Source organism: Notamacropus eugenii, chromosome 4, assembly GCF_028372415.1.
Source record: "Notamacropus eugenii isolate mMacEug1 chromosome 4, mMacEug1.pri_v2, whole genome shotgun sequence".
Classification (NCBI taxonomy): Eukaryota; Metazoa; Chordata; class Mammalia; order Diprotodontia; family Macropodidae; genus Notamacropus; species Notamacropus eugenii.
The window spans coordinates 355,253,922-355,398,100 of NC_092875.1; the positions used below are offsets into that span (position 1 = coordinate 355,253,922).

At 35.9% G+C, this 144,179-nt stretch overlaps 2 long non-coding RNA genes across 3 annotated transcripts; one reads left to right on the forward strand and one right to left on the reverse strand.

The window, feature by feature from the left end:
• Positions 1–33,876: 33,876 nt before the first annotated feature.
• LOC140498508 (uncharacterized) lies at positions 33,877–97,549 on the forward strand. The gene is made up of 3 exons (XR_011965117.1): positions 33,877–34,081; positions 88,744–88,898; positions 97,479–97,549. It is a non-coding gene; the product is annotated as an uncharacterized lncRNA (long non-coding RNA).
• Positions 74,496–116,852, reverse strand: LOC140498507 (uncharacterized). Of its 2 annotated transcripts, none has more exons than XR_011965115.1 (4): positions 116,742–116,851; positions 115,537–115,635; positions 109,960–110,016; positions 74,496–74,720 (listed from the first exon to the last, which is right to left on the reverse strand). It is a non-coding gene; the product is annotated as an uncharacterized lncRNA (long non-coding RNA). The 2 variants fall into 2 exon arrangements; XR_011965116.1 differs by lacking the exon at positions 74,496–74,720 and adding an exon at positions 88,884–89,417 and having other exon boundaries at positions 116,742–116,852.
• Between the last annotated feature and the right edge of the window lie 27,327 nt (positions 116,853–144,179).

Below are 144,179 nucleotides of genomic sequence, written 5' to 3' on the forward strand. Positions count from 1 at the left end.
AGCTGTTATGAAGGTTTAAAAACATTTGACATTTTATATCTTCTAATGTTTTACCTTGTTTCTATGAACAATATAGTTACAGGTTTCTATTCAAGAACATGTATTGATAAACTGCTCTAAAGAAGGACTTTTACTTTATTGTGAACATTAACAAAATTCTATCACTAAAAGTCACCTGGTATATGTAGATTTGTCTTGAGTTTTTTGAGCCACCCTTAAAAGTTCAGAGTATAAAGGTGATTTTACTCCCTTGTTATTCCTGTTTTTATTATCCCCTACAGACTTCTTTATTTATTTAATCTACTTCTCTGTAGTTTTAAAAGGCTTAATATGTATATTTTGTTTTAATGAGAGCTTAATATGCTTCAGTGATATCTTATTGCATTCAAAAGCATGAGAGATGGAGTAGGAAAAAAACTCTTTAATGTGGTTATCTGTTCCCTTTGATTTCAGGTGTTTTTTTTACAGAAATAGTTTTTATTTGGCACTAATATAAAAATGACTTTCACCTCTTGGACCTCATATTGGCATTTGCATCTTTTTAATTTTTTTTATTTGCATCTTTCTTAAATTATAAGCACAGTGTATTACAGTATTTAAATTTCTGTTATGAATATCTGACATCATAATTCTCATGCATTATTTTATATTAGTTATTTTCTATTGTTATATCCCTATATTGCATTGTAGAGACCAGGAACTACATCTTATTTAAGTTTTGTGTCAAAACTCTCCCTCTTTCCTCTAGTGCCTAGTATAAAGTATTCAGTGAACTGTAAGCCCTTAATAAAAACATGCTCATTTGACTACTGAATAGAGGATTTGAAATAGCTATCGTCATATGATCAACATAGAACTTTAAACTGAGAGGGGGCAGCAAGAAGGTGGAGGGGGAGTGAAAGATAGAGGGAGATGGGAGAGAGAGAAAAGTAAGGAGAGGGCAAGAGGGGGAGAGGAGGAAGGGGAATGGGTAGAGAAAGAGGGAGAAGGGGACAGGGGGAATGGGAGAGAGAAGGGCAGGGAGGGAAAGAGGGGGAGCGGGAAAAAGGAGAAGAAGAGGGAAATAACAGGTTGGAGGAAGGTATGAAGAAAAGTAAATATTTTTTAAAAATACAACAACAAACCTTAATTGCTGGACACTCAGAAAAGACAAAAAATGAAATAATTACTGTTCTTAGAAATCTTACATTCTCTTGGTGGTACAAAAGCATTTATACATATAAACAAATAAAGAATAATATGAAAATAGAAAGAACATTTAAAAAAGGATTTGCCAAGTCCATTTGTCAAGGATATTGTAGAGAAGGGTTTGTTGTGTAGTTATTTTAAGTTCTGAAATTTCTTCCATGTGTGAGATTCTCATTGTGAAAAAAAAATTGTTTTTCATCTGAAGTCCTATTAGTTATTCTCATGCAACTAAACCTTCTGATATTTTTTTTGGATAATTCTTTAGATTGGTGTGTATGTATGTAATTACATATGCATATAGGTTTCTATAATTAAAAGAACTTAATTGAATATTTAACTTGGGCACTTGCGCTACTCTCCCACTATATGACCCTCCTTAGACATAGGCAGAAATTGCAAAGTGGTATTGTTATAGTTTGGTTTGCCACCATTAAAACATAAAAACACATACAAAGCAGAAATGGGGGGCTCAAAAAAAATGACTATGTATCAGATTAATTAAAAAAAGCAGGGGCTGCAATCATCCTATTAGAAAAGAAGTGCTCCTCTTCCCTACTCAGAAGTGGTTCTTTCATTACAGTCTTTCTGTTGGAAAATACCCATTAACCTAAACACTTTTAGAATTTCTAGTGTAGAACACTGACCTTAGTCTGGTCTTAGTGTAAATGACTAACTTTTTCTTCTTGGCCTAAATGGGAAAATTTAGCTATCAGGTGACATTTTTTTTGGTGTGAAATTTTAGACCTAAATGTCAAGTCAATTATCAAAAATATTGCCTTGTTTATAGAAAAGTTGTCATGTGTTGACTTTTTATAGATTTTTTTTTAAAAGGAGTCAATTTCTCACCCAACACTGATGGTAAATTACAGAACAGTTGAGAGAAACTTGGCTAACTGGCTTAAGTTAAGACAAGGGGGCTTTATCTGTGCTCTTAGACAATGGAAGAACAGGGATGTGAATTCAGCACAGGTATCTAAACAAAAGAGATATTTCCTTTCCTGAGGCAGTCCTTCAAGTGGGAGGAAATATCTAGTTCTAGACAATCCCACTGGTTCTCCTACTCTCTGATGCTATGGAGAACTCTTTGTGGCCAGCATTCTTACATGTTGTGGGCAAATAGAACTTATATCTACAAAAGTAAGTGTCACATCTTTTCTTACCAGCTGTTTGCCTTTCAAATATTTGACCCCAGTATGTACTTTTGTATGTTTTGTGTTAGAGTGAGATCATTGGCTATCCTTGAAGGGACAAGGTGGCAACTGGCTATTCTCATCTTACATAGGACTAAATAGAGAAGGAGCAAAATCAGGATGCTGGGGTATGCTCTTGGATTCTGAGTTGCCTCCTTTGCACAGTACACATGTCTTTTTGAATATTTGAAACTGTAGTCTATTTTCACTTGATGAAGAACAGGGCATTTTATAAATTTATAGAGGCAAAGGAAAGAAACTTAATTTAGCAAAGATTAAACTCAGTATTGAAATGCACAAACAACTTTCCCTTCTATTTCTATTACAGAATGAATGATTTAGCAATTTTGTTTCCCCTAAAATATATCTTTGCTTTGAATTATGTGTCCAGTTGAACATATTTTAAAATATACTTATAAAAATGAAAAGAATTCTAAGAATGAAGAAATATATAGAATAATTAGTGGAGTTAAAGTTCAGTATTTTGGCCTATTTGAGGAGCAGAATAGTCTAAATTAAATCAAAGGTCTAAATAAGATAATATATATGTATATGCACACACACACACACACACACACACATATATATGTACACACACATATATAGTTTTACTGCTTTCAAAGCTATACAATAATCCACGGAGTGCTTAGCCCACAGTAGGTATTCAATAAAAGCTTGTTCATTGAGAATAATGAATTAGAATAAAGCATTTTTTTTTAAAGCCAAAGAAAACAAAGTTTATTAAGGATTTGCCTAATTGGGTTGCCTCTTAAGGAGCCTAAGCTTTTGTAACGCTTGTATTCACAAACGGGCCAGACACAATCCCAGCTAGACAGAGTCTGAACTGGATTGCATCTGAGCGCCTTCATGGAGGCAAGACGGAACTTAAATACCGAAAAGAGTATAGGAGGGATGGGGGGGGGGGTGTCTGGTAGTCCAGGAGGAGGGGTTTAGGAAGGGTCTTGAGAAGTCCAAGGAGGGTCAAAGACTGGAAACACCTTGAGGCTATCAGGAGATAGACAATGGAGGGTTCGGGTGGGAAGCAGGTAGGGCAATCAAGGGATAAGAGACAATGATCACAGATCTGTGTATGAAAGGTCAGATTCTGTGAGGAGAAACAGAGCACAATTTGAGTATGAAAAGCCAGGTTAAGTGAGGAAATTCCAGGGGAGCTCAAGGAAGTTCCTAGAGTCTGAACCTCATCATTCCCCCTCAAACAGATTGAACCCAAATTCTTTTGGGGTAAGGGATGAAGGTCTCAGTTTCTGAAACTTCTTCCTGCTGGCAAGGGGCGTAGAGCTGTCCCTGCCTCGATGGGTCCTGTTCAAGGAGTCAGACTTCAGAATCTGGGTCGTGCCGGGTCCAGTGGGCTGGAGACCTAGGATTCAGACAGATGTTGGTATATAGCCTGGGCTGTCAACTGGAAGTTGATGGCTTGCACTCAGGAAAAGACAAACCTGGCAAGGAGGTTAGGCAAACACACCCCAAACAGGTACAAAAGGAGTATAAAGAAAAGACAACTTCCCTGGCATAAAAGATAATTTCTCTGGAGAGAATTAAAGATGACTGTGGCAAGGCCAAAACAGAAGAGCATGTTTGATAGGGGAGTTTTTTGCTGTCAGATATCCCCTTTCTTTCCAGATTGCTCCATAGGTATGTAGAACAAGGAAAGCATATTTTGAGTAAATAAAAACATCAACTGGCCTGGGATCAGGTTCTAAGGAGTGGGTTAAAACTTCCAGAGCCTGTCCTCTCCTTTCATCAATGTATAGAATGAAAGGTTTTCCCAGATTGGGTAGGTCTAGGGATGGGGTGGTGATCAAATTAGTTTTCAGAGTCTCAAAAACTTTAGCCTAGTCCAAGTCAATGCCCTGAGTAGGGTCATAAAGGGATTTAGCAATAAAACCAAAATTAGGAATCCAGAGTCTACAAAATGCAGTCATTTCCAAAAACACTTGATCTTGTTTCTTAGTAGCTGGAACAGGGATAGACAGGATTGTCCTTTTTCTCTCAGAGGTTAAGGAGAGAGGGGTGGGCTTGAGATCATGGTCCAGATACCTTATGGACTGGCATGCTATCTGCACTTTGTTCCAAGAGACTCTATAGCCTTGAATGCCTAAGAAATTAAGGGCTTCTGTGGCAGCAGCCAAAGAACCTGCCTGTGTGGGGCTGCAAATAAGAATATCATGCACATACTGAATTAAGCTACTGCCTGCTAGTTTCGGGTGCCTTAAATCCCTTCCCAAAGCCTGGACAAATAAATGAGAGTTATCTTGAAAGCTTTGGGGCAAAACTGTCCGTGTTAGCTTATATGGACTTGATTCCCCCTGAAAAGTACATTCAAAAGCAAAAACATATTCTCCATTAAGCTTTTTTGTGGGAAGGGTTGGAGTGTTGCATGGAGATGAACAAGGGACCAAGATTCTATACTTAAGGAATTTTTCAATTAAAGGTTGTAGTCCTTCCCAGGTGTCAGGCTTAATCAGATACTGGCTGAGATGGGGGAGCACTTTAGCGTCTGCAAGACTAACAATGGCTGGGGTGGCAGAAGTAGCTCTCTCTGGAATTCCAGGGTCCCAGATACTTGGCGTGACTGTCTCCCACACTCTCAAGCAAACCTTCCAGTTTGAGCAGAAGAACTTGAGATTAGTAGGTATCTGGATCAGGGAACCAAAAATGATGAGGTTGAGGGGTGATAGTGAACCCCAAAATACCGACGGTCCGGGTTGTGCTCGAATGAATTCTACTCAAGCCTTCTTAAAGCCAAAAAAAACAAAGTTTATTAAGGATTTGCCTAATTGGGTTGCCTCTTAAGGAGCCTAAGCTTTTGTAACGCTTGTATTCACAAACGGGCCAGACACAATCCCAGCTAGACAGAGTCTGAGCTGGATTGCATCTGAGCCAATAAAGCATTTTCTTAAACATTCTTTACAAGCCTTGATTTATAACTATCATACCAAATGCTTATATTTAAATATATGCTACTAAATGTTTTATATAACATTTATTTAAATAGAGAGCCAGACAGATAAATCATTTGTTAAGAGATCTAATACTTACTATGTGCCAGGTACTATGCTAAGTTCTGGGAATACAAATTCTATCTAGCTAATCTCTTCCCTGAAAAGACTTACATTCTGATGTGGGGAGAGGACACATAAGAAGGAGCTATGATGGAATGGTAATCGCCAAGCTCTTCTCAAAGCTTGGGAGTCAGTCTAGACCCTAGCAAGATGAGATAAAAGCTGACCTATCAGGACAGAAGAACCCAGGGGCAAATTCCTGGTTACAAAAAGGGAGGAGATGAAGTTGATAGTCAATGCTGAACAATGGTTCTCAGTCTTTTTGGTGTCATGGACCACTTTGGTAATACAGACTCCTTAGAATAAAATTTTTAAAGGCATGAAATACATAAGAATAAAAAAACCCTATTATGTTGAAATACACCTACATAGCACCTATTCACTCATGTATATATACACATACACATATCTATATCGAAGATCTCAGGTTAAGAACTATTGAACTTATCTGAGTAAAACATAACTACAGCTTTCTTTATTCCATGAATTTGCTTAGCAATATCTTTTTAGACAGATACAAAAAAAACCACCGCATAATTTCAATAAAGTTCTTGTCCAACTGATCATAAATTCTATATTGCAAAAATCTACATTAATGAGGCTTTTCTATGTATCTGAGTATACTCCAATCACATTCATATAATGGCGTTGGCAGGGCATTCATTTTTTTTAGTATTCACAGGAAGATAGTGACTCCATTGAGACTAACCTGAGTGCAATATTCTTTGAAAATCATGGATCCTATTCATTCTACAAGACACCAATGGCCTTCAGGGGAATTTGCACTCCGATTAGTGTAAGCTTTGGAAAAGAAATCTTAATGGCTTCAGAGAAACAACAAAATGAATGTGCTGCCATCTGGCCTGGTTTTATTAACCTATTTGTTCCAGCCTTGCTTTTTGGCTTTCAAGATGAGGTAGATAAAGATGAACTAACTCCCTGTCCACACACTGCTGTGGTGTGACTTCATGGAGAGCATACTGACTGCTTCAGGCTAAATCATTTGGGCCAATGGATGCTCTTAGGACAGGGATTGTGAGCCAAGGGATCTAACAGCAGAGAACATTCCCTGGCTGATAGGGTTGAAACTTATATGATCTAGCTATAGAAGTACTTATGTAAAATATGGAGAAAAGTCTTTGAAGTTCTTGTGTGTGTCTCTATCCATATGCCAATCTAGGGGGATCTCATTAACACCAGCTACAGAAGTCTATGAAAATCATGCCAAAGACTATCACGGTTTTGAGGATTCGAATAATTGTATTGGTGCCTTCCTGTTATATATAGTCTCAGCATTGCTTAAACAGGGGAAGTGGAGAGAGTACTCCTTGTTCCCCTGCTGCAATTAGTCAAAAACAGTTGCTTAACTTCACTTGTATCCTCATTTCCTATTAGGCTATTCCCCAGTGCTGTGGCCAATACAAGAATATTATCAGCATTCCCTTGGGCTGCCCCCAGAAGAATGGCTAACTACAGGAAAAAGAAATATTTGAAAGCCTCTTTGTAATTCTAAGTGGAATGAGCAGCCAGAGACTTTTCTGACTCTCATTTTTCCCTAGTTGTCTTCATTGTCCTGCAACACACACACACACATACACACACACACACACACACACACACACACAGAAACACAAACACATACATACCAGTAATTCTTTTGAGTTCAGATGGCAGAAATCCCCCTGTGAAAATATCTTTTACACTTTAGCAAAATTAATATATTAGACTAGTTAGCTCTTTATCAGAGAAGAGGGTTTTAAGGGAGCAGGGATTGAAGCTATATTAATATTTTTGGGGAGAGAGAGATGAGGTGGAAGGGAAAGCAAAGGTCTTATCTCAAGGAAAGGGCAGGCCTGAAGGAAGCATCTGAGGTGTTACTAGGCATTTGCAGTGAGATGAAGAGGTGAACAGAGATGGGAGGAAAGAAGGTAATGTGATATAATAGGAATAGGAGAACGGGAAACCCATTCTTTCATGATTTACTCTTCCTGGTGATATCAGGAAGCGAAGATTCCCCTTCACTAGTTATCTTCATGGTTGCTGTTGGGGAGGATTCTCGATGAGGATGATATGAGTATTTTGCTTTCTGCTTTATGATCCTATTAGGATGAATTTATCAGCCTAAATTTGGCTTTTGGTGCTAATCTTTCACTTGCTGGTTTAGGTGTTTTTCTTCCTAACTTTTTGTGTATCTCCTAACAGTTTCATATAATGTTTGTATTATGTCTGCGAACCTTTAGCTAATGCATGTCAACAGTCAAGGACCTCTGACTTCCTCTGGGGGGGGGGGGAGGACTTTTTTTGCATACATTGATCTCAACCTGTCTCTAACATTTTCTGAGAGAACTGCCTGAAACTCCAAGATTAAGTGTCTTTTCTACCTTCCCATAGCTAGTACGTGCCAGAGATGGGATCAGACTTCCCTGGTTTTACAGATTCCATGTCCAGCAATTTATCCATTACCTGAGGCTGCCTCTAATATATCTGATTCTGATAACATATCTATTGGATTTATCTCGTTGACTTGATTATAATTTGGACACATTCCAGTTACTTGTGAATAGATTTAACCAAAATAAAGTCATATCTGTAGAACTTGTGATGCAAGATAGCTGTTTTTCCTGTTCTTTCTTTTTTCTAGAAAAAAAATCAATCTTTACTTTGATGCATATATTCCTTAAATGCTCCAGTCTCTATGATCTTTCCTAAAAAGCATGTCTAACATTATTTCATTTAATCACTTTTGAGAAGCTGTTATTTTTATAATGGCAAAAGGATTAAGGTATCTGGGTTCCAGTCCTACTTCCTGTAGTTACTTGTGTGAAGTCACCCTTATGGTTCCTCAGTTTTTTATCTTGTAAAATTAGAGGGTTAGGGGATATCTGAAGGTTACTTTCTGTGTGAACATGCCATGATTCTCCAGGTCTTCAGAGTGTTCATTCTTAATGATTCAGCACTTGCTTATCTTCAACACAAATGAATACTTACTAACCATATAATGAATTATGCTGGAAATAACTGAATTATTTTCCCACTTATTTCAGTAGCTCCATCTTACTTTTGATTCATCTTCCATTTATAGAAATCTAACAATTGAGCACCAAAGGGAAAATATCAAAAGAGCAAAAATATTCTGAAAGCAATATTTGTAGTAATATTAGTAGTAATCTAGGTAACATATGTGATCTTGTGAGTTTTATAGATTCTTTTGGTTATTAATTATTATTTTAGATAAGATTTCATGTCATACTAGTGAAGGAAATGGTAATATGAACAATCTCTGGCACCTAAGTATTTTGTGGAATTGACTGGCTATTGCTCCATAAGCAAAATAATTTGAAATTTTTTTCACTTCTTCAGTCACCACAGTCAAAATATACAAATTGGTTTTCTTAAAGTATGTTGGTGAGCAGAACTAGCCGTAGGCAAACTGTGCAATGTTTATCTTTTGGGTCCTCTGTTCTCTGTTCCTGGTATCTTACATACTATGCTTGTCTACTACCCAACTCTTTTCATTTCAAAAACAAATGTTTACCTTGCAGTCAACTAATTCTCACTAAAGTATTAAAGTATTTTTCATTTTAACAAAACTCAAGTACCTAAAGATTCATCAAGCCCTTAGTGACAGGATTACTAAACTGGTAATTAGGGAGATGTTATAGACAAAACATAACTGAAATTTAGGAAAGTATTTTGTAAAGTTTCTCAGAATCTTCTGATGATAAAGATGGAGAGATCTAGGCTGGATCTGAGTTCTGCAAACTATAGTCTTTGAGTTAGATGGTTTTTCAGGTTCTAGATCCTACCCACATTCCTACAGACTCTAGCTGCTCAGGATTAGCAAGTGTTTGTGTGTGTGTGTGTGTGTGTGTGTGTGTGTGTGTGTGTGTGTGTGTGTGTGTGAGAGAGAGAGAGAGACAGAGACAGAGAGAGACAGAGAGACAGAGAGAGAGAGACAGAGAGACAGAGAGACAGAGAAACGGAGACAGAGACGCATACATAGAAACCAGTAAGTTTTGAACTGTGTGAAAATTAAATGGAATATTATATTATGGATATTATATTAAGAATTCTCTAATCCATTCTTCCCAAAGTTACAAAAATAATCTTTCTAGGAGTCTTTCTGACTTGGAAGAGATAATAATCATGAATTCTAATCCTTTGAGTGAGATGAATTACTGTCAGCCTTTACCCTCTGATCTGTCAATGGGTCGTAATTTCTTCTAGGCGTTACCATTTGCTTTACCTATACACTTTCTTGATGCCTAGACATATACTGTTGAATGTTTAGGAATTCCAGGCCTTTCTTTGAAGCCTGCAACTGAAATTTCTTTTAAATATTGTTTCTCTCAGTATGAAGGCCTTAAGAGTCCAGACCAACTCATTCTTTCTATTTGTATCCACCACACTTGATATAAATGCTTGACACATAGCAAGCACTTAATAAATTATTTTCATTCATTCATTCATTTATTCTCTCTGGTTACATCACTTGTTTGCTCAAAAACCTTTGGTCTTATTATTCAAAAAATCATAGCCCTAATTGTTAGTTTGCAAAAAACCAAATTGTTTTACTGTCTAGTAATCCATGCAGTGGCTTCTCAAGAATTCCTGGAATGTAGAGTGTCAGTATCCCTTCCAGATCAAGCTCCTCATGAAAACTATGGCAAGAAGAGGCACTTCAGTAGGCACTGGCATACCAAGGCTTCTCCTGGGAACCTCTTATTCAGTAGGCATGGCCTTGGTCTCGGTGGTGAAATGTTTGGCCTGATCATGGTGGGGACAAAAGTAAACACAGGTTCTTGAATCTGTTATAAATTATCAAAAATAATTATGATTAGTTCCACTGGGTATAATAATTGAAGAAAAAAGTGGGGTGTCATTGGGCATTAGCCATAGTTACTTTGTATGCAGAGTTTGTGGTCACCATCTTTTAAGTCCTGAAGGCTGCTTTCTGTACTAAGAAATACAGAATGCAGGCGCTGGAAAGGACATTCAGAGGTTATCTTTTGTTTTTTGCAACATTCCTGCTTAGGAAGGAAAACATTGCCACCACTACCCTCCCCCCAACCCCCACTTTGAGACATTACATTTCACTTAGGATTAGCTCTATTTTTTTCTTCTTTATATAGCATCATCATTTTTTTCTGCAACTTCTATTCATTGCTTCTATAGTTGGCCTCTGTGATCTCTATGATCAAGCAGAATAAGTCAAATCCTCCCCCTGAAGGGAAATAGGAGTGAAAAAGAAATCACACTCCATCAGGAGCTATGAATTTCCTCTAGGGAAAACAGAAATTCCTCAGATTGGCATTTAAGGGCTTTCGCAGCCTGGCTCTGGCCTACATTTCCAGACCTATTTCACATTACTCCATCATGTCCTTTGGTATAGCCAAACTAGTTTACTTATTACTCCTAAAACTCCACATTCCATTTCCTCTGTCAGTAAGCCAATAAGCACTTATTAAACACTTCATAGTGTCAGGCATCATTCAGAGTTCTGAGGATACACATACAAGCAAAAAAGGGAAGATGGTCTTTTCTCTCAAGGAGCTCACATTCTAACAAGGGAAGGGAACACATAAGAGACAAATGAAAAGTATATGTGCGTGTGTTTGTAGGAGGGATGAGGATTCAGGGAAGATACCCATGTGAGGTATGGTGACAAAGTATGGAGACTTAGAAGCAGAGCTGGGAGAAGAATTGAAAAATGAATGTCTGAGGACTTTTATTAAAATAGAAGTTCTAGGAGCAACTTGCCAATGAGAGAAGTGAGTTTGGGGAGTGGACTTATGCCCCAGGGTGAGAAGGCTGCTTGGCTAAATGAATTCCAGCATGAGAAGACAGCTGACGCATGGGAGCAAAGTTGGAGAAGTCAGAAGCAGAGGCCAGGAGAGGAATGAAGCCTTTGCATAGGTTGGGTACTAGGGCTAGGATGCATTTTTTTCCTTACCACCAATATAGTGCTTCCTAAATTTATATTTAGCTCATCTTTGGTGCTTAACTTTAGCTGAAACATTCCTAGTTTCCCTAATTTTTACACCTTTTCCTACCTTGACCTAGATCATATTTATTTGTGTCTGTATGTTACATCTCCCCAGTAGAATGTTAACTTCCTAAGGGTAGGGAACAGCATTTTTTCATTATATCTTTGTACCTTAAGTGATACTAGAATGTTTTGCTGTTTTCTTCTCCCACTTATTTTACAGGTCAGGAAATTTAGGCAGATAGGATAAGTGACTTGACCAGGGTCACACAGCTATTAAATGTCTGGGGGCAGTTTGAACTCAGGAAGATGAGTCTTCCTGACTCCAGGCCCAGCTCTCTATCCACTGTGCCACATAGCTGCCCACCTAGCACACAGTAAGCCCTTAATCAAATCTTATCCACTGATTGATTGAATCTCCTTGCCAGTTGCCTGGATTTCTATCATCTGCAAATCTGATAAATGTGCCATTTCTGACTTCATCCAAATTATCCAATATCCAAACAACACAGTGCCACATACACAGAATCATGGAAGGCATTTATTAGCGATATCTAAGACTATTAATGATAACCATATCTGGATGCATGAAACAAACAAAAAAAAGGGCCAGCCTAGAAAAAATGCCCCCCAAATCCTTTTGTTTTGTACAGTCCCTTTCTTTTTCTACAATGATGAAAGTGGCAGTGGAAAATGGGTCATAGTTTGCTAAGAATTACCTAGGTTTTAGGTCCCATTTGCTATTCTGAGCAAGCACTTACTTGATGTGGGTTCCTAAGTGAAGTGGAATTTGTTTTAGGAAAGGCTGCCCAACTCTTTTAGAAACAGGAAAATAAAATTTTCTTAGGTGACTTTAATTGCCAATTAAACCATTCTATCTCTCCTTAACCAATAAGCAAAAGCTGATTCATGAGTGGAAATACTGACCTAATTAGCTCTACGCACCTTCTGTCTTCTTTTTTTTTTTTTTTTATTTATAGATAGCTCATCCTGCTTCTTTGGTCATTTGACTGTCTCACCTACATTCAATAAAACCAGTGTTCTGGGACTTCAGCTTTAAGAGACTTTCTAATGCAATTTGGAACTTCCTTAAAGGTGTTCAGGTATGGGGATTTCAGAAAGTAACTAATTCTTCCCAAGATGCCTCACATTTTTAACGTTGCTACATTAAGAACTAGTCCCAGGACTTAACTACTGATAAGCATTTGGTAGAAGCAAGAAAGTGTTTTCTACAGGCTAGATGGAGTGAATGAATGGATGGATAGATAGAGCATTTATTTAGTGATTACTCTGTTCCAGGCACTGTGTTAAACATGGGGGATTTGTTGTGATTGTCCTTCATTCTTGAAGAAGACCATGACATCAGGGAGATAATGACATGACTTGTAGTTGACTTTGATTTGAGTGAGAGAGGGCTGTGCAAGGGCACCAAGCCTCACTTCTCCTCCAGAGCCATCTGGGTTCAGTGGCCAGATACTCATCAGGACCACTGGAGATGGTCCAAGATGCAATGGGAGATGCTGGCCATTTTAGGCTAAGATGTTTTCCTTTTTTTAATACAGAATTTAATTATTTTTCAGTTTCCAACATTCACTTCCATAAGACTTTGAATTCAAAATTTTCTCCCCACCTCCACCCCAGGACAGCAAACACCCCATCCACTCCTTCCTCATCTTTCCTCCCTTCTATTACTCCCTCCTTTTTCCATCCCCTCCCCTCTATTTTCCTGTAGGGAAAAATAGATTTCTATACCCCATTGCCTGTACATCTTATTTCCCAGATGCTTGCAAAAACAATTTTTAATATTCGTTATTAAAGCTTTGAGTTCCATATTTTCTCCCTCTCTCCCTTCCCAGCCACCCTCACTGAGAAAGTAATTAATTCAATATAGGTCATACATGCAAAACACTTCCATAATTGTTATGTTGCAAAAGACTAACCACATATTCCTCTGTCCTATCCTGCCCTCCATTTATTCCATTATCTCTCTTGACCTGCCCTCCCACAATAGAAATTGCTTCTAATTATCCCTTTCCCCAATTTGCTGTCCCTTCCATTATCTTCCCTCCCTTATCCCCTTCCACCCTGCCTTTTTGCAGGGTAAAGTAGATTTCCATATCCAATTGAGCGTGTGTTATTCCCTCCTTAAGCCAAATCCCTTGAAAGCAAGGCTAACTTATTTCCTTTCATTTCCCCCTTCTCCCCCTCCATTGTAAAAGCTCTTTCTTGCCTCTTTTATGTGAGATGATTTGCTACATTCTGCCTCTCCCTTTCTCTTACTCCTAGTACATTCCATTCAACATTAAGTTTTATTTTTTAGATATACTCCCTTGATATTCAGCTCAACTTATGTCTTCCAAGCATATATGTATGTATATACACACACAAACATACACCCATGTACATATACATACCTACACATATCACACACACACACACACACACACACACATATATATAGATATACATATATATGTATATGTATATTTCCTCTAACTATCCTAATACTGAAGAAGGTCTCGAGCTACAAATATCATCTTTTTATGTGGGAATGTAAACAGTTCACCTTTAATAAATCCCTCATGACTTCTCTTTCCTGTTTACCTTTTCATGTTTCTCCTGACTCTTGTACTTGAAAGTCAAATTTTCTATTCAGCACTGATCTTTTCAACAAGAATACTTGGAAGTCCTCTATCTCATTGAAATTCCATTTTTCCCTGTAAAGTATTATACTCAACTATACTGAGTAGGTGATTCTTGGTTTTGATCCTATCTCCTTTGACCTCTGAAATATCATATTCCAAGCCCTTTGATATCTTAGTGTAGAAGCTACAAAACCCTGTGTTATCCTTATTGTATTTCTTTTTTTAAAAAAAATTATTTATTTTTTTAGTTTTCAACATTCATTTCCATAAGATTTTGAGTTCCAAAATTTCTCTCCACCTCTCTTCTCTGCCCACCTCAAGACAGTGTGCACTCTGATTACTCCTTCCCCACAATCTGCCCTCCCTTCTACCACACCCTTCTCTTCTCATATTCCCATCCCCTCTATTTTCTTGGAGGGCAATATAAATTTCTATACCCTATTGCCTGTATATCTTATTTCCCAGCTGGATGTAAAAACCATTTTTAGCATTCATTTTTAAAACTTTGAGTTCTAAGTTTTCTCCCTTCCTCTTTCCCCACCCATCTCCACTGAGAGGGCAAACAATTCGATATATGTTATATATGTGTAGTTATGCAAAAGACTTCCATAAAAGTAATGTTGTAAAAGACTATATTTCTCTCCATCCTATCCCCCCCCATTTATTCTATTCTCTTTTGACCCTATCCCTCCTCAAAGTATTTACTTCTAATTACATCCTCCTCCCATTTGCCCTCCCTTCTATCATCCCCGCACGCCCTACTTATCCCCTTCTCCCCTACTTTCCTTTAGTGTAAGATAGATTTTTATAACAAATTGAATATGCATATTATTCCCTCCTTGAGCCAAATGTGATGAGAGCAAAGTTCACTTTTTCTCTCTCACTTCACCTCTCTTCCCTTCCACTGAGAAAGCTTTTTCTTGCTTCTTTTACATGAGAGATAATTTGTCCCATTATATTTTTCCCTTTCTCTTCCCAATATGTTCCTCTCTCACCCCTTAATTTTATTTTTTTTAGATATCATCCCTTCCTATTCAACTCACCCTGTGCCCTCTGTCTACATGTAATATAATCCCTCCTACTTCTCTAACACTGAGAAAAGTCTCAAGAGTTATAAATATTATCTTTCCATGTAGGAATGTAAACAGTTCAAATTTAGTAAGTCCCTTATGATTTCTCTCTCCTGTTAATCTTTTCATGCTTCTCTTGATTCTTGTGTTTGAAAATCAAATTTTCTTTTCAGCTCTGGTCTTTTCATCAAGAATTCTTGAAAGTCCTCTATATCATTGCATGACCATTTTCCTCCCTGAAGTATTATACTCAGTTTGGCTGGATAGGTGATTCTTGGTTGTAATCCTACTTCCTTTAACTTCTGAAATATCATATTCTAAGCCCTTTGATCCCTTAATGTAGAAGTTGCTAAATCTTGTGTTATCCTGATTGTATTTCTACAATACTTGAATTGTTTCTTTCTGACTGCTTGCAATATTTGCTCCTTGACCTGGGAACTCTGGAATTTGGCTACAATATTCCTAGGAGTTTATCTTTTTGGATCTCTGGTGGTCAGTGAATTTTCTCAATATTTATTTTACCCTCTAGTTCTAGAATATCAGGGCAGTTTTTCTTGATAATTTCGTGAAAGATGATGTCAAGGCTATTTTTTTTGATCGTGGCTTTTGGATAGTCCCATTATTTTTAAATTGTCTCTCCTGGATCTATTTTCCAGGTCAGTTGTTTTTCCAATGAGACATTTCACATTGTTTGCTATTTTTTCATTCTTTCAGCTTTGTTTTATAATTTCTGGATTTTTCATAAAGTCATTAGCTTCCATCAGCTCCATTCTAATCTTTAAGGAATGATTTTCTTTGGTGAGCTTTGGGACCTCCTTTTCCATCTGTCCAATTCTCCTTTTTAGGGCATTGTTCTTTTCATTGGCTTTTTGGGATCTCTTTTGTCATTTGAGTTAGTCTATTTTTTACAGTGTTATTTTCTTTAGCATTTTTTGGGTCTCCTTTAGCAAGCAGTTGACTCATTTTTCATAATTTTCTTGCATAATTTTCTGATTTCTCTTCCCAATTTTTGCTGTATTTCTCTTACTTGATTTTCAAAATCCTTTTTGAGCTCTTCCAAAGCCTGAGACTAATTCATATATTTCTTGGAGGCTTTGTATGGAGGAGCTTTGATTGTGTTTTCTTCTGATTACATGTTTTGGTCTTCCTTTTCAACAAAGTAAGATTCTGTAATCTGATTCTTTTTTCAGTTTTTGCTCATTTCCTCAGCAATTTACTTGACTTTTGAGCTCTGTCAAGGTAGATCTCTGCTTCTAGTGGATGTGGTGAGTATACCGTCAGGCTCTTGATTCCCCCACAATCTGTGAACCTAGAGCTCCAGAAGCAGTTACTATCTCTGCCTCTGCTGCTGCTGTGGCTGCTGTGGGTTCCTCTACCCTTCCCCCTCTGCCACCCTGGTGTTGGGGCTAGACCACTCCACTCTTCCCCCAGTGATCCCACAGGCTTTTTCCACTGACCTTCCAATTTGTCCTTGGGGTTTTGGAGTCATGAAGTTGAAAATTGTCACAGGTGCAAGAGATTCAGTTTCCCCAAGGTCTGCTCAGGTTCTGTCTGTGCCTGGTGGCCCATGCTGGATTGAGCCCTGCCCCTTGCATGGTGTGATAGATACTTCCCAGCAACTTTCCAGGCTGTCTTGGGCTGGAGATTTGCCTCACTCTGTCATTCTGTGTGTTCTCGTGCTCCAGAATTTGTTTAAAGCCATTTTTTATAGGTATTTGGATGGGCTTGGGGACAGTGCTCTAGAAAATGCTTGCTGTTACTCAGCCATCTTGGCTCCACCCCTATTGTTTTTCCACAATACTTGAATAGTTTCTTTCTGGCTACTTGTAGTATTTCCTCCTTGACCTGGGAACTCTGGAATTTGGCTACAATATTCCTAGGAGTTATCCTTCTCTTTCAGGAGGTGATCAGTTAATTCTTTCCATTTCTATTTTACCCTCTGGTTCTAGAATATCAGGGTAATTGTCCTTGATACTTTCTTGGAAGATGATGTCTAGGCTCTTTTTTTGATTGTGTTTTTCAGATCATCAATAATTTTTAAATTATTGAGGCCTATATTATCAAAGAAGGGAAGTGTATGTGAGCAGGAAATTAAAGAAGGTAAATCTAGAGGAGGATAGAGTGACACAGATCATTCCAGATCAAGGCTAAAGAAACATAAAATGATTAGCCTAATGAAGAGGAAATAGGGGATATGATAGTTGCCATCAGGCATTTCATGCTTTTTCATGATAGTGAAGACTTGGGCCCTCATGATATGACTAGAGACTTAGGTAGAAGTTGCAGAGAGACAGATTTCCACTTCATGTAACAACAAAAAATACATAAAAATTATCACTGTTCCACAGAAGAATGAACTGTTTTGGAAGGTAGAATAACTAGAGGTCTTTTGTGTGAAGGCTACATAGTTAATTGCTAATTATTTGTGTTGTTTTGATTGCTGCTCAAGTAGGAGTTAGACTAGATGGTCTTTGAAGTTCTTTCCAATTTTGTGATTTTGTGATTCTGTGATATTGATAACAACCTGTGTTCAATATTTGGCATCCCTTTATAGGTGGTGATCAGTAATAACTCTTTTGTAAGACAGTTGCAGTCAACCATAGTTCATATATTTGCATTTAATATGGATAGAGATTGTTATTAGAAGTGACAAGCAATCGCAGTGATCTTTCAAATGTTTGGAAATATTTTTCCAAAAATATTTTTATCTATTTGTCTGTTTGTAGCTGAAGGTACTAAAATTTCAAGTGTACATCTGCATATTTGTCTTTAGCTATGAAAAGTCATTGCACTTCACTATTCTGCCTTTTCATATCATAACCTAGAATAATTTCAGCTGGTTTACTAAACTATGGATTTGGGTTGGAGTTTGATTTGCTTATTGAGTTTCTAAGTCAGAAATGTTAGGCTGACTTTATTTTTTGGCTTACTAGAGTTTTGTTTCTTTTGAGGCAATAGAGCTTACTAGAGTTTTGTTTCTTTGGAGGCAATGTTTCTTTGGTTGAACTCATGATCAATTAATAACTTGACACAGCTTGTCTCATGCCAATGGTCATTTTCTGTAGCTAGCAAAATATGGAGAGTTTTGTTTTCCTTTCAGGCAATTTGTGTGATCTGATATTGAACAGGTGTTGAATTTCTAGGTAAAAAAATGGCTTCCATGCTCAAGAATTCCTGAAGAAAAATTAGCCCAGAGGAAACATGATTTCCTGAACCAGTTCATACTATTTTCATGATACCATACAGAGAAAAAAATTAATGCTTAGCCAGACTTCCTTTTTGGGCCACCCTTTCTCTGTGTCTGACTCAACTAACATTTTGGAAGAAGATATAGTTCAATTCCAAATTTAGGTCAGAAAATTTGTAAACAGAAAAGCAAGTGATTCGATCATGATTTTTCACTAAAAGCAGAATTCAGCAGGGGCACCTTTGTTTTGGTATTTAGTATAGCACTGGTATCACATTTTTGAATTTGGTTATGTAAATATGATATTTCTATAAGGAAAGTATGCAGGCACCACCCCTTTTGTCATTCTCCCTCTATTAGATTGTAACTTCCTTGAGGTCAGAAACCATTTTGCTTTCATACAGGGTGTCCTAAAAGTCTTAGAGGCTATTAAAACCAAAAATTACATTAAGATTTTTGAGAAACCTTATGTTTGCATCCCCCATGCTCAATACATAACATCTAATAAATATTTCTCCATTCATTTACTCATTCAATGATTCCTACCTTGGGCAAAACACAGATAACATTTATCTGTTAAGGAATTCATTGCTTAGCTGTGCTCTGCTTGTGGTATATATCTTTCATTTCTGGATTTAGGGACATTTATTTCACCTTTGGAGATAGAGAAGCATATATAGAGAGAGGAAAGTACAACATATGGTGCACATGCAGAACCAATTTAGCATTATATTGGCTGACTAGTGTGCTGGAAAAAACTAATTAAACTTAAACTTCTTAATGTTGGCAATCAAATTTAATTAATCAAATGCATGTAAGCATTAGTTTATATTATCTATCAGACAATGCAAATGTTAACCCATTAGGAACATATTACTAACCTGATTTCCTAGGGCTTCCTGGTAAATGTGTATCATATTAGTACTCAGTGATAGTATTTCCTCTCTTCCTGGCTAAAGGCCTGTGTTTCCCTCTAACATGGTTTTCTCTGTCAATCAGTCAGCACTGCCCTCAAATGAATACAGGACATTCTTGCGTTTCAAGTGTGGGGAGTGCAGGTGAAAACCTTATTTACATTCCAAGATCAGGCTGAAGACTTTATGTTTCTGGTGGGTTTTTTATATTGCTATAAGCATTATCCAAATTCTGATAGCTGATTAGCTTAGCTAACCTTAGCCCATGACAAAAGGAAACTTATCAATCAAATATAAAATCATTTATAAGTGCTTGTCAATTGTTCACTAGATCTGGGGAATATACAGAGCATTAACAATTTTTTTACCAAATTTGGGAGATATACATATGTCATTACCAAACTATTCTACTCAAGCCCTTTTCTTATTCCAGAAAAACAACTTTTATGAAAACTACATATGTCATAAAATGAAAGCTTAAAACACAGTGGAGTCAATTCTGTCAAGGCCACAAACATTCTCACTGTATATTGGGTAGAGGGTGTTTGCTGGTAAGAAAATTAATACTAAAACAGAAGGAGGGTTTGTACTCCATACTGATTTAGATTTTCATCTACTTAATCCCTTATTCTGCTAATGTCATAGCAACTTGATCTTTTCCATTCTCAATTCAAAGAGTATTTGCTGACTACTTTTTATCGTACTATGTACTCAGTAGCAGAGTACGGATTTTAGGATATAACAAGATCCCTGTTCTCAAAGCATTCATATTTTTGTTGCAATTTTAAATTTATTTTTGACATTTTTATTGTCATCATTATGACATTTTTCTTATTATCAAGTTCATATATTAAAGATAATGGGAAGGATGTATAAGTTTATAAAATGGACGTGTTTAGACCACAAACTTCAAGAGCTCTTCCTAAATTATCTATATAGCTCTGAAGTATTGTGAAGATTTTATTTGAGTGATCATCAAAAAACTATCCAAGCTGAAACAAAGTTAATGTGCTACAAAGTTAAACTATGTCTAATTTAAATGATGAATCTGAAAGAGGTTGCCTTCCCAGAACCTTAGTCTACCTTTAGGTTGGATTGATCTTGATGCAAAACTTACATTGAAAACCTTAAAAGAAACCTGGGGGGAATATACTTCTGAGCCTTCTGACAGCAGACAACAAATTATTGCATTGTGCCACTTCTAAATATTTTCTTTCTAAAAAACCCACCAGAGGCATAAAGCCTTCAGCCTGATCTTGGATTGTAAATAAGGTTTGCACCTGCATTCCCCTCACTTGAAACCCAAGTATGTCCTGTATTCATGTGAGGGCAGTGCTGACTGATTGACAGAGAAATAAATACACCTTCTAAATACTCCTCTACTCTCTCTATATTGGAAGATACTGCAAGCTATAATAACAAGAGGAAATAATTCTGAGTTTGGTTTCAAGGCTAATGGCAAGAAAGTAGGTAAAAATGTCCTTTCAGAGTCACCATCATCATATCACAGGTACAAGGCTCTAGGACCCATTCATTTACAATTCAGTGAATCTGTCAATTTGACACTTGCTAGAAAGAGATCTTTGATTGTTAGATACGAAATCTTTTGGCCCAGGCATATACACTGTTTTAGGTTTGGGTCCCCTGAACCTTACAATCAATGAGAAATATAGGGTCAAGAATGGGTCTGCTATTCCCTACAAGGGTAGGAATCTGTGACCTTGAGGCCACATGTAGGGACTGCTAGGTCCTCAAGTGTGGCCCTTTAACTGAATCCAGACTTCACAAATCCATTCAATAGAGGGATGGGTTCCGTAAAACTTGAATGCAGCCAAAAGGACATATGCAGCCTCAAGGCCGCAGGTTCCCCACCCCTGCCTAGGAGGAGAAAACTAAAATTTTAGAAAGAGAAAGATCTGGCTGCTCACATGATGGGACAACATTCTTCTTGGTCTACATGAGAGATCATGGCCAACAATGTCATAAATTGATCAAACCTTTTCAAGAGAAAAAGGGGCAAGGAAGGTGAAAGAGAAACTGCTCTAGTTATGATTGTGAAAGTCAACTCACACCCTAGTATGAAGTCATTTCCCAGTCTCTAAGAGATATTTCAACCACAAAAGAGGGAGAAAAGTTGGATATACATTAGTTAACATAACAAATTCAAATCTAGTCTTGAATGTAAAAGTCCTTAGTTTTTGCAATACAGAAAAGATACTTTTTAGTATTTCTGTGTAGTGTTGGCATACATAAAAGAGAAAAGCCCTAAAGATGTTAAATTTGTTATTTACATATGTACTAGGCACTACTAGAGAAAGGGAAAGGATAACTAGAACTATTCAATTAGTTCTCACTATGTACTCAGAAACACATGCACACACAGCACAGAAACTTATAGGCTATACTCAACACTTTGGATTTTGGCTAAAGAATATATCCAACAAGAAATAGAAAGTTCAATCAAATGACAGAAAAATGCTCAACAACTGTGAAAACTTTTGGCACACTTTGGATTTTTATGACAGCTATTAAGAGATGATGTTTTCTGTTTTTGTAGAACTCTTGGGCGATCTAATTCCTTTTTGCCATTTAGCCCAAAATTTATGAATGAAGATTTTAATTAGCTTCATCTTTTGACATGGTTAAAAGTTCTCCAGTATCTGAAGCATCATAATCCTTTTCATTGATGTTTTTAAGCTTGGTGGCTTTGCTGTCCAACACTTGTCTTTGGAAAAATTGAGTTAACTTCCTAAATTTGTTAAACTGTCAGCACCAAGCTGGCTTGATATTCCAGAAAGCACTTTTTGCATGGTAAGTAATTGAAAAAAGGTGTTTACAGAGAGGGAAGCTTGGTTCTTGAAGTTGTTGAAATGAATAACTTTCATATCATCTTTAATCATTTCTACCTCTTCAATACCAGCAACATTATTCAAAGTTCATTCTTTATTTTTTATAGAGAACTCTAAAGTTTTTTTTTAGTTCTCCACTGTAAATTCTCTGTTCACCAACTACTTTCTCTGAGTTTTCTCCTTGCTTCCTCTCTGTTCCTGAGACTATACCGTAGTTAATTTTTCATGATTCATGCTATTGGGATACCTAGCATTGGGAAAAATGCTTCACAGGCAAGGCTTATTTTAACATCTGAAACAATCAAATAATAGTATTCAATGAAATATAATTAAGTAACAAGTCTGTTACATTGCATAAAAGCCATATGATCCCTATTTTCATGCCTTCTGATTCCACTGACTCAAAAAACACCTAATGCTTTGACAACTTTCTTGGGACCAACACAAGTAATGGAAACAGACTAATTTCCACAAAACAACAACAACAAAACATGTCCTATTCACAAATTAATGACATAAATAGTTCACTTACTAGAATGTATTTCATAAATTGTTTATGCCTTCCATGTAAAAGAATGAATTACAAGAGAAAATAAGGATATATCAGTGAGGCTAGCACAAATGAGTGCATTAAAATAGTGATGAATAAATGGAAAAATTCTGTAAAAATGTGAAAATGGGAGAGGTTTCACTGTAGTCTTAGAGAGCCTAAAGAATAGACATAATCATGTTATTTTCTCATGATGAAGGTCCATATTATAGCAAAGATGAGTGTCATTAAGTATTAGACTTTTGAAATGTAGCATTAACAAATGCTAAAGGAACCTATGTGTCTAAAGAAACAAAGAAACAAATATATGGCAGATATGGTCTTGATGTTGAGGCGGTATGAAGTCACAGTGCCATAAGATGTCCTTTTACAACTAGATATGATAAAGAGGAAGAAAAAATTGCAAAGGTGAAGAACTGATGACAGTTCCTGTTGTCTCAGGCTACTGTATAGAAGTACAAATCTCAAAAATATTTTTGGAAGAGAAAAATGTATCTTATATAAGATTGTGATTATTAAAATATTTTTAATTAAGGAGAATAAGCTTGATATTACTATAATTTTCATGGATATTTCTCCTTAATTGTCATTAAAAATTTTACTAGATTATTTAAAAAAATTATTTTTAGTTCCAAAATCTCTCCCTCCAACCTCTTCCCAATCCATTGAAAAGGCAAGAGATATAATACCCATTATGTAAAACATATTTCAGCATTAGCCATGCTTTGAAAAAAATTTAAAAAAATAAAGAGAAAAACGTGATTCAGTCTGAATCCTGAGTCTGTCTGTTTTCTATCTGAAAGTAGTATATAGCTTTTTATATAATGAGTCCTTTGTTATTGTGGTGAATCATTGTACTGATCAGAGTTACTATATCTTTTACAGTTGATTGTCATTCCAATATTGTTATTAGTGTGTTCATTATTCTCTTGGTTCTGCTCATCTCAGTTTTAATAGCTTAAAAGTTTTCTCAGATGTTTCTGAAACCATCCTCTTCCTCATTTATTACAGCATATTTTGTTTTATTATATCACATTAATATACAATAACTTATCCAGTCATTCCCCAATTGATGGGCATCTCTTCCATTAGCCATTCTTTGCCACCACTAAAAGATCTGCTACAAACATCCTTGTACACATGGGTCCTTTTTCTTTTCTTTTAATCTCTTTGCACAATGAGGGTATTGGATATAGATCTTATAGTGATATTAATGGGTCAAAAGTTGTGCACAGTTTTATAGTCCTTTAGGTATAGATCCAAATTATTCTCCTGAGTTGTTGGACTAATTCACAACTTGATTATCTGTGCATTAGTGGACCCAGTTTCCCACATGTCCTCCAGTATTCATGATTTTTCTTTTCTGTTGGTCAGTTTGATGGGTGAGGGGTGATACCTCATGGTTGTTTTACCTGTTTATAGTTGATTTAGAGCATTTATATGACTATTGATAACCTTGATTTCTTCCTCTGGAAACTGCCTGTTCATAACCTATCAATTGGAGAATTTATCTTATTATCATAAATTTGGCTAAATTCTTTATAATATTCAAAAAAAATCAGACCTTTTATCACAGAAACTTGCTGAAATCTTCCTCTCTCCCTCCAGTTTCCTGCTTTTCTTCTAATTGTGGCTTCACTGGTTTTGTTTATGTGATAACCTTTTTTTAACATTATGTAAACAAAATTTTCCATTTTACCTTCTATTAACCTCTCTATATCTTGTTTGGTCATGAATTCTTCCTGTATCCAAAGAGCTGATGAATAATTTCTTCCATGGTCCTTTAATTTGCTTATGATATCACAATTTATACCAAAATCATGTACCCATTTTGAGCATATACTGGTATACATTGCTAGATGTTGGTCAATGCCTAGTTTCTACCAGACTATTTTCCAGTTTTCCTAGTGTTTTTTGTAAAATCGTGAGCTCTTGCCACACTAACTAGAATCTTTAGATATGTAGAATATTAGGCCACAGTGCCCTTTACTTCTGTATGTTGTAAACGTAATCTATTCCACTGATCAAGCAATCTATTTCTTATTTATTCCAAATTGTTTCATTGATTACCACTGTGTAATTTAGTTTGAGATGCAATACTGCCATCACCTTTTATTCACATTTTTTTATTAGTTCTCCTGACATTCATGTTTCTCCAGTTGAATTTCTGTATTAGTTTTTCTGCCCCTATAAAGTAATTCTTTGGTAGTTTACTATAACGCTGAACAAATAAATTAATTTATGTAGTATCATCATTTTTTTATATTGCCTTTTCCTACCCATGAATAATTAACATTTCTTCAGTTGTTTAGATCTGTCATTATTTGTGTGGAAAAATGTTTTGTAATTATGTTTATACTGTTTCTGTGTGTTTCAGGTCGGGTAAGCACCCGGATATTTTTATACTTTCTGCAGCTCTTTTAAATGGAAAATCTTATTCTATCTTTTTTCTTATGGGTTGTGTTGGTAATATAGAGAAATGCTAATTATTAGTATGGATTTATTTCATGTTCTGCAACTTTGCAAATGTTAAACTAGGCTTTCAGTTGATTCTCTCATGTTCTATAACTATACCATCTATAAATAAGTATACCATAAGTATAAGTATACATCTGCAAGGACTGACAGTTTAATTTTCTTGTGGCCGATCCTTATTCCTTCTAACTCCTTTTCCCTGTCTTATTGTTGTAGATAGATTCCTAATATAATATTGAATAAAAATGATAATGGATATCATTGATTTACCCCTGATCTTATTAGAAAGGCTTCACATTCATAATCATTACAGGTAATGCTTGCTTTTGATTTTAGATGCTACTTATCATTTTAAGAAAAGTTCCATTTATTCCTATGGTTTCTAGTGTTTTAAATGGGAATGGATGTTGTATTTTGTCACAAAGCTTTCTCTGCTTCTATTGACATAAGCACGTAATATTTGTTGTTTTTGTTATTGATGTGATTGCTTACTTTTCCTAATGTTGAACCAACCCTGCACCCCTGGTATAAACCCAACATTGTCATAGTACGTGATCTTTGTGGCTTATTGCTGTAATTTCTTTGCTAGCATTTTATTTTAAATTTCTGCATCAATATTCATTAGGGAAATGTGAACTTGTAGTTTTCTCTATTTTTGTTTTCCCTGACTTAGATATTAAAACCATATCTGTGTCACAGAAGGAATTTGATAGGACTCCTATCTATTTTTTCAAATAGTTTGCGTAGCATTGGAATTAATTGTTCTCTAAATGTTTGGAAGAATTGTAAATCTTTCTAGTTCTGTGTTGTTGTTATATTGGGAGGGGAGCTCGTTTGTGGATTGTTTAATTTCTTTTTTTAGGTTAGGGCTAATAAAGTATTCTATTTCTTTTTCTGTTAAGCTAGGCAATTAATGTTTCTGTAAATATTTATTTTTTTAAGAGGAACACAAACTCTATAGTTCCTCTGAAATTCTTTTTTTTTTATTTTTTATTTTGGACAAAAGTCCTGAAATAGATTTTTTTGGACTCGGGATCCCAGGTAGTAATTTGACAAAAATTAAAATGAATTTTATAACCTCAGGTTAGATAGCAGTATGGAAACAGAGACTTCCAATCAGTACTAGACACAGAAGATTAAAATAATAAACTTAATCTTAGATTAGAATATTTAATGTAGAATGAAAAAGGAATGTACCTTTGTTATCTCTTCCTCCCTAAGTTTGTTGGTTCATGGCTTCAGCAAAATACTAAAAGAGCTACGAGTTTGTTCTTGTTATTGAGAGTCTTTATAGATATCACACCTTAGCAGAAAAAAAGAGAAGCCAGTTAATGGCCACAAAGAGCTAAAGCTCAAGGTCTAGCAGAGACCAGCTCTGTGATCATGCAGTCAGCAGGTAGATCTAGTAGAAACAAAACTTAATGCTTTTTGCCTGGGAAAATGGATTTTTGACATGTAACCCATTAGACCTCTTCCTTGGCCCCATGTTTCCTATAAATATATTTCTTGATCACACATATCTCTCTGTGGCTTTCTAATCCAGTGGTATGATAGCTTGTGGGAATGTGAGTTCTATATGATTATGGTACATCTTTTCATATTACCTACTATTCTTTTACTCACCTTATTTTTATTTTTTTCCTGTCTTTTAAATTTGAGCTCTGCACCCAGGGTGCACTGTCTCAGGTTACTTGTACCAGCAGCTGTAGGCCCTGGCTATTTACCTGATATCATGATGGTGTTGCCCTGAGGTCCACAGGGAAACTTTGTGTCTAGTGCTGTGCTGAGGGGGTAAGATGGGAGATGACTGGCACTGCTAGAGGCCATAGGGGTCTGGCAGTTTACCTGGTGCTAGGGTGGGGTCCTAGTGGTAGTGTCTGGTGAGTGGTGAGGCCTTGTGTGGTGTTTCTACATTTCTTTAAGCAATGCTGAAGCACATGGAGGTCTGCCCATTCAAGGATGCCTTTTTGCCTAGTGCTATGCTGAAGCATGTCTGGGCTACTTTCTTATAATACAGAGGATGCCCATTTGTCCTGGGCTGTGCTGAAAAACATGGAGGTCTGGGCTCTGGAGGATGTCTATTTGACCAGGGCTATGCTGAAGCATGTGGTAGTTCTTGGAGCTATAGTCGGTTGGTTCCCCTGGTTAGGCTAAGGCACGAGGGAGTCCTGGCATTGGCATTTGCCTGCTTCACCACACTGGGGCTCAGGTTCTCCTGCTGGTTTGCTGGGATGCTTCCTGTCCTAGAATGAACTCCCCCTTTACTGGAGTGAGACAGACTTTTCTTGCAGATCTTCTAAGTTTCTTGAATTAAAAAATTATTTTACCTCATCTTTTTACTGGTTTGGCCGATCCAGGATTTGTTTTAGGGTGCTATTTTATGGTTGCTTAGAGGCAAATATAAGAGTTAGGGTAATTAATGGCTTACTCCACTATCTTGGCTCCCGGAAGTTCCTTTGGTAATTAATCATCAAATTACTAATACTAGCATATTATTAATAAAAGATGGTCAATTAGTGATCTCTCTTAGGCCAAAGGGCCCCTACTATTCTTTTAGACAAATTAGAAAATTATTATACTCCGTCTGGATGGTTGGTGGGGGCTCATGAGTTATGATTTTGAGCAGCTGCTGAGCAAAAGATTGCATCAAATCTAGCCCCACAAAAGGGAGTGTCCCAGGTGCCAAATCTATAGAAACATGTGTGATGATGTTTGTGAGTGAATTAGTAAGAAATTCAAAAAAAGTATTGGTCTTCTAAAATGGATACAGACAAGAAGTTGGGAAAAGCCACATGAAAAGCAAATACTGTGAAACATCGGGAGGCAAATAGCTTTATGTATTCTGAAAGCATTGTATAACACAAACACAACATTACAGCGAGTCATGTGTTATATCAGCTCTTGTGCACATATGAGATTATAGCGAAGTTTATAGCTTCATAAGCTCTCTTTAAGCAAATTGCAGTGTTTAGAGACAAAACAACTGAAGACTAGGGAAGACAATTTTCCAGTACCCACTGTTATCTGAATGAAAGTCAACAATAGTTTCCCAAATAGTATGGTACAGATCATAGGTGTCTAAGCAAAAAACAAACTTGGAGAGGGAGGAAGAAAAGTCAACCTAGAGATGGAATTCACTGACCCTATAAAGTAACATCTACTAAAATTGAGTGAATACTAAGAAAGGCTTAACTTCTTCCAATGGCTCAACAATACAGTCTTATTTCAGCTAAAAGGATTGGGTTAAATATAAGACTGCTTGGCACATAGTGTTATTCCTTGACAGTTTACTATTAAGTGTGGATATTAAGGTTATATCCTTAAGTATTTAGGAGTATGGGGATCCCATGGGGGAAAATTATCTAAATATTGTCTTTAGATTTGTGAGATCTATAATGTGGTGGAACATATCAAAAAAGAAATTTCATATACACCTCAAAAACAGTAGGTTTTATAATCAAGTATATGTTATTATTCAATTGTGTCCAACTCTTTATGACCTCATTTGGGGTTTTATTGGTGAAGACACTGGTGTGGTTTGCCATTTCCTTCTCCAACTCATTTTGCAGATGAAGAAACTGAGGACACATAAGGTTAAATGACTTGCCCAGAGTAACAAAGTCAGGGTATGAGGATGGATTTAAACTCAGATCTTCCTGACTCCAGACCTAACACTCTATCCACTGAGATGCCAAACTACTCATACCAAATATGTACCAATTTCCAAATGGAACTGCCCATGCCCATTTGAATAGCTAGAATCTACCAAAGATTAAGGATAGTTTTGTCTGTGTAAATCTACCTATTTAATAAACTATTTTCTTTTGTAGTTTTATAATAAACATAACTGTTTTTAATAGTGATCATTGTTAGCATCTTCTTTCTAGACTACGAACCTATATACAAATGGGTTTTTTCTGTAGTTTTCTGTAGTTTTTAATATAGTTATAAAATTGCAAGCAAATATCAGAATAAATCTGAGATGCATTACTTCTGGCCAAATGTAAAGCATAAGATATATTTGTATGTATATACACACATATGTATATATATATTAATATATACATGTACACATGAAAATACATAGATATCCATGTCAATATAGGAATCTTTGTCATTTGTATTAGACATTAATAGGTTTGGGCTAGAAGTTTGTAGAGGTCTAGTCAGAGACTTCCTAGTTATTATTTATTTTTTTAAAATATCCAAACTTTACTCATTTGCTTTTAAAGTACTAGGTAAACTCAGTGGTTATTGTTAATGGTGGTGGCGGCAGCTGGTTGGTTGTTTTCTCATGTCATTCTTTCATTTTGCTGGGGTTCAGATATACAAGATATGGTCTGAGGACAAGTTGCTTCCTTGTCTTTTCTTTTTTATATATTAATGCTTTCTTGAATGTTGTACAGGAGAATGAAATGAGTGCTTTTGGCAATTGAATAATTGTTCTGGGATATAAGCTCATTTTGTGAAGTGTGGCTGACAGAATCTTTGGGACAGTTCCAGTAGCAAACAGGGATGATAAATTTTCTTTACCCACCTTCTTTATCTGCATGGTTTTGATTTCTACTTTTAATTCTACATATTTGGGAAGTTTTTTTTGTACTGGGTAGTTTGAAGACAATATTTGCAAAACATCTGTTATAAAAATTTTCTTAAATTTTTTTGTTGATTAATTTTATTTCCAAGTTGTAGTAGGCAAGAATTCTGCATATAATTATATTCTAGTCCTAATACCATTTATTTGCTTAATTCTCAGTGATAACTAGGTATTTCTGTTTCTAATATGAAACTTTGATGCCTGCTTATAAAAAAATGTTACTTATTTGGTATATAATTCTATGCCCCTGATCATGCCTTTGCAGGTATCTGGTACATAAAAGTTCTCTGCAATCTGAAATGATATCTTCCTCAGTTTCTTCCACTTCTTTACCTAATCTATATCAATTTGCTGGGGATGGAAGCTCAATTCCATGTGGACAGTCTCGGGCGGGTAAAGGTGGGAACTTCTAAATCTTAGAGTTCTCATGAGGCCCCCCATAAAACACCAGGGAATCGAGGAGTGAGACCGAGCAATCTCGTGTATTTCCGCCTCTTCCCATGAGAAACGTGATGGGAGGAGCATCCCCCTCGAGACTGTCCCGGATCTGGGCACACCTATTGTTATCTAACAGGCATGGTATTCAGGTGCAAACTACGTGGCCGGAGAGCTTAATTAGGGTCAGGAAAGCCTGAAGGCTCTCTTAGCTCGGAGGGGCCCTGACAGACAGAAGGCCTCTCCTCCCTTTTCCTCTCTTCGCTCTCCCCTCCCCCTCTCTCCCCACTTACACTTCTGCTTCCAATCTCTTATCGTAAGATCTTTGCCTCCTTGGGAGATTTTCTCTCTCCCTCCTAAGGAAGAGTTTCCCCTGCACATGTAACCGAGACCCTGATTAAAGCCTAACCCTTGTTCGACTCTGGAAAGTCTCTTCTCTCATACGTTTATCCGGTTTGGCCAGCCGAAGACCTGCGACAGAGGTAAGGTAAGACTCGGGTAGCCCTCAGGCCTCTAGGCCTGGCATCAATTAATGCTTGGACTCTGTATTTGTAAACCCATTTTTGGTTGAGTTCATGTGAATGTCACACAGAGAGCAATTTTTGATTCCCTTTTAATATCTTACTTATAGCCCGGGGCCTGTCTAGCTTACAAAGCAAACCACTCTTGTTATATTTGACAAATCCAGCGATGGAGATACAGTAGAAATCTTTATTATTGCTTTGTGAAGTGAAGATATTGTTCCCAAAAATTTCAGTAAAATTTTTATCTGCTTATCAATACTCTGAGCATATCTATCAATCTTCTTCCTTCTTTATGTGAGAATGTGTCATTACCTTGATAGCTCTCTTGGGATGATTATTCTTATGTTAGGTTAATATTTTATGGGTTATTGTTTAGATGTTTTCAAATCTGTTGTCAATCATTTTACTGTGTCAAGTATATGTTAAGATTGGAACTGTGTAGGTGTTAATTGCTCTAAATATCTTCTCCTTTAGCTTTGACTTCAGGCTGACAGTGTTTTAACATACACAGCCACAGCTTTCTCCTGAATAATGTTAATAAGAAGAATAGCGAATATTTATATACTGCCTTAAATTTATCATAATGCTTTATATTTATTTCCTCATCTGATCCTCAACCCAACCCTGGGAGGTATGTGCCATTATTCTCCCCATTCTAGATATGAGGATACTTAGATTGGGAAATATTAAGGAACTTTCCCAGTCACATGTCTAGTAAATCCCTGAGGCAGGATTTGATTTATGATTTTATCTGTAACTACTGGTTTCTAATATTGTAGTTAGCTCCTCTGACAGATTTGTCCTATTATCATTGAAGTTTAAGTTTTATGTCTTACATTTTATCCCTTTCATAATGCTACACTTCATTCAACCATATGACTGTATATGTGCATGTGCATGTGTGTGTGTGATATCAGTTGCTGATTAAGGGTATCAAGAATATCTGACCCATTTTTGGTTTCCTGATTTTATTCCTTATATCTCTTTCAGTTGCTTTGATTTGGGCAATACCAAGTATTCTGCTCAATGTTCTGATTATATACTGATGTAATTTCCTAATGTCTTTACAAAAGTCTTCAATAATTTTTATGCCATTTTTGTGATCATGATTTTTTAAAACTTTCCTGAGGTATACTCTTAAATGACTCCCATTTTCTTCCTATGTAATTTACATTGGCAAAATCGCAGTGTATACTCTTGAAATGCTTTTCTATTCTCTATCACATATTGTGGTTGACGGTTTTCATCAGTAATGTTTGTTGCAAAAAAATACTTTTTTATATGACTCTCTTGTTATAGTTGGACTGCTAGTTGAATTTGTGCTATCAAATTCAAAGAAAAATGTTTAAAATTCCATTTCAAATATACCCATTTCTTCTTCAAAATCTATTAAGACAAACACATTAATTTTTTTCCACCCAATTTCATTACTAGGAAGCATTTCCAGAGTTTGTTTTAAGTATATATTTTAATGCCTTTGTTTAAGTTTACATTTTAATGCCTTTGGGTTAACTAGTTTTTTTTTCTTTTTGAGTAAAAGAAACTCTTTATTTTCTACTTTGATTTTCTCTATTCTGGGTTTAGAAATGAAGTTATTTGTAATGATTGCCCCACATTGATCTGCAATATGTTGTTGGGTGACTTGGAACTGGTCGTATAACTGAAAAAAAAACAAAAACAGCAAGAAACCCTTTCTGACAACTAAGATCTGTTTGCTGTTTTCTTATGTTAGATTATTTGTAGTTAATGGAAACATTCATATTTCAGTCCATTTCATGAATATTTCTGATTTCTCTGCTTTAGTGATCCATGTCATATACATAAGAAGCATTTCTAACAGGTGTGATATTAGCAGGGGATTGTAACACTCAAATGAGATAAAGGATACCAAGCACTTTCTAAATCTTAAAGCACTATATGCATGCCACTTTTGCTACTATTCACTTACAGTCACAAGGTCTCTAGCCTGGTGATGACTTCATTCCCTGAGCCTTCTACTATATTCCTGCTGAGCTTAAGTAATATTTATAGAGTAATACAAAGGTGTGCTAGTAAACAGTTAACAACTTGACTCTCAGGGACAAAATATGCACACATACTTTCAAGTTTAATCTGCGTTATTAATATTTTTCCAATTAATTTTTTCCAGATAATTTTCTTAATTATTTTTGATAATTAACAAAATGATGAATTAAGCCCAAATTTGTAGCAGTTCTTACAAACCAGATAGAATTAGCTTCAGCACACCACTGGGTATTAGTATTTCTGACTTTTTAATAATTTTCCCTTCATGTATTATCAGAACATGAAACTGATCATCATAGTGACTTTTAGCACAATGAGCCTGCAACACCCTGCCTTGCTATATCTTGAATTCATAAGAATATTTATATCATGCTGGAACCATAACTACCTGATCATTAGTTTCACTAGAACCAAATTGACCATTTTCATGAATCATGACTCAACTTCACAGGTACAGTAGCCAACTCAAAGCATTCAAGAGTCCCTACTGTACATTACGCTGGCTGTCATTCCTTTACTTGGACTTTGTGGCTCTTCAACCCTCATGAAATTGATTAGATGTTGTGTTTTGAGATATTGTTGTTATCATCATCATCATTATTGGTATCATTTGCACTGTTCTTTTGGCATTCCATAGATGCTATTTGTGACTTTGTCTCATGGTCTTTGTTATTATTTTTTTTAAAAATGTCTCATAAATAGTGCCCTATGTCAAGTTGATCTGATGGCTGTTGCTGCTTCTCAGAATCTTAAAGCTGTATGACATCATCTGATTTCATTCTTGGTAATGGAACCATAGATCAGGAGCTAGAAGGGACTTCCAAGGTGATGTAGTCCAAGTATTTTATCACTGAGGAAACAGAAGTCTAGGGATGTTAGGTAACTTGCTCAGGATCACACAAGGTACTGAGAGGTTGGATTTCAATCCAGCTTCTCTATCTCTAGGAATATCATGATGTTCCACTGCCTCTAATAGTAAACATTGTGCTTAGAGGTGTTTTTTAAGCATTTAAAAATAAGGACATTCTGTTTTGACCAATATGTCAAACACAACTTCTTGAGTATCTCAATATCCATATGCTGTATACGTCCTGAGCAGTAAAGTAGTTCAGTGCTTTCGTACTTTAATACATTTTGTCTTGCCTTTGTGTACAGACCCTAAATTCAGCCTCAGACCACTCAGATATGGCAACAAATGTTTCCCAGGGATCAGTATAAATGAAGATAAAATCTATGTTGTCTCTCAAGGCTCCATCACATGACAATCATTTCTGCTGCCTTTTGGACTATTAGGAGAAATTGCCTGGACCCTAATCCTTCGCAATATTCCTAATTGATAGATCAATGACTGTCAAGGTTCAAGGTGAGTAAAACTATTAGTAAGTTGGTAAAAATGTTATTTCTAAAGAATTTTGTATATGGTGGCTCATGCTAGAAGAGGATGTAAAGCTTTGGTCCTAAGACTGGAAGACTCAGACTGTAGCAACACAACAAACTATTTATGAATGGCTCTAATATTTGAAGGTATTGGTTTGACACTATTGAATATACCATTCAACTTTTAATTATTTTTAATTAAGACAATGTCTCCCACTGTACCTGGGACCATCTCCACTCATTCTGATCTATATCTTGTTACTGGATCCAGTTGTTTCTGGAGGACAGAGTGAAGCTGTTGACTTTACACAGTCCTGCCTCAATTAAATCTAATTCATTTGTAAGTCATGACATCACCTTCTTAATGTCATGGTCCTCTTTGAGTCTGAAGGACAACAGCAACAGAAATTTTAAATAAAAATGTATATTCTCTCCTTTTCATTTCTCTTCCTAACTCCATTAGGGAGTAAAGAAAAAAAAGACTTTATAATTAATAAACATAGTCAAGTAAAACGAATTTCCTCAGATCCAAAAAATTATCTCAGTTCCTACCCTGAGGCTATCACTTTCTCTGTCAGGAGATGGGTAGCAAGTTTAATCGTGAGTGTTCTGAAATTCACTGAGTCAATTAACATTCATTAAGTACCTACTTGTAGGGCCAACACAATATTCACAGCACCTACAGCAGCCATGAATATATTGGTGCAATTCTGAATCATGAAGTACCACGTACTCTCCATATGGAAGACAGAACAAAAACATTTATTCAGACACCAGACAGCCAAATTCATTAAAATCTATACACAATAACTCTGCAGAAAACAGCACCATCCTCAAGCCTTCCCCCGGCTGGGCTTCCCACAAACCAGCTCCATTAAACAAAATCACAAATCAGCTCTTTCATGCATGCTAGCCAGCTGCCTGCTTGCTGCATCCTTCTTAGCTTTGATGGCTCTGACATTCTTCCTCTCAATTCTGCTCTAGCTCCACCTCTTCCTGTTCCACCCTTCCTGCTCCACTCCTTCAGCAAACTGCTCCCACCACAGGCTTCCTGTGACTCAAACTCATATTACTTAGGCTTCCATGTGACTTAAGCAGAACTTTGCAATTTAATGGGCAAGACCATACACAGAAGCTAAACCTCAGGAGAAAGGTAGGAAAGTAATAGGGGAGGATGATACTTGGCATGAAGGTATGATGGAAAAGTCCAAAGAAATTCACAAACTGGCAGGAAATCAGGAGAATGTTGTGCTGAAACCCTTCCTCACACAAAAGTCATGGAGTTGACTGTTATGCCTCAAGTCATAGGGTCCAGTCAGAGGAACAAAAGATACTGATGGAATATGAGTACCAGGAAGATTCATACCAGCAGATAGTGAGATTTCCTACTGATAAATTTCCTATGGAAGGCATAAATGTGAAGTCCAAAGAAGTCCAAAAGCAGTGTGTCTTATGGGAAATGAGAAGACTTTGATGAACCCCCTTCTTAAGGAAAGGCCCTGGATTGATGGATCAGAAATTAAGTCTTTTAAAACTGTCTTTGTAATGGTGTAAATTATTCTCCTGATTCTAGTTGCCTCATTTCATATCAGTTTATATATGTCTTCCCAGGTTTCTCTAAACCACCACCTTTTTACCATTAAAAAATAGCATAATAGTATTCTATTGCTTTCATATACCAACATTTATTCAGCCATTCCTTAAATGATGGAAACTTGATAAGTTTTCATTTTTTTTTGCAGACACAAAAAAATAAACATTTTTTTTTTGTAATATGGGTATACCATTGCAGTTTAACAATGGAAATCTACTGTTAGCATGATTATATTGCCTTATACAACTCATAATAAGCAATTCTACATGAAAGGATATTATGCCCTGAGATCAATTATTTTTGGCAGCAAAATGTATAATTTAAGTATATCCTTGATGGAAATATGAGAAGGGAAAAGACTGGTAGGTGACTGCCAATGATTTTCTACTGTAGACTACATCTTTGTAATAATGCAATTGAATGAATGGTTCAATTTATACAAGATCTAGACACAATTAGTGTGTGGTGATTGCAAAAAAAAAAAATTGCCTTGGTAGAACAAACAATCAACTTACCATGGAATCTTTCATGTATACTTTAAGATCATGCATAATCTATAACCCAGGGCTTTCCTTTTATGTATTGTGACTTGGACAGACCTAGTAAAATTTTTCTTTTATATAGACTGATTCATTATTTAAGAATTCTCCAAACCTTTTTACTTTGGTGCATTTACCAGGATGTGGGAAGCTTTGTTCTACAGAATTTCTTTGTAATTCCAGTTATTGTAAGATTTGTCCGTGCTGCTTATAAAAATGAGTAATCTGCAATATTGATGAAAGCACCCCAAAATCCAGATGTGATATCGGTGCAAGACTCAGTTCTCATATACAAAGAGAATTGGTTACAATCCCTTTTATGTTAGGACATTGATGATGCTCCCATGGTCTTACACTTGACAGTCATAAAAAATTAAATTCTTTATATATTTTAAGATAATTTGTAACATATGTTCTGCCTTTAATTTGTAATGTTCGCCTTCTCACGATGAGTTCATCTCTTGAGAAATGGATATCAATAACTTAGGTGATGTAGAATCTGAAAATTGAATTTTTAAAAAACGTAAAAATTAACTGAGTTCTGTTTTTCTTTTGGGAATTTATTTATGTCCTGGCTCCCTATTCATCTCCTGAACCATAACATTTCAGAATGGTCGTTACTTAGTTGGGAAGGATATCTTTTGGTGAGTTCTAACTCTCATTGATGAAGTCACAAAATTTTGAAGTATTAACACAATTTCTCCATATATTGATACTACACTACTGGAATCTAGGTCACAGCAAGAAATTTAGCTCAGAGCAGTTTCTGCAGAGTTGTAAAAAAGAGAAATCAGCATAAAGATTTTTAATGAAAGTAAGAGCCCTTTTTCATTATAGAATTAGATCACAGTGAAGTCATCATTAATCGATTTTCTTTCCCTCCATGTCTGGCAATAATTAATTTACTTCTTATCTTTTGCTTTGCCCCATAGGATTTCTCACCTCTTCTTGGACCTATCCTTCTCATGTATACTCACCCTATTTTTGAATCACAAAGTAAGAGCTCTGAACCTCCTGAGTGCTATCAGTTCTAAGATTCCCTTGATACATGTGTATAATTTACATTGTGGATGCTCTGAGCACAAAAAATTTGGAGTTGACAAAATGGCTGAAAATATCCTGGAGATTTGAGATCACAGAGGTCCCAGGATATGGTTGTCTATTTATGCAATGTTAAATTAATTGATAGATGGAAATCTCTGAGATAGAAACATAAGCACATATAAAAAGAAACCAAACCAAATAAGGATTTGGTTTAGATTCTGACAATAGCATAATTGAGTCACCAGCTAGTTTAAAAAACTTCAGTGAAATGAATAGAAATAAGATAACATGGAATTATGTAAATATTGAGATAATTGTATCAGCTGAATTGTGTGAGCACTCACTATTTTGGAACTCAGGTTACTATTACTTAAATTCCAATAATTTCAAATATCTTCCAATAAAATACATCTCTATACTTGTGCAGCATCTAGATTCTCATAGAGCATAGCCAAAATATGTCACAGCTAAAGTATGATTGATTATTAGGGGATGTGATGAGAAGGAAAATTATATTAAAAAGAATTGCTAATCATTTTTTCTACTGACATTTTTAGTAATCAATTTTAAGTTCTAACATAAATCTGGACACTTATCCAGATTCTTTCTCTCTCCGTCTCCTTCTCCTTCTCTCTCCACACATACAAACAAAGGTATACTGATATAATGAAAAAAAGATAAACAACAAGAAAAAAAGAAAAGATTGGAATTTATGGAATAAAATTCTATGTGGTAACATAATTCAGGGGATGAACTGGTTTGAAAAATAAAAATCTGAAGGAAAAAAATCATTCCAGTGAGAAGGAAAAATGGAAAAGATGATTAAAAAGACAGATGTAGGCACACATAGAACTTTTAAACCAAATTAGATTTAATTAAAACAATTAGAGAAGATTGAAGCAAGGGCAAATAAGGAAACACATAGACAAAATATATCATAGTACATTAAAGATAAGATTAGAAATGCTAAAAACAAAGTTTTTCTATATCGAAAAGAAGTAGTCTTAGTAGCAAATGAGATTATAATAGATCACAAAAAAGTCATAACACTCCAATTCTTATTTTGATGCTGATTTCTTTTTCAAGCAGAATAATCTTTGGAATGTAAAGGACCAGGCAAAAATGATTGATAGGGAACTGAAAACTAAATTTTATAAACATGAAGTAATAAGCTCTTAAGTGCATTCTTAGTTTCTTAAATACTTTGGAAAATGTGATTGTTAAGCTACTGTAAGTGATATTTGCAAGGCCATAGAGCAGGGAAGAGGGAAGAAAGAGAGAGAGAGAGGGAGAGGGAGGGAGGGAAGGAGGGAGGAAGGGAAAGAGAGAGAGAGAGAGAGAGAGAGACAGACAGACAGACAGACAGACAGACAGACAGAGACAGAGACAGACAGAGAGACAGAGAAACAGAGAGAGAGATTGTGTTAATAAAATATTGGCCAATGAATCCAATTTTAACTCCTGGCAATATTCTAGAGGATATTGCTGTAGGGATGATTTGTGAATATGTAGAAGAAAGAGGAAATGATCATAAAGATTCAACAGTTTATCAACAATAACTCATGACATATTAACCTTATTAACTTTTAAAAAGATAGTTGCTAGACCATTATACCAGGCGATTAATGAAGATAGATTTCATCTCTACAGATTTAGTGAAGTACAGTATTGATGAACTCTTCTTTGTCTTTCTTCCTGAGAGAGAGATAGGGGCTAATTCATGATGAAGTTAGATAAATTTGTGAAATGGTTGAATTACTAAATTCAAAGAGTTATATGATTAATTTTTCTTTTCTTTTTTTATTAATTTATTTGTTTTCAGTTTTCTACAATCTCTTCCATAAGTCTTAGATTTTTCTCCCCTTCCTCCTCCCTCCCTTCCCAAATAGCATGCAATCTTATATGGGTTCTACACATACATTCTCATTTAACACATTTTCACATTAGTCATGTTGCATAGAAGAATTAAAATGAATGGGAGAAACCATGAGACAAACCCCAACAAAACAAAACATAACACAAGAGAAAATGATTTCCTTCATTCTGCTTTCCAATTCCATAGTTCTTTCTTAGGATGTGGATGATGTTTTACCTCAAGAGTTCTTTGGGAATGTTTTGGGTCCTTGCATTGTCATGAAGGGCTAAGTTTACCAGAAAAATTTCTCTCACACTGTAGTTGTTGCTGTGTACAATGATCTCTTTGTTCTGCTTCTTTCACTCAGCATCAGTTCATATAAGTCCTTCCAGGCCTCTCTGAAATCTTCATCATTTATTATAGGACAATAGTATTCCATTACATTCATATACTACAACTTGTTCAACCATTCCCCAATTGATGGGCATCCCCTTGATTTCCACTTCTTGTCCACGACAAAGAGAGTTGCTGTAAATATTTTTGTACATGTGCGACCCTTTCCCATTTTTATGATCTCATTGGGATACAGTCATAGAAGTCACATTGGTGGGTCAAAGGGAATGCACATTTTTGTAGCCCTTTGGGCATAGTTCCAAATTGCTCTCCAGAATGGTTGGATCACCTTGCAGGTTCACCAACAATGAACTAGTGTTCCTAATCTCCCATATCTTCTCCAGCATTTATCATCTTCCTGTTTTGTCATCTTAACCAATTTGGTAAGTGTGATATGGTACCTCAGAGTTGTTTTGATTTGCTTCTTTCTAATCAATAGTGATTTAGAGAATTTTTTCATATGACTATAGATAACTTTAATTTCTTCCTCTGAAAATTCCCTGTTCATATGCTTTGACCATTTATCAGTTGGGGAATGACTTATATTCTTGTACATTTGACTCAACTCTCTCTATATTTTCCCTCCTAATATTGGTCGCACTGGATTTGTTTGTTCAAAACCTTTTCAATTTACTGTAATCAAAATTATACATTTTGCATATCATAATGTTCTCTATCTCTTGTTTGGTCATAAATTTCTCCATTCTCCATAAATCTGACAAATACACTATTCCTTGCTCCCCTAATTTGTTTATAATATCAATCTTTATACCTAGATCATGTATTCATTTGGACTTTATTCTTATGTAGAATGTCACTCATTGGTCTATGTTCAGTTTCTGCCACACTGTTATCCAGTTTTCCCAGCATTTTTTGTCAAACAGTCAGGTCTTATCCCAGAAGCTGGGGTCCTTGGATTAATCAAACAGTAGAATGCTATATTCATTGACTACTGTATCTTGAGTACCTAACATATTCCACTGGTCTACCCCTTTGTTTCTTAACCAGTACCAAGTGGTTTTGATGATTACTGCCTTATAATACAATTTCAGATCTAGTAGGGCTAGGCCACTTCCCCTAGCATTTCTTTTCATTAGTTTCCTTGATATTCTGGATCTTTTGTTCTTTCAGATGAATTTTGATATTTTTTCTAGCTCTAGAAAATAATTATCTGGTAGTTTGATAGGTATGTCACTGAATAAGTAAATTAATTTAGGTAGAATTGTTATTTTTATTATATTGGCTCCTCCTACCCATGAGTAACTGATGTTTTTCCACTTACTTAGATCTGACTTTATTTGTGCAAAAAGTGTTTTGTAATTGTGTTCAAAGAGTTCCTGAGTTTGTTTTGGTTGGTAGACTCCCAGATATTTTGTAGTGTCTACTGTAGCTTTAAATGGGATTTCTCTTTCTATCTCTTGCTGTTGGGATTTAAATAATAATAATAATACCTGTAAAAAATGACTCTAAACAAATTCTAGAGCCACAGAAGCCACAAAATGACTGAGTGAAAGAGATTTATAGCCCAAAACAGACAAGGCATATCACACTGGGCATGGAGCGAAGCACAGCCCAGTGTGGACTGCATGGTGCAGCAGGGATAGGACCCAGAACAGGTTTCAAGGAGCAACAAACAGCAACAGTTCCCAGATTTCTCAAACCCCAAATACCAAAGAGAGCTTAAAAGGTCAGTGAGAAAGCTCCTTCACCCAGGAGAAGAGAATATGGTCTGGAACACTAGCAGCAGCCACTGCAGTGGCAGCATCCATTGTTGTACTCCTCTGCCTAAAGCCCCTGGGGGAATTGAACTGCTGATCTGAATCTCATCCCTGAGCACTGCCCTGGGGTAGGAGGAGTGCTGGTGTGGTGGCACTGGAGGCACCCATGGAGAGACAATTCTATTCCCAAATTCTGGGCAGAAAAATTTTTGGTTGTTCCAAGAGCAGGGCACAGGCCAAGAGGGGAGTAAATTCCTCTCGCTTGATTCTGCCACCTTGGAGGAACTGAGAAATTACAAGTCCCCAGAATATAACCTGCTCTTGACAAAGAACTCAAAAGTCAAATAACTGGCTGGGAAAATGCCCAGAAAAGGAGAAAATATAAGACTATAGAAGATTATTTTCCTGGTGAACAGGTATTTTCTTCCATCCTTTCAGGTTGAGGAAGAACAATGCATACTGACAGAAGAAATCAAGGCTTCTGCATCCAAAACCTCCAAAACAAATATTCAATGGTCTCAGGTCATGGAGGAGCTCAGAAAAGATTTTGAAAATCAAGTAATAGAAGTGGAGGAAAAAATTGGGTAGAAAAATGAGAGCAGGGCAAGAAAATTTGAAAAGTGAGTCAACAGCTTGCAAAAGGATATGCAAAAAAATACTGAAGACAGTAACATCTTTAAAAATAAGCTAACTCAACTGGCAAAAGAGGTCCAAAAAGCCAAATGAGGAGATACATGCCTTAAAAAGCAGAATTAGCCAAATGAAAAAGGAGGTTCAAAAGCTCACTGAAAAAAACAGTTCTTTAAAAACTAGAATGGAGCAGATGGAAGCTAATGACTTTATAAGAAAGAAAGAAATCGCAAAACAAAACCAAAAGAATGAAAAAATAGCAGACAATGTGACACTTCCTACTGGAAAAACAACTGACCTGGAAAACAGATCCAGGAGAGACAATTTAAAAAATATGGAACTACCTGAAAGTCATGATCAGAAAAAGAGGCTAGACATCATCTTTCATGAAATTATCAGGGATAGCTACCCTGATATTCTAAGACCAGAGGAAAAATAAATATTGAAAGAATCCACTGAACACCTCCTGACAGAGATCTGAAAAGAGAAACTCCTAGGAATATTGTAGCCAAATTCCAGAGTTACTGGATCAAGGAGAAAATATTGTAAGCCCCTAGAAAGAAACAATTTGAGTATTGTGGAAATACAATCAGGATAACACAAGATCTAGCAGCTTCTATATGAAGGGATTGAAGGGCTTGGAATATGACTTTCTAGAAGTCAAAGAAAGTAGGATTAAAACCAAAAATCTCCTACGCAGTAAAACTGAGTATAATACTTCAGGGGGAAAATGGTCGTTCAATGAAAGAGAGGACTTTCAAGCATTCTTGATGGAAAGACCAAAACTGAATAGAAAATTTGACTTTCAAAAACAAAAATCAAGAGAAGCATGAAAAAAGTAAACAGGAAGGAGAAATTATAAGGAACTTTCTAAAGTTGAACTGTTTACATTCCTACATGGAAAGATAATATTTGTAACTCTTGAGACTTTTCTCAGTGTTAGGGTAGTTGGAGGGACAATTTACATAAAGACAGAGCATATAAGATGAGTTGAATAGGAAGAGATGATACCTAAAAAATTAAATCAAGTTGAACTGCTTACATTCCTACATGGAAAGATCATATTTCTAACTCTTGATGCTTTTCTCAGTATTTGGGTAGTTGGAGGGATTATACACACATACACACACACACAGAACATAGGGTGAGTTGAATAAGAAGGAATGATATCTCAAAAAATAAAATCCAAGAGTGACAGAGCAATATATTGGGAGGAGAAAGGGAGAAATGGAATGGGGAAAATTATCTCTCATAAAAGAGGCAAGATAAAGCTTTTTCAATGGAGGAGAAAAGGGAAGAGGTGAGAGGGAAAAAGTGAAGCTTAGTCTCTTCACATTTGACTTAAGGAGGGAATAACATACTCAATTTTCTATGAAAATCTATCTTACACTACAGGAAAGTAGGGGAGAAGGGGACAAGTAGGGTGGGGAGACGATAGAAGGGGGGCCAAATGGGAGGAGGGAGTAATTAGAAGTAAACACTTTTGGGAAGGAAGAATATGAAAAGAGAGAATAGAATAAATGAGTGGCAGGATAGGATAGAGGAAATACAGTTAGTCTTACACAACATGACTATTAAGGAAGTCTTTTGCAAAACAAGATATACATACATACACACACACTCACACACACACACACATACATACATACATACATATATATTTATATATAGCCTATATTGAATTGCTTGCCTTCTCAGTGGGGATGGATGGGGAGGGAGGAAGGGAAAGAAGTTGGAACTCAAAGTTTTAGGAATAAATGTTGAGAATTGTTTTTTCATGTAACTGAGAAATAAGAAATATACGTAATGGGGTATAGAAATCTATCTTGCCCTACAAGAAAAGAGAGAAAATGGGGATAAGGGAAGGAAGGGGTGTGATAGAAGGGAGGGCAGATTGGGGGAATGAGTAATCAGAATGCATGGCATTTTGGGGGAGGGGGAGGGGAGAAATGGGGAGAAAATTTGAAACTTAAAATTTTGTGGAAATGAATGTTAAGGACTGAAAATAAATAAATAAACATTAACAAAATTTGGTCTATCTTTCCATGTCCTTTTATTACCTATAATTTTTATTGTATTATGTTCTAAGAAGGATACATTAACTATCCTGCCTTACTGCACTGGATTGTGAGAGTTTTATGCCCTGTTTTATGCCATGGTCAATTTTTGTTCATGTGCCATTTGCCTCTGAGAGAAAAAGTTATATTCCTTTCTATCCCCATGCAATTTTCTCCACAGGTGTATCATATCTCCCTTATATAGAGTTCTATTAATCTTCTTTACTCCTTTCTTGCTTATTTTGAGTTTAGATCTATCAAGTTTAGTGAGGGAGATATTGAAGTCCCACACTAGTATAGCTTTGTTGTTCATTTCTTCCTGTAACTCCCTTAACTACTTCTCCTCTAAGAATCTGGATACTATACCACTTGGAGCATATATGTTTAGTAATGTTATTGCTTCATTGTCTATGGTGAGTTTTAGCAGGATATAGTTTCCTTCCTTATCTCTTTTGATTAGATCTATTTCTGTTTTTCTTTGTCAGAATAGGATTTCTATTCATGCTTTTTTTTTTTTACAGAAACTGAAGCATAATCTATTCTTCTCCAACTTTTACCTTAACACTATGTGTATCCTCCTGTTTAAAATGTGTTTCTTGCAAACAACATATTGTTAGATTATGGTTTCTAATCTATTCTGCTATCTGCCTCCATTTTATGGAAGAGTTCATCCCATTCATATTCACAGTTATGCTTACTATCTGGTCTTTCACTCCATCCAATTTCCCCTCATTTATGCTCTTAATTCTCCCTTCTCCTTTCCCCTCCACAATATAGTTTTAATTTTTGGCCACCACCTCCCTCAGTCTTCCCTCCCTCCTATCAGCCCTTCTCCCTTTGTTTCCCCTTTTCCCTTACTATTTCTTCTCTCTCTTTTAGCCTACCCTCCTTTTCTTTCCTGTTTCCCCTCCTACTCCTTGTAAGGGAAGTTTCTATACTTAACAGAGTTTGTTATTCCCTCCTTAAACCAAATCAGATAGGAGTAAATCTGAAACAGTGCCCATCTCCCTCCCTTCTTTCCCCTTACTGTAATATGTTTTTGTGCCTCTTCCTGTCATGTAATTTACTTTTTTCTGCCTTTTCCTTTTCACATCTCCTATTACAATCCCTTCATAGTCTTATATCATGCTTTTATCATCACATTGCTTATTTTATACTCACTCCCTCTATTTATGTATATCCCTTTTAAGTATCATAATAAGTATACAGTTATCAAGTTTAACAAGTATCATCTTCCCTTATAGGGATGTAAACAGTTTGCCGATATTGAATAACATGTTTTGTCCCCCTTCACCTTTTTTTGTGCCTCTCTTGAGACTTGTATTTGAAGATCAAAGTTTCTACTGAGCCTGGCCTTTTCTTCAGGAAGGTCTGGAAATCCCTGTCAAATGGACATTGAAAGTCCATCTCCTTGCCTGAAATATTGTGCTCAGTTTTTTCTGAGCAGTTGATCTTGGTTGTAGTCCAAGCATCTTTGCCTTACAAAATGTCATAATACAATCCCTCCTACCTTTTAATGTAGAAACTGCAAGGTCCTTTGTGATCCTGACTCTAGGTCCTCTACATTTTAATTGTTTCTTTCTGGCTTCTTTCAGAATTTTCTCCTCAGCTTGATAGTTCTGTAATTTGGCAACAATATTCCTTGGTGTTTTCAGTTTGGGATCTCTTTCAAGAAGTGATTGGTGGATTCTTTTGTCACTAGTTTGCCCTCTGGATGTAGGACCTTAGAACAATTTTCCTTGATGATTTCTTGAAAGACATTGTCCAGGCTTTTTTTCTCAGCATAGCTTTCTACTAGACAGGTAATTCTTAGACTTTCTCTCCTCGATGTCTTTTCCAGGTCAGTTGTTTTTCAATGAGATACTTTTCATTTTCTTCTATTTTTTCATTCTTTAGATCTAATTTGACTGATTCTTGATGTCTCATAGAGTCATTAGCTTCTACTTGCCCAGTTCTAATTTTTAATTGACTGTTTTCTTCAGTTGACTTTTGCATCTCCTTTTTCATTTTTCCAATTTTTCTAGTTATGTTTTGTATTTCTTTATCCATCTGTCCAATTTTCTTTTCAAATTCTTCCGTGAATTCTTTTTTCATATTTTTAAAATCATTAGCCAATTTTTCTTCTACTTCTGTAATGTAGTTTTAAAAATCCTTCTTGAGTTCTTCCAAGAATACTTTTTGGGCTTCACATCAGTTCATATTCCCATCTCAGGTTTCAGATGGAAGCACAGTCTCAATGCTGACCTCTTTGATATTTGTATTTTGCTCCTTGTCCCCCTAGTAAGATTCTATGTTCTTTTCTCTTCTTGTTTGCTTCCTGCTTATGATAATTGCATTTCCCTGGCTTTTAGAGTGGATCTCTGCTTCTGGAGCACAGGGGGCTCTGCCTCACAGTTCTTGTGCTTAGAACTTGAGGCTCTTTGTTTTGTGGACTCTAGTTCTTTCAGGTTAAAGCTAAAATGCTGCAGCTTACCTGGTGCTGAGCTGGCTGGTGTTCCCAAGCAGACGCCAGGTGAAGTATTTCTAAGTTTCCCCAGAGTTATCCTGGAGTTTATTGCACAAGGTGTCAGCGAGGGCTGGTCTGGCCTCAAGAAGTCTCCTCCCCTGAGCTAGAGCACAGGCAGGTCCAGGGGTTGATGAACTAATGTGTTAGTGTTTTCCCAATTCCCCTGGTTGGGATAAGGCCTGCTTGGTGTTCTGATGTTGGCACTTCTGGGCTCCACCCCTCTGGCACTCAGGATCTCCTCCTGGTTCACTGAGGTGGGGCTGTCTGGGACAGGTCTGGTCCTGCACTGGTCTCCTTCAGGCACAGTTAGAGGGCCTCTCCTTTGTAATTTTCTGATCTCACTGTTCCATAAATTTTCCTGGAGAAATCTTCTCTGAGTTTTTCAAGGTCAACAGGGGAAAGGGAAGGCACTTACAGATCATTCCACCATCTTGCCTCCCAGAAGTTCAAGTAGGTGACTTACAGACATTTAATCTGCAGGTTGATAATCTTAGGAGCGACTACTGCTGGTACCTGGGGTTCTGCACTTCTCTCTCACTCATTTCCACTGTACTCCCATCCTGGGCTGATATGTTTGAGAATCCACACTGCTGCTTCTGCTTCAGACCACCTGGTGCTTCCTGTTTACCTTTGCTATGGTGGCATCTGTGCCAGCACAGCCTGGAACTCTGCTCTCCTCCAACCCTGTGCAGCACATCCTTCTCCTCAACCTTCCAGGCTGTCTTTGGCTGAAAATCTGCCACACTCTGTCTCCTGGTGGATTCTGCCACTCTAAAATTTGTTCAGATTCTCTTTTTAGAGGTATCTGAAGGAGTTTGTCTTAGAGCTTAAGTGAGTACTTGCTCTCACTCTGCCATCTTGGCTCCACCCCATATTGTTAATTATTCAATATAATTTTGGAAATAGATTTTAGGTTGTGATAAAAGACACCTTTCAATGGTCTTGAGTTTAACACTTTCATTAATGATTTGAATGAAGGACAGATGATAAGATTATCAAATATTTAGATGACAAAGGAAGGAAATTTATCCGTTGACTGCCTTGACAAGAGTCAAATGTAGAAAGCAGTCTTCGAGCTCAGTGAAAAGAGAAATACCTTGGGTTTTCTTCCAGAGTCACAGGAGAAAAGAGAATAGTCTCAGGTAGAGCTCAAAGGGTAAGCATCAGGAACCCTAAGAACAAAGCATAGTGGCAAGAGAAAAATCCCCATTAGAACCCACAAGTTAAGCAGCTCATAGCACTGTGACAAAAGTGGAAGAAGAAGTAACAGCTCCTAAGACTTAATAATTAGAGGAAAAGCTCCCAGGAATAGTCCATTTAAGGAGTGATCTCAAGCAGTGAGAGAGAAATGTATTGGGAAGAGAAAGGGAGAAATGGAATGGGGCAAATTATCTCTCATAAAAGAGGCAAGCAAAAGACTTATTAGTGGAGGGATAAAGAGGGGAGGTGAGAGAAAAACATGAAGTTTACTCTCATCACATTTGACTAAAGGAAGGAATAAAATGCACACTCATTTTGGCATGAAAACCTATCTCACAATACAAGAAAGTGGGGGATAAGCGGATAAGCAGGGTGGGGGGGATGATGGAAGGGAGGGCATGGGGAGGAGGGAGCAATTTGAGGTCGACACTCATGGGGAGGGACAGGATCAAAAGAGAGAATAGAAGTAATGGGAGACAGGATAGGATGGAGGGAAATATAGTTAGTCTTATGCAACACTACTAATATGGAAATCATTTGCAAAACTACACAGATTTGGCCTATATTGAATTGCTTACCTTCCAAAGAGAGGGGGTGGGGAGGGAGGGAGGAAAAGAAGTTGGAACTCAAAGTTTTAGGAACAACTGTCGAGTACTGTTCTTGCCACTAGGAAATAAGAAATACAGGTAAAGGGGTATAGAAAGTTATTTGGCCCTATAGGACAAAAGAGAAGATGGAGACAAGGGCAGAGAGGGATGATAGAAGAGAGAGAAGATTGGTGATAGGGGCAATTAGAATGCTCGGTGTTTTGGGGTGGGGGGAGGGGACAAAAGGGGAGAAAATGTGGAACCCAAAATTTTGTGAAAATGAAAGTTAAAAGTTAAATAAATAAATAAATTTTAAAAAGGAGTGATCTAAGAGTCCTTGTAGCAGCAGAAAAGAGCCTCAAAAAAAGGACTGTAGGTCTGACCACAGAAGAAAAATGGCCCTGAGAAGCATCCAGAGACTTGTACCAGAAGCAAAGCAGAAAATAGATCAATTCTGGTTTAAATTAGGACCTTGAGTACCTTACATAGGACCATGCTATCTGGCAATGTGTAGGTAGAATTGGGCCCTGAGGCTGTCCTCCATGTCTTGACACTGAGGCTGTCATGAAAAGGATATCAAAGAAATCACCTGGGAGTTGGAGCCAAGGGAACTGTGTAAAGGCAAGAACTCACCTAAGCTCTTTCTAAAACCCTTCCAAATGCCTTTAAAAATTAATGATAAATTATTTCTTGAGGAGTAGAACCCAAAAAGACAGAGTCAAACAAATATCCAGCCCAAGACTACTTGGAAATTCAACAGGAAATGTGTGCTGTTCCATGGTAAGAGAGACACACAATCCAGTGCAGGTTGTTCCAGTGTAGAGTGGGTCCCAGCAAAGCTGAAATAGTCCTTAGGCCACTGAATCACTGACAGCAGTGGCAGTTTGCATATCTCTCAGCCCACAGACTCCAAAGACAACTTACAAGGTGAGTAGGAAAAGTTTGCTGCATCTGGATGAGAGTAGAGCACAGTCCAACATAGGCTGTGATAGCACAGCCCTCACCACAGTAAACCAGGAACAGGCTTTGGTAGTGACTGAATCAGCAATGGCAGTGGCAGCAGCTGCTTTGAGAGCTCTCAGCCCACAGATGGTAAGGGGGTTGAACAATTGGTCAGAAAGAGATTACAGGGTCTTTTTGCTAGCATAGAGGCAGAACTCTGTTGTTTTGCCCATACTTGGATCCAAGTCATAGTTCTGGGTTGCAGTCTTAGGGTGAAGAGGAGCACTGGCACAGCAGAGTTTACACTCACAATGGAGGGGGTCCTCCAGTCCCAGAAACTCACAGCTCCAGGGCAAAAAAGAGTATTAATGGTCTCTCACAGAGCAGAGCACAGGCCTGGAGAGGAGTAAACACCTCTCCTTAGATCATACCAGTTGGAAGAACTGAAAACTTACAGGTCCCTAGAACTATCTCTGAAAACAGATGCACAAAACCCATGGAGCTTGGGATAGTTCACCTTCCAACCTGGGAGCAGAGACCTATCTTAACAAAGAGTTACGATGTAAAATGTTAGACTGGAAAAATGATTAAGCAATGAGAAAAAAAAACTCTCTGACTATTGAGGGTTACTATAGGGGGCAAAGAATATCAAAACATGCACTCAAGAAAAGACAACAAAGTAAAAACTCTTAAAATCAAAGCTTCCAAGAAAAACATGAATTGGTCTCAGGCCATGGAGGAAATCAAAAAGGATTTTGACAATCAAATAAGAGAAGTAGAGAAAAAATTGGGAAAAGAAATGAGAGTAATACAATAAAATCATGAATAATAAGTCAAAAGCATGGTAAAGGAGATGCAAAAAAAAAATACTGAAGAAAATAACTTAAACTATACCAAATGGTAAAGAAAGTACTAAAAGACAATGAGTAAAAGAATGCCTTAAAGGGCAGTACTGACCAAATGGAAAAGGAGGTCCAAAAGTTCACTGAAGAAAATTCCTTAAAAATTGGAATGGAGCAAATGAAAAGTAATGACATTATGAAAAATAAAGAAACAATGAAAGAAAACCAAAAGAATGAAAAAAGAGAAAGCAATGTGAAGTATTTCACTGGAAAAACCACTGACCTGGAAAATATATACAGGAGAGATAATTTTAAAATTATTGGACTACTTGAAAGTCATGATTAAAAAACGGTATGTAGACATAATCTTTTAAGAAAGTAACAAGAAATCTGAAATTCTAGAACTGGAGGGTAAAATAGAAATGGAAAGAATCCACTGATCACCTCCTGAAAGTGATCTCAAAATGAAGCCTCACAGGAATATTATAGCCAAATTCCAGAGTTCCTAGATCAAGGAGAATATATTGCTACCCATCAGAAAGAAACATTTCAAGTATCATGGTGCCACAGTCAGAATAACACAAGATTTAACCACTTCTATATTAAAAGACTGGAAGGCTTGAAATCTGATATTCCAGAGGGCAAAGGAGGTAGGATTACATCCAACAATCAGCTACCCAGAAAAACTGTGTATAATCCATGAAGAGAAAAAAAATGGATAGTCAGTGAAATAGAGGATTTCAAGAATTCTTGACAAAAAGTCCAGAACTGAGTAGGAAATTTGACTTTCAAATAGAAGACTCAAGAGAGGTATAAAAGGTTGTTGTTGTTGTGTTGTTGTTGATGTGTTTGTCTTTTGTTCTTGAAGAGGATCATGACATCAAGATGATGACGTGACTTGCAGTTGACTTTGGTTTGAGTGAGGGAGGGCTGTGCAAGGTCACCCACTGCACTTTTTTCTCCTGTGCCATCTGGACCCAGTGGCCTGATATTCATCAGGATGGCTGGAGATGGCCCAGGATGCAATGTGAGACCCTGGTCCTTTCAGGCTAAGGTCTTAGAGCATTCTCACTTTGAGTGAGATATACTCATTCAATGAATAGGTTTCTTTAAGTCGTTGCTCAAGAGATGGTCCCTTTAATAAAAAAAAAAAATCAAACTGGGAGGAGAAGACCCTTGGGGTTCCTGGGTAAAAGAGAAACAATTACTATTTAGTATTTAAATTCACTCTGTGCTGGGTGGGTGGGGACTTGCTGTCCAGTCTATGAGCTCCGGAGTGAATTGGGTTTGAGGCTTGATCTTTGAGCAAGAATGTAGCCAGTAAACTCAGAGGAAAACAGGCAGCTTTTGGGGGTGGAACACAGGAGGAGGGGGAGGAGGAGATTTTGTGTTTGTCCTTCATTCTTGAAGAGGACCATGACATTATGATGATGACATGACTTGCAGTTGACTTTGATTTTGAAAAAATGCTAAACAGGGAAGAGAAGTCATAAAGGACATATTAAAGTTGAAGTGTTTACATTCCTACATGGGAGGATGATATTTATAACTCATAGGACCTTTCTTATTGTTATAGTAGTTAGAAGGAATAGATAGATAGATAGATAGATAGATAGATAGATAGATAGATAGATAGATAGATAGATAGATAGATGACACAGGTGTGAGTTGAATATGAAGGAATAATATCTAAAAATAAAATTAAGGGGTAAGAAAGAAATGTACCAGTAGAAAGATAAAGGGAAAATTATATCACATAAAAGAGGCAAGAAAAAAGCTTTTACAGTGGAGGGGACAAAGAGGGAGGTGAGGGGGAGTGAGTGTACCTTACTCTCATCAGAATTGGCTCAAAGAGAGATAACATACACACATAATTGGGTATGGAAATCTATCTTATCCTCCAGGAAAGTAGGAGGGGAGAGGGTTTAAGAGAAGGGGGATGATAGAAGAAAGGGCAGATTGGGTGAGGGGTTAATAAAAAGCAAACTCTTTTGAAGAGGGACAGAGTGAAAGACAAGAGAGAATAGAATAAAAAAGAGAGTAGGATGAAGGGAAATACAGTTAATACTGGTAATTGTGAAAAAATAAATTGAAGCCATTTTCCCTGCTAAAGTCCTCGTTTCTCAAACATAGAGAACTGAGTCAAATTTATAAAAATGAGAGCCATTTCCCAATTGATAAATGATCAAATTTTTCTTGAGATTTTTCTTTGTTGTCTGTTTTCTTTCACAATATGACTATTGTGGAAGTGTTTTGCATGACTGCACATGTATAATCTATATTGAATTCCTTGCCCTCTCAATAGGGAGTGGAGTAGGGAAGGAGGAAGGGAGAAACTTTGTTACTCAAGGTTTTAAAAATGAATGTTAAACATCATTTTTTCATGTAACTGAGGAAAATAAAAACTAAACATAAAAAAGAATAAATAGAAGAAAAAAGAAAACACCCAAGAGATGCCCAAAGTATAAATTCCCCCACCAAATAAAAAGAACAACACAAAAAAGTCTAAATACAGTCTCAGAGAAAAATGTCTCAACAGCAAGGGTTATAGGGATATCTGGAAGAAATGTGGTGAGTGTCTGGCAGGTAAAAGGTAAAAATACTAATGAAACAAATGTTCAAGCTTTGAGCACATAAATTTTTTAAGTAATACATGGCAAATGCCCAACAAATCAGGACCAGTTGCCTTCCTCAACATTGGCACTGGACCCTGAATACCAAAAGAGATGAATGTTTATGCATTAAAAGCAATTAATAAAGTAAATCAATTAATTAATATTAAACAATTAACCAAGATACAGAATAAGGTAATCTGATTTCTAATTAGGGGAAAGATTAGGAACTTTTTATGTTTGGAGTGGGAGAGAGAACAGGTACAATTCCTTGAAATTATAAAAGGAGGTGTCCCACTTTGCCCTCTACCCTGAAACATCTGTAAACAATCAAAATAACATGGAAATGATAGCTGATTATGTAGTACTGGGCCAATTTAAAAGCATTATGTATGGGTTTCTTGAGATGTGTAACTGCGAGAGAACTTCTTGTACCAATCTTCATATATGACTGGGTTTCTTGTCATCATAACCTAGGTAGTTAGTTAAGGATCTCTATATAGCAGGAAGAGGTGTTCCAGATTCCCCTCCACTCAGCGCTGGATAGATTCAAACAATACAATAAGGTTTTCTCTCAATTCCCATAATTAACCAATTGTAATCCTAATCTCTGTTTCCTCGAATAAGAGGTACGAAATGCAATATCTAGGTAGGAAAGGATATAAGGAGATTGATATCTTAGAATTGATGGGAGGAAATATTACCTAAGAATGCATGCCCTAAAAATTAAAGTGAGCCAAACAGAAAATAACAACTCAATGAAAAGACAAATAATATTAAAACAATGATGAGATTGAAAAAGTGAGAAATACATAAAATATAATAAAACTTATCACACCTTGAAAATAGTTCGAGATAATCTAAGAATATTTAGACAATCTGAAAATCATGAACCCCCTTCAAAAAATCTTGGGTATTATAATTCAAGAAACCATAAATGAAAACTGCTTAAACTCATATATTCAAAGGGCAAAGTGAAAAGGAAAGAATCTACTTAGTTGGTTGTTGTCCTTTGTTCTCAAAGAAAACCAAAATAACATCTCTGGGTTGGGGTCAAGGAAAAGTGGGTCCAACCGTGGCTGATCAGAACAACATGAGCTTGGAAGGCTTTACCACAAGTTAGGCAGAAAGGGTCCACATGAACATTTGGAGTGGAGATTCTCTAAATTTGTGCATCTCGTGTTTCTTTGAGTTATTGCAATTCTACTTTGCTCACAGAGCACAGCACCTTCTTTGATGCTAGAATATTGGGCAGTCCTTTGTCAGTGTCTCCCTTGTCTCACAATAGATTCCAAAGTTCTTGAGAGAGACCTTGAGAATGTCCTTGTATCATTTCTTCTGACCTCCATGAGAGTGTTTGCCTTACATGAGTTCTCCATAAAACAGTCTTTTAGGCAAATGTACATTTAGCATTTGAACAACATAACCAGCTCATTAGAGCTGTGTTCTCTGTGCTTGGCAGTTTAGATCAAAAAAGTACCTTATTTTACTGGTGATCTTCAGAATCTTCCAAAGATAATTCAAATGGAAGGAATTAATATTCTGGCATGACATTGGTAGATTGTCTAGATTTCACAGCCCTACAACAATGAGATCAGCACAACACCCTGTAAACCTTTGGTTTGGCAGGTAGCCTAATACTTCTCTCACACACTTTCCTTTGGAAACTCCTAAACTCTGAGATAGCTCTGGCAATGTGTACGTCAGCCTCATCATCTATGTGTATATTCCCGGAAAGTATATTGCCAAGGTAAGTGAACGTATCCACAGTATTTAAAATTTCTCCATTTGCTGTGACTGATGGTTCCACATATAGATGGTATGGTGCTGGCTGGTGGAGAGTCTATATTTTCTTGGTGTTAATTGTTAGGCCAAAATTAGCACAAGCAGCAATTGCATCTCAGTTTTAGAAGGTGCATTGAGTATATAATCATTTGTGAACAAAAAGTCCCATGCCAACTTTCTTTCTGGTTCATTTTTGATTTGTAACCTCTTCAAATTAAATGGTTTACACTATATGTGGTAGCTGGCTTTAACGTTGAAGACTTCTGATGATGCTGTTTAAAGCTTCCTGAAAGAAACCCCATGATGAAAATGCCCAGGTACATCACAGCCAATGTCCAGAGATTCCAGGTAAACAAAATATTACAAGCAGCCAAAAAGAAAGAGTTCAAGTTCCATAGTCAGGATTTCTGATATTTAAAGAACAGAGCTTGGAAGATTATATCCTTATTAGGTAAAGGATAAAGGCTTATAAAAAAAATAAAAGGGGAAAATGACCCCTTAATGGAATACAGGATTTTCAAAGATTCTTGCTTAAAAATCCATAACTGAATACACATAATATATAGCATTTAGCATAATGCCTCATTGCTTAGCATAATGCTTGACATGTAGCAGATGCTTTAATAATTGTTTGTTGATTTGACTTGATATTTTGAAATTGAAATTCAGGAGGCAAGGGAAGCATAGAAAGACATATGCATTTGTTCAATTGGCAGGAACTATGTGAAGATCATGCTAGTAGGAGGGCTAAGAAATATATCTTCTCAGAAAACTAATATGGCTAAAAGATCATAGAGGAAGGCTCATGTAGGAAATGATCTTGCAGAAGGTTTTGTTCTGTTTTGATGGTCTCATTAGAAGAGAGAAATGAGAAAGACATATACTGGGAAAGAACAGAGGAAGAATAAGGAAATTGTTATCTCATACTAGACATGCATAAGATGAAAGATACTTAAACACAGAAGATAGACATTGTGTGAACTTCACTTTCATGAGAAGTCAATAGTGGAATAATGGACAAAATTATGCCTCCCCCCAGATATAAATATGACTTTATAGAAATAAATTAAATTGGGGACAGCTAGGTGGCACAGTGGATAGAGCACTGTTCCTGGAGTCAAGAGGACCTGAGTTCAAATCCAGCCTGAGACATTTACTAACTGTGTCATCCTGGGCAAGTCACTTGATCCTGATTGCCTCCTCTGCAAAAGAAAGAGATATATTAAAAATAGGAGAAGGAGAAGGTGACAAAAGGGTTTAAGGGGGAAAATGAGATAAGTAGAGGAATAGTAAAAAACTACAAGATCACAGAGGACATGAAGAACAGCTTCAAAGGGAATAAAGAAAGAACACACGTTTGGAGTCAGAAATGGGAAAGGGGACTTGGAGAGGGTGACAGAGTGGAAGCAGGCTGTTTCATTTGTAAAGCATCTGATATATAAATTCCCTCTTTTCACTCCTCATTTGTAAAGAGTGTGGTGGGAGCAAGAGCAGAGCAAGTGTAAGGACAGGACTGAGGGAAATACATGATTAGCAAACAGAAGTGTGGATGAGAATAAGATAGACTCACAAAATTGGAAAGGGTTGAAGGATTAGATATCAAAATTCATTATTATGTTATTTATGAGAAATATACCTGAAACATAACAATTCATGTAGATTTAAAATGTGGGGCTGAAGCAAAATTTATTATGTTTTGAAGCAGACATATCGCTTCTGGAACAAAGAGAAAGAGGAAAAAAGATACATATGTACAAAAATATTTTTAGAAACTCTTTTTGTAGAAATCAAGAATTAGAAATTAAAGGGATGCTCACCTTTTGGGGAATGACTAATATGAAATAAGAATGTAGTAGAATATTACTGTGCCAAAAGAAATGATGAAATAGAGTGTTTCAGAGGAAACTGAGCAGACCTCCATGTACTAATGATGTACAGTGAAGTGAGAGCTTTTACAATTTATAAAACAACAGGAATATAAATAAAAAATGTAGTGATGCTGGATTATTGAAGATAAAATGTATTACCTACCTATTGCCAGAGAGGTGGTGAACTTAAAATGCAGAGTGAGAGATATGTTTTTTTAATGGACTCAGTATGGAAATTTGTTTAGCTGCTCATGTTTTTTCATGAGGATATTTATTATTGTTCATTTTGGGGGGAGGGAAATAGAAGGGATTATATATGTCTATATAGATAGATAGATAGATCTATAGAAAGTGTTTTGTAATGCCTGAAAAGGGAAGAACATTATCTGTGGGGCTTTTTGTGAATTTCAATTTCAAGTTCAATAAGAGTCAGCAATATATCACTTGCAAGTAAAGCTCACCTTAAACTAGTTTGAGAGCTATAGTATTCAGTATTAAGGAGAGATAGTCCTTTTGTGCTCGGCCATTGTCAGTCACATCTGAGATGTTGTGTTCAGATACTATTTTTATGAAGGGTTAGTAGCTAAGCTGTAGAATATCCAGAGGAAGATGATCAGATACTGAAGATCCTCAATTTCATGTCATTTGAGAATCTGTTGAAGGAGCTATGGATATTTGACCAGAAATAGAAAAGCTTTCTCCCTGTTATTTCCCACCCTTCCACTATTACTATTATTGTACTTTATGACTGGACTTCCACAGACAGCTCCTGTCTTGAAGGTAGGCTGTTCTAATTGTTTATCTCAGTCTAGTTGACCAGACCCAAATCAGCACAGCTCTCCTCTTTCTCCCTCTCATGCCTCTTTTCAACTTGTTCTTTGGGAACTGTAGCAAAATCAACACAGTGCTGCTTTAAGACAGAGAGTGTGGAATGATTCCCATACTGGTCCATTCACCATTCTTGGTGATGGGGTGCTTGGATCCCAATTCTGAAATCACATTTCTCTCTAAAAATCACATTTCTCCCTAGCCTCAAAACACTGTCCTAGGCAGTTTATTCTCAGCCCAAGAGCATAGCTTGCCCTAGCAAAACTTTTATCTCTTTTCCTGATACAGTAGCCAGCTGGACCTATAGAATTTATTAGTTTGACCCAGCTGTGTACTGAGTCATAACAACAGTTACTACTCATTGATAGTATGTATCCTAGACTTGGATATATGTATACTCCCTTACAATTATATTGCCTAACAAGACATTGATGAGAATAGCCTGGTATTACTTAGTCAGTCCTGACCATTAGTTGACTTGGTGATGTTTCAGGCCTAAAGCCACACTTCCATGTAGCCCTACCTTGGGTTATTTCTCAATGAACTCTGGGTAAAATAACTGTGCAGTAGATACTAAAAGTGCATGTTCCTTTAAGAACTAACCACTCCCTACTTCCACCCTGAATAACCTAATTAGCATATTTGACACATGTTTTACTATAGAATAGCCTATATAAACTTTACCTGTACCCTTCTAAGGTTGCTGGTTCCCTAAGAACTCTTGTCTGCTGTAAAGCATAATAAATCTTTACCACCATGACCTCAAGAATGCTTGAGTCCATGAAATTCTTTTCCAGATGGCCTATTCAGGAAACTCCACTCTTGGGGTTCTTCTATCATTCCCCTCTCTTTGCTGAGCCCTCATCACTAGGACTGCTCAAATCAAAACATGCTTCTTTGACCACCTACACACCTCTCCAACTGTGGTGTCTCCCTTTATTAAAAAACTTATATAAGCTCCTTGAAAGCAATAACTATATATTTTTTCATTTGTATCCCCAGTGATTACCATAGTGCCTGGCATATATTAGGCCCTTGATAAATGCTTTTGCATTCAATAATTCATGATGATATTTGAGCTACCTCCAAGCATACATGAAAGGCTATTTTGAAAGGCACAAAGATTAGTTTGCTTTCCTTGGTTCCAGAGAGCAAAACTGGGAGCAATGTATGGAAATCTCAGAAGTCAGGTTTCAGCTATATATTTAAAAAAAGCTTCCTATATCAGATTGCATACCATCTTGGGGAGGGAGGATAAGGGGGAGAAAATTTAAAACTCAAAGGCTTGTGGAACTGAATGTTGTAAACTAAAAATAAATAAATTTTCAAAAAAGCTTCTTAACATTAATAGTGATTCTAATTTGGACCCAGTTGTCTTGGAAAGCAGTGGGTTCCATCTCACTGGTTGTATTAAAGTAAACGCTAGCTTGCTGTTTGTTGTGGAGGTGAAACTTGCTCAGGTAGGAGTGGGACTTCTGAGTACCCTTTTATCTCTGAATTTCTGTTATTACAATGCAATCCTTTGAATTCTTTGTAAAGTAACTTACAATTATTTTTTCAGCAACTGCTTGAGTTTACTCAAAATAAAAGTGCTAAGAATTCAGAAAAAGTTTTGTGCATTTGTTTCTTTTGTTTGATGCAAATGCTGTGTGCAGACACTGGTGTTTCTCTTTAAAATGTTTTTAATGTAATTTATACGTTGATTAATTTTTAATATACCCTGTCAATTAATCACAACCTTTTGAAGTTTGCCAACATTGCTGACAGACAGACCTTAGAAGATGAGTCTAATCGCATGTCAGATGAGCCTTTTCAACCATGCAGAGAGCTGGCTGGGCTGTCATCATAACAAGAATATTTCTATGCTGTTTGCTCAATGAGGCAACATTGCTGTCATTGTCTACCTGCTGTTCTACACTCAGGCTTTTTATTGTCAGACACCTGCCACCATTCCCACTTCAGTGACTATAAATGTAGCCACATGAGTACAAAACAAAGAACCTGGACTATTTTTTGAAGAATCTAGGTTTTCTCATTTGGGACATACTTGTTACTTGATAGATTAGCAATCAGCTAGTGTTTACCTTCATGTTAACTGCGAGGCCTCTCAGGCACATATACTATAGCCCAAATGGGTCGCTGTCATTTCAAATATAGTTTCTCTGGTGTTTGAAGTTGTCTAATTTGGTTTTTTGGGGGTTCCTAGAATATAAAACAGGGAGGAGAGGGAAAGGAGAGAATTAAGATTTCTGTGGTGCCTACTATGTTCCAGCCACTCTGCGAAAGATTTTACAAATATTATCTCATTTGTTCTTTGCAATAACCTGTCAAAGAAAGTGGTACTATTATTATCCCAATTTTATAGTTGATGAAACTAAGGAACAAAAGTTAAAGAATTTGCCCAATGTCACACAGTTAGCAAGTGTCTGAAACCCAATTTGAACTCAGGTCTTTTGTCTCTAAACTTAAGTGTTCTATCAGTTGCACCACCAAGTTGTCTCAACTTGGCACCTGCAAGACAGCATTCTGTGAAGGGTACCCACTTAATTTCTAAACTGCTCTACATCCTAGAGAATGCAGAAGGTGCTTAATTATTTTTGGGTTTATAGTGATGTTTCTTTTTAAACCTATTCATACTATATAGCTTATTCTAGCACTGACCATTCATTTGGAGTGGTCAATTCTTTCCCCATCTATTCATTTGTACTTACAGGTCAAAAAATTTGATTATTCTTGTTCTTCAGCACTCCTCTTTTCTTAGAAGAGAGATGCTGAGCTCAAATAATTGACTTGGCAGATAGGCTGGAAGTTTTGGCATTGTGCATTTCATTGCTTCTTAATCTCTGCACTCTTTATGTTAAGTTAATGAATGTGATCTCAGAAAGTCACAATATGTAGACTATTTTACATTCGTCTTTGATCCTCCAGGTAGAGAGTATAATTGAAGCAATAGTAAATATGGTGGAAATAAGAGCTAAGAAAACAAAGGATGGTAGTATTTATATTTACTTAAATTATGCTTTGATACTTAGACACTTAGCTGAACTTGAATTTTACATGAGAATGATGATTATAATGATGATGATGAAAATCACATGTCATGTTTATATAGGACTTTAAGTTTTACAAAGTACTTTACACATCGCATTTGATCAGTATGGGTACTCATTTGAATGGTGAATGTTACAGTCCAGGTCTCCCTTGTTTTTGTTATTTTCATCTTTGTCTTTCCATTAATCCATTACAGAAGATCCACACAATATTTTACCAAACTTGCCTTGATCTATTTATTGTGTGGATAAATTTATTTATTTACCTTTTACCTTTCATTTAATGACCAGTCAGTCTTCTTTTTTTGTCATACATGTGCCTGAGACTATTTTAAATTTCACTTTTTACATGGAAGTCATTTTTGATAATAGAGGAAAGTCTATGGTAGCCATTTTTCTTCCTCATCCTACACCAGCTGTGGTTCCTATGGTTACAGACTATTTGAATGTTTATAAATTTAAGAGGAGTGGTTTCCCTCCCTCTACTCAGTGCAACAGGGTTTAGGGATACTGAATCAGGAAACCAGCAGTAACTTCCATCACATTGCAAGGAGAGGTCCTTTGTCTCTACACTAGTCTCTTCAAATTCTAGAGTATTCTGTAATGTTCTACTTATGACTAAATGATACGAGAGAACATGACAATGTAATATGATATTAAGTAATAAAAAGTTATGATCATCTAAGTATTTTATTATTCTTTAACTATATAGGGTACTCCAAAAGTCTTAGTTCAGCTTTAAGCTTTAATAATTTAAAAGTAATGAGGATTTGCTTTGCATAAATGAGATCACCTCACATGGAGGTGGTTACATCAGAGATACCAGGAACCTGCTTCTAGTCGAGTACATTCTGCTTTCTCTTACCATATGGATGGGACTATTCTCTTTCCAAAGTCTGTATAGTCAGAATTGGTTAAATCTTTAAAGCTACCAGATTGAGATAGTCTCATTCTCTCTCTTTCTAGCAGGGTCCGTGGGTATGAAGGGCAAATGTTTCTCCCCACGTTACAAAGCTAGTGTAAGAACACATAATTTTGTCATTGAACAACCTTTCCACTTAAATTCCAGGAAGATTTTCTTTTATCACATGGATTTAAATGACCTCAAATAAAATGAAAATTAAAATACTATTATTTTAGTAGGCCATTTCTTCACATTTCCAAAATAACACTTCATTTTCTCCTCATTGAGTTGCAACACACCATAACAACATTCTGAGAGACTGAATTTAAGCTTTATTTTTAAAAAGATAATCTCTCTTAAGTAGTTTGAATTAAGGAACATGATTATTCAACTGTAACCAAGAGAATATGCTAAAATGCTGTTTCACATATTTCTCCAAGATTCATTTTGTAAACAGGACATACAGTAATAGAGGTAGCCTGGTTTGAACTTGAGAAAGATTGCATTCTGTGGCATTTCTTAGCTCCTTTAATTTTTTTCTGAAATATACATAATGATAAGCAGATGCTTCTACCAAGGAAGATTTCTTTGTCTGAAGAACACATTCTGATGTATAATGAAAAATAAACAAGAACAGATGTTTCTTTCTGTCCTCACTCAGAAACTAAACATTTTACCATTGGAATGGTTCAAGTATAATCATTTCTTGGAAGACTGATTAGTAAACAAATCTGACATCGGGCACCAATGGACATTTCATTTATCCTGACAATTCAAAATATATCAAAGTTTATCCACAGATATTTATTTCTCTACTGTTGCAAATGACCCATATATTTGAATTGATATACAGAAATTTGATACAGGATATTCATTTCATTTTTTTATTCTCTTAATAACATATTCAAGCGTTGAATCACTGACAATTATTTATTCCAATAACACAAGCAGTGGCACATAAAATTTAATTGTAATATTTATTATTTACAACTGAATAATTCAGCCCTATCCCATACCAAAAGCATTGCTGAAACATTTAAATGCTAAATGAGAAATAATTGAATATTTTACTGAAGTTGAACAATAAGTAGTGAGTTTCAGAATAATTTCAGGAACCTTATTGGGCTTTGAAGAAACTTTGTTCATTGCATTATAGAGAATAAAACTACAATGTATATTCAGAATTATTTGGAGTATTGTACTAGATATCAGAAAGAGAAGATTTGAAAAGAATGAAAAAAGGTTTTCTTTTTAAAATTCAACTGCCAAAATATAGGAAACTAATAAGAATATTGATAGCCAACATTTATAGCATTTTAATGTGTGCAAAATACTATACATGTATTATTTTATATGATCCTCACAACAAACCTGAGAAGTGAGTGATATTCTTATACTCATTTTATAGATATAAAAGCTGAGGCTGAGAGAGATCAAATGAGTTGTCCAGTATCACACTGCTAGTAAGTGTCTGAGGCATTATTCAAATTCAGATCTTTCTAACCCTTAAGTTCAGTACTCTATCCATTATGTCTTCTATGTATTTTCTCATCTCTAGATAATCTTTAAGAGAATGATTGATGTACTCATTATGTACACAGCTGATGAAAGCAAGATAAAATGAAATTTCAACTTTTGAAGGTGATTTACTCAGGGAACCACATCTTTACATTCACTGACTGGGAGACATGAAGAATATAAAATCCAATTTTGTTTATTCTTTACTGATTTTTAAAAAGCATTTGTCACAGTAGAGTCTTGAATAATCTGCTTGGGAAAGTTAGCTTCTCTATATACACGCATTCATTGCATGGAGCACTGGAGTTGGAGACAGGAAAATGTGGGTTAAATCCTTAGGCATTTATTACTTGGGTGAGCCTGGTTAAATTACTTAATCTCTTTGAGGTATAGTTCCTTTATCTGTGAAATAAGGGTAATAATATCACCTACCTTCTGGAATTGGTGTAAGGATCAAAGAAAGCAAGAAGGCAACGTTTTTTAAAATTGCAGTGTAGCTTTTAGGTCCTATATTTACCATTACTATTATTAACAATAAAACCACAATGCTCCTATAAGAGATATGACCATATCTATAGAATATTTCAATAAACCTATTAAGTATTAACATCAAAGTTAGATGTTAAATAGGGAAGTACATAGTGAATGACAGTATTATATAAGCTGTCCATAAAATACAAATTCTTCCATATTGTTGTATATCAAATAGGTCTATTTTTACATGACATTGTAGTAATTGCATTGAGCTCCCAAATCTTCCAAAGCTGCCTCAGCAGAATCCCTAAAGACAAAAAAGAGATTGATTTAACCATCTATCGTAGGATAAATATGTTACTCTATATGAAAAACAGCAACACCTTTTTGCTCAGACTATGAGATATAAATTAGTTCCTTTGGATTAAATCAATTCCAAGATCTATCAATATGTTGATCTTGCCAATATATACATAAGAAATCATTTGGATGTAGATATGAAAAATACTTTGTATCCCGAGCTCCTTGTTTCCACCAAAGACTATGTCCTTATCATCAGTTATCTCTTGATGATTCAGTATGACAGCAGGATAATGGAATACTCTCATCTCAGAAACATGAAGATTCCAAACAACACAAAAGACAATAGAAATCACTCATTGACTGAATCAACAGTCATTTATTAGAATCTCCTATAGTTTAGATACCGTGAAAGGAGCTGGAGATGTGAAATCAATATGAAACAGTTTCAATATTCAAGGAACCTACACATTCTATCAGACCTTGGTATAAGATGGTAGTGTGTTATTAATGATGATTTAATGATATACACATATTTATTGTTTGAAAAAAAGATTTTGTATACATAAATGAATAGAAAAAGTGATGAGATGCACTGGTGATATAGTGAGAAAGAGACATAAAGGGGCAGCCAATAAGTACATATGGGAAGACAGGTGTATAAGTATTTTGGTAGAACTGAGAATTGGTTCACCCATTCAACATATCAAATTGTAGCTACATGTGAAAGAATAGCGACTAAACTGTCTGCTTCTTGAACCGAGAGTACTGCTATTACATATATGCCCTGAGGAAGTCAGCAATAGAAACAAAGATCCTGTACATAAAAACATTCATAGTGGCACTCATTGTCATATAAATAACTAGAAACAACATTGGTACTATCTGTTGAAGAATGGTTCGAAACAACTATGACATATAAATATAATAAAATGTTATTTTGAAGTAAGATCTAAAAAAGGAACTCAGAAAAATGTGAAGATATCTGTGAATTAACAAATGGTGAAATAAACAGAATCAAAAGAACAGTACATACATGAAATACAATGAAATAAATTAAAAAATGCCTAAAAAAGTAGCTGAAGTCTGAGTAATTGAATATCCAGTGGAAGTCCCAGAGAACAGATAATAAGATATATATCCCATCTTAGCAGAAATATGGAGGAATAACAGGAAAGAATGTTGTATACATCAGAAGATACAATCATAGTGTTGAATATTTGTGCTTCTTTTTCCTTGTTATACAAGATAGTTCAGTTTGGAGGGGGAGAAGGATCCTCCCATGTCCCCCAAAATGACTGTGACTTAAAAACAAAAGTATCTATAAAATGTACTTTTAAAAAGGGATAAGAAAGCAATAGAGACACTATGTTCTGCATTGATGGAAGGTGTACCCTCAGTAATAGAATCACAGAATTGTCAAATTTGACTATGTATGCAAAGTGAAATGCAAATATTTGTTTTGAAAGTTGGGAATGTGAATGCATTAGTACACTGCCATTTTGATAGTCCTAAATTTTAATTGACTTTTAAAATCAATTTGTGTGCATTGAAATCATTCCTTCAAGACCATGAAACTTATAATAACAAAGTAACTGATAATTCAATATTGCTCAAGATTTGGGCATATCAACCTTAATTTGTCTAGGGAAAATTGCCTAAAAACTGAAGGGTCCGATTTCAGCAAAGTTACTCCTGTAGAGTTGGATACTCCATCTGATCCAAATAAAAATAGCCAACCTGTATTCTGAAACATATGCCAAATCTGACAGCATATTCCAATGCCAACCACAAACCCTGGAAAATGACTAATAGGCAGATCCAAGGAAAAGCATTTTTTTACATCTTAGACAAGATTTAAAATTGCTCCCATTTGTAACAGCACATTTTTATGGTGCAATTTAAGGTTTTGAAAAGTGCTCTGAATCCTGCAACTTCTTGCTTGATTTGAACAAAATTCTCATCAGATGCTGTTCATTACAGTCATTTTATAGGCAAGTCCCCACCCAGAGGAATTGAGTGAAACATTCAGGGGCATAGAGCTAGAAGTAGGATTTGGACTTAGATCTTGGAAGTTACAGTTTCATGGAGGTTTTGACCTTTTAATGGTCAAATGATAGAGACAAATTGGCATTCATACTACTATTTGAGGGAGAGAAGAATTTTAAGGCGTTAAATAAATACACATGCATTTTATGAAAAGCATTATAAAAAGTACGCCTATTTACACTGTCTTTGTGGCTGTAGCATGGACAACTGACTACCTTGATTACTTCTAATCCCTTCTCTGATCTGACATATTTTGAAATTTCTTCATTTCACAAAAAAAGACAAAAATTTGTGTGTGTATATAATTTAAAACTACTCCAAATTTTTTTAAAACTATGCATACATATATGCTTATATGTGTATGTGTACATATATATACTCATATGAATGTACTTATACATATAGTATAAGTATTATGTATATATGAGTATATGTATGTATATGTGTACTATCTCTACATATGCTGGCTAAATAGTAGCCACTAGTAAATATATGATAAAACTGGGTCAAAGGAAAACTTCTAATCCTAGCTTTAATAATAAATAATTAAAATCTTTTCATTACCTATTCTGTGTTAGGTACATTGTTTGTCTATAGTCCTCTGTGTGATCTTGGTCCATTTGCTCTCTTTAAGTCTCATTTTCTTTACTAATAAAATGATACTATTGGACAAAATGATTTCTAAGGTCACTTCAAACAATTCTATAATTCTATGAAAATAATAAAACCAGTGCTTATGAATATGCATAGTCTAATATCCTGAGTTTTAATCTTTCTCTCCTATACCCATTCTCTTCAGCCCTTCAGATGCCATTATGGAGAAACTTTTCAGTTACATCGCTTTATTTGAGTTGAGGGCAATGGTTCCAAATAAGACTGATATAAAGAGGCAAGAAGAACAAAAATTTAAAGAGAAAACATGATGTATCACATTGAGATAGACTGCTTATACAAAAACCTTTGGTTGGTTGTTGGTTGTTGTCCTTTATTCTCAAGGAGGACCAAAATGACATCACCATGATAAACTCAAGTTTCATGCTGTCCAACCGTGGCTGGTGAGGCCAATACGAGCTTGGAATGCTCTACCACAGATTGGGCACAGACAGTTCATGTAAACATTTGGGCTGGTTACTCCAAATTTGTGCATCCTATGTTTCTTTTGAGCTGTTTCAATTCTGCTTTCCTCATAGAGCATAGTACCTTTTCTGATGCGGACATGTTATGCTGAGCGGTCCTGTACCAGTGTCTCCCATGTTGTACAATTATTTTCCATGTCTTCTTTTTTCAACATGACTAATACGGAAATATATTTTGTATGACTTCACATGTATAATTGATATCATATTCCTTTCCTTCTTGGTGGACAGAGGAGAGACTGGAGAAAGAGAAATGAGAACTAAAAAAATTAAAAAATGTATATTAAAATATATTTTTACAAGAGTTGAGATTTTATTAAGCTGTACAAATTTGAGTCTTCTATCAAATTGTAAAAAGTCTTTGCTGACCTATTAAATGTTAAGTTATTTGAAGGCAAATATAAATAGATATGCTTCTTAATAGAATAGATCTGTATTGCCATGAAATTATATTTGTATTGCTAATTTTCTTAGCAGATATTTTCAAAGATGTTAACTAGATAAAGTTAAGAATTATCCCTGCCCAAATAAACAGAAACTCTAAACTAGATGTATTTTACAGTTCTTGCATAATAACTTTTGAGTTCACTCTGACACCCTGCAAGACAGAAATGAAATACTACATGCCTTCAAGGACCTTACATTCGATCAGGGGAAACAGCATATACATATATCAGTATAATCAAAATACTAGATAATTTTGAGGGGACTTGCTGGCAGTTGAGGGTTCAAAAAAAAAAAGGCTTCACATAGGAAGTAGCATTTGCATTCAGCATTGAGGAAGTTAGGTATTCTGAAAAGCAGAGGTAAGGTGAATGTATTGTAGCATAAGGATGGGAGATGGAGAATTGAATTTCGGGAGTAGTTGATAGTCCGTTTTTGGTTAAAATGTAGAGTGTGAAGGGGAGTAACATGAAATGCCTGAAAAGAAAGTTGGAAGCTAGATTGTGGATGGAATAAATGACGGGCTGAGGTGTTTTAGACTAAGTTTTGAGTAAGGGAATAATATGGTCAGACTTAAGCCTTAGGATGATTATTTTGTATGGAAGAGGAACTGGAGAGAGGTGAGTCTAGAAGATGAGGAGATTAATTAGGAGATTATATGAATGACAGAAAAGTAAGGGGAGACAAAGGCAGGAAGGCAGGCAAACCAGAAGGAAGGAAAGAAAGAAGGAAGCAAGGAAGGAAAACAAGCATTTTTTCAAGTACTTACCTATGTGCCAAACACTCTGCTCATCCCTGAAAACATAAATACAAGCAAAAAGAAGGACAATAATCCTTGCACTCAAGGAGTTTATATTCTAAGGAAAAGGAGAATATAAGATATAATATAAGGAGAATATATATATATGTACATATATATAGAGAGAATGTATATATGCATATATATATAATATGCATAATATAAGGAGGATAATTCCATATAAAAGGAAGCTAAAATACATGGGGAAAGAGAGGGAAAATTCAAGTATCCAGTATGGAGTTGATTTTGAACTCCTGAAGTAAGAGGAGTTCCAAAATTGGAAGAAGGGTGGATTAGTCCCCTCCACAAAAAGGAAGCTCTGGGAGGAACTCATAAAGGGGAGAACTGGGCAATTCTTGGAGAGTAATATTCCAGGTTAAAAAGACTTCAGGAATGGCTGGAAGAAGAAGGGCCAATGTACTGAGTAACTACTAGGAGTAACTACTACATTCTTGGGGAAGAGGCAGTGGAAACATTCCAGAAGGAAGCAATTTCTTGTGCTTCATGAAATAATGGGGATCCAGAAGTGTCATGTTTTGAAAGGCCATCAAGGTATGGACAGGGGAAGAAGAAATGAGAAATGGTTGTGGTGACTCCCCATGGAAGAACACTAAGGTCTCTGTTTCTCATACTGTCTTTCTGGCATGTGATGAAGAATCTCTTTAGATTTTTTCAAGCCTGGTGATAACGATTCACCTCTAGTGAAACATGACCCCATCGGCAGGAACCTAGAATGCATTGCCAAGAAATATTAAATACTGGCTATGAGGAAAAACAGCAACAACCTTAGGAAACAGATGGTAATCAGAGCCAAGGTTTATCCCATTTCCCCCCCAGAGTCAATAACTTCTTTAAATAATCTAGTTTGAACTCATTACCATTATGTGCAATCTCTTCTCCTTTTAATCTTCTAAATAGTTTTGTTTATGGGGCTCATTGTTACAATTTAGTTAATGATCTGACAACAGATTCCAAAAATGAATTCTACAGTAAATAATTATTTCCTGTTCATTAAAATAAAGTTGATTTCTTGTAATATTATTTCAGTTTTTCAACTCTTTTATAAAAGAAAATACACATACTCATAGTTATAAGGCTTCTGAGAAGTCTATAAATAAGCCTTTAGTTTCCTGAATATCTTAATCTAGGCTATATTTTTTAAATGTTCTTTTTCTTTTTGTCTACCTTTGCATTGATACTTTTGAGCATCAATAAATGTTGACTTGGGAGATTTCTGTCAAGTTGTGCTTAGAATTCCTCTACCCTGATTCCTCTACGATGGATGTTATAATGAATTTTGCTCACTATATTTGCACAAATAGAATGTGTGGCATCTCAGACTCAAACCTAAGTATTCTGCCTTCAAGACAAGTGTATTTTCCACTAACCTCTATGTCTTTCATATGATGCTCCTTTATTATAAACATTAAAATTGTGAGGAGCTTTCTAGAAAATATCTATTTTGATTTGGCAATGAAAATCTTATTTTAACTTCAAAGTTTATTTTTGAAATAAAGTTAAGGAGTCTGTGCTTAGTTCTTGGCATCATTAAACAAGCAAGGGATAAGTAGGCTTTCAGTGCAAAAGTCTATGCAGTTCAACAACTCTTTAAGAAGCATCTGCTGCGTATGTATACAAAAACCTCTATGGATATAAGCCATTCAAGAAGTAATATTTAACTACTGAAACTTAAAGACAAGAAATTTCAGGACAGTGTAGTGTAAAAAGTATTAGGCCAGGTATCAATAGATCTGAATTCTTGTTATATCAGTAATAACTAGCTGTATGACCTGGGGCAAATTATTTAACTTTTCTCCAATATTCTCATTTGAAAAATGGTCTAGAAAAAGGTTCTTAACATGTGTGTGTGTCTTGGGCCCCTTAAGCAGTTTGGTGAAGATCAGGGACTTCTCAGAATACTGTTTCTAAATTCATAATTACATTGAATTATATTGAAATAGTTATTAAAATATCAAAAACAAGAAGTTTTGAGAAATCCATATCAAGAGCCACCCTGTCCTAGGTGATCATTGTATACCATTATTTCTAACCTTGCTTCTGCCTCTAAAATATTATGATTTAGAACACAAATGGAATTAGATCACTCAGTTTTGGTACTCCTAAGTGTGTATAATATGGCTTAGTAATTTATTTTAAAAGCTGGAAATATATTTAATGTACATATCTGTCTATTTTATTGTAATTCAATGAAAAAAGGTTCGGTAGTTATTTGTTTTATTTTTGTTCTTTGGAAGATTAACATTTAATTAAGAATGTTTGGTTTCATTGTGTCCCATTATACTCAAAAGAGGCAGCTATGTGGTCTAGTTAATAGAGTGCCGGGCCTTGAGGGTCTCAGTTCAAATGTAGCCTCAGATACTTACTAACTGTGTGACTCTGGGCAAGTCACTTAATCTGTTTGCCTCAGTTTCTTCAACTGTTAAATGGGGGGTCATCGAGAGTCAGACATGACTGAAACAATTGAACAATATATGCATGTTGTTTCATATATATATTTCATATACCTATACTTACACATATATCTGCATATAGATACATATTATGGGGAAAAAAGCATAATGATTTCAGTAATTCAATAATTTCAATTCCTGTGGGTTTCTTTTAGAATCGTGACCTCTTTAGTGTTTTGAGCACTTAAACATCTAGTCTTTGAAGTAGTAGTCTCTAGTTGGTTAAAATATGAGCTATTGGTGGAAGGTGAGAATTTCAGATATTATTCAATTGCCACTGGATTGAGGTGCTATATCACACAGAATACTTAGGTCAAATTCAGAGCTAAACAGAAAGTGATATCATCCATAAGGCTGAAGTAAAGGCAAGTCAGGTAAAGAAGCAATTGTTAAACACTAAATGTGCCAAACCCTGTTCTGATTGCTCAGAATACAAATATAAATAAGAAGAAAGATATTTTTTACACTCAAGGAGTTTGCAATCTAATGAGAGAAGACAACACTTTAAAATGAAGATGAAAAACAAGGGAGAATAGAAGGAGGGAGATGATGGCTAGGGAAAGAGAGTGAGGAATGCTGACTTGGACACTTCCTCAAAATAGAGGATTTGGGAGGAATTCACCAATTAGAGCAGAATGCCTTTCCTGGCTGCCTCTTTTTCCTTTTTCTGGTATATTCCTTCTTCCTCTCTGATTTTTACTCTTTATCTTTCTTATTTTTTATCACTCCTTCTGTTATTTTTCCTCATTCATTCTTTTCCTTTCTTCCTTTCTTTTTTTTCTTACTCAAATCTTTTGTCACTCTTAAGGTAAAATGCTTTTGTTTGACTATAACTGAAAACATAAAGGTTTTGCTTTCTCAGCGTTCTTTTAACAAAGATTTTTAACAAATGATTTTGTATCTTATACTTCATGGAGTTGAGTTTCAGTATGCCTTAACTACCTGTTTTTTTATAGCACTTTAAACCTTTCCAAAATATATGAATATACATTTTCTCTGTATGTTCTTAAAAATAAAATCCTGTTACAATAAATAGTTCCATTTATAGATGAAGCTCATTGACTTTTCTGAGATTACCCACAGGGCTAGTGACAGAGCTGGGACTGGACCTCAGGTCTCCTGATTTATGTCTGCTATGTTCCATTTTCCCCTTTGGCTTCTACTGAGTTGTTCAATGATTCAGTGTAGTAATGTTATTTGAGGACTTTTGGTCCAGATCTAGTATAAGGTTTTCTAAAGAGATGAGTGTTATATTGCCTCCTTGTTTAGATATCAAGGAAGAGCCAGGCTTCCAGTAGACCAGTATAATGCATTTTACAATTTTAAGATGTACAAGATATTTTACTCAGCAGGATAAACATTTTAAAAGAAGCAGACTCATCTGGCAAAAATCAATTAGAAAAGCACTGTATTGATTGTAATACTCCAATGAAAAGGTCCTGATTGCTAAGCAGACATTCCTACTGAAGACTCTCAGTTTGGCTCATTCCCAGAGGGTTGTCACCTTAACCTCACTGGTTTATTCACTTTGCTCTAATAGGGGATATGAAAAATCCTGTCCTTCTGCTCTGATACTTCCCTCAGGATTCTCGGAGATGAGTTTCTTCAGTCGAAAGATTAGTCCCCCTTTGAAATATGCTAATGAATAGCATCTGTGATGTTCTAGAAATGAAAATAATTGCTCATTATCTCCATATTATAAACAAATGTTTATTCTGAGCAACTTCAAATGGAAAAGTTTTCTATGCCATATGCCCAGGCCATGGAGTGCTTTGTGCAATGGAGTCCAAGTAGAAGATTCTAGGGGAGTAACATGAGATTGCTGCAAGGCCAAAAATGGGGCCATAACTCTGTCTTGAGAATGGCCACTTGCAGGTGTGTACAGTTTGAGGTGCAGGAATAATTAATTTTACCCATCATCATTGCTGCTATTTTCATTATTGTTATTATTTTCATAATGATAGTAGTTCTGCAAATTATATTTCTACTTATCCACAAACCATCCCCAGGCTGTCACTTTTTCCTTATCTTTTATTTTAAGACTTCTTTCCATCCCAACAATATCTGAACGAAGTTGTTGTTTACCATTGATTTATGGTATAGTTCTCCGAGTGGGAAGGCAATTCAAGAGATCAGTTGGACCAGTATTGCTTTCTGGAGTCTTCCTGGGTCTTCAATTAACAGAAAGGTTAAACTGGTTAGTTAAAAATCAGCATACCTTAAAGTAGTTTTGCTAAACTCAAATAGAAACAGGTTTGTGACATCTACGTATTAGAAACTTAGAAAACTACAAATGGATATTTTATATGTTGCACTATATTTTTATTTTTAAACACTTGCCAATTACATTTTAATCTGATTCAGCTATATTTCTGGAGTTTTATAGGGCACTGCCTATGAGTTTGATACCTTAAAGCATTGACAATTCTTAAATAGCAAAAAGGGCAAACAGAGGCAGAGTGATACAAGATAAATATTCAGAATAAAGAAAACAAAATAATTTCATAGAACTAGTGAATTTAAACTACAATTTGTGATACAGACTAGCTCCGACTAACAAATAGGCCAGGAAAAGTAGGAGACCTGAAGCTAGAGAAAGGCAAGTCTCTGTATGTGACTATATACATAGACATATTTGTATACAGTATATGTATATGACAGTGATTGAGGCTCTGAAGTCATTTAATTGAAGAATACTAGCTATTCCCTGTCTTTGGCTCTCACTCTTTATTGATGGGGTCACTCTTTTCTAATTAGTCCTTTTAGAAGAACAAGCAGGTCTAACTCTCTATTGCCCTCTGACTATCTTTGCCCTCCACTAAGACTTTAACCTACTTCTGAATAGAATTATGAGTAAGTCACTTACCTGAGGCCCCTTCCTACCTCAGAGAGGCTTCTTCCTGCTTCTGCTTACCAAACTCTCTCTGCCTACAGAAGCACTGCTGACTCATTTTCCATTGCTTAGAGGAATCCAAGATAATCTGGATTTACTTGGTCTTTTCCTTGTTTTTGAAGAGTTATAAAAATAAACATATGCAAAAAACCTCTAAGGTTCATCTCCAGCCTTCAGCTGGTGATACTAGCAAATTACTGAGAGAATTTCCCTTTTTTTTCTGTGTAGCCAAATAAGGGGCTCCTCCCTTACCCCATTGTCTTTGAATAAATAAAAAATACAAATATAAATTGAGGCAGTTGCTTTCTGTAGGGAATATAGATCTCTCCCTCAAATGGGGAACATACCCAGGGAACATATGGGCCAGTTCTCCAGATCTGAATCCCCCCTTTCTCTAAAGGGAAGAAAACCCAAGAAAGATGATGCTTGTGAAATTAAAGACAATTTTTATTAAGCGGGGAAGTAAAACATGTGCATGAGGACTGTCAGCCTAATGCTGAGCAGCCTGCCGAGTAATGGATGGGGAGAAAACATATACTTTTCAAACAAAGGAAGGCAGGGAAATGCGGACAAAAAGAAAGAAATCCTAGAAAGTTAGGGACCCCTATTCCTAAGGGAATGGGGAAGATGCAGGAGGAATTTCAGATGTTGGAGTTCTGACTGTTTGATAAGCAAATCAGAATGCATTCTTGGTGATAAGGATTGCACAGTTCAAGGTTTTAGCACTGACAAGAAGATAAGATGATACCTCCTGAAACCATAAAACAGGATGTGTGTGAAAGCCCTATAACCAACAGTTAAGGTTGTCTCTGACAATAAAGATGTCTCTTAAAGGTCCACAAACCATTAACTGGCTCAGGGTCTGCTTTAAAGCTGGAAGGAACTTCATTGACTTCAAAATTTCTGATTTTCTGCATGTTTAGCTAGGTTTACTCTAGATCACCCCGAAGGATTGTTGGTATGTCAAGCCACTCTGTATCTCAGTTAATACAACTAGTATGAGAAGTACAGCTAGTAGTATTAGTAGTAGTATTAGAATACAACTAGTAGTAGGAGGCACATAGCCTTCTTCCATTAGCTGTATAATTGGGGAACTCAAGCACAAGTTCACTTGTACACAGATAAGTAATACACTGGATTAACTGGTTGAATTTTTATATCATTGTTTATATGCTAGGTGGACAGAGATGCAGGATGGAGTTTCAAGGAAAAAGATAAGCTTTAGAATGAGTATGTATAAGGAGGAAGAGTTGAGTTACACCATGACTTTTATTACAAAATGACAACTATTCTTTCTGGATGACTTTGCATTACCCTGGAAAAGGGTAACCAATGAAGGAAGAAAGCTGAATGTGGAGTAATTGGCTTTTAATTTTAAAAATAATAGGACTAGATGGCTTTTATTATTTTTAATTACATTTCACTTTTTTCAGTAGTAAGCACTTATCTTTTCTTGAACCCAGTTCATCCCCTTGGCTTACACCCCCACTTCTCATCACTTGTCTGTGGAGATGGCAGCAACATCCAACTTGAAATTCTGCCCCCAAGGTCACCAGTTTCTGGGTGTAGGCACTCTAATGCCAAAACCTAGAGATGAAAAGGACAAATTGGAAAATACAAACAAAACAGACTAGTCAGTGAAAAAGTATTCATTATGTGTCAGGAACTGTACTAAGTGCTGGGAATAAAAATACAAACTAAAAGACAAATAGTGCTCAAGCTCAAGAAGGTTACCTTCTAATGGAGAAAGGCAATAAATTAAAGGAAATTTATCTTGTGGGCATGATGGAGGAATGCAGATTGTAGCCTGGTAAGAAATGAAGTGATGGCTGACCTGGGCACCCTCCTTAAATGGATGCTTGGGAGGAGCCATCCAGAAGACTGGGATATAGAGGTTGATGATATTTCAAAAATGTCAGTTCCAAGACTAAAGTCATCAAAACCCCAATCCCTATCCTCAGAGGCACAGAGACTAAGAGGAAGAAGGGGGAGGTAGAATTCTCTAAAAACCAGCTCTCTACTGGTAGCCGTAGCTGGTGGGAGTAAATATCACTTTGATTTTGTTTGCTATTATGCATCTATGTTTACAATGTATAGCTATGTGGCCATGCTTATCCTACTGAGAAATGCATATTACATATCCTAAATGGCATTAAGATCTGTAGCCACTGAAACCAAGTGTCAAGTGAGGCAATTAATGGTACTATGTCTATTGCATATGTTGATATATATTTACTCTCTGTGGCGTCCTGAAGTCATACTTGGAATGCTGGGTTTAATCATGTCTATTACATTAAATGCCAATTAAAATTTGGTACTACACTGTATACAACTCAAGATATTAAGTGTACTGCAGCTGATTTAGCAGGGGACAATAGAATTCTGATCCCCAGAGAAGAATGTAATAAGTATCTTAGAACTTGTTAGAATCCTAGGATTGGTTCAGAGAGACAATCATTTTTTTACTCAGCCATGAACGAGACTGATTTTGGACCCTTTTGAATCTTTGAGCCAGAAAGCAGAAATGAGTCAGGTGCTGGAGTTTTTTCTTCTTCTACCTAATAGTATTTTACTTTTTCCCAATTACATGTAATGGTATTTTTCAATATTCACCTGTATAAAATTTTGAATTCCAAAGTTTTCTTTCTCTCTCCTCCCCCAAAATGGCAAGCAATTTGATATAAGTTGTACATGTATACACATATTAGATATATTTCCACATCAGTCATGTTGTGAATAAAGAAAAAAGGAATAACCTTGAGAAAGAAAAAAAAACACAAAAAAGTGAAAATAGTATGCTTCAATCTGCATTCAAACTCCATAGTTCTTTTTCTGGGTGTGGATAACATTTTCCATCATGAGTCTTTTGGAATTTTCTTCGATCATTGTATTGCTAAGATAAGCTAAATTTATCATATTTGATCATTGCCCATTGTTGCTATTACTGGGTACTATGTTCTCCTGGTCATGTTCACTGCACTTAGCATCCATTCTTTCCAAGTTTTTACAAATATTTGAAATATCTTTAATAATTAATAGACATGGATCTTTTACTCTACAAAATTCATCTCAGACATTAAACCTGAAGGATGCCTATCTTTCACAACATACTCATCAAGTAGTCACCCATTCTTTACTTGAATAACTTTAGTAATAGTAGTTCCATTATACTCTTTTAGTTACTGTTAGGAAAATTTTCCTTATATTTGACTAAAATTCTAGTTATACTCTTTCTGGGATCAAGGAAAGCGAATAATTCTCCATGATATGCCTTACACCTAAATTTTCCCTACCCCTTTCTTTAAATATAAAGAAATTTTTTAGAATTTCATCTTAAGTGACAAATGTATACAGGTAGCGGCAGAAATGATACAGATTATGTAATCAAAATAGGTTTCACTGCTCCCCTTTTGTGTTGATCTCTGAGACAGCTTTGTGTGTGGAAATCTAAATAGAATTGGGAAAGATTTTTCATAGACTTGAACTGTTTCATCTTTAGCGTTTTCCATTATAGAGTTCAGAAATAATGAAAACAGTCTCTATTAGAGGACAACAAAAGAATGAAACTTCTTTAGTCTAGAGAAGAAAAGAAAAACATGAGGACATGAGCTACCAGCTTTTAAGGGACTGGTGTATAGGTACTATCTAAACATTATTTGGCTTCTAATGACCACAGGTGCAGAATAATGAGATTTGATTGTAAAAGGGGAGATTCTGGTCAAATGTATGATGAGACTCAGATGAAGACTGAGTCTATAGAAACTTTATCTGTGACAGTTATGTAATTGTCATTTCTAGAACTTTTTTGTAAAAAAAAATGAAAGAACATTTTTCTTTAATGTTTTGTATGTGGGCTGACATTCCCTTGTCTATTCACAACAAACTCTTCCAACAAGCCTTCCTCCCCTTTCCCCAGCCTCCAGTTAGTCTGAGTAAGTGGGATTTGACTATGGAAATGAAATGTCATTCTGATTTACATTTCAAGATGCCCTTGATTTATTGTTGGATGCATGTATTATAAAATAAAATATCTCTCCTCAGAGACTGTTTCTGTTAGAGAAGTAGAGATAAAGAAAAACTGAAAAGCTGAATGTGTGATTGTTTTTAGGTTACCGTTTCTTTGGTCTTACATCAGAAATGCAATCAACATCAATCATTGATACTACTGGGGGAAAATTAGAAGGTTAAGAGCAGGGTGATGCTGCAAATATTTTAGCCCACATGGGGACTTTATTCTTACAGAGAGCTTCCTTTGGGCATAAGTCCAGTAGTGAAGTCTCTGGGTATGGGGATCTAAGTCACTTTATTTGCATAAGTCAAAATGGCTTTCCAAAATGGTTGTAATATTTCACAGCTCCACTAATAATATATCAGCCTATCAACTCACAACCCTTCTAACATTGAATATTTCCTTTTTTTATCATTTTTGCCAAATTGAAGGGTATGAGTGAAAATTCGGAGCTGTTTGGATTTGTGTTTTCTTATGGTTAGTGACTTGGAACATGTATTCATGTGGAAGTGAATACCTTATAATTCTTCTTTTGAGAACCATTTGTTCATAACCTTTGATCGCTTATGTGTTGGGGAATGTGTGTGTATGTGTGTGTGTGTGTGTGTGTGTGTTTACAGATATTTAATAGATCTTAGATACAAAACTCATAGAGAAATTAAATACAAAGAATTTTTCTATCCTGCTATTCCATTGATCTGTTTCTTTCTTTGTCTCTGCCTTTCTGTTTGTCTCTGTTTCTATCTCTGTCTTTGTTTCTGTCTCTGTGCCTGTCTGTATCTATATATGTATATATAGTATATCAGATAGTACTATATATAGTATAATGTAGTATAAATGTATATGCATATATGTATATATGTATGTGTGTATGTACACACGTATATGTATATATACACATCCAATACTATATGATTTTGATGATTGCCAATTTATAATATAGTTTGGTCTGAAAATGATATTAGCTCCTTTATTCTTATTTTGCTTAATCATTTCCCATGACAGTCTATTTAGATCTTTTGTTTTGTCAAGGAATTATTTTTACTTTATCAAATTCTATAAAGTATCCCCTTGGCAATGATTGTTATGGCATTAAATGTGTAATTTAACTTTGGAGGTATTGTTCATTTTATCATACTGGCTTGACCTACCCATGAGCCCTGAATATGCCTCCAGCTATTTAAGTTGTTTTTATTTCTTTAAGGACATTGGCAATTAAATCTCTTCAAGACTTTTGTGTGTTTTGAGAGATTCATCCCCAGCTACTTCCGCATTTTGTAATTGTTTGAAATGGCATTTCCCTTTATGTGTTTGCTTCTTGGGCTTTGTAATTATCATATTCAAGTGCTGCTGATATTTGAGAGTTTATTTTTTAGTCTGAAACTTTGCTACAACTATTGTCTCAAACGTTTTTGCTGATTCCCTACGATTTTCCAATTCTACAATCATAACATTAGCAAATATGAATCATTTTTTGTCCTCTTTACCTATATTTATGCCTTTTATATTTTTACTCATTGATACTGCTTGTAGTTTCAGAACAAATTCAAATAATAGTAGGGAGAGTAAGCACTCTTGCTTCGTTTCCTTATTTATTGGGAAAGGTTCTAGTATATTCTCATTGAATATGATGCTTACTTTTGGTTTTAGATAGATACTTTTTCATAATATGTAAAAAGTCCCTGTATGCTTATGCTTTGTAAGGTTTTTAGCATAACAGAATGCCACACTTTTTCAGTTACGCTGCATAGTGGAAAAAGAGCCTGACCTAGAGTTGGGAGATGTGAGCCATTAAACCTCATTTACCTCAGTTTCCTCATCTGTAAAATGAGATAGAGAAGGAAATTGCAAACCATTCCAGTATCTTTGGCAAGAAAATCCTAAATGAGGTCATAGAATCAGACATGGCTGAAATACTCAAACAGCAACATCACCACTTTATCAAAGGTTTTATCTGCACGATGGTGATGTAGTTTTTGGACATTTGGATTCTGAATATGATCAATCATATTGTATTCCTAATGTTGAAGCATCCTTGCATGCTGAGTATAAATCCTACTCAGCCATAACAAAAGGATTTCTTAGATAAAATGGTATGGTGTGTTTGGTAGGTTTTGTTTAAAATTTTTGAGACAAAATTTATTAATAATATTTCCCAATAGTTTACTTTCTTTTATCTTTTCCTTCTTTTTATCTCATAAAAGGATTTTTGTAGGGGGCTTTCATTCACAGTTTTTGAGAATTATTTGTGAAGTATGAGTATTAAATGTTCTTTAAATATTTGATAGAATGCTCCTTTGAATCCATCGGTAAAAACTGTTTTCCCTTTGGTAGTACTTTCACAGCTAGGTCTATTTCATTTTCTGAGATTGGGTTATTTAGGATTCTCTCTCTCTCTCTCTCTCTTTATGTGTGTGTGTCTGTCTTTCTCTCCCCTTTTCTGATAGTTTTGGTATTTGTAAAGGTAATTCTATATTTCTTTTATTTTTCTCAATTTGATAAGCATATACCTGTATATAACATGATCTGATTATTCTTTTTTATTTCTTTAGGCTTTGTTGTGATTGTACCTTACTCATTTCCTTTTTTATTGATTTGTTTTTTTGCCCTCTTCTTTTTAATCAGCTTAGCTGAAAAGTAAAACCTATTCAAAGAACCAGCTTTTCCTTTTACTTGTCATGTCTGTGTGTTTTTTTTGGGGGGGTGTGTGTTGTATTTTATCTCTTTCTACTTTAGTTTATCACATGTTCTCAGCACTTCTTTTAGGTTTGACTACTTGTTGATTAGCAATTTTTAAAAACACATTCCCTTTATTAATCCTTTCTTTTTCTGCTTTGTCAATGAATGTTTGTAGAGATATGATTTTACATTGGGGGTTGTTTTAGTTGCATTCCAGAAGTTTTTTCATCAATATAATTTTCTTTGATACAGTTATTATTTCTATGGTTTGTCCTTTGCTCATTCATGATTAAGTATTTCATCGCTAAACCTCCAATTTGATATTGTGTTTTTTGTTTATTGTGTCTGAGTCAATGACCATTTTATTTGTTATCTATAAATGATGTATTAACTATTAAAACTATTACATGTATGTAACTACTATGTATAATATATACACACACATGAACATATATAAATACATCCATCCATATATATATATATATATATATATATATATATATATATATAAAATATCTGTGTTCTAATACATGGTTAATTTCTGTAAAAGTTCCATGATGTGATAACAAATATGTATATATTTTTTGCCATCCTATTTAAAAGACACCATAAGTCTTTTAACTAGTTTTTTTCCTAACACTCTCTTCAGTTCCATATTTTCCCTTACATTTATGTTACTGTTAAACTTGTCCAAAACTGAAACAAACATGTTGAAATCTCTTCTCACTATTGTGTTACTATCCATTTTTGTAGTTCATTTAATATTTATTTTCTGAATTCAGATCTTAAGGCATTTGGAGCATATACATTTATTATTTGTGTTGGTTTGTTTCTGATTGTTCCTTTTACCATAATGTAATTTTCTTGTTTACGTCTTTTGAATTTTTGGATGTTTGTTTTTGCTTTGTGTGATGATATAATTGTAACTCCTGCTGTTTTTGATTCTCTTGATACATAGTAAAAACTTTCCTTCCCACTTCCTTGGTTTTATTTTGTGTATAACTTTGCTTTTCAAGTGTTTTTTGATAAGCAACAGGCTGTAGATTGAGTTTTCTTATCCAATCTGTCACTTTTTCATTATAATAGATTGTTTAATCCATTTACATTTAATGTTATTAGTTATGCTAATATTGTTCTCCACTTGTCTCTAACATTAATTTTTTCAAGTTATGACTCTTCCCTTTCTGCTATAAACAGAGTACTATGTTCCTTCAGTTCCTTTGGCTTATTATTTTTTAAACTAGGGTAGAAGTAAATTAAATCAAACTCCTCCCCCAAAAAACAACATAGACATGACAAGCAAAATTCAGAGTTGATTCTTTGCATATGTTTTACTCTTCAGCTAACCTGATTAAAAAAGAAGAGGGCAGAAAAGCAAATCCATAAAATAGAAAATGAGTAAGGTACAGTCACAACAAAACCCAAAGAAATAAAAAAGAATAATCATAACATAATTGTGCTCTTCTCTTCAACCCCAGGCTCCTTCTGTTAATTACCCCTTTGCTTTAGGGCTTTGTCTATCAGTTACTTTTTTCCTGGTTTTATCTGGGTTATTTAATTTTTACTTTCTTTTTTCTCTTAGTGAAATACATTTTGCTTTACTCTCTTCTCCTTCAAATAGTCATGTTTATTATTTTGTTTCTCTTAATTTCATTTTTTTTTGCTCATTTCCAGAGAGGATTTCTTTCACTTTATTCATTATCTATCTTCTTTTTTTGACTCCTATAGACTCTCATTATCTGATTCCTGGTCCCTGTAATTATTTGCTATCTCTATTCTCTATATTTCTAATGAAATCATGACTTTCTGGGTATTTATTCTGGACTCTTTGCAGTTCCTGATGCTATCTTGTAGAGCTTACCCCAACAATCCCTTTTCCCACTGAGCCTCATTTTCAGAACAAGGCCAATTTTTACAAGTGATAGAGAACACAATGTACCATGGTGGAACTTGCCCCCACCCATTATATCTACATTACGCCCCTTATCTCTTTTCTATGTCCCTTCCCTGGTTACCTTCTTTGTTTCATTCTGCCTCAAAATTCAGCTTTCTAAGTCCATGTGTTCCACTCTCCTAGGAGATATTTTCTCCCATAATATCCACCTGTACCCCTTCTCAGGTAGGGTCTTTTCAAGATACAGATCCCAGAGGTTACGCTCTGCAGAGGGTCCCTGGCTTTCTTCACAGAGCATTTCTCTTCACCCATAGGAGCCTTTGGCACTGAAACTCCCTCCCACTACTGAAGAAAGATTTCCTTTCTTTCCCTCCCCCATTTCAGTCCTTCCTCTTACCTTCTCACTCTCATTCCTTCAGGCTTTTCTCTGTCTCAGACCCTGAAGGTCATGTTCTCCTCATTGCTAACCCCCAATTGGACTTGGGCACATCATGCTCTCCTTTCTCTCCTTTTCTTTTTTCACCTCTCCTTTCATTCACCTTCCCTTTGTGTAATGATACTTTTGTTATTCAGTCATGTCTGACTCTTTGCGACCCCATGGAACTTACTGTCCATGGGATTTCTTGGCAAGGCTGCTGGAATGTTTTCTCCTTCTAGTGGATTAAGGTAAACAGAGGTTAAGGGACTTGCCCAGGGTCATATAGATAGTAAGTGTCTGAGGCTAGATTTGAACTCAGATCTTCCTGACCCTATCCATTTAGCCAACCTGTTTCCTATTTGTATAATGTAGTACTCCTGCTAAGAACAGATAGATGAACAAAAGACATTGATTCACATATAGGCAAAGTATCACCAGGTTCTGTCCATAATGCCCCAGGCTATCTTCTTCACTCTTACCTACACTGATTTCTGCCTCCACTTTGTGTCTTTCTGTATATTTAGAAAGAAATCTCTTAGTGGTCTCTCTACTGTTACTACAATGCTATTGCTGTCCTTGGCTGCTATATTCATTCACCCTTCTTGAATTTCTATCATCTGGGTTATTTGAAAAGCAAATTATCTCCTCAGTTCTGTTTTCCTTTGTAAGAATGTTTCAAATGCCTCTTGTATTATTAAAAGTTCATCCTTTTTCCTTTACAGCTAAGTTCAGATTTACAGGGTAGGTCACTCTGCATCATGAGCTCCTTTTTTCTTTGGACCACATCATTCTATTCCCTTCTGTTTTGTTTTTTTCTGGTAAATATAGAATAGTCTTGTGTTATCCCTTATACCTGAAGATCTTCTTCCTGATTGCTTGTTAGAACTAGTTGCTTCTGAAATGAATTGTCAAATTTAACCACTAGGAGTCTTGGAGTTTAAAGACTTCTTTTATCCAATTGACATGATGAATCTATAAATTCTTCCAACTGGTATTTCATTTTCTAAGTTCAGTAAATTCTGATGCAAACACAGCAAAATACATTCTCATGTATTATTTTCTGCATGTTCAAGTTTTTCGTCCTGTCTTATTCTCCTGGGACATCTACGAACCTTAGTTTATCTCTATGTATCCTGTCATTGAGATTAGTAAATTTTACTTGAATAGTGACCATTATTTCTTTAAGTGCTATTTTTTCTTGCTTCCTTTTTTATATATTATCCTTCACTTCTGTGCATTTGCATTCCCATTCCATTGTTTATTTGGTAAACCTTGCTGGTGCAGATTCTGGTTTTTCTATTCTGCTCGTTACTTTTGCTGTGTTGGCCATAAAGTCTGCTCTTAAGATTCTGATTTCTCTTTTAAACTACTCAGAAATACTGTGTGGTAGTACCATGTTCTTTTCAAATTCTACAGATCTATCTCATCTAGCCTTGGATTATGGTCCTGCATTATTTATTTATAGATGACCGAAATTGTTTATCACATCTGGAGGCCATATTTCTGTTGTTATTGTTTTCCCTGTTTATTTATTTATTTATGCTCAACATATTTGAGTTTCCTTATTCCTGAGATCTTTGAAAATTAGTCTGTATTTTTTTTTTTTTTTTTGCAAAGCCCTGTTCTCCCTTCACCATTGTGTCCTTTCCCTACGTCCCGTTCCTCCCATTTTTTTCCTTCTGTTCTCTGACCGAGACCTGGCATTTTGGAGAACTGCTATGCAGTTTTCTAGAGTTGGCTTTTGTAAACTGAATTTCTGAGCCTCCGGGAGGAGAAATGGGTAGAATGCGGTGCTGAGCTCTATTTCAAGTCCAGACAAGTGTCTTTCCTTTTAATCACTGGGAAAATCTGGGACTTCTAACCCATTCTGACCATAAATTTCTAATCATCTCCTACCTGCAATGTAAACTTCCATTAATCTTTTCTGTGCCCAGAAACTTTTAACTGTCTCCTTTCCTGAACAGAGATACTCCCAAGGGCACTTGTGTAACCCCTCCCTTCCTACAATTCAGCTATTCTATTGACCCTACAAGTGACTCCAACTTGGCACCCAGTCTATTGCCTGTCTCTATTGGCTAGAAGCAGCCTAAACGGATCCTGTGGTTTTGCCATGGAAGGTGATATCACCTTGCAATAAACAACTTGTGACCCACTTACTGTTTTATTTAACTACGTAGCTCCCCTCCTGAGTATATGTTATTTCTATTTGTAACTCTCCTCACTGAACTTCCCTGTCTAAGAGAATACATTGTTCTGGATTGCAATTCCTTGATCCTGAATAAATGTCTTATTTTATTCATTATTCACCTTGCTGATCTGATTTTTATGCAGACTTGATATTCCCTGTTCTCTGTGTTTCTAGCTATCCTGAAGAGATCTCTTGCATCACAGAACAGTGCTTTCCATGGTGCTGGCTGTGTGGCCTCATAGAGCTTCTGGAGTATGGAGCAGTGTAGAAGTGGGCTGAAAAAATTGTTTGGAAGAAAAAGACTTTTAGAACTAGGATATTCATGGCACTGGCAAGAGGGATAAGAGACTGGCTATGGGGCTGGTTTTCTTGTGAGACATGGTGTGTCAGGTTAGTGCAGCTTTGGAGTTAGTTCCTTGGGTTTGGGGGAAGTGCTAGCTGATCTCAGTGCAGAAGTCATTTCATGAATTTTGTTTGTCTGCTTGTTTATTTTACCTTCTTTTGGATTTCATGGAAATCATGGAAATAGTTGAAATTTCTTTACCTTTGGTGAATTATTTCTGGGTATTTTTCTCTGGCTATTCCTCCTTCTTGGAATCTTCTCCCTCTTCAACTCAGGCTGCTGATCTCCCTGGCTTCCATTAAATCCCTACTAAAAGCTCATCTTTTACACTCAGCCTTTCCCAATTTCCTATATTTCTAGTGCCTTCCCTCCGTTAATTATTTCCTATTTATCCTTTATCTAAGTTGCTATATATATTATATATATGTATATGTATATGTACATATATTTGTATGTTGTTTCCTTCCTTAGAATGCAAATTTTTTGAAGGCAGGGATTATTTTTTTCCCCTTTTTGTGTACCCATAGGTTTAACACAGTGGCTGACACATAGTAGGTACTTAATAAATGTTAATAAATTGATTTTGGAGAATCTTAGGAGGGTGTAAGTGATTAGAGCTGACCTTGTTTATCATATCACCTGAAACTAACACTCAAAGTCTTTGTACTTGATAAAATATGCAACAATCTGGTATTTACTAGTATAATAAGAATGAGGTTGAGTGGAAAGAAAACATTTGAGGTCAGAAGACTTGAGCTCAAAATTCTAGCTTTTGGGTAAGTCACTTAACTTCCCTAGTCCTCAGTTTCTTCCTCTGTAAAATGAAGGTGTTATGCAAAATCTCTGATCCTAGGAAAACCAAGGCACTGGACTTTTTTGATGAAATATAAGCCCTTTAATTTTTGAGAATCCATTAATTAAAGAGTTCTTTGCCTTTAGAGATATGTTATTTTTGAGTGGTAATAATAACTTACAACACCAGCATCAAAAGTAGTATAATATTGTTACAAGCAAATAATATGTCTTAATGGACACTAAAAACCTAAAGAATGAATTTTAGTTTGTTTATTGGTATTATTTAACATATTTTGTCATTCAACTTATTGGATAGGACAATGCTATTTACTAAGCAATTCCCACAAAATTAATATCCATGTTGCCTTTGATTCTGATTTTATCTCCTAAAATCTAAACATGTCCCCAAAGCCAATTGTTTTCTAAAGTTCAGGGAAACAGAGGCCTATTCTACCCCATTCTCCCTTTCTCTCTTTTTCAGCCACAGGGACAATAAATAACAATCTTTAAAAAAAAAATTAACAACCGTTAAAGCATCAAACAAACTGCTCTTGGACAATTATTTTAAAATTACTATTTCTTAGTAGCTTACCAATTTTTATTGATAGACACCATAAATGAAAGGTTCAGGAGGGCTGTGGTTGCTAAAAGGCTAAATAACCCAAGTTTTAGCTTACATATCATTGAATGGTATTTTTGCATTTATTTTTAATAACAGAATCTTAGGCTGTTTCTGGGAAATATTGACAATACATTAGCCTTATTATAATGTGTCACATTAATATTTTGGGTATTATCCAATTGGGGATTTTGGGTATTATCCAATTACTAACTTAGAAAGGCAGTGTAATACAGTGACTGGAGAGTCAAACTTGAAGTGCAGAAGATCTGAGTTAAAACTTAGATTCTGAAAAACACTAGTTGCATGACCTATGGCAAATTATTTAGAGTATGTACACTGTATTGAAGGTACTGACTTAAGTTGTTATAGGAGATTTCTCCACTTGGAGATCCATATACCAGTGAAATCACTGCTCTAATCTCTGTGCCTTTAAATTCAAAGCTAGAAGAAACCTTGGAGATTATGTAATCTAAACTCCCAACTCTGATCAAGAACCTGTCCTAATCACTGGATATAGAAGGGCATACACATATATGCATAAATGTAAGCATACATGCACACACATGATCATGCAAGTATGTAGACACAAAATTATAACATAAAATAGCATACCTTACTATATATGCATGTGTTCATAAATGTGTGTGTTATGTATATGTATATATGTATATGTACATATGTGTGTGTACCTTGAAAAGGGTTTCATTGCATTTGATTTCTAACAATAATAGGTGTCATTATGGGGTTAATAAAGAGACCCAGTCTTGGGAATCAGGAAGACCTGAATTTTGGTAGATATAAATCTGACCTCAGAATCAAGAAGACCTCTATTCCATTCCCGCATCTCACAAACTGGCCGGGTAGCCATGATGAGCCACTTAACCACTCAATCCCCATGCAACTGTTTAGGATTTTCAGGTTCAGCATAGTTGTTGATGTATAATAGTGTAGAGGAAGGTTTCTACATCAATAAAATCATGAAGAGTCATAAGAAAATTACTGGTTTTGTGGGGATGAAGGTAGCACTTGAGCAGAGTTTTGAAGGAACAAATGATTTCGAGGCAGAAACAAAAAGAGACAGTGCATTCAATGTATAAGAACAGCTCTTACAAAGACACAGTGATGGAAAATGGAGTTTTGTATATAAGGAACAGCAAAAACATCTGTGTGGAAAATTGTATGAAAAAGGGAGCCTCACAACCACCCTGTACAGTAAATACTACAGGTATTATTGTCATTCCTATTTTACAGATGAGGAAACTGAAGTCCAGGGAAGCTTTGTGACTTGCCCATGGTCACAGAGCTAGTGCTAGAGGCTGTATTCAAAATCAGGGCTTTGAATTTCCAAGTGCATTTCTTTTTTTACCCACTAAGTCAATAATGCCTCTCTATCTAATAACAGCTGAGTGTCCTGAGGTACATTTAATTAATATGTTTTCTTTCAGCTAATCCACATTCCTCCCTCCCTCTCCCATTGTTAGTCCTAAAGCATTTTTAGTCATTCCTAAGCACGGAATGTGAAATAACCTCATAGTTCTTTGAACAAATAATGAGCAAAGTGCACTTAAAAACACTAAGATCTATTTAGACCTTTCATGCCTCCCTCATTTCTAAAGGATTTCTATTTATCTAACTTATACAACCAATTTTCAAGGAACATGCACTTTAAAAAAAGCATTTTAAGAAAACCTATTTGTAAGGAGAAATTTAGTGTTCAGAGGGAAAAAATGAACTGTCGTCCTGATATTTGGCCAATCCAATATAATTTTCTTCATTCTTGGCAGCCCTGTAGAGCCCTTGGTGATTTACCAGTTACAAAGTGATACAGTTGGCAGCCATCACATGTGAAGGTTCAGTTAAAACAGTAAAGCTTTACTTATATTGCTTAGTTCATCATGGTAGGAAGAGGACAGCGTATAAAAAATACATCCACTTAATTGCTTGCTCTCATTAACTGTGTTTATTTGAATCAGCATTGCTAGATTCATTGACTTTCCTTAGTACTTCTGATAGATTTGGAAGAATCCAGCAGTGCTCTGGAGTAGAGTTAAATGTCTCAAGCTATTTTTAAAATAACTGTATCTATGTTAAAAAGAAAAACTCAACCACACCACTCACAGTTCAATATTCCTTTCTTAACTCTAGTGTTTGTAAACCTATGCATATTTTCAACAAAAATTCTGTTTTATTTTCTTTCTCTACGTTAACATTTGTATAAAGAGTTAGTTGGCATAAAAGTATTTAATGCCTTTATTTTTTTGAAAGGGACAAGTGACAAGTGTATATGTTTCATTGGTATCCTTGTGATTTAAGCAAAAAAATGAAGAACCCTGGCATGCTGAGTAGCAGTGTTGTGCCAGAGGCAGTTTATATCAGTTGGCAAGAACCTATTGTTAAATTTTCCATGTGAGGACTTAAATATATTGATAATGATGATAACTAACATTTATGTAGCACATACTATGTTTAAGGCACTGGGCTAAGTGTTTTTACAAATGTTATCTCATGTGATCCTCATAGCAACAATGGGAGTGAGTTCTGTTACAATTCTGATGTTACGGATGAGAAAACTGAAACAACCATAGATTAAATGATTTACCTTGGGTCATATAGCTAGTGAGCAACTGAAGCCAAATTTCAACTTAAGTCTTCTTCATTCCAGACTCAACACTCTCTCCACTGTGCCACCTAGCTGCCCCTACACCTTGGAAATTGACAATGCTACAAATCATGGCTTTTTTGTTGTTTTGTTGCCTGGCCAGACAGAAGAAAGTGATGGAAAATGTTAATAATGGAAATTTAATTTGAAACTATATTGTGAGTACAATTTTCCCTCTTACAAAAGTTAACCCTTTACCTGGTAAAGTTAAACCTTTACCAGTGCACCTCTGTTAGACCCCTTGTGGTGAATTTGTGATAAGATATGGAAAAGAATAATCACATGTATGAAATTAGAGTTTTACAATAAGATTGTGGCTTATTTTCACAAGACTACTATCAAACTGTATCATTTAAACAGCTGTGTTAACACACTGTTGGGTTAGGCATTATTCAGTTAGGCATAGTTCAATACCTCAAAAGATCTGTGTACAAGGTGTATTGCTTTTTTACCAATGCAGAATTCAACTCTATCATGCCTTACTAGATGATTTCATGAATTACAGTGTACGGAAAAAAAGGGAGCCTTCTCTTGGTGGCCAACATTCTGATTTTGAACTTCTTCAAACTTAGCTCTGCAGGATCCCATTAAAATGTTTTACAGCTTCATTGGACTGACAAGAGCACATAATGATAGTACATTGACAGCACAAGGTCAGCTTTGTGTCTTGATGGAGCCTAAAAAGAAGGAAGGAAAGAATAAGCATTTTAATATGTAGCTAATATCTACCTGGCACTGTATTTTATAAATATTGTATTATTTGGTCCTTATAACATCCTTTGGAAGTGGTGTTATTATCTCCATTTTACAAATGAGAAAAATGGAGACAGAGGATAAGTAACTTGTCCACAGTCACACAGGTAGGAAATTTCTAAGGCCATCTCTAAACTCAGGGAGTCCTTTCTGACTCCAGGCCCAGCAGTCTAACCACTGTACCATCTTGCTGCCGATAAGAGGAGAAGATTGGTAGAATACTCTAGGTTGATAATGTTACTAATATCTTGATTTTTCTTTTTTTTAATACTTATTTATCTTTACTTTTCAACATTCATTTCCACACAATTTTGAGTTCCAAATTTTCTCCTCATCTCTCCCCTCCCCCCATCCCATAACACCTTGTGTTTTGATTACCCCTTCCCTCAATATGCCCTCCCTTCTATCACACCCCTACCTTCCCTTATCCCTGTCTTTTCTCCTTTCTTGTAGGGCAAGATAGATTTCTATACCCCATTACCTGTATTTCTTATTTATGCATGTAAAAACAATTCTCAACATTTGTTCCTAAAACTTTGAGTTCCAACTTCTCTCCCTTTCTCTCTCTCTACCCATCCCCACTGAGAAGTCTAGCAATTCAATATAGGCTATATATGTGTAGTTTTGCAAAAGGTTTTCATATAGTCATGTTGTATTAGACTAACTATATTTCCCTGCATCCTATCCTGCCCTGCATTTACTCTGTTCTCTCTTTTGACCTCGTCCCTTCTCAAAAGTGTTTACTTCTAATTATTCCCACCTCCTATTTGCCCTCTTTTCTTTTTCCCTTCTCCTCTATTTTCCTGTAGTGTAAGATAGATTTTGATACCAAAGTGAGTGAGCATGTTATTCACTCCTTAAACCAAATGTGAAGAGAGTAAGCTTCACTTTTTCCCACTCACCTCCTCCCTTTCCTTCTCCATTGAAAAAGCTTTCTCTTGCCTCTTTTATGAGAGATAATTTGCCCCATTTCATTTCTCCCTTTCTCTCCCCAATATATTCCTCTTTCACCCTTTAATTTTATTTTTTTAGATATCATCCCTTCTTATTTAACTCACTCTGTGCTCTCTCTCTCTCTCTCTCTCTCTATACACATACATACATACATACATACATATACATATATGGTGTGTGTGTGTTTCTGTGTGTGTGTATAATCTCTCCAACTACCCAAATACTGAGAAAAATCTCAGGAGTTACAAATATTATCTTTCCATGTAGGAATGTAAACAGTTCAATTTTAGAAAATCCCTTATGATTTCTCTTTCCTGTTTACTTTTTCATGTGTCTCTTGATTCTTGTGTTTGAAAGTCAAATTTTCTATTTAGCTCTGGTCTTTTCATCAAGAATGCTTGAAAGTCCTCTATTTCATTGAATGACCATTTTCCCCCCAAAATACTATAGTCAGCTTTGCTGTGTAGTTGATTCTTGGTTTTAATCCTAGTTCCTTTGACTTCTGGAATATCATATTCCATGCCCTTTGATCCCTTAATGTTGAAGCTGCTAGATCTTGTGTTATCCTGATTGTATTTCCACAATACTTGAACTGTTTCTTCCTAGCTGCTTGCAATATTTTCTTCTTGACCTGGGAACTCTGGAATTTGTCTACAGTATTCCTAGGAGTTTCTCTTTTGGATCTCTTTCAGGAGGTGATCAGTGGATTCTTTCAATATTTATTTTACCCTCTGGTTCTAGAATATCTGGGCATTTTTCCTTGATAATTTCATGAAAGATAATGTCTAGGCTCTTTTTTGATCATGACTTTCAGGTAGTCCCATAATTTTTAAATTGTCTCTCCTGGATCTATTTTCCAGGTCAGTTATTTTTCCAGTGAGATATTTCACATTATCTTCTATTTTTTCATTCTTTTGGTTTTGTTTTGTAATTTCTTGGTTTCTCACAAGGTCATTAGCTTCCATCTGCTCCATTATAATTTTGAAAGAACTATTTTATTCTTTGAGCTTTTGAATCTCCTTTTCCATTTGGTTAGTTCTGCTTTTTAGAGTCTTCCTCTCTTCATTGGCTTTTTGAACCTCTTTTTTTTCCAACAGTTAGCCTATTTTTAAAGGTGTTATTTTCTTCAGCATTTTTTGGGTCTCCTTTACCAAGCAGTTGACTTGCTTTTCATGATTTTTTTTGCATTGCTCTCATTTCTCTTCCCAATTTTTTCTCCACTTCTCTTACTTGATTTTCAAAATCCTTTTTGAGCTCTTCCATGGCCTGAGACCATTGTATATTTATTTTTGAGGTTTTAGATGCAGAGGCCTCTTGGGGTATACATTGTTCTTCCTCATCTAAAAGGATGGAAGAACATGCCTGTTCATAAGGAAAGTAACCTTATATAGTCTTAGTTTTTTTCCCTTTTTTAGGCATTTTCTCATCCAGTTACTTGACTTTTGAGTTCCTTGTCAAGAGGAGAGTATACTCTGGGGACCTGTAAGTTCTCAGTTTCTCCAAGGTGGCTTAATCTAGGGAGAGGAGTTAACTCCTCTCCTGGCCTGCACACTGGTCTGGGAGCAACCAAAACTTTTCTGCCCAGAATCTGTGAGTAGTAGGTTCCCTTTGCACAACCACCTCCAGATCCACCTGGCCAGTGCTCTTCCTCCTCACCCCAGGGCCATGCTCAAAACTGAGATTCAGATGAGCTGCTCAATTCCCCCAGGGGCTTTGGGTGGAGGGCCTCCAAAATGGATGCTGCCACTGCCACTGCAGTGACTACTGATGGCAGTCCAGACCACACTCCCCTATCCTGGGTGAAAGAACCCTCCCACTGACCTTTGAAGCTATCTGTGGCATTTGTGGGTTGAGCAATCTGGGCACTGCTGCTTCTAGTGGCTCCCTGAAGCCTATTCAGGGTCCTGTCCTGCCACACTGCATGGCCCATGCTGGGCTGCTTCCTCTCAACCTTCCAGGCTGTTCTGGTCTGGAAATCTCCTTCACTCTGTCATTTTGTGGCTTCTGCTTCTCTAGCATTTGTTTAGCAGAGTCATTTTTTACAGGTATTTTATGGGTTATGTGGGGGAGCTTCTAAAGGTCTGCCTTTCTACTCTGCCATCTTGGCTCTTCCCAATATATTGATTTTTCCAGTATAGCCTGCTTTTTTGTTTTTTTTTAAAGAAAAGCTCAAAGACCTTCATACTGGTTATATTATGATCTATAAAATGCCTTTGTAATGTAGATGGAGGAGGTATTTATAATTTATGTTTTATAAAACAAGAAAATGAAATACAGAAAAATTAAGTAAGAGATAATAAGAAAGACTAGATTAAAACTCTTATATTCACTTCACCAAAGTGAATACACCCAAACTTTTTGTACTAGCTTACATTGTGTTTCCAAGGAAAGTCAAAAGCACATTGTAGATAATTCTAAATTGTTTTAAAATAATATTTCCCCCAAATAACATGTAAATTTTAACATTAATTTTTTTAATTATTGTGTTCCAAGTTGTCTCCTTTTCTCCCATCTGAGATAGCAAATGATTTGATTGAGGTTATACATCTGTAATCATGCAAAATATATTTCCATACTTGTCATGTTATGAAAGAAAGCAAAGACCAAGCAAAATGGGAAAAATGAAAAAATATGCTTTGATATGAATTCAGACACCACCAGTTCTTTCTCTGGAGGTAAATAGCATTTTTCATCATGGGTCCTTTGGAATTGTCTTAGATCATAGTGTTGCTAAGACCTAATCATTTACAATTGATTGAGTATAACATTGCTGCTACTAAGTACAATGCTCTGGTTCTGCTCACTTCACTTTGCATTAGTTCATAGAAGTCTTTACAGGTTTATCTGAAATCATCCTACCCATCACTTCTCATAGCACAGTAACATTCTGTTGAAATTGTTTACCACAGCTTGTTAAGACCTTCCCCAAATGGTGGACATCCACTCAATTTCTAGTTCTTTGTCACTATAGAAAAGAGTTGTTATAAGTATTTTTGTACAAATAAGTCATTTTCCCTTTAGGTCTCTTTTTGACACATACCTAGTAGTGGTGTTGCTGGATTAAAGGATTGGCAGTTTTATAGCCCTTTGGCCATAGTTCAAAATGCTCCCCAGAATAATTGGATTAGTACTCAGATCCACCAATGGTGCATCAGTGTTCCAATTTTCTCACATCTCCTCCAACATTTATCATTTTCCTTTTCTGTCATATTAACTTATATGATAGGAATTAGGAGGTACCTCACACATTAATTTAATTTGTATTTCACCACTCAATAGCAATTTAAAGCACTTTTTTATATGATTATAGATAATATTGATTTCTTCATCTGAAAATTGCCTATTTATATTCTTATTATATTCATATTCTATGACCATTTATAAATAGGTTTTTTATTTTATTCTGTATTTTAATACATTTGATTCAGTTCTCTATATAGTTGAGAATTTGAGAATGAATTTGGACTCAGAGGACTTGAGTTCAAAAGCAAGCTCTGGTGCTTTCAAAGTATGTGAACTTAAATAAGTCCCTTAATCTCCCTAGACCTCATTTTCCTCATCATTAAAATGAGGGCTTTGGAATAGATGTGCTTTAAACACTCTTCCAACTCATTCTTTTATATGACTTTTTAAAAAATTCTTCTTGGGATTATTATGGGGTGGAGCGAAGAAGGCGGAATAGAAAGATGCATATACACATAGCTCTGAACCCACAACCCATAGAACATCGGTAAAAAGAAACTCACAGCGAATTCTGGAGTAGTAGAAGCCACAGCACAGTGGAGCAAAGGAGATTTCTGTTCCAGAGGGACCTGCAAACCTCTCGCAAAAGGTCCTTCGCACTGTGGACGCAGAGCCCAGCCCAGCCCTGCCGAGGCCGCGGCACAGAGAGGAGCAGATCTGAGCGGGCTTCAGGGACGGGATCTCCAGCAGCTGTGTGGGTTCCTCCACCCACAGGTGACGGGGGTCAGTGAGAGGGTCTTCTTGGCAGGTCGAGAGGGGAGTGGGGTACCCCCATAACTTAGGCCCCCAAGGGAGGCAGTAGCTGATGCAGCGGCAGACCAGGGCTCCCCAAGCAGGCAGGAGCCTGGATCCATTGTTGAAGGTCTCTGCATAAACCCCCTGAAGGAACTGAGCCCAAGAGGCGGCCCTGCCGTGACCTGAGTACCTGAACTTAATCTCACACTGAATAGAAGCCCTGCCACCGCCAAAAGCCCTGAGGCTGGGAATCAGCATTTGAATCTCAGACCCCAAGCTCTGGCTGGGAGGATCCGGAGGTGAGGTGGGTGTGAGGAGGATATTCAGAGGTCAAGTCACTGGCTGGGAAAATGCCCAGAAAAGGGAAAAGAAATAAGACTATAGAAGGTTACTTTCTTGGTGAACAGGCATCTCCTCCCTTCCCTTCTGATGAGGAAGAACAATGCTTACCATCAGGCAAAGATATAGAAGTCAAGGCCTCTGTATCCCAAACATCCAGACTAAATATTCTGTGGGCTCAGACCATGGAAGAGCTCAAAAAGGATTTTGAAAATCAACTTAGAGAGGTGGAGGAAAAGCTGGGAAGAGAAATGAGAGATATGCAGTCAAAGCATGAACAGCAGGTCAGCACCCTGCTAAAGGAGACCCAAAAAAATGCTGAAGAAAATAACACCTTGAAAAACAGGCTAACTGAATTGGCAAAAGAGGTTCAAAAAGCCAATGAGGAGAAGAATGCTTTCAAAAGCAGAATTAGCCAAATGGAAAAGGAGGTCCAAAAGCTCACTGAAGAAAATAGTTCTTTCAAAATTAGAATGGCACAGATGGAGGCTAAGGACTTTATGAGAAACCAAGAAATCACAGAACAAAGCCAGAAGAATGGAAAAATGGAAGACAATGTGAAATATCTCACTGGAAAGACAACTGACCTGGAAAATAGATCCAGGAGAGACAATTTAAAAATTATGGGACTACCTGAAAGCCATGATCAAAAAAAGAGCCTAGACATCATCTTTCATGAAGTTATCAAGGAAAACTGCTCTGAGATTTTAGAACCAGAGGGCAAAATAAAAATTCAAGGAATCCACAGAACATCACCTGAAAGAGATCCAAAAAGAGAAACTCCTAGGAACATTGTGGCCAAATTCCAGAGTTCCCAGGTCAAGGAGAAAATATTGCAAGCAACTAGAAAGAAACAATTCAAGTATTATGGAAATACAATCAGGATAACACAAGATCTAGCAGCTTCTACATTAAGGGATCGAAGGGCATGGAATAGGATATTCCAGAAGTCAAAGGAACTAGGACTAAAACCAAGAATCACCAACCCAGCAAAACTGAGTATAGTACTTCAGGGGAAAAAATGGTCTTTCAATGAAATTGAGGACTTTCCAGCATTCTTGATGAAAAGACCAGAGCTGAAAAGAAAATTTGACTTTCAAACACAAGAATGAAGAGAAGCATGAAAAGGTGAACAGCAAAGAGAAGTCATAAAGGACTTACTAAAGTTGAACTGTTTACATTCCTACATGGAGAGACAATATTTGTAACTCTTGAAACGTTTCAGTATCTGGGTACTGGGTGGGATTACACACACACACATGCACACACACACACACACACACACACACACATAGAGACAGAGTGCACAGAGTGAATTGAAGAGGATGAGATCATATCTTAAAAAAATGAAATCAAGCAGTGAGAGAGAAATATATTGGGAGGAGAAAGGGAGCAATGGAATGAGGCAAATTATCTCTCATAAAAGAGGCAAGCAAAAGACTCATTAGTGGAGGGATAAAGAGGGGAGGTGAGAGAAAAACATGAAGTTTACTTTCATCACATCCCACTAAAGGAAGGAATAAAATGCATGCTCATTTTGGTATGAAAAGCTATCTTACAATACAGGAAAGTGGGGGGTAAGGGGATAAGCAGGGTGGGGGGGATGATGGAAGGGAGGGCATGGGGAGGAGGGAGCAATTTGAGGTTGACACTCATGGGGAGGGACAGGATCAAAAGAGAATAGAAGCAATGGGGGACAGGATAGGATGGAGGGAAATATAGTCAGTCTTATACAACACAACTATTATGGAAGTCATTTGCAAAACTACACAGATTTGGCCTATATTGAATTGCTTGCCTTCCAAAGGGAAGGGGTGGGGAGGGAGGGAGGTAAAGAAGTTGGAACTCAAAGTGTTAGGAGCAACTGTCGAGTAATGTTCTTGCCACTAGGAAATATGAAATACAGGTAAAAGGGTATAGAAAGTTATCTGGCCCTACAGGACAAAAGAGAAGATGGAGGCAAGGGCAGAGAGGGATGATAGAAGAGAGAGCAGATTGGTGATAGGGGCAATTACAATGCTCGGTGTTTGGGGGGGAGAGGACAAAAGGGGAGAAAATTTGGAACCCAAAAATTTGTTAAAATGAATGTCAAATAAATAAATTAAAAAAAAATAAAAGGATTATTATTAAAAAGAAAAAAAATTCTTCTTTTGAGAACTATTTACTCATTCCTTTTGACTACTACTTTATTGTGGAATGACTTCTGATTTTTATTTTTCTATTAATTTTCTGTGTCTTGGATCCTGAAACCAGATTGAACATTTCTCTTCTTATCCTAGATGCATTAATTTTGTTTGAGCAAAAGCCCTTTATCGCCTTGTTGGGTGACTAAACATATTGTGGGTCAAGAATATAATGGAATAGCACTACATGGCAAGAAATAAAGACTATATTGAATATAAAGAACTGTAGAAAAACTTACATAAACTAATGGAAAGTGAAGTAATCAGAGCTAGGAAAGCAATATAAACAAGGAGTGTAACAAAGTAATTTGAAAGAATAATAACTATAAGATAATTGAAAATTAATACTGCCAAATTATTTTTCAAAAAGAGATCACGGAACCTTGGTCATGAAAATATGTGAGATAACACCTTTTTCCTTTGCAGAAGTAATGCGTTCATGCGTGTGGAATATCTGAAAGATCAGGTATTTTTTTTTCAATATTATTGATTAACTTTGCTTATTTTTTTTTCAAATTCTTTTTATAACAGATGATTTTCAGGGTGAGTAAAGAAGAGGCAAAATATAAGGAGAAATCCAAGTAATGGAAAAACCAAGGACATTAATAAAACCTATTTTAAAAAAAGAGTCTGCTTCAAGATTCTTTTCTGGTCTAAGAATAGAGATTATGATTGTCTTAAATATTAAATTAAAAGTGTTTGCACAAACAAAACTGATGCAACCAAGATTAAAAGGAAAGCAGAAAGCTGGGAGGGGGTGATGAAAATTTATGGCAAGGGTTCACTGCCACCCTTCACATAATAATGTATATAATTGCTGTGTCAGGGACTGCCTCCTGTTGCTTAGTCATGTCTGACTCTGACCCTTTTTGAGATTTTCTTGGCAAACATACTGGAGTGATTTGATATTTCCTCCTGTAGTTAATTTTGCTTATGAGGAAATGAGGCAAATGATTAAGTGACTTGCTCAGGGTCACATAGCTAATAAGTGTCTGAGGCTAGGTTTGAACTTAGGTCCTCCTGACTCCTGGGTCAGCACTCTATCCACTGAGCCATGTAGCTGTTCCTCTATTATCATAAAGAATCCTTATAGACTGTAAGGGACTTTTTTCAGTCTTTTGGTTTAAAATCTCTGATCAGAAATTTGGGACGTTTCTGCAATGCTATACTGAAACTGAATTCTGCTGGCGAGCATTTACTTCACAAAATTGGAGAAGGAAAGCTGTAGTGAAAGATTAAAACAAAGGAAACAACATCTCTTAGAAAAGAAATCCACTTTAATGGAACTCTCTCCCTACCCCCGACACCTAAATCAATGTCAAGTCTCATCTATCTATACTAAATTAGCACTGTTAAAAGACAACCTCTTGCACTTTCTCAGTAATCTTGGGGTTTCAGCACTACTTATTTCTCCTACAGTTTTGCAGAGGTCTCAGATGGAGCCAACAAAGCCCTTTCTGCCAGAATAAATCTCTTACCGTCATTGAGTACAGAATCCTCCAGCTGCAGAAGGGAGAAGTGAAATGTCTTTGATCGACATACAATTGACCCCATATCCAAAAGGAATCTTCAGTATAACATACCTGACAAGTAATTGCTAAGGCTATGCTTAAGGACATCCAAGAAAGGGATCATCAGCTCTTGAGAAAGACAGCCCCTTCTACTTTTAGGTATCTCTAATTTTTGGGAACTATTCCCGGATATAGCCTCAAACACTTCATGCAACTGTCACTCATTTTACCCTGGTTCTTTCCTTTGGGACCAAACAGAACAAGCTTTCTACGTAAATGCACTTTAAATATTTGAAGGTTGCTATCATGCTCCACTCTTACCCCATGTCTTCTTTTTTTAAAGTTAATTTACTTATTTTTCATTTTCAGCACTCACTTCTATAAGTTTTAAATTGTCTTCTCCTTCCTCCTTGCCCTCCTCTCCAAGAAGGTATGTAATCTGATATAGGCTCTATATATACATTCTTATTAAACATTTTTATTTTAGTCCTGTTTCATAGACGAATTAGAATGAATTGGAGGAGCCATGAGAAAGAAAAACAAAACAGAACAAAAAGACTGCTTCAGTATGCATTCAGATTCCAGAGTTCTTTCTTTGGATGTGGATGGCATATTCCATCATGAGTCCCTTGGCTTTGTTTTAGGACCTTGCACTGCTGAAAAGCTAAGTCTATCAAAATTAGTTACCACACACTGTGGCTGTCACTATGTACAGTGTTCTCCTGGTTCTGCTAACCTCACTCAGCATCAATTCATATAAGGCTTTCCAGGTTTTTCTGAAGTTCACTTGTTCATCATTTCTTACCGCAAAATAGTATTCCATTATATTCACATGTCACAGCTTGTTCATCCATTCCTCAATTGATGGGCATGCCCTCAGTTTCCAGTTTTTGTCCATCACAAAAAGAACTACTATGAATATTTTTGTACATGTGGGTCTTATGCCCATTTTTATCATCTCTTTGGAATACAGACCTAGTAGTGGTATTGCTGGATCAAAGGGTATGCATATTTTATAGCCCTTTGGGCATAGTTCCAAATTGCTCTCCAGAATGGTTTGATGAGCTCACAATTCTGCCAACAATGAATTAGTGTTCCAACTTTCCTACATCTTCTCCAGCATATATGATTTTCTTGTTTTGTCATGTTAGCCAATGTGATAGGTGTAAGTCTTCTCTTCTTGAGGTTAAACTTCCCCTGTTCCTTCCATTGATCTCCAAATGACATATATTCAAGGCTTTTCTATGTACACACTCCAGCTTATCAAAGTTCTTTTTATATTGTGGCATTCAGGATTCAACATGATATTCTAGCATTCTATATTCTGATTAGATTATATTACAAAAGATTAGCATTCTCTTATTCTTAAAACTATGTCTCAGTGCAGTCTAAGGCTGTATGAAGTTTTTGCTTTTGACTTCATGTAATAGTGCTAATTCAAATTAAGACTGAAATCCTTTAAAACCCAAGGTGTTTTTTTTCAGACAAGCTGCTATGTGAACTTTGGGTGTGAATTCTGCTGCTCCTATCCTATGTTTATAAATTTGTGTTTTTTAAAGCAAGTGTAATATTTTATATTCAACTCTACTGGATTTCAACTTATTAGATTCTGCCCAAAGCTTATAAAACCACAAGCTGGAAGGTATGTGTGTTAAAAATTGTATCTTGTTTTGGTCCTCCTTACTATCCCCCTTCTCATCAGTAAAGTAAGTTTATGAGTAGCCAGTATAAAGTAACAATAGCTGGAATTAAAATTGCAAAGGGGAATCTAGAGGTCATGTACAGACCTTCTCAAAGATCAAAGGGGAGTAATTTGAAAATTGTAACACATATTAACTAAAGATCATATCCTGAGAGTGTGTACTGAATCAGGAGAAGCCATCTAGACCTTGGCATTAGAACCTTTTGGTCCTCTGAATTTTAAACCTCAGATAAGCACCAGACATCTGTAGTAAGATCAGCAGGACTCACAATGGCAATGATAACTTTGAGGTGTTGTAGATATGTTAACTTTCACATTTGGCTGACAACTTTGAAATGATGTATCCCGAAAGTGGCATAAACAAGAGTTGGTCTGTCCCCCATGAAACCCTATGAAATGAGATTGCTGAATTCCTCCCCGCCAATCACTCTTCCATTTCAATCTGGGTCTATGATACCCAGTGTTCCCAACTGTGATTAAGTCAGATACTTCCTGTCCCTCTCCCCAGTCCCATTCTCTTCTCCATGCTGCTTCCTTCTTCCACAGCTCAATCCCTGTCCCCATGTTCTCTACCTCTGTAACCCATCTTGTACCACTTATCTGTACTTTCTGTGCTGTTTACCCCTTTTCTCTCAATGCATTATTGAAGTGTGTTTGAAGCCTTACTCCGCACTGTCATAGTGGATTTTCCCAGTGAGTAACCAAAGAAACAGGCATGTTTGCCTTATTTCATAATTTCATAAATTATTTACCAATTTAGTACCTTCAAGTTTAGCTAGTCTAATCCTATAATTTTACAGATGAAGAAACTGGAATTAAAGAAATTAAATAACTTGTGCAGAGAAACTTGGATCATCAGTGGCTGAGCTGAAATTTGAATACATGTTTTCTCATTCCAAAGTCAGCATTCTTTCCATTAAACTATATGCTCTTCAGCCTATCAAGATCTTTCTGTATACTGACTCTGTTATCCAGTTCATTAGCTATCTTTCCCAGTTTGTGTCATCTGCAAATTTGATGAGTGTATTATACCACTTATGTCTTTGAATAACTTGTTTATGAAAATGTTAAGAACCTTAAGGCCAACCGCTGATGCTTGGGACATTACCTTAGAGACCTTTTGCGAAGCTGACTCTTTTTATTTCTTTTCTTTTTTTTTGGTGGATTGGTTCATTATATTTTTTAAAAAAATAATTTGTTTTTTAACATTCATTTTATAAGAGTTAGAGTTCTAATTTTTCCCTCTCGTTCCTTCCCCTTCCTCAAGACAGCATGCAATCTGATGTAGGTTATAGGTGTACAATCATATTAAAGATATTGCCACATTAGTTATATTGTGAAAGAAGAATCATAGCAAAAGAGGAAAACCATGAGAAAGAAAAAAAACAAAAAAAAATAAAAATAAAAGAGAAAATTGCATATTTAAATCTGCATTCAGACTCCACAGTTCTTTCTCTGGATATCGATAGAATTTTCCATCACGAGTCTTTTGGAATTCACTTAGATCATTGCATTGCTGAGAAGAGCTAAGACTATCAAGGTTAATCATCTCACAGTGTTACTGTTATTGTGTACAGTGTTCTACTGGTTCTGCTCAGTTCCTGTAAATCTTTCCAGGTTTTTCTGTAGTCTGCCTGCTCATCATTTCTTATGGAACAGTAGTATTCCATTATATTCATATGCCACAACTTGTTCAGACATTCCCCAATGAATGGGCATCCCGTCAATTTCCAGTTGTATAAATATTTTTGTACATGTTGGCACTTTTCCCATTTCTATGATTCCTCTGAAATACAGACCTACTAGTGGTATTGCTGGATCAACAGACATGCACAATTTCATAACCCTTTGTGCATGGTCTAAATTGCCCTCCAGAATGGTTGGATTGATTCATAACTCCATCAGCAACGCATTCGAGTTTCGATTTTCTCATATTTCCATCAACATTTATCATTTTCCTGTTTCACTTAATTACTTCATATACTTCTTCCAGTTCTGAATCTACCACATTGAATCTAGTCCACATCTCTTTATCTTTTCCATAAAAATAGTATGGGATACTTGTATCTAAAGCATTCCTCTCATCTATCAGGTTAATTATGCTTTTCGTAAAGAATATAAGACTAGTTTGGCCAAATCACTTTTCACTTAAGCCCTGATAATGCTTTGTAATCACTGCTCCCCTTTCTAGATGCTCTTTGGTAATGCCCTTAATTAATTTAATCCATTCTGAAATTTTTCCATTCAAGAAAGTCAACCATACTGGCCCAAAATGCAGACCCTATTTTCTTCCACCTCGGGAGTTAAAATTGTGATATAGTTTTCCGTTCTATAACCTTGTGGTACCTTTCATATTTTCCAAGATTTTTCATATATTGCTGACAGTGGTTCAGCAATTGCCTATGCCAATTCTTTCAGCAGTAGAATATGCAGTGCATCTAGGACACATGATTTCAATTCACCATGTGCAACTAGACACTTTCTTACCATTTCGATTTATCTTGGGCATCAGTTCCTTGTTGGTGCTTTTGTTCCATCATTTGGAATACAAATGTCATTCTCTTACATGAGAATTACAGTCTCCCTCCTCTCTCTTGTCAGTTATTATTGTCTTATTCACCCAAAGAGAGATTCAATCACTTCTGTGCTTGTAACTTTTTTCCTTGTTTAGCTTTTAAAAATATTTTCATTATCTCTAGCATCCCTCATCAAGCTAAGCTTATTTTGAGCTTTAATAAATACTGACTTTTTTTTTTGTTGTTGTTGTTTTTCAGTCATTACAGTTGTGTTTAACTCTTCATGATCCCATTTGGAGTTTTCTTGCCAAATAGATTGGCGTGGTTTGTCATTTCCCATTCTAGCTTGTTTTACAGATGAGAAACTGAGGAAAATAGGGTGAAGTGACTTGCCCAGGGTCCCGCAAGTAGTAAGTATTTGAGGTTGCATTTGAACTCATGAATATGAGCCTTCCCAATTGCAAGTTGAGGATCTATTCACTGCACCACTTAGCTGCCTGACCACATTGTATGTTGTTCTATATGGTCACATTTTTACATGTTCTTCCTTAACTATCTCTCTTTCCATATTCTATACATTTCTTTTTAAATTGTAAGTTGATTAGTGAGATCCCTCTGCATCAATGTCAATTCTCTTAGAAAAGGTGGTTTTTCCTATCTCATTGGAATTATTTCCCTTGGTATTTTCAAAATTCAATTTTTGGGTTAGCTTTGATTTTGGGGTTGACTTCTGCAGCAGAATTTTTGTCCACATATCCGAACTCTGACACAGTGAAAAACCGTAGTTCTTTTCTATTGATCCTGTTTCCTTTTATTTCCACCTCTGTAGATCATCTTGAAGACACTTAACTTTGCCCACAGTAATATGATCACTTTCATCAATCATCTCACTCAATCACTCAGTCATCAATGCTCAGTTAAGACTCAGTGTTTACTAATTTTGACATTTTTCTTAATAGTATTTTTATTTTTCCCAGTAACATGTTAAGACAACTTTAGAATACTTCTTTTGTTGCAAGATTTTGAGTTAAAATTATTTTTTCTTCCTTCCTCCCTCACCTCCCCTCTTCCTAAAATGGTAGGCAATTCAATATAGGTTATGTATGTGCTACCATGTAAAACATATTTCCATAATAGTCACAGCTGTGAAAGTAGAAATGGATCAGAAGGAAAGAAAACTCACAAAAAAGAATAAAGTACATGAAAAAAGTATGCTTTGATCTGCATTCAGAATTCATCAATTTCTTTTCTGGGTGTGGATGCCATTTTCCTTCCCTAGTCCTTGGATCTCAAAGAAGAGCTGAATCATTCATAGCTGATCATCACATAATGTTGCTGATACTGTATCTGATGTTTTCCTGGTTCTGCTTATTTCATTTTGCATCAATTTGTACAAGTATTTCCAAGTTTTTCTGAAAACTGGCCTTTTCTTTTTTCTTTAATATTAATTTTATTTATTTTCAGTGTTCTACAATCACTATCATATAACTTAAATTTTTTTTCTCCCTACCTCCCCCCATCTCCCCCCTTCCTCCCCGAGATGGCATACAGTTTTATATAGATTCTACACATACATTCCTATTAAATACATTTTCACTATTGACATGCTCTATAGAAGAATTATAATGAGTGGGAGAAATCTTATAACAAACCAAATGTAATACACACAAAAAAATGATCTGCTATATTCTGCAATTGAATTCAACAGTTCTTTCTCTGGATGTTGAAGGTATTTTGCCTTAAAAGACCATTGGGAATCTTTTTAAGTCCTTGCATTGCTACAAAGTTCCAAGTCTACCAGAAAAAGTTCTTGCCCACTGTGGTTATTGCTGTGCACAAGGTTCTCCTGGCTCTGCTCCTTTCGCTCAGCATGAGATCATATAAGTCTTTCCAGCCCTCTCTGAAGTCTTCCTGTTCATCATTTCTTATAGCACAATAGTATTCCATTACATTCATATACCATACTTTATTCAGCCATTACTCAATTGACGGACATCCCCTTGATTTTCAGTTTTTGGTCACCACAAAGAGTGCTGCTATAAAAATTTTTTTATATTTGGGACCCTTTCATATTTTTATGATCTCTTGGGGATACAGTCCTAGAAGCAACATTGCTGGGTCAAAGGGTATGCATATTTTTTGTAGCCTTTTGGGCATAGCTCCAAATTGCTCTCCAGAATGGTTGGATCAGCTCACAGCTCCACCAACAATGTATTAGTGTTCCAACTTTCCCACATCCTCTCCAACATTTATCATCTTCCTGTTCCATCATAAAAACTGGCCCTTTCATCCTTTTTTCTGCGCAGTAGTATTCCACTGCATTGCATACCACAGCTTGTTCGGCCATTCTCCAGTTGATGGGCATCCTCTCAATTCCCAATTCTTTGCCACCCCAAAGAGAGCTGTTATAAATATTTTTGCACACATAGGTCCCTTTATATTTTTATGACCTTTTGGGGATACAGACCTAGTAGTGGTATTGCTGGACCAAAAAGCATGCACAGTATGGTTGCCCTTCAGATGTAGTTTCAAATTGCTCTCCAAAATAGTTGGGTCAGTTCACAACTCCACCGGCAGTGCATTGTCCCAGTTTTCCAATATTCTCTCCAACATTTATCATTTTCCATTTTTTGTCATATTAACCAATATGATGGGTGTGAGGTGATAATCAATGGTGATTTAGAGCACTTCTTCATATGCCTATAGACAATTTTGATTTCTTCATTTTAAAAGTGCCTGTTCATGTCTTTTGACCATTTACAAATTGGAGCATGCCTTATATTCTTACAAATTTGACTCTGTTTTCTATATATTTTAGAAATGAGGTTTTTATCAGAGATATTTGCTATTAAGATTGTTTCCCAGTTTTCTGCTTTAGTTTTGGTTGCTTGGTTACTCAAGCTCCTTAACTTTACGCTGTGTATCTCTCTGCTTCAGGTGTGCTTCTTGTAAACAATATATTATAGGAATCTGTTTTTTTATCCACTCTGCTATCTACTTCTGTTTAATAGGAGATCTCATCCCATTCACATTCATAATTATGAATACTAACTGTGTATTTTCCTTCATTCTATTTTTTCTCCTGTTTGTCCTTTCTCTCCTTTCACCCTTTACTTCCACCATAGTGTTTTGCTCCTGTCTACCACCTCCTCTAGTTTATCTTCTCTGCTATCAGTTCCCTTGCTTTTCCTGTGGCACCTTTACTTAATGTTATTCCTTCCTAATTTCCTGTGGATTAGGATAGATTACTATATTCAACTGATTGGGTGTATTATTCCCTCTTTCAACCAATACTGATGAGAATAAGGTTCAAGTGATCCACATCACCTACCCTCACATCTTCCTCTCCACTGTAATAGGTCTTTTGTGCCTCTTCATGTGAAATAATTTATCTCCTTCTACCTCTCCCTTTCTTCTTCACTCATCATACTTTTCTTTTTCATCCCTTAATTGTTTTTGCCATTCTTTCACACCACCTTATGCCCATATCCTCTGTCAGTCTATCTGTCTGTCTGTCTGTCTGTCTGTCTGTCTGTCTATCTATCTATCTATCTATCTATCTATCTATCTATCTATCTATCTATCTGTCTGTCTGTCTGTCTGTCTGTCTGTCTGTCTGTCTGTCTGTCTGTCTGTCTGCCTGCCTGTCTGTCTGTCTGTCTTCCCTTCTAGTTGTACTATAAGTTGTACAATTTTAAAGAATTACAAATATCATCTTCCCATGTAGGAATATAAACAGTTCAGCTCCATTGAATCCCTTATGTTTTCTTTTCCATTTTTACTTTTTTAGACTTGTCTTGGGTCTTGATATTGGAGATAAAATTTTTTGTTCAATTCTGGTCTTCTCCTTATGAAAACGTGAAATCTTCCTATTTCATTGAATGGAAATTTTTTCCCTTGAAGTGTTATGCTTAATTTCACTGTGTAGACAATTCTTGGTTGTAGTCCTAGCTCCTTTGCCTTCTAGAATATCATGTTCTATGACCTTTGATTCTTTAAAGTTATAGTTGCTGAGTCCTGTGGCCCTCAATATTTGAGGATTGTGGTTTCTCAGTATTTGAATTATTTCTTTCTGATTACTTTCAGTATTTTTAACTTGATCTAACATTTCTGAAATGTGACTCTCCAAAGTTTTCCTTGGAATTCTTATTTTGTGATCTGTGTCCTGAGTGATTGGTGGATTCTTTCAAGGCCTATTTTACCCTCTGATCCCACGATATTAGGGCTGTTTTTCTTGTTAATTTCTTGAAAGATGTTGTCCAGGTCTTGCTTTTGATTATAGCTTTCAGGTAGTCTAATGATTCTGATATAGTCTCTCCTGGATCTCTTTTCTAGGTCAGTTTTTTTTCTAATGAAATATTTTACATTTTCTTCTATTATTTAATTCGTTTGATTTGTTTTTGTTAACTCTTGATTTCTCATACTGCCATTACCTTCCACTTGCCCAATTCTAACTTTTAAGGAGTTGTTCTCCCCAGTTAGTTTTTGTACTTCCTTTTCCATTTGGTCAATTACACTTTTTAGGGAGTTTTTTTCTTCAGAAGATTTCTGTATCTCCTTTTCCCTTTGACCAGTTCTACTTTTTAAGGACTTGTTTTCTTTTTCCAAGCTGTGAACTCTTTTTTCATAATTCTCTTGCATCACACTCATTTCTTTTCCCAATATTTCTTTTACCCCTCTTTTATGACTTTTAGGCTTCTTCTTGAGCTGTTCTGTGAGTTCTTTCTGTGCTTGACACCACTTCCTATTTTTCTTTGGTTTTTTGCCCAAAGGTATTTTGACATTGTTGTCCTCTTCTGAGTTTGTGTCTTGGTCTTTCCTGTCACCAAAATTTTCTCTGGTCAGATTATTTTTGTTGTTATTTTCTGGTCATTTGTTTTCCTTGGATTTTTTCTTTCTTTTTAAATTTGAGCTCTAGTCCCAGGGTGGAAGGGACACTATCTTAAGCTTCTTGTTCCAGTGGCTTCAGGTTCTGCTTGTATCCCTGGTGCTGTACTGATGTTTCTCTGATGCTCATGGGGGACCCTCCTGCCAGGTGGAGAGCTGAGGGGGTTGAGTGGAGGGGTGTGATGCTGTTGGAAGCTGTAGGGGTCTGGCAGCTTACTTGGGGCTGAGCTGGAGTCCTAGTGGTAGTGTCTGGCCTGTGCTAAAGCAAGTAGGGGTATTTCTGTGTTTCCTCAGGGCTACATTGAAGAACTTGGAAATCTGGCTTCTAGAGGCTACCTGTTTGCTGAAATATAACAGAGCTATTCCTGGTTGAGCCTGTTTGCTTAGGCACTGGTAGGGTTGGGTCTACCTGTTTTCCCTGAGCTGTGCTGAATCAAGTGGAAGACACCTCTTGCCTAGGGCTATACTGAAGCATGTAGTGGTTCTTGGGGTTGGAATCTGCTGCTTCTCAGTGCTTTGCTAAGGCGCCTGGGGAACAAGAGAAGTTCTAGTTTTGGCATTTGCCCACTCCACCACACTGGGGCTCAGGATCGCCTGGTGATTTGCTCAGGTGGAACTTGCTGCTTGCTTGTTGAGATGCTTCCTGTCCTGGACTGTCCTCCTTTTTTACCCAAGTGAGACAAACCTTTATTGCCAATCTTCTAAGTTTCTTGGGCTAAAAGATAGCCTTCTTTGCTGGTTCTGCTGTTCTAGGATTTGTTTGGGGGTGCTATTTTATGCTTGTTTGGAGGTGAATATGGGAGAGTTTACTGCTTACTCATCCATCTTGGCTCCTGGAAGTTAACTCCTTATTTTGACCCATATTCAAGAGCTAACAAAATACCTAATTTCTGTCTAGTTATCTAAATACTAAAGAATTTTAATGAGTCACATAGGTATAATTTTTTAAATCACCTTAGATTATTATAAACCACTGTGCAGGGTGCAGGTCAAAGAAGATGTGTAATTTTTATATTCTCTAGAATTCATTCTCTTAAGGCATATTACTCTGGGGGAACAGACATCAGGAGAAAGGGAATGGTACCTGAAATTTCAAGATGCAGTTGAAAGAACATTATAATGAAAGGTAGACAATCTAGATCAGAAATTTAACTGCTAATTACCCTTTATGTAAATTTGACTAAGACACGTAAACTGTATGTACCTCATTTTCTTCACTTGATAAATGTGTTTTACTAAATGATTTCTAAAGGTCCTTTCTAGCTCCAAAATTTCAATCCTAATGGCTACATGTACATTTTAACATGCATTTTGTATGTAAAGGAAGAGAAAATAGATACTTTCTTGAGAATGGAAAAGTTTAATAGCATACCCTGGAATTTTCACTTTATTTCTCTTTCAGTTTAGACAGGTTGAAATAAATGGCCTAATTATACTTTGTGATAGCTTGTACTAGGCTCCTGCAAAAATATTTCAGTTCATTTGAGTGAATATTTGGTAGATGGACTTTTCTTAGGAAAAGACTTAAAAGTAATTCCTAATATTCAAGGTTTTTTTTTTCAGAATGTCTTCCTTACTTGGCAGGCTGAGTGAAGTTGTCACTGATTGTGTTATCCAGGAGGAAAGTTCATATAGAGTGGTGGGATGATTGACAAATAAGAGATGACTTTAGTTACATTCAGGACAAAACCTTTTCTCTGGCTCAAAGTGTGACAAATTGCTCACCATTGAATGATCAGTTTCCTCATAATATAATGCATCTGCACTAAAAAAATCAGGACTTTAGGGTTTTTTTGTTAATTGAGACAAATCTCCTATCAAAAGAAAATTGAATTATGGAGACTTTGCTACAATAAAAATGCAGTTTATGTTATTTTGGTACCTACATATTCAGAAGCATAGAAGAGAATCCAAGAAGGTCAAAACTACTTTTTAAAATGTGTGTGTGTGTGTGTGTGTATCTGTGTGTGTAGACAATGATCAGAATTTAAATGAGTAAAGTCTTTATGATTTTGAAATAAATCTAAGTTTGACTTGACTGCTATTTGAAGTTTGGGAAGGGCTATTATTCATGTTTGAGAAGTTCAGCTGTTTTAGTGAATGGTTGTCAGATAAAGAATATGTAAGACAGTATTTAATATTAGATAACCCTAACATGGGTAATGAGTGATATGTCGCTTACTGTAGTCCTTGCTTCTAATTACAATTTACTCATATTGAGAGTAGATTGTTTAGTGGGACCAGGGATTGTGGCATGATCATTCCACTAGGACTACAGTAGCTGTGACCAAAAGAAGGAAGGGTCATGTTTTACTTGGTGCTAGTTCATCCTGCACATTTCTTAGTGTAAAAACTACACTCTTATTTTGCACATTGATTTTAGTATAGCAACTCACCATCATTTCTTTTTTAGTGGTATTCTATATAGATAGCTTCTTGATCCAGCTCAAGTTCTAAATAAAAAGGAAATTAGGAACTTAGTAAGTCTTCAGATTCATATTAATTACTTATCACTGTCAGGCTACTAAGTGGTGAAGTTGATAGAGTGCTGTGCTTGGTGTTAGGAAGACCTGAGTTCAAATTCTGCCTCCAAATAAACTGTGTAACCCTGGGCAAGTCATTTAATCTTTCTCTCTTTGCTTCTTCATCTGGAAAGCGATGATAATAATAGTATTTGTCTAAGAGGATTACTGTAAAGATAAATGAGACAGCATATATAAAGACCTTTGCATGTCTGAAAGTGCTATATAAATGCCAGATCATCATCATCATCATCATCATCATCATCATCATCATCATCATCATCATCAACACCATCACCGTTACCATCACTACATTGTTAAAGTCCCAAATAAAAGGGCAGATATCTTTTAAAAGGTGTAATTTCTTTTTCCTTTTTAGTAGTCATTTTTCATTATCTTTATTCTACCCTTCCCCTTAGCTGTCTCTCCTCAGAATCAAGGAAAAGTACTTAAACAAAACAAATAAATAGAATATTTGTTTTGTGAAGATGTGTTTGTGTGTGCATGTGTTTCACATTAGCACATTTGTTATCTTCTACATCTCTACTGAGTCACGTGATGTGTATTTAATTATCAGTTGTCTAGGACAGAAATTGATCATTACAGTAAATTAAAGCTTAACTAGTTTTTAGTTTGTTTTTCCTTTGTGAGTATGTGTGTGTGTGTGTGTGTGTGTGTGTTTGTGTATAATCCCACCAACTACCCAGATACTGAGAAAAAATTCAAGAGTTACAAACATTATCTTTCCACGTAGGAATGGAAACACTTCATCTTTAGTAAGTCCCTTATGATCTCTCTTTCCTGTTTACCTTTTCATGCTTCTCTTGATTTCTCTATTTGAAAGTCAAATTTTCTTTTCAGCTCTGATCTTTTCATGAACATTGTTTGAAAGTCCTCAATTTAATTGAAAGACAATTTTTCTCCCTGAAGTATTGTACTCAGTTTTTCTGTGCAGGTGATTCTTGGTTTTAATCCTAGTTCCTTTGACTTCTGGAATATCACATTCCACTCACTTTGATCCCTTAATGTAGAAGATGCTAGATCTTGTGTTATCCTGATTGTACTTCCAGAATACTCAAATTGTTTCTTTCTAGCTGCTTGCAATATTTTCTCCTTGGCCCAGCAACTCTGGAATTTGGTTACAATGTTCGTAAGAGTTTCTCTTTTTGGATCTCTTTTAGGAGGTGATTGGTAGATTCTTTCAATATTTATTTTGCTCTCTGGTTCTAGAATATCAGGGCATTTTTCCTTGATAATTTCATGAAAGATGATGTCTAGACTCTTTTTTGATCATGGCTTTCAGGCAGTCCTATAATTTTTAAGTTGTCTCTCCTGGATCTGATTCCCAGGTCAGTTGCTTTTCCAGTGGGGTATTTCACATTGTCTTCCATGTTTTCATTCTTTTGGTTTTGTTTTGTGATTTCTTGGTTTCTCATGAAGTCATTAGCTTCAACCTGTTCCATTCTAATTTTTAAAGAACTATTTTCTTCAGTGAGCTTTTGAACCTCCTTTTCCATTTGGCTAATTCTGCTTCTTAAAGCATTCTTCTCCTCATTGGCTTTTTGAATCTCTTTTGCCAATTGAGTTAGCCTATTTTTAAAGGTGTTATTTTCTTCAGCATTTTTTGGGTCTCCTTTAGCAAGCTGTTGATTTGCTTTTCATAATTTTCTTGCATCTCTCTCATTTCTCTTCCCAATTTTTCCTTCACCTCTCTTATTTGATTTTCAAAATCCTTTTTGAGCTCTTCTATAACCTGAGACCATTGAATATTTATTTTGAATGTTTGGGATACAGAAACCTTGACTTTTATGTCTTTCCCTGGTGGTATGCATTGTTCTTCCTTATCCAAAAGGATAGGAGAAGATATCTATTTACCAAGAAAGCAACCTTTTATAGTCTTATTTTTTTCTCCCTTTATGAGAATAACTGAAGATTGCCACAAAGAACCATCTTTAATAATGTCTTGTGGCTAATACCCCCAAAGAAAAGTACTTTTGAAAGTAAAGAAACTGAGAAAGCTGATTTTATGTTAATTTCTCAAGGATCCCCTTTAGCTTCCTCTCTGTAATACATACATGTACTGCAAAATATAATAAATGATGATTTTATTTTCCAAGAATATACCCAAATTTTTTCTGTTTTCAGGTAGAGGCACTGAGTCTGCTTTTCTTTCTCTTGGTGTTTCATTATTAAATAACAATGGAATATGTATGATGTGAAATACTTTGTGCTGGATGAATTAAAGTAGGAAACCAAGATAAAGTGGTCACGACTCTAGAAGGATCTCTAAATCCATCTACTCAAATGGTTTTCAAAATTTTGCATCAGAGGATCAATGTAGCAAGAAAACACCCCATCAGGTTTATTTATCCCATATGTTGCCACCACTCTCAACCTTTAGGATCTTGGCCAATAATCCTAAGTAAGATGTTGACCCATTAAATAACCATATATGGAACACAAGTGTTCCTTCCCTCTCACCTCCCAGAAATAAAGATCAAAGTCAGTGGTGGAAAATGTATTAAAATACAACAACAACAATGCTTTGTGTTTTGCTTTTTAGTTTTACTTTTGGACTGCTTGTAAGAACATCTGAATTTAAAGTATGAGAATGGCTATTGTTATCTGGCTTGCTTTTGCAAAGAATTGTCATTACCCAATCTAGGTAGGACTGGCACATGCATCAAGTACTGGGGCAAAGAAAGGAAAAGCCTCACTTACATTCTCTACTCTTGCCATGTGCTAATGTGCTCATATGACCCATAACTAGGACCCTCTTTACTCTGACAGCTCAGATCTTTTCTTGTTCCCGTGTTTAATCACCTATTGATAACATACATTTCAATTGCTGTGAGGGTAGGGGCAAGGAGGAATGTCCAACACTTATGAAAGTTCTCATGATCTGTAACTAAATATTCTTCAGGCTTTGGCTCTCTGGATCCATGCCATTGTGCTCATTTGGTGAAACTATCCTGGAAATTATTTGCCCTGTTCTCAAAAGGACCACACAAGATTATTTTAAAACTTTTCCTATTTTTCCTATCTGGTTTTGCTATCTGGTGAAATCATCTCACAAAAAATATTTGCCCCATTCTTAAAATAAGTAAACAAGATGATGTAAGTTTTTTCCCTATTTTTCCCATTGCCTGCATGTTTCCTTTTTGTCTAGTCGAACATTTTCTCCTTGCAATGCAAGAAATCTCTCATCTTCTCTTGAATGGAAACGGAAACATGTCAGTATGCTTCAGCAAGCCTCAAACTGTTATCTTTCTCCTTCAGCATGTTTTTCAATTTAGATAAAAACACAACACTAGTGGTGGAGTATCTACCACATAGACTTCATTATATTAAAAACTGTGGCAGGATATAGAGGAAAGAAAAGTCAGTTCCCCTTGTCTTTTCTAGCTGCAGAGACAAATTGTTTATATGTAAAGCAACATAAGTACGTGGACCATGAAAGAAAAATAAAGGCAAAGAAATATGATAAAAATGAACACAGATGCAGAATAAAGGAGTCATGGGTCTGATAGGATTAATCAGGGCTTGTATCTAGAAGAAATGGAATTTAGAAGTAGTTTATGAAGATGGTAATGAATGGGATGTGGCAGAGAAGAGGGTGGATATCTGAGGTGGGTAGTTTGGCATATTCAAAGTTATGGGTGAGATTGACTAAGTCATGTGGAGATCAGTGAGATGTCTAGCATGTTTGGGCAAATAAATCTTTCTAGGGTAGTGACTAAAAACAAAGCGAGATTGAGAGAAAGAAGGGACAGCTGGTGGGAGTTTTAAAGGAAGACCAAGCTGAATAGCCTGGATTCAGTCCTACTGACAATAGGAAACCATCACAAGATTATTTAGTCTTCTCTCATACACCTCCTCTTCCCAGACTTAAATCACTTTCCCTAATTTTTACTTTACTCGTAACCACTTTGACTACATCTATCAACAAGATGTACCCTATCATTTTTTGAATACTTCTCTTATTTTGGTTTCCCGCTTTAGTTCACCCTGACACAAAGTATTTCACATCATACATATATATATATATATGTATATATATACATATATATATATATGCACACAACATATATACATACATATATATGTGTGTATGTATAAAACTTTACTTCTTTATATTGCCTAAAAGTTACCAGTGTAATGGAGGAAAGATCACTGGACCTGTAGAGAGAGAACCTGTTTTCAAGTCCCAGCTCACCTACTTACTCTCTGCTCAACCAATCCCAGTCATTTTTCATTGCCTCAAGGATAAACCATAAATTCCTGTTTCATTTTAAAGTTCTACTCAGCCTGGTCTCATGATAGTTTTCCACACTAATCAGATGTTCTTCTCCTTCCATGACTCTGATGCAGACAAACTAGCCTTCTATTTCCCATATACTGGCCTTTTCACTGACCATTTCTTATGGTTGGAATATGCTTTCATCTTGCCCATGCCTCAGAGAGTACTACGCTTTCTTAAGATGAAAGTTCAAGTAAAGTTTTCTATACAAAACCTTTCCAGATTCCCTCAATGTTCAGTTTTAAGTTTTGTGAAGTATGTTAGAAATATCTTATTTTATCCTTACAACCACCCTAGAAGATATATGCTATTTTTTGCCCTATTTTACAAATGGGTAGACTAAGGCATTGATGCTAGTGTGTGAAGTGGGATTCTAACCTGAGTTTATGGACAATGGGCTTCTGATTCCAAGACTACTGTTCTATCCATTGTACCACTTAGATACTACCCAGTATTTGGCTATTTTGTATGTGTGTGTATAAAGTATATGATATGGAACATAAATAAATAATGTTTAATCTGTTTAAGCATATGTGATAATTACAGTATGTTATATGTAATATCTTATACTTTATTGTTTGTATAAGATATGTATAAATATAAAATACATGTAAGATAAATGTTACAGCATATAGCATAGCATATTATAGCAGTACTTTTTCATTACAATATAAGTTCTTTTTTTTATTGGGGGGGTAAGGCAAGGCAATTGGAGTAAGTGACTTGCCCAAGATCACACAGCTAGTGTGAGGTATCTAAGGCCTGGTTTTAACTCAGGTCCTCCTGATTCCAGGGCCTGCTTTATTCACTGCACCACCTAGCTGTCCCTAGAACATAAGTTCTTCACAAGTATGGACTGTTTCATTCTTTGCACTTGTGTCCCCAGTAGCTTGGACATAGTATGCACTTAATGAATAATTTGTTTGTTGATTTAAGAACATACAAGTTGTTTAAGTGAACTAATTAGATGATCTTGTACCATTAATTTAATCCTTTTGGATACTCAGTTTCTTCATTCGTAAAGTGGGAGGGGGCAACAAGACTGCAATTTTAGAGCTGAAAGGGACCTGAGAGTCTTTCAAATCTGACCTCCTCTTTTTTTTTCTTTTTTTTTTTTTTACAGATAGATTCAGAGAAATTCAGTAACTTACCTAAGGTTGCTTTGCTTGTGGCTATCAGAAGTAGGATTTAGAACCAGGTTTTCTTGTCTTGAGGTTCAGTATTCTGTCTTTTGTACTACTCTACGTCTTCTAGGAAAGGAATTAGACTGTATTATGACATGAAATATTTGTTATTCTGCTGGATGTTGACCTGCTGGTCATTACGGTATCTAGTTTGGTGCTTGCTATACTATCTTGAATGATTTCCTGTTGATTATACATTGTCATTTTTAAAAATCTTATTGAGTACAATGTGTCTTCGTTACTTAGATGAGTGAAGCTATTCTATATCATTGAACATAATTTCTAGTTTCTCTACTTGTCAAGAGTATTTTGGATTTGATGACCATTTTTAATGGCTGACTGTGACCAAAGAATCTGCATGACTCTCAGCTAGCAGAGAAGGTAAAAATGCTCAGGAAATACCAATAGTGTCAACTCTTTTCTTTTCCTGTTTTAACCTAACGTATGTTGTGTGACAGCACTGAAAAGATTTCCAAGCAGCCAACATTACCTAAAATAAAAGACCATTCATCGGTCAAGCACGTCTTTTTAAAATACCATTGACAGGACATGGATATGAACCTTAAGCACATTTCAAATCGGCTAAGGATAGGGGAAAAGTCATGTAGGTCAAGGAGAAGAAATGATGAAGTTAGACTCTGAGAAATAGCAACTTTCAGTAAAAACTCTGGACCAATGACAACTTTTTTTTTTTTTTAAGCGTGTCTATGATGGTAACTTTTTCTATTGTACAAATCCATGGACAGTCAATACCAATTTGTCACAATTGTCTGCACTACAATGCTTGTTCTTAAGGATATTATTATTTTCATCATAGGTAGAAGTTGAGGAGACTAATATTAATCTTGTGATATAATCTATCTATTATAACAAATAGCTATAGTGTGCTACTCACAATGCTCTATACCCATCTAGAGAGATAGACAGGGTCTGCCTCAACAGGTGGTCTTGGAAATGCCCACTGGCCTAGAAATGGGCAGTTAGGACATGAAATGGGGATGGGATGGAGCAGTTGTCTTCTCTCTGCTACATAGTGTTGTTCTTTAAGGTGCTGCCAGTTTTTGATGCAAAGTTACCAAAGGATAATTACCAAAGGATAAAGATCATTTAAAAGGTGTTATTGAAAAAAAATTTTTTCCAGCTGGGCATGGTGACACTCACTTCACTCTTACCTGAGAACACGAAACAGGAGGATCTCTGGAGCTCCCAGATTCTGAGTTTTTATGGGCTAAGATGATTGGAAGTTTGGTTGGTTGTTGTCCTTCCTTCTAGAAGAGGCCAAAATGACATCACAATGTGTCCAACTGTGGCTGATCAGACCAACATGAGCTCAGAATGCTCTACCACAGATCAGGCCCAAATAGTCTGTGAGAACATTTGGGGTGAATACTCTAAATTTACACATCCAGTGTTTCTTTTGAGCTGTTTTAATTCTTCTTTGCTCATAGAGCACATCACCTTCTCTGATGTGGGCACCCTGTGTTGAGTGGTCCTGTGCCAGTGTCTTCCATGTCACACAATCAATTCCATTCTTAAGAGAGACCTTGAGAGTTTCCTTGTACAGCTTCTGACAACCATGTGAACTCTTGCCCTATGTGAGTTCTCCATAAAAGTCTTTTGGGCAAGCGTACTTTTTACATTCCAACAACGTGGCCAGCCTATCAGAGTTGTGCTCACTGAAGCAGAGTTTGAAGTATTGGCAGTTTAGTTTGAGTGAAGACCTCAGCGTCTGTTACCTTATCTTGCCAGGTAATCTTCAGAATCTTTGTAAGACAATTCAAATGGATTGGAAGTCTACAGCATATTTGACACCAGTAGGGCCATCTCCCTGTAATGGGGGCCCAAAAGACTGCTTAAGGAAGGTTGAACTGACTAAAGATGGAAAATGCAGCATTATCTCTGCATCTATCAGAGTGAGACTGTCTCCTCTATAGCCCCTGAACTTCTAACTTGGGAGAGGTATGAAAACTCCGTTGTAAAAACTAAAATGAGGACGATGATGATCTCTCCATTTGTCACAACATAAGAAAAAAATCGTCTTTACCCCTTTTAGACCAATACGCTTCAAAATGACTCCAAGAAGTCCCCTAGTAAAATCTCAGTAATTATTCTGATCCTAAGCCAGGATTCTCAGGGACAATGTTATGATTTCACCACTAATAGAGAGAGAGCTTAGCAACCACACAGGAGTTGTTTATAGAAGAGTTGTTTAGAGTTGTTTATAGAATCTTGTCCAACTTCCATAACTGGTACAGAGAGGCTTAAATGATATTCCAAAGAAAGAAGAACTCGAATTTGGTTTCTGACTGAATATGGGAAAAGGAACATAAGAGTCAAAGGTGATTCCACAATTTCGGGTCTAATTTACCAAGGGAGTGATGATACCCTGAAGAAAACAGAATTTAGGCATCAAGAAAGTTTAAAGCCAGATTGAATAGACTTATTAATATTTTTTTTTATTTTTATATGACCCACATTTCCTCCTTTTCCCAGAGAATCATACCTAATAACAAAGAATAAAAAAGGAAAAAAAAAACACCTCAGCAAAACTAATAAACACATTAAAGAAATACTGACATATAAGTGTTTCACTGCCACAAACCCCCATCTGTTCAGAGAAAGTAGGGACGTTCCTTCTCATATCTTTTCTTTGGGGCCAAGGTTGATCATTATAATGTTAAAGCATTAAATTTTGACCATTTTGTTATTTCTTTCTTTTACATTGTTTTAATTGTTATGCATATTTTTCTCTTTCTATTTAATTCATTTTACATGACTTCTTAAGTCTCCCCATGCAGAAACATTTATTTGTCATACTTATTTTTTTCCTACAGCACAGTAATATTTCTTCCATTCATATACCACAACTTTGTTTAGCCATTCTGCTGTCAATTAGCATATATGTATATATATATATTTAAAATTCCTATGAAAGGCACTGATAAAAGCACTCTGGTGTATAAGGGAAGTCTTTAATTTTTAATCAGTGACCCAATTAAGGCATATGAAAGTAAAAATGAATTTTAAAGAAATTAGACATAATTATGAATCAATGCCTTCACCTATGAGTATCTGGAACATGTCGATAATATGGAAATCTTCACAAGTCTATATACTTCTTCATTCTCCCACAATTAAATTTGACTTTCTTCAAATAAACGAGTTTAAAAAATAAACCATAAAATGCTACCTAATTTTCTTGTCTTTATGAGCTGTTTAGTGGAAAGAACCTGGGACCTGGAGTCAAGACCTGGGTTAAAATTCTGATTCTAAGGCATACTGTGTAACTCTAGACAAATCATTATGTCTCCTTAAGTTTCCATTTCATCATGTATAATAACAAGAATGGTAATACCTATGCTGCTTATGTCACATGGGTGTTTTCAGGAAAACATCTGATAAAATATAAAGTATCATGTGTTCAATTCGTAGCCTTAATTTTTTTTACAAGTTGTATTAAAGAGGTTTTCCAGTTTTCCTTAAATCCATATTATCTAGAAAAATTCAACCAGAATGGTCTTGTCACCACACATTCTGGTAACTAAGACAATACCATAGAAAAAGAGAATTTGTATTATTTGTTTTTATTTCTCCTTTTAGGTTATTGGTTCCTCCAACTATAGCCTCACAATGGCTCATATAGGGCTCTATTCAGAGCCCAGTCCAGGAAACTGGATGCAAGAGATTATGTTCATCAACAGCAAGGTCAGTGTTTGGCATCATTGGCATCATTTGGCATCATTCAGTTGAATCCAGGAAGAGAAGGGTCCAGTAAGGGTCCATTAATATAAATCAGCTGCTACAGACCTGAAGAATAAATACCACAGGCTTAGAGCAATCAGGTCCTTGTAACGCATTAGCAGAAGCTCCCAGTAAGTGGAGGGAAGACAGTGAAACTAAGCATCAGATTTGAAGGCAGCATGTGTAGTCAATTGTCCATATCTCAGTTAAGGCATCACAAGTGGGAAAATAAAGAGATGAGTAAGCCAAATAGGACATAGGAAAAAGGAAACTGAGGTCAGAATCATGATTTAGGTTGACCATGAGAGAGACCACTTCGGAGACAATTTGTCAAGTTGTTTTCATGCAGTCATCTTTCAGTTGTGTTGAACTCTTAGTGACCCCATTTGGAATTTTCTTGGCAAAGATACTGGAGTGGTTTGCTATTTCTTTTTCCAGCACATTTTATACATGAGGAAATTGAGACAAATGGGATTAGGTGACTTGCAGGGTCACACTGCTGGTAAGTGTCTGACATTGGATTTGAATGCAGGTCTTCCTTACTCCAGATTGGCTCTCTATCTTCTGCACCACCCAGCTGTCTAATTTGTCAAGAGACAAGGTAAAATTGGGTTCCCGATTCTTTGGCAGGATCTTCCACTAATTGAACCTTTTTTCCCTCATGTTTAATCAATCATACAGTCACTGAGAATTTCTTTAGTCCCGATTGTATATACCAGACTATAGCCAGAGGTGGGGAATCTGTGGCCTCAAGGCCATATTTGGTCTTCTAGGTCCTCAAGTGTAACCTTTGACTGAATCCAAACTTCACAGAACAATTCCACTTATTAAAAAAAAAAAAAAGGCCACATGTGGCCTTGAGGCAGCAGGTTCTCAACCCCTGAACCAGACTGTGATGGAGCTGGGGGTACAGACAAAAAAGAACCAATTTCTACTCAAAAGAGACTTGCATTGTAATATAACATTTCCCTTCTCCAGCAGCTTCTTCTTTGAAATAAATAGGAAAACAACACAAACATTTAATTGGTGTCTATTACTTAAAAAGCAGTGTGCTAAGTTCTTGGAGAAATATCTTGGTCATTGTTGGAATATGCTGAGAAACAATTTCTTGAGGAAAATACAAAGTTCTGCAAGTGCTGGCTGCTGACCTCAGAGAACTCAAAATCGAGCAGGGGGATAAGATACAGACATAGAAAGTCAGCAATAACATGTCTGTTGCATTTGAGAGTTGGTAAACATCAACTACTTCAGGTTACAGACGTTACAAATTTGGGGCCCAGACTGGACATTTAGGCACATAGAAATTGTATCCATTTCAGTCATGACAGTCTGCCTTTCCTTTTTGCAGCTGTTTCATGTACTTCAGTGTCTGTGTTGGAGGAGGGAACAAACACTCATTTTGTAGTGTAACCATGGAACATCAGACATTTATGTGGTGTGTTGGAAAACACGTTGGCTACAATCAGAAGATCTGAGTTTGTGTCTCCATTTTATTGCTTACTTGATGAGTTGTGGGTTAATTCATCTCTCTTCCCTGGACCTCAGTTTCTTTTTTTTTTTGGTAAAATAAGATAATTAAACCAAATGATCTCTATAGTGCCTTTTAACTCTTGACCTTACATTAATTTTGAGGGTGGTGAAAGAAATCTTAGAATTGGATATTAGGTTAAAATCTTGACCCTGCGAGAATTTTTGTCATTTTGATTTTGTGTGTATCAGAAATGAGCAATACTGCATCCGTAGGGGATGGAATCTTTTATTGACAATCATTTATTCAAGTTTTCAAAAAGAATTGACTTGTCTTGTACTGAAAAGTCTAAGCAAATTTGTGCTCTCATTTAATTTAGGGACAAATTCAAGTTCGTATTAGTAATCTACTCGACAGCTTCCTTTTGAAAGACTGGCTTAACAGATAATGCATGTTACAGCGTTACTGCCTTTTATATCAGTTTCAATGTTATTCTCAATAGACAACCACTTTTGCGAGAACATCTTCTAGATTGTGGTACTGTCACAAATCGGAACGGTCCCCAGTGATTCAGATCAGAATGTATTTTCACACTGAGCATATTGGTTTGCTAGCCTCCCCTATTTAGAGACTGGACATGTTTTATTCATTCTATGCATCAAACACTAAGTGCCTACTATTTTCTGGGTCTGGATGCTGGAACTACCACAAAAAGGAAAGAGTTCCAGCTCCCAATGAGCTTAAAATCTCTTTAAAATGAGAAGTCTCATTTTATGCCTACCTATATATGTGTGAAAATATGGAAAAAGTACTGATTCTTAACTGTCATGAGGTTTTACTTTATATAAGCCGGATTTAGAGTTTGGGGGTGGTGGTTAAAGGGGAGGTAATGTCATTTCTATTTGCAACAATAGCTAGAAGTAGCTAGGTGGTACAGTGGATAGACTGCGGGACCTTGCTTGAGTCAAGAAGACCTGAATAGAAATCTGTTCTTAGACACTTATTAGCTGTGTGACCCTGGGAAAATCACTTAATCTTTGTTTAGCAGAATTTCTTCAACTGTAAGATGGGAATAATGATAGCACTTAACTTCCAGGGTTGTTATGAGTATCAAATCAGGCAATACTAGTAACATACATGCTTTCTTTCTTTCTTTCTTTCTTTCTTTCTTTCTTTCTTTCTTTCTTTCTTTCTTTCTTTCTTTCTTTCTTCTTCTCTCTCTCTCTCTCTCTCTCTTTCTTTCTTTCTTTCTTTCTTCCTTCCTTCCTTCCTTCCTTCCTTCCTTCCTTTCTTTCTTTCTTTCTTTCTTTCTTTCTTTCTTTCTTTCTTTCTTTCTTTCTTTCTTTCTTTCTTTCTTCCTTCCTTCTTTCCTTCCTTCCTTCCTTCCTTCCTTCCTTCCTTCCTTCCTTCCTTCCTTCCTTCCTTCCTTCCTTCCTTCCTTTCTTTCTTTCTTCCTTTCTTTCTTTCCTTTCTTTCTTTCAATATAGTTCAATATTGTGGAATCTTGTAATTAGAAAAGTCATCTAAGTATTTTACTTGCTATACTGTTAATCTGGGCAATTTATATTTTTCAGAAATATTCATACATTTCACTAAGATTGTCACATTTATGGGTATACAGTTGGTCAAAATAATTGTTTCAATTTCTTCTTCACTGGAGGTAAATTCACCCTTTTCATTTTTGATACTGGTAATTTGGTTTTGTTCTTTCTTTTTTTAAAATCAAATTGATCAAAGGTTTATTAATTTTATTTTATTTTTCATAAAACCAGCTCTTAGTTTTATTTATTAGTTTAATAGTTTTCTTAATTTCAATTTTATTAATCCCTTCTTTGGTTTTCAGTATTTCTAATTTGGTATTTAATTGGGGATTTTCAATTTGTTCTTTTTCTAGCTTTTTCAGTTGCATGCCCAATTCATCGAACTCTTCTTTCCTCTGTTTTATTTATATAAACATTCAGATATATAAAACTTCCCTTGAGAACTGCTTTCGCTGCACCCAATAAGTTTTGGTAGGTTGTCTCATTATTGTCACTCTCTTGAATGACATGAATGTAAACAATTTCCTCACACTGAATAATATTTTTTTCTTTTTTTTTCTCTTTACATTTTTATGCCTCTTTTGAGTCTTGTATTTGAAGGTCAAATTTTCTATTGAGTTCTGGTGTTTTCATCAGGAAATCCCTTATTTCATTGAATTTCCATTTCCTTGCCTGAAAGATTATGCTCAATTTGGCTGGGTAATTGATCTTTGCTTACAGTCCAAGCTTCTTTGCCTTATGGAATATCATAGTATAATCCTTCTGATCTTTGAATGTAGAAGTTGCAAGGTCTTATGTGATCCTGACTGTAGTTCAAAGTCTTTCTTTAAGACAAGGATTTATTCAATGTGGTAACACCTTTCTATAATCTCTTCCAATAAATAGCCTTGAAAGGCTTAGAATCATAAAATCTCAATGTTCAAAAGGATCTTTAAGATATTCTAGTTCAAAACTCTCACTTTATAGATAAGGGTAATTGGAACACTAAGAGATGAAATGACTTGATCAAAGTCACAAGCCAGTGAGTGCTGGCTGCAACATTAGAACCCAGATTCCCTCCTTCTCCTCCTAGTACTTCTTTCCCTATACCCATCATTCACCTCTGATAATCAGCTCCTTTAAGGGGCTAACTCTCATCTCTATATAAGCTAAGCAAGTCACACTCATGTCAGTTCCTGTGATTCACTTACTACTCAGATTCATCTTGACTTGACAAAAACAAGGGGGCACACAGGGAATTACGGGCTTGCTCATTAGAATTTGGAAGCTAGAAATAATGGTATCATCAAGTAGGGGTATTTACTTCCAACAGGAATGAATTTTTTTGTGTACTGTCTTGTTCTTAGACCATTTTGGTGGCATTAAATTTAACTTTGATTATTTGGACCCATAAATGATCAAAAGGAACCATATTGAGAACCCAGTGATGTTATTAATAGAATATCCTTCAAAAATTCCCCAGAATGCTAAATATATAGAGAGTATTTGCATAAGCTTTGTTGTATAAGAAGTCTTCCTGGAATATCTAGAATTCTGGGAAGAAACTCCAGGCAGCCCAGAGTTCCTGACCAGTTTATCTCAATTTAAGGGAAAAAGAAATATTTCTTCTTCTGTCAAAACTTCAACTACTAAAAGCTAAATCTTCTTAATACAGCTTAGGCAAAATATTAATTAAAAGTCATGTCCTGACCAGATTTGTCCTTTTTTCTTCATGTTCCCTATCATATTTACTCAATTATTCAACATCCCTTGATTTGTTCAAGGCATTATGTTAGATATTGAGGAGAAAAACCCTCATAATTAAAAAGCATGGCTGCTTTCACAGTCCTGAAAATCTAGTATGTGGGGTAGCATGTGCACATGATGGTAATGTCAAGTGGAATGTGATACAGTAGATAAGAGATGCAAAGCATTGCCATTGTGCAGAGAAGCTTGGGAAATCAGAGCAGGCTACACAGAGAAATTCATATTTGAGCCAAGTCTTTAAAAGTGAAAAAGAGATAGAGTAAGAAAAGAGGAGGTGGTGGTATCCCAGGGTTAATCAATGGTGTAAAAAAGACATGGTCACAGAAAAGTATAGAGCATCTCAAGAGGACAATGAGTTATCCACTTGGGTTGAATTGCAAGTTGTGTAGACTAGATGGATAATCATGATTGACATTTATGTAGCATTTTCAAATTCTGAAGGATATTACATGTATTTGCTCATTAAAGTCTCCCAAAAGCCCCATGAAATTATTACTTCAGGTTTCGTTTTTCTTTTGGTATGTACATTTGGGGTCCAGATCTGTGATTTTTATGGCATATGGAACTGCTGATGTGGAAAATAGTTATACCAATGGAGCTCAAAAATTCTTTTCAAATGCGTCATCTTAAAAAAAATAATTACTGGGCTCTTCAGAGATTACCTGACTTGCCTCAGTGTACACATTCATGAGCGTCAGAGGCAGGGTGTTTTCCCATTTCTTTTGGACTGTGAGGCCAGATATCTATCTACACTATGCTGCCTCTCCAGTACACGTATATTCATTGTGTTTTACAGGTAATATTCCCATACAAAAAGGACATAGGTAGCTATGCTTTGCAAACTTATTTGTAAACTGCAGTTTTGTAAACCGGCTCTAACAGATATTTCAAGAAAGGACATTTTTATCCTCCATTGTGAGGTAAGAGGAAAGAAAGAATAATTTAAATCAAAGTCATCCTCTAGATAGTAATGAAAACCACTGCGGCAATTAACAATATTAATAACAATGATAAGAACGATGATAAATAGCCTGAAGTGTTTATTTTTACCGTTGTTTTATCTGGAACTTGCCCACCTCAGGTGGAACTCTTTTTGTAGTAGTAGGATGTTAATGTTTACTGTGGCAGAAAGGTCCATTCGTTTGGGGGAAAGTTTTTGTATCAGGTCTTTGAGAAGTATGTTCTGGACTCAAAATAGAATGTATATCACTAGGACGTTGCAATTGACTATTACTATTATCAGCTTCTAGACCCTGAACCCTTCTGTAAGTTACTATCTCATATCTGATTTCTCAGATTTATCTTGTTTTCTTCCTCTCTACTATATTACCTTTATTTCCTGATCCAGTCTTTTTATCTCCACTAGGTGTGACTCCCTCTTTCCAAACTCGCTGGACTGTGGTTCCTGACTCATTTCTCTATCTCTCCCTTGTTGTAGCCCATCCTTACAATCATCTCCTCCCCAGCCCTACCACTACTCTCCTGCTATTGTCATACAGGGCCAGATTTACACACAGCATGACCTCTCAGAAGTCCCTGTATTATCTTGGTCTAATCGACACATTCCAAAGGTTGCAGAAAGCTTGTGTCCACAATGGGGAATAGGAAAATGTGAGACCAAGAATTTTTAGGCCACACATCCACAATCCTGAATGTTATTTTCCTGTCTCAGGCTGCATATACTTAAATGCACAAAATAGAATGATGATTTTTTTATTTTTTTGAAAATAAAATATTGTTACCTCTCTCCCCTTTCCAATTTCTATAAGTTTGCATTGTAGATATATCTCTTCCCCTGTCCTTTAATTATTGTTTGACCATTCTTTGTTGAATAATTTCCATTTGGCTATCTTTTCCATAAAGAAGCCTAGGGGTTAACCAATGCTATACAGAATAGTAGGATTACTTTATGGTTTCTATGACCTCTTTTCCCAGTTATTCAATGTGACATCAAGCTTCTCTGTCTCTGTCTCTGTCTCTCTGTCTCTGTCTCTCTGTCTCTGTCTCTCTCTCTCTCTGTTTCTCTGTCTCTGTCTCTGTCTCTGTCTGTCTGTCTCTGTCTGTCTGTCTCTGTCTCTCTGTCTCTGTCTGTCTGTCTGTCTGTCTGTCTCTCTCTCTCTCTCTCTCTTTAAACAGGCATTTAAAAATTGTTACCCATATATCTTGGCACCCAGCAAGAGATCTTTACTGAAACATTCAATTACTTTTCCTAACCCAGAAAAGATGTGAAAATATAGCCAGCTTAAAGAAACTAATTTAATGTTTCTGTTCAGCCTCACCTTTTGAAATGTAATTTCCAGGATAGGATAGAGGAAAAAGAAAGAAAGAAGACCAAAGGGGGATTAGACAACTGCCCTGATCCCTTCTGAGCCAGGACTTCACAGTGATGTTTTATTATTTACCACTAAGTGTGTAATGCATTATAATTCTTGCATGGGGTTCCCTGAAGCATTCAGGTCAACTTTGAGGGAGTTTTCTCTGCTTTCTGTGTCCGAGTTCCCATCAAGAATACTGGGAAAATTGTCTGTTTTTGGAATATCCAGTTGAACTCATGATATGTAGGTCATAATATATCAGAAAGAGTTTTATTAAAGAAATAACAAAGGGGGAAAAGAAATATCCTCCAGTGGTTTTTAATCCCATGTCCACAGATTTCTCAGATGAGTGTTCCTAGGAGTGATAGTTTCAACTCTGGTGATAATTGAGGATTATATAAATATAATCTTCTATACGTATAATCCATTATGTGTAATGTATATAAAATGACAATCTGCTATATATAATAATCTATTTTATACACATATATGCATATATACATATAAAAAAACCTGTGTGTTCTCTCTCCCTGTGTGTGTGTGTGTGTGTGTGTATTGTTCAATAATTGTCATGTACAACTTTTTATAATCCCAAGGACCATAGCACACCAGGCTCTTCTATCTTCTACTGGCTCTCAAAGTCTGTCCAAGTTCATGTCTGTTGTTTCCATGATGCTATCTATCCATTGCAAACTCTGTTGTTTCCTTTTCCTTTTGCCTTCAATCTTTCCCAATATCAGGGTCTTTTTTCAATGCATACTGTCTTATCACTGTGTGGCAAAAGTATTTCAGCTTCAGCTGTAGTATTTGATCTTCCAGTGAATTGCCTGAATTAGTCTCTTTAATTATGACTAATATAACCTCCTTACTGCACAACAGATTCTTATAAGTCTTTTCCAGCAACACAATTTGAAAGTATCCATTCTGTCCTACTCAGATTTCCTTATAGTTCAGCTGTGATAGCCATACATTACTACTTAAGACAACCATAGCTTTGGCTATATGGACCTTCTCTGGCAAAGTCATGTCTCTGCATTTTAGCGTGCTGTCCATCTTTGCTGTAGGTTTTCTTCCAAGGAACAAGCACTTTTAATTTCTTGGTTGCAGTCACCATCTGCAGGGATCTTAGAGCCCAGGAATATAAACAGACACTGCTTCCATTTTTTCTGCCTTTGTTTGCCAGGAAGTGAAGCAACCAGTTGCCAAGATTTTAAGATTTTTGATGTTAAGCTTCAAGCCAGCCCTTTACGCTCTCCTCTTTCACCCTCATTAAGAGGCTTCTTAATTCTTCTTCACTTTCTGTCACCAGATAGTATCATCTGCATATCTAAGATTGTTAAGATTCCTTCTGGAAATCTTAATTCCAGCTTTTGAATTATAGCAATCTGGCTTATGAGTTAAGTAAGGTAACACTGTACAACTTTGTTCTTCTCCAATCCTATACCATTCCATGTTCAGTTATAACTTATGATTTTTTGACCTGCATACAGGTTCCTCAGGAATCAAGTAAGATGACCTGATGCTCCCAATCTTTGAGGACTTGCCACATTTTGTTGTGATCCATACAAAGTATAGTCAATGAAGCAGAAATAGATTTTTTTTCCTGGAACTCCATTACTTTCTCAATAATCCAGTGAATTTTGACAATTTGGTCTCTAGTTCCTCTGCCTCTTTGAAAACTAGCCTGCTTTTGTGATAAATCTCAGTTCACATATTGCTGAAGCTTATTTTGCAGAATCTTAAGTATAGCTTTGCTGGAATGTGAAATTAGTACATTTGTTTGATAATTTGAGCATTCTTGGTACTGTCCTTCTTAAGGATTTGGACATACACTGACATTTCCAAATGTAGGGACTACAATTGAGTTTTTCAAATTTGCTGGCTTATTGAGTACAACACTTTAACAGGATCATCTCTTAGGATTTTAAGTAGTTTAGCTGGAATTGCATCACCTCCATCCTTATTGCTAGCAATGCTTGCTAAGGCCCATTTGACTTCATTTTCCAGGATAGATGGATGAATGGATCAGTAACCACTGTGGTTATCAGTGATGTTAACATCTTTCTTTTACAGACTTTTCCTGTACTTTTGCCACCTCTTCTTAATCTTTTCTTCTTTTGTTAAATCCCTATCACTTTTTGCCTTTCATAATGCCCATATTTATCTCCCTTAATAGCTCTATTTTTCTTAAAGAGATCTCTTATATTTCCCATTCTATTGTTTTCTTCTTTTTCTTTGATCCTTTTAAGAAAACTTTTTTTATCTCCCCTTGCTGTTCTTGAGAATTCTGCATTCAGCTGGATGCATCTTTCCCTTTCTCCCTTTTCACTTTCCTTCTTTCCTTAGGTATTTGTAAAGCTTCACCAGACCACCATTTTGCTTTCTTGCTCTTCTTTTTCTTTGGATTTTTTTTTGTTATGGTTTCCTATACAATTTTTCAAACCTCTGTCCATAGTTCTTCAGGTACTCTATCTATCAGATGTAATCCCTTAAACCTATTCATCCCCTCCACTTTATAATCATAAGGGATATTATTTAGGTCATACCAATACAGTCTGATGGTTTTCCCTGTTTTCTTCAAGTTAAATCTGAATTTTGCAATAAGCTCATGATCTGAGACAGAGTCAGTTCTAGGTCTTTTTTTTCTTTAACTGATTGACTGTATAGATATTTTCCAGCTTTAGCTGCAAAGTATATAATCAATCTGATTGTGATATTGATCATCGGATGATGTCCATGTGTAAAGTTGCCTTTTAGGTTGTTGAAATAGATATTGTATGTATGTATGTACCCACATACACACATATGATGTGATATATACTATATATTCTATTGCATATAACAGATTAAAGGTTATTTAGCTCTCTTCCCATCCTTATCATCCCATCATCTACCAAAATCTAGTTAATTTCCCTAAATTATTTTTCCTTCCTTCCTTTGCTTTTGCTGATAATATTCTCTTCTAATTCTGCTCTCACTTTCCTGACACCTTAACCTAATCTTTTTTTGCTGATTCATCATCTATATCCCATCCAATAAATAGCAGTGTTCTTCAAGACTCTGACTTGTTCTTTTCTATTCTCTATGCATTTTGAGTTATTCTCATTTGCTCTCATGGTTTTAGCTATCATGTCTATGATAGCTTTAGAAGTTCTCACTCTCTCTCCACATGTGTGGTTGTGTGTGTGTGTGTGTGTGTGTGTGTATGTACACACACATACAGTTAGATACTTGGTCACCCCTATTCGCTCTCTATGACTTCAATCTTATATTGCTACTTTCCTTCGCGATGCTTTTACCGGCTTTTACATATGTTTCATATAAATTGCATATTTGACATGTCTAAAATGAAACCCATTATATTTTCCTCAAAACTTACCATTCCTACAAATTTTCTCATTAATGTTGAAGCTTCCACCATGCTGCCAGTCAGCCTCCAAAGTTTACAATGACTTCAAATTTTTTTTTACTTTTCTCTATCATATATATATGTATATAGATGTGTGATATACTTTCATAATGCATATATATTTATATGTATATATACATGTATATATATATGTATATAACTATTGACATTTATATATGTACATAAAATTATATATATAAATGCTTATTTACGCACTTATGTATCCATGCACACAGATTTATTCATGATGCATCACTGCTTAGAAATTTTCAGTGGTTGCCTATTTTCTGTTGATTAAAATGTCAAACCTCTTTGTTCTAGAACTCAAGGCCTTCCATATTTTGGCTTCTGCCATTCACCTTTGTAGTCCTGTGTCACACTACTACTCATATATTCCAAGTTTTATCACCAAAGTTCTGCTTTCTACTTAATCCCCACCCGCTCTCCTGACTGTTTTTATTCATATGGTTCTTTGATTCTGCAATATGCTTCCTCTGTTTTTTTCCCTCTTGACTGTTCTTTCAAATTCAATTCAAATGCCATTTTTTTTTCTAGGAGGTTTTCACTTATCCCCTGGAATGGTAAGACAGTTCCCTTTGGGTCTTATGTAGTACTTTACCATAACTTATTTTCTGTAATATTTTATATTCTTGTTGCCTGTGTTTGTGTTACATACCCACTTCTTCCCCAGTATATCTAGGATAGTAGTCAATGTTTGTAGGATGGATGAATGAACTCGTTGTGATTTTCACCTTCTGAAGAAAACAAAATCCACAAGAATCCTGCTGATAAGAAATAAGCTTGGCCATTGAGGGGAAACAGAGCTCTGTATAGACACACACACACACACACACACACATACCACATATCACATGTAAATCATGTAAAGTAAAATAGGAGAAATTTTTGGGATTTGATATTTTGCAAGTTTCCCTAGGCAGAATAAGATGATGTTTCATTTAGTTGTATTTTGAGATTTTGTTTCAGAGAAGTAATACCCTTCTCTACAAGAAGCAAACCCTGACCTAACACTTTTTGGTTTGGCAAATGAGGCATTATGCCATGATAGGAAACCTAAAGCCATAATAAAAAATAAAAGGTCAAGTTCTGTTTATATTATTATGCCAACAAGCGTTTGCTAGGCTTCGGTATATGGGGTTTTGCAGTAGATAAAAAAGAAATCTGAATGTATCCTGCTTTTGTAAAACTTATTTTATTTTCTTGGAGGTATGTGAAAATTGAAACTGTCAGTCTTATAAAAAGTTTTTTATGACAATTGTCCTATGATTAAGGTAGTTTCAAGTATTAACTCAATTTTGAAGCTGAGGAAACTGGGGTCTTACCAGGATCACATAGCTGGTAAGGATTTAGAGCTGGGACTTGAAGCTATGTAAATCTTTTAACTTGGGCCTATTTCTTCATCTGCAAAGTTAAGACGGAGGATGATCAAATAATGTTAAATGTCCTTTCTCATTCTAATATCATCTAATAGCTCGTAGTGATAGGAGGTGTGGTCTATTCAATTCTTATAGTCTTAAATATTTTCCATGAAGATTTTAATTAAAATTATAGGTAAGAAAGGAAAAGACCTATTTGCACTAAAAATATGTATAATAACTCTTTTTTGTGGAAATTGAAGGGATATCGATCAGTTGGGGAATGACTAAACAAGCTTTGATATATGATCGTAATGCAATATTATTATGCTATAAGAAATGACAAGCAGGATGATTTTAGAAAAAATCTCAAGAGACTTATATGAACTGATGCAAAGTGAATTGAACAGAATACACAGCAACAGCAATAAGGTATGATGAATTGTGAATGTCTGTGAGGGCAATCAAAATAGCATCTTTTACTGTTTTAGTTTTAGTATAATCAAGTGCCTCTCACTGAACCTTGCCTTTATCAATCAAGAATCTTTACCAGGAATAAAGTGCAGAAAGGAGAGGTTCTTTAACTAGAAACAGTGTATGTATGTATTTGTATTGTTAATTATTTTGATGAGATTAAAGGTTTTCCTCATCCATTGATGGGCCTGCCCATTATGGAAAGATTGATTAAGGGGGTTCTTTTGTAGGAGAGTCCCAAGTACCTTTTGTTTTTTCTAGTGAGGCACTGGGTCAAAGGGTTGTGATGCTGTCTGGCTCTAAAAAAGGTATAAATGCTCTGAATTGAGGTTTTACTTTGGTAAGAAGGTAGTTTTTGGTAAGAAGGTTTGAGTGCCAGATGAGGGCTATAGGAAGTCTCTAAGGATCCCCCTGGCTTTAAGAACTCAGATGTCATGCTCCCCTTTCTGGTAGGGATGGTCAGACAGCTGTACCTGTCTGTTGAATTGTGGTCAGGCAGAGGAAGCCATATCTGTTGATTACCTTGGGGCTTACTGACTGGAAGTGTTTGTTTGGCCAGATGAGGACTCTGGGAAGCTGCTAAAGAACTCCCCGGGTTTGAGAACCCAGATGTCATGCTTCCCTCTCCGGCAACTATGGTCAGATAGTTGGAGTCCTGTTGAGTTCAGGCAGAGGAAGCCATGTCTGTTGATCTTCTGATTTCTCCGTATTTTCTTTAAAATTCAGGGTGCTGACTCTGTGAACTAACTGAATAATATATGTACTTGATTAAAGAAATGATACATGTGCTACATTAAAGTGACTGCTAACCACTTGAAAGTTGTTTTCCTGTTATGAATGCAGATCTATGAACCTGTGATAGCAGCTCCCCTCCCCCCATGCATGTTGGGATGCTTACTGCTACAGTGCCTTAGCTGTTCTCAGAAATACAATGATCCAAGACAATCCCAAATGATTAATGATGAGGCATAGTGTCTGTATCCAGACAAAGAACTGATATTGTCTCAATACAGATTGAAGCATGCTATTTTAAAAATGTTATTTATTTTTTGTCTTCAACATTCACTTTTATAAGATTTTTATTTCTAAATTTTTCCTCCTCCTCTCTACACATGTGCAATTAATTAGTTAGATTGTAAAAGAAGGCTCAGAACAAAAGGGAAAAAATATGATAAAGAAACAAAACAAAACAAAAAAGAAAATAGTCTTGCTTCCATCTGCACTTAGACTCCATAGTTCTTTCTCTGGATGTAGGTATAATTTTCCATCACAAGTCTTTTGGAATTGTCTTACATCATTGCATTGCTGAGAAGAGCTAAGTCTATCAAAGCTGTTCATTGTATAATGTTGCTGTGACTGTGTACAATGATCTGGTTCTGCTCATTTCGCTCAGCATCAGTTCATGTAAGTCTTTCTAGGTTTTTCTGAAATCTGCTGTTCATAGTTTTTTAATGAAACAGTAGCATCCCATTATATTCATGTGCCACAACTTGTTCAGCCATTTCCCAGTTGATGGCTATCCCCTCACTTTCCAATTCTTTGCCACCATAAAACAAGCTGCTATAAATATATTTGTACATGTGGGCCCTTCCCCCTTTTTTATTATGTCTTTGGTATATAGACTTTGCAGTGGTATTTCTGCATCAAAGAGTATGCACAGTTTTATAGACCTTTGGGCATAGTTCGAAATTGTTCTCCAGAATGGTTGGATCAGTTCACAACTCTACCAACAATGCATTACTGTTCCAATTTTTCCACATCTTCTCCAACTTTTATCATTTTTTCCATTTTGTCAAATTAGCCAATCTGATAGGGGTGAGGTTGTTTTAATTTGCACTTCTTTATTCAATAGTGATTAAGAGCACTTTTTCATATGACTAGAGATACTTTAAATTTCTTCAACTAAAAACTGCTTGATCATATCCTTTTATAATTTATCAGTTCTAGAATGACTTGTATTCTTACAAATTTGACTCAGTTTTCTATATATTCTAGAAATGAGGCCTTTATCAGAGACTCTTGCTATGAATTTTCCTCCCAATTTTCTGCTTCCCTTTTAATTTTAGTTACATTGACTTTTTTGTGCAAAATCTTTTTAATTTAATGTGGTTGAAATTATTTATTTTGCATTTCATAATTCCCTCTATTTCTTGTTTGGTCATAAATTCTTCCTTTTGTTAAAGATCTGACAGGTAAGCTCTTCCTTGCTCTCCTAACTGAAGCATGCTGTTTTAACTTCCATCCTTCCTTCCTTCTTTTCTTTCTTTCTTTTTTATTTGAGTCTTCTTGTACAAAATTACCTATTTGGGAATGTCCTACATGACTGTACATGTAAAACCTACATCTGATTGCTTATTGTCTCAGCAAGGGAGCAGGGGAGGAAGGGATAGAATTTGGAACTCAAAACTTAGAAAAAAGCCTTAAATGGCAAAATGGCTTTAATGTAATTGGGGAAAATAAAATATTACATATTTAAAAATTACAAGCTCTATTATTTATTTTCTCCACAATGTTAGTAAAGTCATTCATCTTCTCCAACTCTCAGTTACTGCATCTGTAAAATAAGAAGATTCTTAGATTCTATCAAAGGTCCCTTCTGGTTCTAACACTTCTGATAACAAACATTATTTGCTCTTTTCCAAATAGAGAAAGAGAGAGATGTGGTAAACGATCAACCATGAGATATAGCCTGGCATTCAGTGAATTTACCTAACATGTTTTGTAGAACCAGGACAATCACAGGATATAGGACTCTTAGGGCCAAAGAACAGGCATTCAAGCAAAGTTTCTTCCCACCAGTTCCTCCTATAGTATTCCTTCAGATTACATATGGAAGAAAGCCAGGAAAGGGGATGGGGGAAAAAGTGGTCAACATAGAACAAGTTATGTATCTGCCTTGAAATAATAGAAATAACTTTGATTTACCTAGTACCTAAAGCTTCCTGAAACACTCTGCATGCATTACTTCACTTGATTATCCCAAGAACCATATGAATTAGGTACTATTATTCTGATCTTTTTATTTTTTATCAGAACTATGAACCTAACTTTTATTATTCCAAGGCCAACTCTGTTTGCCATGTCACCTCTTTGTCATTCCATTTTATAGGAAAATAGTACTCAGAGAGAAGCAACTTACCTGTGAATCCATGGCTAGTAAGTGTTAGAGGCAGACTTAGAACCCATCTCTATTGACCCAAGTCTAAGTTTTTCTCAGTACCACTCTATGGAGCTCAACTTATTCTACTTCTTCCAGTCCTCAGACTTTCACTTGCCACATTTGTCCTCCATCAATGACATAGGTGAAGAGGAATAATCTAGAGACCCTTCCCTCCTCTTAGAATTTATTATTATAGTTATTTTCATCATTAGACTTATAAAATTACAACTTTTCTAAAAAGTCTTGGGGGATGTGGTAATAAAGATCTCTAATTAAAATATGTAAAACAGCTGAAAGCAGAACATTTCAACTGTTAAGGGCAAAACAATGTTTCTTTCATCTTGTGTTTTGATGGGTTTGATTTGTCAGCTGGAGTTTATAATCTGAGGTCAGACACCCCTGAGATTTTTTTCATTTCCCCCAAAATGAAGTAAATATAGACTTTTGTCTAGTTTGTGAGATTTCTAAATAATAAATTCAAGTTCATGGTTAGAACATATGGAAATGCTTTCTGAGAACATTCAAACTCTTTCCAGTCTGATTTAGTGCTTAGATTCAGTGTAGAATAATGAAAAGGATTTCTTCCGATTACTTTACTTGCACTTTCTTCAATTTTTTTTTTTTTTTTTTATGAAAGCTAACCTCTCCATTCAAGGAGAGGAGAATATGTTCTAGAAATCTTTTGGTGGACAAAAGTGAGAGTGCACATAATAAAAGTGCAGAGGTAGAAGGGAAGGGGAGCGGGGAGGGAAAGGGGAGGGAGAGAGAGAAAGAGAGAGGAAGGGATAGGTGGGAGGGAAGAGAGGGAGAAAGGGAGGAGGGAAAGAAGGAGGGAGGAAGGAGAGAGAGAGGGTGGGAGGGACAGAGAGAGGGAGGGAGACAGGGAAAGAGGGAGAGAGGAAGTAGTAGCTTTCTTGAGAATAACTCACCTATTTTTTCCCTACTGACAGATGACAGCTGTATATATCTCCTCTTTTTCCTTGTTTCACTCAAACCCTCTATATCCCTCTTCCTATTTCCAATAGTAGGAGAAAAGTTTGATAGTCAATGAAGATTAGGGCCAAAGCTGAAGAGTCTGTTTGTGTCCATATTATCCTGGGACAGAATGGGATATCTGAACCAGAGCAGACTGAGACTTGTAGCACTCCCAATCTTGACATCACAATTCTGTCCCTAATACCTAAATCAGTATTGCAATGCTTTTCTTGGCACAATTGCCACTTAAGCCTGAGGCAAATCAATGAATGAAATAGCATTTTTCCTGAACCACTTCCTATTGGACTCCTTTCCTCTCTCTCAGAGGTATTTGATGGAGCTTAATGAAAATATGATCTATTATGATCAGGGCAGGGGAGAGTGTGTTGGCATAGTGAACCTTTCAAATTGTGAATGAAGAGTATGCCAGTATGAAATGTACTCTATGGTTAAAAGTCAATTTTGCCATTCCTTGTTCTGCTTTTTATCATTCCCTTTATTTCTTTCTCTTTATTTTTTCCCCTTCTTTACCCTTTTAATCTCCTATCAGCTTCATTCCTCCAAAGACTGATGATCTTGAAGGTATTTCTTACCTCACCAAACAGATTCCTTATTATTATTCCCATGTACAAGTAGGGACTATTTTACATTGTATCTTTATATCTGCAGAATTAATTATTGTTGGATTAGGTTGTTAGTTTCTTATGAATACAGAAAAGAAAAGGGTCTTACTCATGAATCAGAGCTATCTCCAAGGTCTAGATATAACACACATTTTTTTGGGGGGGGTGGCATTCCCTGCTTGCTACATTCCTCAAAGAATTACTATGGTGATTTTTCTAATGCTTAGGTCTGTCCATATTACCCCATCATGTTCAATCATTTCCACTCACTATCTCTAGAATTATCTCTAGAATCAAATATAGACTTTTCAGTGTAGCCTTTTCTACCTTTCCAGTATTGTCTAATTAAGCCACTTTCTTAAATTATTTGATCAGGCTGCATTAAACAATTTGTAGTTCCTTGAATGTAACATTTGACCTCTTATCTCCATGACTTTTTATTAGCCATTTCACATGGCAGGAGTGTTGTACCCTCTCCTTTCCACTTTTTAGTTTTCCTGGCTCGCTTCAAGAAACAGTGTAAATTCTGTCTTCTGCAGGAAGCCTTTCTTAGTCATCATAAAAGCTGGTGCTTTCCCCTATTACTTTCTATCTACTTTGTGTATATTTGGCATGTCTCTAATTATTTTCATGCTACCTCTTTAGAATATATGTTTCTTGAAGGTAGGGACTGTATTTGCATTTCATTGTCTTTTTAATGCTTAGCACAGTACCTGGCACGTAGTTAGCGCTTAATGAATACTTACGAACTGAGTGACTCACCTTGGATAAGTGGTTCAGTTCATATAATAAAGTTGCCTTTAGAAAATTTAAGCAATTGAAATGACAGTCCAGTTGAGAGAAAGAGAACCAAAGAATTGTTTTTCTCCTTTTAAGCCTTATTTAAATGTCTCGCAGAATAAGGCGTGCTGTGACATATTAAAAGATTCACAGCTTTTGATGACTATATGCAGCAATAGCTCAACTTAAAAGCAGTAACTAACACCTACTTTTGTGTTTTTTTTTATTAAAAACTGAAACTATGAAGTCAAGAGAGCCTCTACCATTAGTCTTCTGGGGCATTGCTCTGTTAGTAACAGTTCCATGGATGTAGGCTTTTCTGACATCTAAAGAGAATATCTAAATCATTTGTACCTCATGCTATATAATTTGAAGGGTTTAAGTCTAGGAAAAAGCACATTTAATGAATTGTATTCTATCCTAATTATTTGTCATATGTATCATGATAATTGATTTACCTTTCCTATTGTGTTATGTCAAAAAGTGAATGGAAAAATATAGTAACCCTATGAAAAGCAGTTAATTTTTTTTAAAACATGGATTTGAGAAGGTAATAAGCATACAATTCATTTTGCTTCTGTATAGTCAAAGTTGATGGCATTAGGTAGGGATACCATTGAAAATTACCTGCTGTGATTGGAAGCAAACATGGTATGATGGAAAGAGCACTGAACATGGGGATATCAGATTTGAATTCAAATTCCACAACTGACACTATCTGTTTAAATTATATGTGATCCTCAGTTTCCCAATTGAAAACAATTGCTTTTACTAGATAACTTTCAAGTTGTAGATAGTTGTTTTTATAAATTATAGGTAAAATTGTATAGCTCTCTATATTTATATTTTTTATCCTCTGATATTCTTCCCCCAAAACTTTCCTTTATCTTCTAATTTACCATTTCAATATTTTTGCCATCTTTCCTCCTTGCCTTTTTCTTGTCTTTCCTTCTTTTCACCCTATTCCATATACCATACAGTGATGTCTCATGATTTTCATTGGTATTAATTTGCTGTCACCTTACTCTGCCTATCAAGTCCCTTTCTATTTCTCATCTTCCTTCCATCAACATATTTCTCACTGAATCTTTTTCCTTGTCAGTCATAGCCTCCCATAGGTTTAATTTTCACCTCTCTGCAGTTACCAACCAAATCTGTCTTCACTTCTGTGTTCTCTCCTTAGCTTTAGATTCATGTCTCTAACTGAAGACGAGTTACTTGTACTTGTATACTTTTATTCATTTTATTTGGTAATTTTTAATTTCTTCTTTTTCTAGTTTTTTATTTGTTTCCCCAATTCATTGATTTGCTCTTTTTTTCTATTTTTTTCATGTAAGCATTTAGAGATATAAAATTCCCCCAAGTACTATGTTGACTGCCCATAAATTTTTGTATATTGTCTTGTTATCATTCTCTGATGAAATTATTGATTCTATGATTTATTATTTGATCCACTTACTCCTTAGGATTAGATTATTTAGTTTTTAATTAATTTCTATTCTATTCTTCCATGGCCATTTATTACACATAATTTTATTGAATCATGATCTGAAAAGAAGAAATTTAATATTTCTTCCCTTCCACATTGGATTGTGTGGTTTTTAATGCCTATTTAATACATGTTCAATTTTTGTCTAGGTGCCATATTCCACTGAGATGAAGGCATAGTCCTTTCAATCCCCACTCAGTTTTCTCTAGAGGAATGCCATATCTAACTTTTCTAAAATTTTATTCACCTTCTTAACTTCTTTCTTGTTTATTTTTTGGTTAGATTCATTTAATTCTGAGAAGGGGCAGTTGAGGTTCCCCACTAGTATGATTTCACTGTCTTCCCCCCCTCCCCTTATCTCACTTAACTTCTCTTCTAAGAATTTGAATGCTATACCACTTCGTATTATTATAAGATATAGTTTCCTTCCTTATCTGTTATAATTAGGTCTGTTTTTGCTTTTGCTTTGTTTGAAATCAGGGTTGCTATCCTGCTTTTTTTTTCTTACTTCAGCTGAAGCATAAAATATTCTGCTACAGAATTTTAGCTTTACTATGTTTGTGTCTCTGCTTCAAATGTTTTTCTTGTAAACAACAAATCGGGATTATGTTTTTAATCCACTCTGCTATTCACTTTTTTATGGGACAGTTTATTCCGTTCACATTCACTTAATTTTGGGATCTCTTTCAGGATATGCTAGGTGGATTCTTTCAATGACTATTTTACCCTCTGGTTCTAGGACATCAGGACAATTTAAATTGATAATTTCTTGAAAGATACTGTCCTGACTCTTTTTTGATGTTGGTTTTCAGGTACTTCAATGATTTTTTAAATTATCTCTCTTAGATCTATTTTCCAGGTCAGTTGTTTTTAAATGAGGTAATTTACATTTTCTTCTATTTTTAAAATTCTTTTGATTGTGACTGCTTCTTGATGTCTCATAGAGCTATTAGCTTCCATTTGCCCAATTCTAATTTTAAGAAATTATATTTCTTCAGTCACCTTTTGTACTTCCTTTTCCATTTTACCAATTCTACTTTTTAATGAATTGTTTTCCTTAGTGGCTTTTTCCCCAACTTGGGCAATTCTATTTTTAAGTTGTTTGATTCAGTCAATTTTTGTATTTCCTTTTCCAAGTTGTTGACTCTTTGCTTGCATAACTCTCCTTCTCTTCCATCTTTCTTCTACCTCTTTTACTTGATTTTTAAAATCCTTTGTGAACTCTTCCAAGAGAACATTTTGGGTTTGAAATCAATTAATATTCTCCTTTAATATTGTTGCCCTCTTCTGAGGATTATCTATCATAATAGTAACTTTCTATGGTCAAAACTTTTTTCTGTTTTTTGCTCATTTTAAAAGTTGACCTCTGCTCCTGTTGTGCAGGGGGCACTGTCCCAAGTTTCTCATGCTTTTTACTGTCTTTCTGTGCCAGGGCTTTGGGGTTGGTGACTTATCCAGTGCACTATGGTGGCCCAGTCATGGCTGCTGTGCCCTGGTTTCTGGGACTAGCAGTTTGCCTGCTGTGCTGTGACTGGATACCTCACAGCTGGCCAGAACTGTGGGGCCTTGGTTGCTGATCTGTGCTAGAGCTATGTGGTGGACACCACCTATGCTGGGCTGTGCCCCCTTTTACCCAAGTGAGACAGAGCTTTGCTGAAGTCCTTTTAAGTTATCTTGGGCTGGAAAATTGTTTCGATCTGTCTTTAAGTGTATTATATCACTTCAGAATTTTTTTTAGATGCTTCATTTAAGGATGTTTCTGAGGGAATCTGGGGAGAGTTCAGGCAAGTTCCTGGCTTCTCTCCACCATCTTAACTCTACCTCACTCATGTATTTTATTACCACAAACTCAACATGTATAAATCTCAACTCATTATATCCTCCCTCCCAGAAGTTTCTCCTCTTTTCTATTTTTGACATTGGCCTAGAATATCAGATTCAACACTTTGGAAAAATTTTGTATTCTTCCACTTTTTTTACTTAGTCAATTATTTCCTTAACAATAAATTGCATCTATTATTATTTTTTTGCCTGGCCAATGATATAAACCTAATATGTGCCAGAGTGCTTGTATTATTGCAGTTGTCTTTGGATTTAGCTTTCTAGTTTTCAAGATTTTCCCTATATAATTCTTTCTAAATAATACTTCCAGATTAAATTTATTTTTAAACTGTGCTGTATCATGGACCCCTTTAGATGGATGCTGAAGCCTATGGACATCCCCCTTCAGAGATAATATTTTTTAATGTATACACGTAAACACACACACATACACACATGCAAATTATGTTGAAATAAAGATATATTCATCCCCATTAAAGTTCATGAACTCTCAGAAACTTACACGAACCCTTGAGAATCTATGGACTCCAGCTTAAAAATACTTCTTGGAGTGAAGTACTTATGTTAAAGAGTTAATGGGAAATATGTCTGAAAAATTAAATTGAGAATCAATTGTGGAAGATGCTGGCTGCTGATCTAACCATTTCTATATACCTTTCCTCAAATATTTATTTTTCATTCTTAGTTCCATTCAATTATTCATACTGTACGTATCACTTAGAATTCATTCTTCTTTTCTTTTCACCTGTCAAATACTATCCATTTTCAAGATCTAGCACATCTTGTCTCTTCCATGAAGCCTTTTCTGACCCCTGTATCCAGCAGGGTTTTTCTCTTCTATGAATTTCTGCTTACTATTCAAAATATTCACTTGCTACTTAATCATTTACTGACAAATTGCTAATTTTCTTTCCATGTATATAACTCTTGTTTATTAAGTGAGACTACATCCCATGAAGGTTAGGACCTGTACCTTGCTTTTATTTTTGTTTCCCCACCACACCTGGTACAATACACACAGTAAGAATTCATAAAATAAATGGATTCAGGACTGAAAAAAAGGGTATATCATGCTATAGAGTAAAACAAAAAATAATTACATAAATCTTTGTACATAATATTTCCCCCTATTTTTACATCTTCATCAGTTGCCTAAGAACTTTTCTCCCAAAAGGCATAAAAGGACACTTCCTACTCTGTTTCTGTTGTTATTAAGTTGTATTGTGTCTCTGAAACAAATGTGAATGAGACCTGAATGGGTGAATTATTATCTATAAAAAAGGTTACTGAATCTGGAGGCAGTATTCTGAATACCTTCAAGAAAGACTTTGAATTGTTATTTTCATACTGTCTTGATGAAATAGATGGTATTGTAAATAGCTTGCTCATTAAAGGTGTTGCCCACTTTGTCACATCATTCCCTTAGCTAACACCTGCATGCTGAGCACTCCAGCAGGATCCCTGAAGAGAAACAGGAAGACTATGTTCATTTGTTCATTGTACCCTTTTCAGAAAAGGTTATTAAAGATTCTTGTTTTGGCTAAGTTCACGGAATAGCGTTCGATATCCATTGGATGAGCTGTCTCTATATTGATGCCAGTGTGACAGTGGGTATATTAATATTTACTGGTCCATATTTTTGCTCTGTCCATTTTTAGTGGATGCTTGATTTGTATTATAAAATTGGAGAATCTCAGAATTAGAAACAGACTGAGAAATCATCTGATCCCAATCTCTCATTTTGGAGATGATAAAAGACAGACCTAGAAATTTAAATTACTTTTTAATGCCATACAATTAGTCAATGACCAAAATGAGAACAGAATCAAGGTCTATGAAGCCCTCATTTCTTGCTTTGATTGATACACAAAGCAGTTGCTTCTGATAGTTTCATTTGTATTTGAAGCAGCTCAAAGTACCTTATGAGAATAATCTGAAAATAATTAGTAGTTGGTGAACATTATGATGACTAGGTTCAAATCTTCAATAATAAAAGATATTATGTTAGAGTTTATAAGAATCATGAAAATAATTTTAAGATGAGAATAAGCAATGCCTTCAGATTAGGCCATATTCTAATGATTGTTGATATGAGTATGAATAAATGTACAAAGAATCTAAAACTATCATTGGAGTTCACAGAGTTTCCCTCCCCCAAATACTGTAATATGAAATGCATGGGTTTCTCCCCAGTTTTCTGTATTAATTTTCACTTACTATGTAATGTTTTTTTCCTTGACTTAACTGTATAAACAATCTTTTAACTCTAAATACATACCAATTATTTTCAGTACAAACTGCAAATAATTACAAATTAAGTACAAATTATGTTAATTATTATAAGGTGTTGCTTTCAACTCTGGTGATTACAGTCTTTAAGACAACACCAAGAACACAACCTGAATCCTCATGTGTACTGCAACATTGAGCTTCCAGGTTGGAACTAACCTAGGAATCTTATGCAAATGAAAATGATTGACTAATCTCCCAAGAATTCCAGGCCAAGAGTGTGTATTAAAGGTATGGTGGCTTCTGAGATTTGGTTTGTTTAGAATGTTCAATGATAAAAATCTTTTGACTCTGTCTCATATATAGATTCACCTTTCCTTTAAAACAGAGATCAAGAATATTTTACACATGAAGCCTTTTCTTAGGTACTCACTGGTACCGTATTTCCCCAAACTACCTTGTATCAAACCACTGCACACTTTTATGCAATTTTTATGTATGTTATATATAGCTGTCTATTTGATGTTTCCATCATTAAAATATAAGGTCCCTATGAGTAAGGACTGTTTCATTCTTTGTGCTTGTATTCCCACCAGCACTATGTCTACCATATGGCAAACTTTTAATCGATGTTTGTTATTTAATGGCTTTTATACAAGTATTTTAATTAAAATATTTTACTTCCAAAAAAGGTAGATATGCCTTTTTGAATTCAATTTTGTTATATGTATTTAAATATTGTTATAAAAATTAAATTAGATTGTCTAATTGAATATTATACAATTTCTTTCCTATACACAGGTATATACAGTTTTAAAAAAAATCTCCAATGATTATTTATACAAGAAAGTAACACTTCCTTTCTCTTCTGTTGTGAAATAATTATTGAGGATGCCTTGATATTTTCCTAAAATATTCATATGAATTTCAGACTTATAGAATTTCTCACCATAGAATCTTTCCATAAAGTGAGTAGCTCTGGTTCAAATACATATAATGAAAAAAATGTTCCATTTATTTAATTTGCCCCCCTCAGTATAATGGGAAAATGACTGGATATGGAGTTGACCATGAGGTTCAAATCCCTACTCTTCTATTTACTGTGTGTGGGCTTTGGGTGAATTACTTTACCTCTATGGGATCCAGTTTCATCATGTGGAAAATTAAAAGGTTAGACCAAATGCTCTCTAAAGTTTCTTCCATCTCTGACTTCTCTAATCTTTTTGAAGGTTTTCATCCCTAACAGCATGTTCAGAACCATGGACAGAAAACATGTGCCTATTTTTACAGGATGTATATTATCAAGTATGATTCATTTTAAAATGATTAATATTTTTTGAACTTAGTCTTTCCACTTGCATACAAATAAGTTTGTTATTTAAATTTCAGAAGCAAATATATCAGAAGATGTATTCAACAAAGTAGATAGCAGACATTTGCTT